Source organism: Telmatherina bonti (genome assembly GCF_933228915.1).
Source record: "Telmatherina bonti genome assembly, chromosome: 9".
Lineage (NCBI taxonomy): Eukaryota > Metazoa > Chordata > Actinopteri > Atheriniformes > Telmatherinidae > Telmatherina > Telmatherina bonti.
The window spans coordinates 20,619,027-20,763,205 of NC_136627.1; the positions used below are offsets into that span (position 1 = coordinate 20,619,027).

The 144,179-nt window shown below is 37.5% G+C and overlaps 1 protein-coding gene across 1 annotated transcript; it reads right to left on the reverse strand.

Moving 5' to 3' along the window:
- Nucleotides 1-21,173: 21,173 nt before the first annotated feature.
- LOC306760037 (leucine-rich repeat and fibronectin type III domain-containing protein 1-like protein) lies at nucleotides 21,174-76,735 on the reverse strand (the record flags this gene model as incomplete). The annotated part of the gene is made up of 8 exons (XM_079245793.1): nucleotides 21,174-21,226; nucleotides 27,638-28,287; nucleotides 72,014-72,394; nucleotides 74,167-74,324; nucleotides 74,439-74,682; nucleotides 74,822-75,075; nucleotides 75,271-75,422; nucleotides 76,543-76,735. The coding sequence occupies 8 exons, from the start codon at nucleotides 76,733-76,735 to the stop codon at nucleotides 21,174-21,176; spliced, it is 2,085 nt and encodes a 694-aa protein (XP_079101919.1).
- Between the last annotated feature and the right edge of the window lie 67,444 nt (nucleotides 76,736-144,179).

A 144,179-nucleotide genomic window follows, 5' to 3' on the forward strand; every position in this document is an offset into this window, starting at 1 on the left:
TCCAAGAAAACCCAGAGGGGGAAGTAAAAAGGGGGACTGAGGAGGGAAACTGAGCTGAAGTCGCCGCAGTCACCACACAGAAAGCATAAAAATGTAGGCTGGCAGGACTCAATATGTCAGTTCTAGCAGTGCAAGTGCTGGAAAGTGAGCATCATCTCATCATTTGTGGCTGCTATTCCACGCATTCAAAATGGAGCGCAGAGATTTAAACAGCATTTTCAAATCTAATTATAAAAGCCACAATTCCACTTGCAATCTTTACAACTGTAGACTAATAATGTGATAACAGACCTTGCTATTGCTCAGTTCTACCTCTTGCTCATAATTTGTTTCAGTGGATTAACAAGTGTTTTTGAATGCTTTTTTGAAACTGGATGCTTCAAGATTCGTCAAGGGTGATCTAGCTGTTTTTTTTTTTTTTATCTTTCAGTGTAAAAGTCCAGAAGAACTGGTAAAAAAAATATTTAAAGAATTTTTTAAATTCATTGCTACAGACACTGTGACAATACTTCATGCTCTTCAGACATATTTTTTTTGCCACACAGTAACAACTATCTCTGTTAAGATATTTCTTATTTTTAATATAAACTGTTTATTGTTCAGTTTTAGTAAATAAGGTAAAAGGTTTCACTCATTAGATGGCAGATTAACTTATGAATACACGCTGAATAGATAAATAATATTAAGGGGCAAAACTGCCTGATCCAACTATCATCTTTATAGTGCTGAAAGAGTTTGTATTCATTCTTTAAACCATGTGTTAACATGACATTATTCTCTTGATAAATGAATTCAATAATGTAACTAATTATCTTTAAAACCCAGAATCCTGGTAATTGCGATGAAATGTCATCAGTTCAAAAATGTCTTGTTTCATTCATTCACCTCCCCAAGTAAACATTTAACATGCACACATGCCAAGGTAGGTGTTAAATCCATGATGATAATGACTTAGCAGGATGTTGTAGACTTTAGTCTTCCATTCTGCTGCATTGATTTCCTGTTTATAGGCTTATTTGCTCCATAATACACAGCTCCAAATGTGAAACATGAATTTCATTTCAATATGAGGATCATTCTCCAACGTAAGACCCCCCGATGCCACATATTTTAGAGCAACTGATAGCTCATGGGATGATGTCTTCCTCCTCCTCAATCCTTCTTGCATTTCGTGTTCTGTCTTTGATGGTGCTGCAGCGACGTTAGAGCAGTCATTCCACCTCTGCTTCTATCAGGAGAGGTGTATTTTACTGTGCCTTTTATTGTAACACACCCATTCAATTTCTCTCTGAGTCATGTGCGCTTATAAAGACAAAAAAAACAAAAAAAAAAACAAGACAAGACAGGAAGGGACAAGAAATAGAGTTAACAGGTGGTGATGAAAGTGAGGAAATAAGAAGATAAAACTAGTGATCTGCTGCTGGCTGCAAGCTAAAGATATTACTGAAGGCCAATGTAGATATGGGGAGCCGAGAGGAGTAGTGTGCAGGAGATAGGGTGTTACAAATGAGGAGAAAAAAAAGCAGAGCCACAGAGAGATGCACAGATTAATGGACTGAAAGCTCGCACAGCAAAGCATGAGGGAAAAAGAAGAGATGAGCAGAAGAGATAAAAAAAGAATGAGGGAAAGAAGTTCATTTTGCTAGTAGTTACTTTCAAGAAAGCATAATTGAAAACATATCAAAGAATCCAGAAGATGAGAGCAAACCTTCAGTTCTCTTTTGCAGCAGATGGACCTCTTATAATGTCAATATTCTGTAATTACATTTTAGATCTCAAGAAACTAAAACAGTTTTCTATGTCTCCATGCTTTTGAGATGCACTGTTCTAATATTGATCAACAAGTTATTTACCCTTACTTTGTTTTGCATTGAAAATAAGGGAGTGGGGGGTGGGGGTTGGTCATAGGACACAGACTTGTTTGTCTTATTTTAAGACAAATAATCCTGATAACACAGAAAAGGTGTTTTGAAAAGCTAATGAAATTAAAATGATTGATCCACGCAATTTCAATTAATCAAATGATTTTTTAAAATAACATCTTTTCAGAAAACAAATATGCTCTTTAAATGAAAGACTTTGAATTTATTATATAAGGATTTTCATTTTAAATGTTAAAAAAGAGGTAAAAAAAAAAAAAAAAAAAAAAAAAGCTACCATAGGAATATAAGAAGTCCCAGGTTTTTAGTGATGTTTTATTCACAGGTCTTCTTCTGTTGTCCAACGTTAGTCACTGCAGTTTGTGTTGCTGCTGAAACCTCTCGGGTGGTTATGGTTGTCACATACGGCTGAACTAGCTGCTGTTAATCTGCACCGGTCCCGCGTAGCATCATGTCCGTGCCGTGGATGCACTAATATGGAGTCACTGATATTATTTCACATGGCTAAGTTTTCTCTTCCCACGCTGGTCAGAGTACCTTTCTCTTTGTGCTTCAGTCAGCTGTGGCAGTGCACACACATGCAAAGAAAATGCCATTTTGTTGTCCTTTTCTATCAACGGGTCACACAGGGTTTAAGAGAGGTCAAACTGTTAAACAAGAGTCAAATATATAATTGTAATCTCTTTCTCTGTGAATAATAATTGGTGCAATTAATTAGATTTCTTTAAAAAAACAAAACAAAAAAAAAAACACATTTCTGTAACTTCTATACTGCCCACAAGAAGTTTTCTTACAAGTGGAAATCCTTATATGTCACATCAGATTCATTATGTCAATAAAAATAAAAAGCTATATATACTGGAAGACCCAAAAATAGTCAAGTATTACAAATAAATAAAACCTTTCATCATTTTACTCTGTTTGCAGTCATCTATAGGACACTGATATGTTCCACTAGCTGGATTCACGTTAAAGACAAAGAACATCTAACTTCATTCAGAAATTTGTGGAACTGGATTGTAAATGTTTACTATAACATATAGTAACATTTCTCATTGAAATGATGGAGTTTCACATCTCATGTCTAACTAACTACTGTAATGTGACAGAATATGGAAATAGAGACAAACGCAGATGAGCCTGAAAAGAACAAGGAAAATCCAGCCTTATAGTGTGACCCATTTTGTTTTATTTTATTAGAAAATATCCACACACCATAAAAATTACATGTACAAAACTATAGATTTGAAATTGCTTTATGTACACATACAAAAGATAAAGCCCAAAGGAAAAAGTGAGAGAAACACAGGAGGTGGGAGAGTGAAGTCTATAGCTTTTTTTTCTTTTTTATATATGTATATTTTAGGAGGTGTGTATTTTGGGATGGGTCAAACGGTTTTAGGTTCTCTGTCCTTTTCCATGATGTATCTCCATACAGCAGGGAGCTGTGTAAGCATCACAATGGTAACGATGATGTTGACACCAGGGAACAGCAGCGAGTGCAATTACGTGCACACTTATGGGTGATAAATAAGGCATGTGTACCACACATCCCATTTATATTAGTCAAATAAGTGATGAGGAAGATTCAAGTATAGAGCACCTGGGGGCAAACAAGTGACACAGCAACATCTGTCAGACACAAAAATGTGACTTTTTAGAGCCTGAACCTTAAATGTGAGGTGACCTGTTATCAACCATGCTGTGTGCACGTAATTCCCCCTCCATGGTGGTTCTGTAATTAGCCTGTATGACAACAGCCAAGGTGATAAAAATGGAGGCTGTTCTGTAGTGTAAGGTCAGAATTTTTCTCCACATTAAACTAAACTGTGACTTATCGTGTGGGACTCCTAATGTGTAAACTTACTCATCAATGCAAACAATGACGATGTTTCAGATCAAATTGTTTTAACAGATGATGTCAAAAATGACTGGTGTGATTTGGTACCCCTGCTACTTTAATTTTTCTCTCTTAATGCTTCATTTGTCTTCCTTGACTTCCAGCATGTGGCTTTCCTCCTGATCTGGGTCTGAAAGAGAGGAAGAGAGAAATTACTTGTAATTTATCACATTGTTTTAGCACAAAACACACTGTTTAACCACTCAAAAAGAACTGATATTAGTTTAACACTTACAAACATGATAATGATAACAGAGATTGACATTTTTGATGACATTATGCAATTATTTGAGATTTTTTATGTTTTTTATTTTACTTTGGAGCCTTGGCAAGTATAACTAAAATGTCACAATTTTAGAAACACACCTTATGCTTTGGACTTACGGCTCTTTTATGTTCTGACATTATCCTACAATCAAGCCTTCATCTTTTATTCTATACATCAGATGAGGCCAAATCAGAAGCTAATTATGATTCTGATCACCAGGAGTCCTTAAAACACTTCAGCTAGCAAAGGAATTGCGGCAGCAGTGATTTCAAATGTATCTCTAATGAAACATCTCCACCCCATGTCATCCGGTAACATTCAGCTTGTTTTGTATTTGAATCTTGAATTCTCTTCAAAACACAGATCTCTCACTTAATCAATGCAGGGATGTCCTTTTTATAGAAACACAGCTTCAGCATTTTGATGTGACGAGGAGAAGAGCAAAATAATAAGGCATAGCATCAAAAACTTGAAACCATATTATGTGTTCTGTTTGTCAGGCAGAGCTGTGGAAACAGTAAAATAAGTACATTGATAAAGAAGAGTCTTTGGTGGCAAAGTCGCGATTCCAGAAATAGCTCAAAAGCCACATGAAGCAACGGTCTTAAATCCCCCGGTTAGTACAAATTAATAATGGCATTCTATTCAGTGACGGCTATGGGAGGAATGTGATGGAAGGCAGTTGGTCGGCCCACCATCCTCCTTGTTAACCTCGTACAAATCTCCCACTGCTGGCCTCATTAGTACTGTAATGTGAACATGCTGAAATGATTAGCTGTCACATTGTAAGTGGTCCTCTTGGGGGAAACCTGGTGTTACTCACAAATTGCACATGGAGTGGCTGGCAGAAACATAGTACACTTACCTTACAGTAAATATATTTATAATAAAAAGAAGAGCATTCAGCTCTCCCTCAATATGGCAAGTAACAATGTATCGATTTATTAAATTACTATCTCTGCTTTACGGAACAAAAAACATGGTAGATGTACAAATGGAAAAAAAAATGGATAAGGGAGAAAAACAGCCTTTGGTTACTTATTGGATCATTACTTCAGCTGCGCCAGTGTTGAGTACCACAGGTGAAGAGACTGTCTTTAGCAATCAATTAAGCTCCTGCAATCCCTTTAAAGAACTGACTCGGCACAAGGACTGTTGTGTTTTTATCTCATCCCACTCTTGTAAATCAGTTTTCAGCCTGTCCTCGGTAAAGTGAGTAGAGGACTGATGCAGGGAGTAACGCAAGTTTGAGGTCAGTGTTTTGGATCTAAGTTGTTTCAGCTAATTCCATCTCAAAATCTGTCTGTTGTCCAACAGAAACAAATGTCACTAAAACACTACAGAACAGCATTACAGACAGGTAGCACGTGTCGGCTGAATCTTGCAACTAATCTGATTGGCGCTGATAAACACCACAACCCTTGCAGAACTAACTGTTTTAACCCTTTAAGGTCCTGGTCCACCATCTGGTCGAGGTAAATTTACAGAGACTTTGATGAATTTTTTTTAAACAATTTTGGAAACAAAACTGTCTGAGCCATGTCTACCAGTTGGTTTGGGTATGTAAAGCCCAAACTAAGTCTTTGTTATTACACTATTCATTCGTTCATTATCCAGACCTCTTAGTCAATGAAGGGTCGCGGGGGAGCTGGAGCCCATCCCAGCAGTCTTTGTGCGAGGGGCGGGGTACACCCTGGACAGCTTGCCAGTCCATCACAGGGCTATAACACTATAACTGTTATAAATTTTAACTGTTACATTATTATTAACTTCTTTTTAACATCTCAAACATTTGCTAAAAAAAAAAAAAAAAATCTGTTTATTCTTTTTAAAAAAAAAACAAACAAAAAACCCAGAAAAGCCCTTTTCTCTGGCCTTTTTGTTAGTGTTTAAAATGATCAGAAAATTCCTTTTTGATTATGTCAGACTGTTGTGTCAGAGTCATTGTCCTACAGGGAGTTCGATGTTATGTAAGGTTGAATGTACAGTCTCAATATCTGGAATTTGGCCTTACACGTCTGATAACATGACAAGTTGTATAACATGTCAGAGTGAAAACAATCAGAAACCTCAGAAAGTCTGTTTAGATTTCCTTGTAGCTTTTTGCTGTCTGACTTCTGCTCACACCTTCCCCTGTTGTGATGATTAATGGTTGTCTGGGTTATCAAAAGTTCAGGGTCCTGCATGTGTGGAAGATAAATCTTCTCTGTAGTGGTAAAGTACTTTCTGGTGTTTGTTAAAAGTCCATTGTAAGACTCTGTTATACTGAAATAGTTTATCATCTCTTCAATGACTCCTATGAAGGATGTAGAGTTTATATAAACAATGACAATGTGGGAACAAGTTTTTCGTCAGTGTTAAAGCTTATTACGTACTCCACGAGAGGGGTTGTGCTTCTATGTGCAATCAATCTGGCTATTTCACTTTTAATGAGAAACTTTTTCCGCAAAGAGGGTTTTGCTTGCAACTGGGTACATGTGTTTAACTGACACATGATGGAGAAATTTTTGTACTTTTTCACCGTCTTGATTTATTAAAACAATCCGTTTAACCTGCATCAGCAAAAAGTGAGGAGGCAGCAACATTCTGCTTCATGTTTCTCCATGTTAACCACGCCCACCCACATAATATAAACTGTATCCAACCACGTCCACAAGGAGAAAATTACATCATTTTCTTCTCAGGGCGTCAAGAACAAAAACAAAAGTCCTAGTTTCTCATGCAGTAGCAGGCCTAACTTTCTCATTAGAAACCATTTATTCAACCGGTGTTTCTTATGCCATAACTGTTCAACATTGCTGGTTGAACTTAACACTTTGACTACATGGCTACAAATGACTCCTTGATTGAGTTAAGGAGTCATATCAATACCTTCCATTCCTATTTATATGTATATTTTTATTATATTTGAAAGCCAGCTGTTGAATATTTGAATAATTTCCAATCCTGTGCGGATCAGCATCAAATAATGCTACATCAACATCCAGAATTAAGATAAACAATTGTCATTTTGTCAGGATGTGTTGCCCATAATGTATGTTGTAAACACTATTTTTTAATTTAAAATGTTTTACATGATGTAACTGATGTAACAGAAAAAATTCTTAGTTTCTTTCATGAAAAAGTCAAATAGTTTGTTGATCATTAGCTGCAATTTTTATTACCAGACATGTTTTCTGCCTGTTGGCTCAAACTGCACCAATATGCTTCTTCATACTATTATGCATAACTCAAAAACAAGAAAATGTCAACACCAAATACCACCTTTCATTGCTAAAATATTTTAGTGTAACACATAAATAAATAGTCTGAACGTCAAGTGAGCAGTTGACATTTTAAATCAAAATATTAGCCGTCAATATCAAATTTAATTCTGTCACCTGAACATCATTATTTGTAGAAAGGGTTGAACCTGCCAATAAACCAATATGGCACGGTTTTTGTTTCTACCACTTAAAAGATTCCAGTCTCCAAAACCAACTGTCTGGAGCTTCACTGCCTCACTTTTCCCAACACATATAAACTTCAGATGAAACCAAAACTAAAACAGCAAAGTTGGGTGCTGAAATTTTAAATCAGCCCAAGACTGCAGCATTGTATTTGCATTGCTGTCTGAGAAAATGGAATAGTAGTATCAAATAAAACCAGCATCACTTTTATATTCATTGACTAACAATTTGATTGTGTACGTCACTTGCAGGGTATTAAATGTTATTAAAAGCAAATGCAATTATGGAATTTTAAAAAGTGACTAATGCACAGCAAGACACTACATACATTGCAAATATTGGAGAACTGTAAGAAAAAGTTAAGCTACAACCCCTGCTGCTACATTTGATGCAGATCCATACATCAAACAGCTCCAGTTCTGTCCTGCTAAAGAAATGCATGCAGAGCTTTTGTGTGGCAGTAGAGAAAGGGACTCATGGATTTATATCACCAATGCTGAGCTGTAAATTTCCCCCTTTCAATTATAGCTTCTATTTCTTCAGTCATTGCTGCAGGACTGCCTCTCCTCACATGTACACACATAAACAACCACACACATGCACGCTTCTCTAACTTACAAATCAACTGATTTTTTGTAAATAAGTCTGTATTTCAGTGAATGTCAACCAGTTTGAGTTTTTATCACAATTAAGGTTTTTACATTGTGGTAAAAAGGATTACAATTTACCTCATTTGAAGGACATTTTCTTTGTACCAGTTAAAATGTTCAGCTGTTCAGAACCAGAATTCTGCAGCATGCCTGGATCTGACAGATGTAGTGCCATAAAATAAAAAAGAACCATGGCCCAAAAGAAAAAGAAAAAAAACAAAACAAAACAAAACACAGAGTGGATTCAGCACATTTCCATGACGTGGGTGATATAGTTATTGTAAATTATTAAATTGTGAATACTAAGAACTCCGGAGCACATCTGGTGACATCAGCAGAAAAAAATTATTGCTAGAACACAACATTTTGTTGCATTGAAATGAGGTATTATTGTAAGGCCACAGGTTATGAAGATGTGGCTCTGGGTAGGCAAAGCCGAAGAAATACATTTTTAAGTCATAACTACAAGTCAGTTTTATAAAAAGATAGCAATAACTAAGCTTGGGTCGTGTCTTAATGATGTGTGCCAGCGAGATTGGGAATCTGTTGGCAGTATTTAAAGTAAACTTCATTTTACAGTTACTATCACACATTTTGTACTGAAAAAAGTTGATGTGATCCAGTTCTATTTAAACTTTTGATGAATATTCAAATATTACTCTGTTCTCTTTCCTCTTTAGTAATAACTGCCTGTTATCATGGAAATGCATAATATGCATGCTCAGCGAGCGTGTACTTGCAGGCCATGCCATGGGATGATTCTATTAGTATGAAGCACATCCAAAATGCAGACATGTGGGAAATCTTTATAACATGCATATTATCCCTGTTTAATTAATGCATCACATTTATTATTTAATTTCATAGGATTAATCATTAGTGGCCACGCAAATAATATTATAGTCAATATCTTGCTGTATTTTTTGCTGTATTTTTTGCCAATACCAACACACTAAACCTGTGAAGATCTTTTCATAGTGAAAAAAAAACAACATTAAAGCAACGTCCATCACTGTTCATTCTGTTTAAAATCTACTTTAAAATTACTATTTGTGATATGATTACAGTGGCAGGCACCTACAGAATATGAAAATCAATAGCATTGATTTTAAACATCTCAATATGCCACTGACTCCAAGCGCTGGGAGTATAAACAAATACCACCGGTGTTTGCATACAAAGCAGTGGCTTTTAACAGTCTACAGCTCTGTCTGGATGGTCATTATAAAGCCCAACATAGTGCAGAAAGCTTGAAAAATTGAGGATACTTTAGTATTCAGTGTTCCAGCTTCTTTTCCCTGGTCAACAACAGCCTGAAATGCCAATGCTTTTGTTTGACTGAAACACACAGCCATCCACTGAATTCTAAACTTGATTCCCTCAATTAATACCATGCTATGATGCTTAGAAGTACAGATGATGCCACGTTTAATACTAAACCTTTTGTTTAACTAACTAACTAACTAACTAACTAACATGGACTTTAACGGGACATTTAAATCAGCCTTTTTGATTCCAATACTAGTTCATTTGCTCGGAAAGTTTGCTTCGTTTGGGGAAATCTGAATGCACCGAACAAAGTCTGATTCGGATCAAAGAAGAAGACACGGTCTGCCTACAAACGCAGGTCAGGGTCTGTTTCAAGCAGATAAAATACAGGAAGTGGACTAAGATGTTGCAAAAGAAAAACCTTTTTTGTTTTTGTGCGATTTTAAGTATACATCACATTACATTACATTAAACTAAAGAACAACCCAAGGTAGAAGCAGAAATCAATCATTTTGCTGAACAACAAGTACCTGTACTGTTGGGACTCATATCCTTGCTAGCTAATGCATAAATGTATGACAGCGTTGTGTTTAGTCTTAAGAAACATCTGTGCAAAAGTAAAACTATGTATGTTATTTTACACATGGGAAGTATTTATTCATTGGATCTTTGATACTCAATACTTCTTTTTTGTCATGGTCAGATTTTTTTTTTTTTTTTTTTCTTTTTTTCCAAATATGGCCTAACACAAACCTCGGACTGGTGAACCATTAAAAAAGAAAAAAGACTCCTAAGTGGCTGCTCTACAAAAACCATTAGCCTAGACACAAGGACTTAAGTGCTCACAAGATCTGAATGTGTTAAGATGTTAATGCTGGCCCTGATTCATCAACTTTACATTTAATAATCCAATAATAATGCTAATGGGAGAGATCATTTTACTCTCAGAAGATAAGTTCTGAAATGAACATTTTTCTGTCTTATTTATTTATTTATCATAACATTTTTAAACAATAGACTACTTTAACAAGCTGACAAATTCATGTTAATACAATTTTTTAAATCTGTTTTTGTGAATTACAAGACTGCTTGAATTAATTAAACACATGATCACGTTTAAGAGTTTGTACATCTTTAGTTCAGCTTTGCTCACTTATTATCAGTGAGTGCTCATAAAGCTTACCTCCATTAATCCTTTAGACTGATGCTTGGACAATAAACTATTCACTACGTGGACATTCCAGTTTGTCCCAACAAGGTTTAACACTCTACAAAGGAACAACTTATCTCTTAGAATCGCCTTCTATATTCAGTCTTGAGCTCCACAGTAGTGATGCGCAGTACTTGTATTTTATAAAACACTTTACAGGGTTTTAAATCAAAGCAATGGATAACATCGCTTTGAATGCACAACTTTACTTCTGATCTTCTGACTTTTTTTAAAATTAGGTATCAAGGACATGCTGAGGTAAAACATGAGAGCACCTACAGACTGCATCTCACAAATTAGCAGAAAACACAGCATACACACTAAATTAGGCTGATCGGTAAAGTTTATATTTCACAGCTTTATTTTTTTGTGTAGATCAAATGTTGTAAGGTATGAAAAACTACTAATAAACTATCTTGCAGACTTACACGTATAAACTTCATGCAGTTCATGGCCTAGAATTTACCTGCATGTGTTCATCTGTGCATTTCAAGATCACTTTTTTATCATTGAAAAGAGCAGAAGAGGTCGTCCAGTAAACACTCCCAAAATAAACATGCATTGTCATCTATTATTCACACTAGCATGTTTTCTTTCCGAGGACGCAAAGACACCTTGCAGCACAATACATCTGGAGCTCAATACACACTAAGCAATCCTCCACGCATCCCACTCACTGTTCCCCTTCTGTTCTCCTCTTTATTTCCTTTTTCTTCAACTTGTCCTCCTCCTCTTTGCTTTTCATCTTCACATGTCTTCTCCTTATATTCTCCGTCCTCCATTTTCAGTCATTATACCTTCCTTTCCCCTCTATAACTCCTGTTTTATAAACTGGTTATTATACAACCTCCCCCTCCCTCTTATCATTTAAGCTCAAGAAGCAATATCAGTTCTGTAGGATCATCATTGAGCCAGTTATGCACATAAAAATCATGTCAGCCAATACTTAACAAGCATGCATGTGCAATCCTGAATAATGATAGTAAGCCAAGCTTTGCCTGCTTTTTCTATTGCCTTAAATATTGTCTTTAACTTTAATTATAACATTTTTAACATTATAACATTTTTCCTCTTCCAATTTCCTTAGTGACAACAATCTACTGTTTATTTCTCCCTTCAGACGTCTGTCTTTTCATCTTGCTTTTCTTTCTTCTTTTTTGGTCTCAAGCAGCAATATTTGATTACAATATAGGAGGACTTTCTCAAATTACAACCTTTTCTCCTGTATACAGGTATACAGATGGTGTCTGTATGTCAGACAGCATCACAGTGCAACCATAGACTCTTCCTGCTCACAGTAGAGGGGTGGACTGCTTCACATTTCTTTTCTGCTACTAAATTGCTCTTACTTGCTCAGCAGGAGAACCGTTGAAGTGACTGAAGCATCCATCAGTGATGATGTTGCAAAACTGCTGTATCTCCGTTTTAGAGTAAATGTGTTTGGCAGAGATCTTAGAGACTTTTAATACAGATGCAGTAATGCATGCCACATCACTGCCGCATCAGCAATCAGATGTGACATGTAGCCTAAACTGAAGTAATAGCGTGGTCTATCGGCCCATGCAGTAAGGACTCACATTGGGATCTTGTCATTGCAATTCGACCTCTTTAAATAAAATAAAGTGGTTGCTGGGAGGGACTTGTGGTCACAGATGGGTGCTGTCACGTTAGTGCATAACAGAAAACAACAACAAATGTGCCTGATTCACTCCATCAGTTAAGTGATTATCAGGTCTTTTCTTGTGGATGTGAGAAGCTTAAAAAAAAACACAATATTAAATAAACATATTGAAACAAGCAGCTTGACCTTCAGGGTATCACATATTTTTTTATTTCTTATAAATTAAACAAAAAATACTAATCTCATGTTAAGCCATAACAGCAGCTGGTTAGCTTAGCATTTCCTAGGAAATAAAACTGGGCCATGGTTATTCAGCTGTGACTTCTTTCATCCAGCCAAAAACACATAATGAATAGTCTATTTTACAGCCACAGGTTGTCATTTTCATATTTGTCTCCTATATGGATGAAATAAAAGAAGATTTGATGTTTTTATACAACTAAATTGAGTTTTTTAAAACCATATTTTAGTGTGGAAGGAAGTAAAACAACAAGTGGGATATCGCAACAATGAAGGATGTCAGGAAGGCGGTTATCACCTGTGACTATCGTTCATAGCCATCATCAACAGATTCTGCAGCGGGATACAAAATGCAATTCATTTCATGGCCTCAGAGTTGTTTGGTGCGGCACTGCTCTAACAAATTCACAACACAGTAGGTGTTTTCAACTCATAACATTGTAGACAGTATTCTTACTTGTTACATCATGTGACATTACTTGAAACTTTTAATGATCAAACTTTTTTTTCTTTTTCCTTTTTTTTGTGTCTTGTCCAGCATTTAGGCAAGCAGAATTATCGTCTTAATGTTCAAACTAAGGAAATTGAAATTCCAGTTTTTATCATTTGCTGGGACAAAAACAATGAGGATAATTGTTTTTTGACAAAAGGTTGGGATAATAGTTGCCAAAAGTAGCAGTACTTTTAGCGTTACATACCCAAACAGAGTGGTAGACAGGGTTATTGGACATGTTGCTGTACCAAATGTTACAGCAGGCAAACTAATAGCGTCTATTCATAAGAGCTGTAAACAAAACCCATGGGTTGGTTACCCAAACCTTAACTCCCTTGTTTTTTCCAAAACTCCTTGGTCACGATTGGAAACCTGATGAGTTCAAGGTGACTTTACAAAGAATAAAGTCACCTCATAAATTCATAAAAGAATTAATAAAATAATAAATAATCAAATATAGCAAAGCAAGAAAATCGCATTAAGGTTCTCTTGGCTGAAATGCAATAGTGAAGCAGAAACCGTTCCAATGATGAGCTACATTAAGCCCAGAGTAGATTTTGCATTGTGTTTTCTTGTGCTTAACTTTTTGAATCAGGTTGTTTTAACTGTATGATTGTCAGGATTAATAGAAATGGCTCAGGCTAGCCCTCTTTTATCCTCACATTGCTTTTTGCTCTCACTGTCACTCACTATATCACTCCATGAACAAATCTGAAACTACTTATTCCTGCAGATCCATCCATCTTCTGCTGCTTATCCGGGGTCGGGTCGCAGGGGCAGCAGCCTAAGCAGGGAAGCCCAGACTTCCCTTTCCAGCCACATTTGCCAACTCTGGGGGGGTCCCATGGCATTCCCAGCCCACCCCACCAGGTCTTACTGTCATTGCCCACTTAAGCATTACAGTCACCCAGCAGAACAATGGAGTCCCCAGAAGGAGCACCCACCAACACTCCCGTCCAAGGACTCCAGAAAGGGTGGGTACTCTGAACTGCTGTTCGGTGCATAAGCACAGACAACAGTCAGGACCCGTCCCCCCACCTGAAGGCGGAGGGAAACTTCCCTTTCATCAACCAGGGTAAACCCCAATGTACAGGAATCAAGCCGGGGGCTAGTGAGAATGCCCACACCTGCTCGGCGCCTCTTACCAAGGGCAACTCCAGAGTGGAAGAAGGTCCAGCCCATCTCGAGGGGTTCCAGAGTCCAAGCCAAGCATCAAGGTGTGTCCAACTATATCTCGTCATAACTGCTTAACCTACCGCACAAGTTCAGGCTTTTCCCCACCAGAGAGGTTACATTCCGTGTCCCTAGATCCAGTTTCTGCAGCGGAGGATTGGACCGCCAAGGTCTCCACCTCTTGCTGCTGCCAAGCTTACATTGCACCCAACCCCTATGGCTCCTCCAACAGATGGTGAGCCCACGGGAGGTAGGGCCCATGTAACCCTTTCCGGCTGAGCCCGACCAGTCCCATTGGTTTAAGGCCCGGCCACCAGACGCTCGCTCTCGTGCCCCACCCCCAGGCCTGGCTCTAGAGGGGGGCCCCGGTGACCCACATCCGGGCAAGGAAACATTTCCGCCCATGGCCGATATCATCACAGGGGTCTTTGAGCAGATATTGTCTTTGAGCAAATTCCCGCAGATATATATAGTAAATACCTGCAGGTCAAGATGTATTTATTCTGCTACCTGTACTCACTTATCAACTAAAAAAGTTTTCACACAATCATTTGAAATGTAATTTCACTGTCAAACTTTACGTGAATAGAAGTAAGAAAAACAACAGCAGCCAGAGAACCTAAATACCCGGACCAGAACTGAGTGCTCTCCTGCCTTTTTTTTTTCTTTCATTGCATGGTACAGTAAAATCCTGTTTGACTCAGCCTGTCCCTTTTCTGTCTTTATATTCTATTGATAACAATGAACCCTTTTTTTATAGGCAGAATCATTGCAGCTCAAATTAAGCAATCAGACATAACATTGCTGTATGTGTTTTTTATTATATTACACTCATTCATAAAATGAGGAGTGTCAGGCTGTTCTCATGAAGAAAAAGTGTTAATGCTCATCAAATCATATGTGTTGATGAATGATATTTTTACAGTTTTGCACAGCATTACTTGCTGAGAGTCCTGTGATTTTACCCTGATCCTAATCATTTGGTATTTCATTTAAATGCATGAAAGCCACAAAAAAGAAAATACATTTCAAAGTTGTGAGCTATTTAAATGTATGTTGGGAGTAAAGTCTATGTTCTTTTTTTGTCAGACAGATTAGAAAATAAAGGTTTTTGTTATCTTGACATATTTGGACTACATCTGTGGTCTTCTGCAGAAGGGTTATGTGATGCTACTGTGATCTGTGACATGTTGGGAGTACAAACGAGTATCATGTGGTTTTTAATTTAATGTCTTTCCAATATTTTTTTTCCACAGAAGGGTTTAAATATCTTTTGAGAGTGATTATAGCGACTGAACAATGCATTTCAGTCAATAAGGGAAAAAAACAAAACAAATGTCTGTACATCCATAATGACAGTCAATAAAAATACTTATGAATAATGAATTCATTAGTCCTGCACACAGTGTGTGATCCATCCACACAAATGATTTAACAATAATTTATGATGTAAATTGTTTGCCTGACTTTCAAATGACTTTATTGAGCAAGGAAGTGTGTCGGTAAGCATGCAAGGCTGCAGACATGTTATTGTTTACACTAATAAGAGATTCTGGCAGACCAATAATTTGCCTGCAGTGATTGTAATACCTTTTAGAATCAAATAGATTCACTTCAAAGTCCGACTGAGATAGCACTAAAATAAACTAGAAGTGCTCAGGGAGCACAGATTGTCAAGTCATTGTAATTTTTCTTGATTTGCCAATAATTGTGGGCTACGATGGCAAAATGATCTTTATGTGCCCATGGGCAGGTGCAAACCGACATTTTACCATGGTAGCTTGTCGGTAAAATCGAACCATGCATCATACCTGCATTCATGTGGAAGTGTGCAACTTGCGCTTTCTCAATCATTTTTTGATAGAAAATGATCCACATTGTCATAGAGTTGTATGGACACCCTCCGCATCAAAGCTAGAAAAAGATATGCGATGAAGCTAGCCACAGTCAGACTGAACCAATGCCCTCTTGTCTATCCGCCATCACATGACAACAGACTTTTGTAATTGTTACTGTCAACACAGTATTCTTGGCATCTATACAAAAATATTCACAAGTTATAAACAGTATTATCATAATCACCAGTAATGAAAAAATAAATAAATAAAATGACCTGAACCAACAGTCAAATATTTCTAAGGACTCCAAGATGTTCCATCAGCACTGACATGCTTGATATCTGAGTGTGGGCTTTTGTGTTTTTGGTCGTTCGAGGAACGATCTCCTGCTGTCTGTGGAACAACTATGTTTATGGAAGCCAACCAAACTTAATTTTTTGGCAAATCAAATAGGATTATGTTTTAGCAAGCCTGTATTAAAATCCTTTAAAAAAAAAATCCTGGATCCAGGCAGTGATCCAGATGACCCCCACAATCTAATCACTTGTTCCTTATCCTATTTTAAATTCCTGAAAAATTTCATCAGTTATGTTGCTGACAGACAGACAGACAGACAGACAGACAGACAGACAGCAACACCGCCAAAAGCAAGTCAGCCTTGAACTGTATGTATTTATGTAGAAAAACATACATTTTAAAAGTGTGAATGAATGTGAAAAAAGCACAAAGTAACTCAATCCCAAGCTAAAAAAAAATCATTACAGAGCAGCTGTTTGCTTTATAAGATATTTTGAGTGCACTCTTAAAGACACAGCCCAGAACTTTTGTCATTTTCCCCGTCACGCGCCCCTACCGTAATCTTACATCCTACTTGACCTGTTAGCTCTCTCCAACCAGCAAATGATGATCTTATGATGACTCTTTTGTCCCTTTCGCTATTTTAATTTCCTTGCGCTTTGCTAAATTAGCAACGTTGCGTGTTCAAAACAGCCAGTTCCTTATTATATATTGAAACGAAACATCATGTTGCATCTCGTATGTTAAAGTTCTATAGTGTGGCTTCTCAGCCTCCGGACGCTGCTGGGTAGAACCAGCTCTAGAAATACACGATAGATGTCACTGTGTCATCGAACAAGTCTTGGACTTAAGGTCAAAAACTTACGTAATGAATCTTTAATGTTTTAATTTCTGCTAATTTTATGTGCAACATTTTTACCCAAGGTAAATGTAACAAACTTGTGACCACCCCACCCTCCCTCCACCTTCCGCTTTGCTCCCTTGACTCGCAGATGTCTTAGGATATTTTCCTCCAACGTGACATTTACCAGTTTTTATGGGGGTGTAATCATGATTGTCTGACTGAATCAATCCAGATCCCAGGTCAAACTAAAAGCTGCTTTGCTATGAAATGTTGTCAACAAAACACCTGCCTGCATCCTGGCTGGCTAAACAGATAATGTTGAAAACTTCCCTGAGGCTGCGTTGTTTGCTCATAGCCATTTTCTTTCCTTGCCTATGAAAGTCTTCACCAGTGTTATATCACTACTTAAAGCAAGAGAAAAGGAGACATCTGATGGACAGACAGTGAAGAGGTGTATTTAGACTTTAAGATACATGAATATTTGTCTTATTTTGTAGTTGCTTTGCTTTGTGATTTAGTCTCTCTCCATGATGTGTAGATTTAAACAATATTATCACCAGTTGATCAGTTTTAAGTCATTGATTCATATTTTTAGATTTATGGATATCTGTTTTCCTCCAAAACATTTCTCTGTTTCTTTAGTCAATTTCCTTTGTAAGATCCGGCCAGGGGCAAGAAACACAAATGAGCCCTTTAGCCAAATCTGGCATTTTTGTTTCATTTAATATGTTCCGTCCCTGTCACATAAACAAAGTAAAGTGTAGAAGTTAAGGAGTCACCCCGGCACTGAAAGAACAAATAACACACAGGAGTGGGAGTGAATTTTCTCTCACCTGTGCAGAGATTGTCACTAGAAGAGGTAATGAAACAGATCGTTAAGCCAGGGAAGTTCTCTAATGGTCTTGTTGACAGCAATTAGAAAGGCATTCGTTACAGTATTCCCCTCATTAGGTTACAGATCACTCACTCCAGGAGAAACTTCAGACTCTAAATGTGCTCTAAACTACAGGGCAGGACCCAATGTTGGTGGAGGGCCAAGGTGACTGCTGGTGGGTGACCATATGTCACACTAATTACTGAGCCAGGGTCCTTGGATGTGAGACCTTCTCATTTGGGTCTTGTTCGGCTAGTTTAATGTGATAATCAGCTGATTACTCACCTTTTTAAGCAGGCCTTGAGGGATGTGAGAGAGGCCAGTAGAGGTCCACAAGATCCTCACTAATCCCCCTCTTGTAGAGCAGGAGATACAGGACCAGAGCAGTAGCAGACTTATAACTGAGTAGTGTAGTACTGTTTGGTTTGGATGAAATTGGTGTAAAACTCCAGTTTTGGTCCACTAGGTCCAGGTTTGTTCAGTTCTGTCCATGGGAATGCATTCAGTTTAGGTTTTCTTAATAATGTGTGTGTTTCCACAGATAAATTCTAATCCAGAGATAACAGGGTCCAGTCACCATTGAGATGCAGTTCCAGTTCAACCCTGCAAGGATCAGCTCAGCTCAGGAACTTTAAAAAGAATTGTGATATTCAACGTTGATTAAAAGAGTGGAGCAAGCTTTCTTCAGACTTCAATATGTTCAGTCTCCTCATGTTAATATCCAATGCCAAATCCACCAAGACCCCCTTCCTGTGGGATACAACTCCTCCTCTGTGCAATCTTTTCCAGTGTATGTCCAGCTTGTGTGTGATTATCTTACGCATCCCACTTTGCTTTGATCCACATCCATTCTGTTTCTAAAATCCACTTAATGACCGTCCGTGCATGCTGATATCATCCCAGATGGTGAGAAGTTATTTTATATTTTCTATCCATCTTCCTCATGCCTCTTAATGTCACTTTTCAGAGTGAGGAATTGGCCTCCCATTAAAATTCCAAACCAGACTTGAGAACCAGGGTACTTGAAAGTAAATCATACGGCATAGTTCTATAACCCCATGATATTCAAGGAAACAAAAGAATGGTTGCAGTAAACATGAGATGCAAGGAGATGAGCATTAGGGCTGTTTTTTTTTCTCCAGGGGTTTCACCAGCTTCTTCTTCCCTCTTGCAATGTTTATTGTCCACATGTGCCAGACCAACAGCGTCAGGGGTCTAGAAAACAGGAGAGCAAGAAGAAGGTTTACAAGTAGAGCAGAAAAAAGGTTTAGCCTACCATGTTTGGGGAGGACAGAAATTATTGAAAAAGAATTGTAATCTTTGTTCTAAAGAGGAACTTTTAGAACAAAGAGGCTGAACTGAAATCAAGGATCTGGAACATCGGGTTTCAACAGAGGGACAGAAGAACAAGGTTAGGGGTAAAAACTGTTAACGCGTTAACAGCAGGTAATTCAAACACAGAGACTTGTATGTTCAGGGATGCACCTTTTGCTTTTGTATGCTATGAACATGCAAAAAAGAAGATAAAATGCTTCAACAGTGTTTTAGTTTGAAGTACATTTCTCTCGTTTTTCTTGCTTTGACTGAACATGTTTTTCAAAAAGCTATAATCAGCAGTCAAAACTTTCATACCATTGTAAGTATGACTATCCCCCTCAAGGAATACGGTGCTAAATTAATATGAAACTGGAAAGACTGAAGGTTTAAATACCCCCTTTGCTTATTTTATCTGCCTCTGTGCTTACCTCCAAACAGAACTTTGATGGGACGCTGTTGACGATCATTCAGCGTTTGGGTTATTCTTTTTAATTTCAAGAACATGTTTGTATCCAGTTCTAAATGTCACAGAAACCCAGTTGTGCACAGGTTAGCGTTTTTATGACTCAGAGGTATCCTTGTTGGAATACAATCAAACTGAATAACTTTAATCACTTGTTTTTTTGCAGAGCTGTTAGAAAATATAAATGCTGCCTTGCGAAGAATGAATGCCAAAATAAGCAAAGTTTGCTGACAACGCAGAGATGTGCGATAGCTGGGAAAGTGATGTAGGTGTAGCTTGTCCTGGCAGGAAAAAAAAAAAGGCCTCAGTTGTTATTTGTAATGTGTGCGATTGGCGGGAGAACATTTCTTAACTGCATTTGTCAGGGGAAATATTTCTTAGCTGAATTTATGTGCAGCCGTTGCTTATTATGTCAGTTAAAGAATGAAGCACAGTCTTTTTAATAGCTAAGTGTGAAGTCATCCATCACAACTATTGCACATCTCCTCTTTTTTTCTCCTCCATCATCCTCCACTCCAATCTTCTTCCCCTACGCAACATGCCAATGGATGAGGGAGATGTTGGCCATGAAGGTGGTATGTAATGCAGTGTGAGTGTGGTGAATTATAAGAAGGAGATGAGACATTAAAAATATAACTAGACAGCCAAAGCTGTTGTTAACTATATGGATATCAGTGGATATGGATAAAAACATCCTATATATGTGACTCATCAGTTCTTCCAACAAAAGATCACAATACACACCACCAGTCAAAGGTTTGGACACACTTTCCCATTAAATTTAATGGGAAAGTGTGTGACTTGTAGTGTAAATGTATAGGCATTGAAGTAAACAGGAAACCTTGACATGATGGTAAGCAATTCGACTACTTTGTTCAAGCAACAGCTCCAGATATGAAACAGATTGAATGCCACATAAAGCCCAGAAGGTAGCAAATAGCCAGACGTTGAGTGATTTCTGGTTAAAATGATTCCCAAAAATCATTCCATAGTATAGAATGTATGTTAAACTTTTTCACTCAACTAACAGACTAAACTGTACAGGTTTAGAAATTATCTGATCTATGTTGTAATCACTGTCAAAGGTAGCATTTTGAATAATCTGCTATTCAGTTTTTAATCTTAATGTCTAAAACTCAAAGGAATTGAAAGCAGATATTGTTACTTCGCCTAGTGAAACCAACCACAAAGCAAGACAGAAAAACAGTCAGACAACCATGTGTCGCACAGGACTGGGGCTGATTTGGGGAACAACTGGTTAACAGCGAACAGGGGGAGAGGAAATGGAGTAGAAGACGGTGGGAGGAAAAAGAAAAACCCAGGCAGTGCAATTCATTACTCTGTGTGTGTAGTAGTGGCACGATGTCTTTGTGAGGCCAAGAGACCTTCAGATCTTAAAGTCTCTCCATTCGACACTACGAGGCCGTCTGTCATCTGCTGCTGGAGGCATCCAAAAGTCAGAGATACAAGAGAAATGGAGAAGGAAGCAGAGCAGAAACAGAGAAGAGACAAGAAGAAAAATAATAAGAAACAGTGAAAAACACTGACTCGGATGCACTTCAACAAGAGAGGATAAGTGGGGGAAACAGATAGAGGAAGTAGAAAAGGGAGGAGGAGAGAAAGCATGTGGGGGAGCATTGAGAAGACAGCGGGAGGGGGAAAAGATGGCAAAGCCGAGAGGAGAATAGAGAGAGACAGGTGGCAGTGAAGAATGAGGTCGGGCATACAGGATGACACTGAAGGGGGTGATGACAGATTAAAATACAGGGCGGACAGACAGGCTTCAGGGTCACGGAGGGGCCAGGAGAGGAACACACTTGTATTTTACACAGACTTGCACATTCTCGTGTCGTATCATTTCTCTATCCTGCCTAACCTTGCATGAACATCTGTCCCAGCTCAAGGCACTTCAACACGCAGATGCTTTGCAGAGACCTGCAAGGGGTTAGTAGCTGACTCTTATTTTACACACTAGCACTTTAAAAAATGTTGGTTTTTTTTTTTTGTTTGTTTTTTTTCATCCAGTGAGGACATTTGATTTGGAAATTTAATGAGGAAGACCTAACATTAACCTAGCTATAAGTCTAAGCTTGTTTACTTTATGGGTATTATTTGTTTTCTTGTGTTGTCTTTGGTCGCTAAAATAACCTTGTACTGAGATTTTGCTCCCAGAATGTGATAATCTGCACGCATACACACATTCAATGTTTGCTTGGATGTTCTAAAACTAAAAACAGTTTGCTTGACATAATCATACCATGTTTGTGTCAAGCATAAATTAATTACTGTTAATCCAGCTAGAAAATTCCACACAGTTTAAAAATTCACATAAGGCATCCCTGTTTCATGAACTCAAGCTCCAAGGTAGCGTCATTAGCGTGAACATATTCTCTGCTGGGCATCTAGTCATTGATTATTTTTAGAGAAGAAAACTACAACCTAGTTTTGCAAAGACTGTTTTTAAATGCAAATCTACATACATCTACAATTCTACATAACTCTATATGCAAATAAACTTCAAATATGTTCATTATGAGATGCATTTTGTGAATTCCTCTTATCTTTGATGCAAATGGTCTGCATAGTTCCATAGTGCATGCCGAAGGCAGGTTTACTCTTCCACAGGAGAAACTGCCCTTGAGCTGCTAGAAATGTTTCATTTTGATGGCTTTTCTACTGTTACTTATCAACATCACAGTGGTGCCCATTTGCATAATGCTTGCCTACTAGCTAGTCTGGCACACCTGAAACAAATACACAGCTGCCACTTCTTGATTTATCAGCAGACCAATCAGAGCTGACTGGGCCTTATGGGAGGGAGTTCTTAAAGAAACAAGTGCCGCAGAAGGAAGATGCCAGAAACATTACTTTACAGACATGCATAGAACATTAATTTTTTAATATCAATAGCCAATAAGCGCATCTCCAAATGAAATATTTAGCCCATAATGGTGCATTATTGACACTCAGTCAGTCATTTTCTGAACCCCTTGTCCAAGTGAAGGTCACAGTGAAGCTGGAGCCTTTCCCAGAAATCATTAAGCAGGAGGCAAGATAGACCCTGGACAGGTCACCAGTTCATTGCAGAGCAAAAAAAAAAAAAAAAAAAAAAAAAAAAAAAAAAGTCATGAAAAATAATAAGCAGAAATGTGGTGCAGTCGAATTTAGAAAGAAAGGCGGATTTTCCAAATACTTTGTTAAGCTAACTTAGACTGCTGAGTTCTCTGCTCAAGTTATTATTATTATTTTTTTTTTACAGAGTACTAAAGTTATAGTTCTTTTAACTCCAATTCTTTACTCCAATACTTACAATGAATTACGAAGAAGATTGTTTGGGCAATTTTTAATTCTGAAAGGCAATTTTTAATGTGTTCCTGCCTTTAAAACTGTATAATTTTAAAAATACAGAAAAAAAAGAAAAGAAAAAGATTTATGAATACGTTGAGAGCTTAATTAAAAGAAAATGATTTTTTTTTTCATGTTTGGCTACATGTTCTCAGTTATGGACAGTTACCAGTCTCTCTGTGTATCTGTCAGATGCTCTTTTCCTCTGGCGGCCTGACTCACTGCAGCACTTTGTTTGATCAGATCAATGTTGCCTTTCTCTGCATTGCAGCAGCCGGTAAAACACATCAGACACAATTACACCCCATGAAACCCAAACAGCCTCTGTACAAACACAGAAGTTTTATCCTTCTCTATAGGTTGCCCTCAAAGTACTAGTGATCCTAGAATCAAAGAAAGGAAGCAACAAACACAAATGGCCATCGGTAACTTTTTCCTCCTGGGCAAACAGTAAAAAAACAAAATAAAAGGCCTGACTTTCTGTTTTGTTGTTGTACGGTTTGCTCTTTGGAAGAGCCTTTGATGGACAGACTGAGGTTAGAACTATTAATTGTGACTGAGGGGGAAATATTTGGGATTTTGACTTGGGGTGGATTGTTAGTGGTAAATAAATCAATCAATAAATAAATACCCCAAAACAAAAACAAAAAACACATTTGTCATCACACTGCAACATTTCGAGCTTGTTACAGCTCTAATGAGCATTCCATAAATTCTCCCCTTGATAATTCAACTTTGGCCCCCAACCTCTCATTTAGAGGAGAACTTCACAGAGACAACTCAGACTGTGAGCTGTGTCAGAAATGAAAAGATCAACCGGAAAAAAGATTATTTACAGACAATTATTGTGAAAACAATTTAAGTATACTTGCAGCCAGTTACCAGTATAGCCCATTTCTTAGTGTGCTGTATGACAAAATAACAAATGCTTGATGTCTCTTTTGCCTTTAATAATTACGGATGAATGTGCATAATATCAAGTATGTTCTTCAAATCATACGGTGTTAAAAATAAGCAGCCAGACTGTAGAACCTGTAAAGTTCTCAGAGGTGAAACAGGTTCCTGAACCTGCTGGCTTAGCTTCTCTTCACTCCAACTATCTCTGCTTCCATGCATCACCACGACTCTCAATAAGCCCTAATTTAAAGTCTCTCACAGAGGCCAATTGAATGACATATCAGTGGCTGATAAAGTATTTAACCATAGCTGCTTAAACGACTCATGTAAAAAAGGTGTCTCCGTTCGTTTCAATGAAACGCTCATTTTCTTCAGTGGATTAATTTTAAGAGAGAAAATGTACTGGTGTAGGATTAGAACATAAAAGACCTACCTGAAAAGAAATTACATATTCTCTTGAGGGATTCATGTTATTGCAACTTTGTGAGCATATAAGGTCATTTAACGAGTTTGAACAGAGGAAGTCAGGGCTGAATACATAAAAATAACTTTTGTCTAACAATCCCTGTGGGAAAAGGCTTTGTTACATTCTTTAGATAAAAGCAGTTTCACTGCAGTGTGGTGCACGTTAAACAAAATGTTGATGTCTTAATTGTTCAAAGCTCTACTCTGAGAATTATTTATTTCTACACTGTATTCCAGTCAAACAATATAACGGATAAAATGTGCTAATATTTATTTAACACAGTAAATCAAAGCAAATGCACTTGACTTAGTGCATCTGAGAGGCAGCAGCTGCCTGCTATTCCAGCTGTCCTTGACAGTCAATGTAAAATGTTAATGTTGATACACAGAGTTTTAATTTTTGTCAGACATCTTCACTTGTGTCTTGTGTATCCAGTATGGTGGTTGAGAAGTGGTGATTAGGAATCGTTTTGAGGTTTGAGGTTACGTTACCTTGAAACCTTCCAATCAATTGGTCAACCATGATCATCTCGGCACACCAATGCATTTCACAGTCAAAGGTTAGTTGCATTTTTTTCATGCAAGTGCATAATAATCCAAAACATATCATCACACCTACAACAGTGTCTGAAAAAGAGAAAGATTAAAGTGTAGTAAAGACCCAGTTAAAGTGCAGATCTAAACCCAAATGAATGTGATGGGACCTAAAAGATCAAATTTCTGCCATAATTTCTCCACAGGCATGTGAGGCCAATATCATGGAGATAAAGCTGGTTAAATTGTGGATCTACATGCAGGTAATGATGTGGTGCCATTTTTGCCATTTTGGCTGCCATACGTTGTTGCTTGTCGATGGTTTTATCAATCTGATTTTCAGCTATGCTAACAGCCAGATTAATTCATTGAGAAATAAAACATTACAGTCAAGACTGTGCTGTCCTCTTCATGTAGTTATATTCCACACCTCTTAATTTTATATTCCTGCAGTCATGATAACAGCTTCATCATAAACATCTTTTTTTTTTGTCTGCATCAGCTTCAATTTTGATTTATTTTCAGCACACCAGTAGCGACTTCAGTGAAAACCATAAATACAAGAAAGATGAAGAGATTAAATTACAGTGAATGAAGGTCTGAAGCTCGAGTAGCACTAAATGTTCTGAAGCTGGAAATTTACCAGTGCAGTAAATTGGGTTGGTGCTGCACTCAGCTTTGGTCTGTCATTTGCACTCACTGGAACATCTTAAGAAATTAGATTTTGATAGCAGCACAGACTGAGATTTCTAATCTGTAGGTGTCACCGAGGCGTGTTTTCATCATTCATCTTGGCTGCACTGTCCAAGGTCACCCACCTCGCTTTTGTTGTCATTTTACTGACGTTTATCCACTTTCATTTCCCATGTTTTTCTCTGACTATTTCAGTCATAAATCATCGTGAAAAACTTTGTTAAAAAAAAGAAGTAAAGTATGAACTGAACTGTGGCTTGGTGTGATCTCTGATATGATTTGTACCAAAAACAAAGTGCTTTTGTAGTTTTGTTGTGATCTCCAGTTAACAGCAACAGTTTTGTGTTTGACAGATCTTTTCACTGCTTTTATACTTATATATAAGTTCAGTAGTTGCCTTAAGCATTAAAAAATAGTCTGTTAGTATTGAATCTGATTATTATCTAATTCTGATTAAATCATGATTACAGGCACATCTATGTGGTTTGGCAGACTTTAAAAAGATCCCTGATTGTCTTCACTTGTTGGCCTTAACATGCGGTTATTACCTTTTTCCATTTATAAGAACTTTTACTGATACATGAAAACTACAAGCTACTTTAAAAATCATTTGCATTTACAATATTATTAACCGACTTCGGTTGCCATTATTTTACTTGTGCAATGCATTCTGGGAGAAGAGCAGGTGGTGAAGGCAAATGAGACTTGTTTGTGCATGGTTTGATTTTCTTTTCATCTTGAACCATGGATCAATAAAAACGATGCTACTCTGAGATGCTTTTGGTTTCATTTTCCAGTCAAAGGTAAAAAAAAGGCAGCAATGTGAATTTTCTCCATTTTCTGAGTGATAAAAATGGGAAGACCTGAAGGGAATAAAAACCTGTGGATAGACACAGCTTCCAGAAGACATGTTCATGTTCTCCACAGCTTTTTACTTCTTTGAGTCAATTCATTGACCCTAGCTATGCTACAGTAATCAAAAATACTTTAAAAGTAGTTCACGGGAAAGTTGCTAAAACGTTAATTAGACCAGCAGTATGGCAAAGATGACACTGGGTTTTTTTTTCTCTTGCCCCAGTCCAACTTGTTCCCTTGAATGTCTTCAGGTTAGTATTCTGGGACAGATATTGAGAACTTTGGAAAATGAAATTATCTCCAAGTACTTGTCTAACTGTCTGAGGCGCGTTAAAGGACAGCTCTTTTAACATGTTAGCATTTAGCATTAGTGAACTCCCCTCTTCTCCACACCCATTACACAGCATCGTTTATTTCTACTGACAGCTGTTAGTCTGAGCTTTTAAATAACAGCAAAGAGCATGGTACTGTTTTGAATTTATTTTTTTAGTTTCCTACACTGCTTACTAATTTTAAGGCTTTATGGTTTGTTTGTTTGTTTGTTTTCTTTACCATTTTCCATTATCTATAAATGGAGCCTGATCATTTGCAGGAGCACAAAACAAATGAGATTGAGTTTGAAGAAGATTTTATCCAAATTATAGTGCTGTTAATTCCTGGTTTCTTGCTTTACAATCTGCTGGGGAGGAAAATTCTTCTTCTGACACAATTGCAGCCCTATGGACTGAAGCCCAACATATTTCATCCTCTGTCTCTTTCATTATCTAGAGGGCACAATCATTTCTCTCATATTAATCCTCTTTTTCACACTCACTCGGTTTTCATAGTTCCTCTCTTCGTTAATATTTTCAGTTTCACAGTGTTTTACAGTGTATATTTGTCACATATATCTCTTTGTGTTTTACTGTATCTCTTTTTGTGTCCCCTCGATATATGTGTCCACCTACTCTCTTCCTGTTGAATCCTTACCGTCTCCCTTACCAGAATTGAAATTATTCCTCCTAGTTCAGCAGCTTGCCCTCTCTATGTCTATTTCTAGCCGCCCTATCTGTCACTCTATACCTGTCAGTTCCTTGGGAGAGGAGAGCTCTTTGGCGACAGATGGTGGTCTGATTTTCATCTCAATGGCAACCCTGGAGGAAAAGCGGGCCTTGGTTGGTGAGAGTAATTCCTCACTGGTCAAAGAGTCTGTCTTTGCTGCAGCGCTGTGTCCACTGTTTTCTTCTTGTACCAATGCCACTGTGTCTCTCATCGCATTGCTAGGTGACATGGCCCTAGATGGTGATAGCACCTGATCGTCTTGACTGTCTGTAATCTTTGAGGCAGAGCGAGGTAGGACTTGGACCTGACTGCCTCCGCCTTGTCCGTTGCTCTGTGGTCTTGGTGCTGTCGTCGTCATGACTGCTTTTCCGTGGCCTGTGCCTTGGTGGCTGTAAACCTTGTATCGGATCATTAAGATGATGATAAAAACCAGTACAGATGCAACAATAATCCCTCCAATGATGATGATCATGGTACCGCCTAAGAAGTGGCTGTGCAGTGCTTGACACTGGCTGAACTCTGTGTTTGTAGTGAATGACAGACAGCCCAAAGGACGCGTTGCAGTCAATGAAGTGATGACATCATCAAACACAGCCAGGACACACAGGTCATAGCTGCGTCCAGGGGCGAGGTCCCGAACCAGGAAGTCGTTGCTGCTGGATGGAATCATCCTGCCATGACAGAAAAACCAAAAAGTTTGTGTTATAGGTAAGTTTTAGTAATTCTATATTCAACAAACATTAATTTAAACTGTACATAAAAGAGACTGATTGATTCACATCCAACCCTTATTGGGATAGTTGTAACTGAATACTGCAAGTCAGCTGGGGCTGGAATTCAACAGACGTATAAAATATTACATAGAAGTTAATGAATTATGAAATTTTATGGGATTCATTTTCCAAAGACAAATATTTTTTGTTCAATTAGCCCTGGAATCCGGCATATATTATCACTTCTTCAGAGTAAAACATTAACTTTCCAAATGGCATTTCATTAAAGGTTCCATTACTGTGTTTTGACTAACTAGATATTTTTAACAATCCTGGAAAAAAAGTCTTGTCTTTCCAGATAGATTTCTGGAAGTGCAATTTTTGTTTTGAGTAAAGGATGCACCACATTTCTGAACTGCAGCTGAGTCACTATGGAGGAGGTTGGTTTGGATGATGAGGATGCAGGCATACATGTGACAAATACTGAAATTAGCATCCAGAGCACACATATAAAGTCTTAAAAAAAGTGATACAGTCGTCCTCAAATATATTCATCATACCCTTTCACTAAAGAAAAGGCTGAATTTACAACAGTCACTTAAATAACTGGAGACTTTAAAAAGAACAATAACTAAAAGTTAGTTAAATAATAATTTAGTGACATAAAAAAAACACTTTTTTTCCATTTAATTGAATTGAAGAGAAAAACAAACAAACAAACAAACAGATAAATCCATCATTGACAAATTACAGCACTTTTTTGATGAACAGTTTGACAAAATACCTGTCAACAGGGGCAGAAGTCTGATTGAGATGTACAGAAAAAACCTGACTGTAGTAGAAAAATCAAAAGACTGTTCAACAAAACATTAGTTTTTGTCTGATGCGACATATATTATTTTATCATATGTGTTTGTTTCTTTTTCCTTCTTTAATGGAGGGTATGGCCCTGCGATGGAATGGCGACCTTCCCAGGATGTGCCCTGCCTTTTGCCCAAATGACTGCTGGGCTCCAGCTTCACCACAACCCTTCATTGGACTAAGCGGTTTCAGAAAATGAATGAATGAATGAATAATGGAGAGTATGAAAAATTTGAGAATGACTATATCAATTCTATAGCATCTATCTGTTTTGAAATAAGTTTTATTGTGCAAATTTAACCAACAGTGCTGGAAATTAAGCAAAAGTTCCCATAGGTGCTTGATGTCCCTCCTTATAGACTGTGTATTAAAATATGAAAGCTGCTGCGGTGACACATACGTTATCATTACATATATCCATGTTGTGCTGCCTGAGGCACCAGAGTCACCTCACCAGCCTTATTTCCCCACAGAGCTGGAACTCATTAGTCTGTGATTTGACAAACACACACACACACACGCACACACACACGCACACACACACACACACACACACACAGATCCATACCACATGACTGCAGAAACCACCAGTTTCTGATCAAACAAATTTGGCTCTTCCATTGGTAACCATTTTCTCTGCCTTTCAGAAGGTAAATACTGTAGATCCAATTTTATTACAGCTTTCCTGGTGGAATTCAGGAGAACCACCACGGCAAATGTGAGCAATGCTTGCTCTGCGCTTAGCTTTTACTTTCCTTATCTGTACTTCCTCAAGGGGCTCTCAACTATAACTAGAGGGTTAGTGAAACACCCATTCATTCCTTACTAATTTATAATAATAACAATAATAATAATGATGACAATACATTTTAATTTCCCTCAGGTATAAATTGACTATTTTTCATATAATCATGGCTACATTTTATATCAGCGATATTTCCCTCAGGTTAATTAATTTGTTCCCACATGTACTGTAAATCTTCCTTTGCCTATCATCATACCCTAAATGTATTCTTCCCTCTCAGTGGAACCAGACTTTACAAGAAAGACAAGACAAAAAAGCATGGGTAGGAAGGCAGTGTGTGTATGTGTGCTCCTGTTTGTGTGTATGTATTGTGAAAGCCAGTGGGCATTGTGGTGTTGGCCAGCTCAGTCTCACTGCCAAGCTCATAGATAGCATTGAACCCACACCAGGAAGTATTACAGTTACATGGGTTATTCTATGTATGTGTGTGTGTGACCTTATGAAGTGAAGCGATGTGACAGATCTGGACCGAGACAGAGATCCAGATTGGAACAGAACCAGAAAACTAACCGTCCTGATGTGTTGCTGGAGGGCAACAACATGGTTTCAGAGTAGAGCTGGGTTGTGGCTCTCGTAAACTATTTTTATGGTCGTGATGAAATAAACTAAGAGGATAAAACAAGGAAAAAACACCCCTGTGTAATATTCTGAATTTAAAAAGAAGGAAGAAACTGACTGAGTTCTCCTAAATGTGTCAGAGGATAATATGAACAACATCATTGCGTTGTGTCTCTGCTCTTATCTTTACAGTCCAAGCTAAATCACTTTACCTGGTGAGATATTTTCGGGGTTTTCGAGAAAGAGACTAGAACGGACAGCATCTTTTAGTGAATCTCAGAGAGTGCATTTGAATCTAAAAATTTTGTTGTGACACACTTCTCTTCATTTTACCAAGTACTTTTTTGAAAATAACGTACACCATAGTTTTGCTTTTGTGTGTTTCTCACGATGCAAAGTGAGGTGTGCAGAGGTGCCCTCAGGAGCTCAAAAGTCTGACTCAAAGCACATTATGTAAAAGTCGTGACTGATTATAATTAAATCGCCATGGAGACAGAAGAAGTGAGCTTCAATATTTGTGACAATATGAAAGAAAGTGCTAACTTTTCTGAACAAGTGCAGAATCTGTTGACATGAAGGAAGTCACAGAACGTTTAATCAAAAGGCTGAAATTAGGGAAAAAGGTAAGATTTTGATGCTATTCTTTTACATTTTAACTGCAAGCAGCAATGTTTGGATACCAGTGCTGCTCCTTGGGGTAGTATGAAGGGTAATGTGTTGTGTAACAAAAGAGAGAAAGTACTGAACAAGCTCCTGTGTGTACTGCTCTATAGTCCCAGCCAGTCCTTGACATTTCTTGCTTTGTTGCGACTTGCTTTCATTTGGCTTTGTTTCAGTCAGCTCGTTGTCATGTTGATTTGAATTCTTTTACCATGACAAGACTGATTGAACAAAATATGACAGCTACAACCTCTATGGGGCCTCAGATTCATGCATAAGAAACAATGTCTGGCGTTAAAACAAATACAAAGTGCAAAATTCATTTACATCTTCAAAATGGGTAAACTGGATTAAAAATATATAAAAACAACAATCATGGAGTTATAGAAACTAAGATTTTATTTTATGCAATATAGTGGTTCTATTTTTTCTCATTTATTTGCTCCTTTTATCCTGACCTATCCTGATAATGGTTTGGACTTACACCTGTAAACTTTTCAGATCACTGGTATATAATGGAAGTGAAGTCTTAGATATTAATTATTTTGCCATAAAACCTGATGAGTCAGGTGGAGCTAAAATCAGTGGACGTCTTTACACTGCATCGGCAGCCTTCGCCAATAGTCAGTATTACTTCGATCTACAGAGACTCTTTTGATTGTGCGGAGGAGAAAATCTGAAAAAATTAAGCTTCAAAATCCTCCTATGTGTCCCATTGCCTTGAAGTGCTTTTTCTTTATGGGAATTGAAATGGGTAATGTCCAGTGCCATGAGGGTTTTTTAAAAGGCAGCTACATTTGGACCAATGCACGAGCAGCAGGGTTGAACAGGAGGAGCTTTTGGAAAAGGATTTTAGTAAACAAAATACCAACATCATCTGACTTGTTTTGCTCGACTACTAAGATTTTTCTAAGAAGAAAAGAAAAGACACATTTTTGTCTCTTACTCTGTTTTTTTTTCCCATTCTTGGACAAATGCTTCTCTCACTTTTGATTATTTCCTGCTTGCTTTTAAACTTACACTTCTTTACCCAAGAAAATGTTAAATTGATGAGTAACGAGTGATAAAGATATTGAAGATTTAAAGCTATTGGAATGTTTACTGACTGTCCCTGAACATTATCAGGAATAAAATATCCTACCCAGTGATTGTATGTTCTTTCATATGCCTTTTCACCAGCATCTTTCTTATTTTTATACATCTAAAATGATGCAGTTGTGTCAGCAATGATGGTTCTTGTAAATGATAACTTTAGATACGACAAAGACTTCTGAGCCAATCAGAGACGCTTCAGCAAAACCATTTGACACCACAATCAGACCAAATGGTTTGTTCAGTTAATGGACTCACACAGACACACACACACACTCACTCACTATCATACATTCTGAGAGAGAGTTAAACAGCTTAATGGATCTCTTTTTCTCCCCTACAATTCAGTCTCACACACACCTACTGAGTGAAGCTAATGGTTTGTGTGAGCGCGAGTCTTTCACATGCTGCACACAAACAGATCAACAGTCAGTTGTGTTTTGTCATGCTGTCATTTATCCTTACACCCACAGGCACATATGCATAGACACACACACACACAGCACACATACGGATGTTCACCCACACACACCTGCACTAACGGCATAGATCCCTTCAATAGCACAAATATACAAGCCGTCGTAATTGAATTGATGTGATGTGGCTGTGTGTAAATGTAGAAAAATGCAACGATGATGACAAAAGTCTTATTAATGTGTTTAAACAATTAAATAAGCTGATGTGTGCATAAGGTGACAACCTCTGAAAATAATCCCCATTTTTCAATTCATGCCTCATACTTCTTTAGCATGCCTGAGATTAAGCATGATGAATGGAAGCTTTGCACTGCTATAAGCTATTGTTGAACACTAAAGACAATATTTTGTCCATATTCTTTCAAAGCAGATCTTAGATGCATGGACCGTGTGGGTGTCACCACACACACAACAGCTGTTATGCTTCAGGTCGCTGCAGGAGAGACGCGGGTTTCAATGCAACATAAGAATAAGACTTGTACTTGCTCCTTGTTGAAGCTTAAATACTGAATCATTTACAACGGTGTTCATTTTCTTTAACATCCTTTTCAAGAGCTTTCTTTCTGTTTGACCGATTTTGCTTTAAAATGCATTTTAACACTGTACTTCAACAAATGGACCCTTCCTTATAAATGCATGTACTGACACTGGTACAAGGAAAGATGAAAACCAACCGAGTCTGACGATCTGATCTCATGACACAACATGTGTGTGTGTGTCAAGTGAGAATAACTACATTGTTCCTTACTTTATTCCCAGTGCAGATGCAACTTAAATTTCAATTCAACATCATGTCAAGAACCTTTGTCCTGCATCTCTATACCTAAACCAGGCTGATGTTGTTTACTTTTTCATGTTATGTTTTCCACAGATGCTTTTAGGGGGTCCTCAACTATGTCCTGTTGTGAAATGTCTTTGCAAGACAGCCGTTTTAAGATTCAGAACTACGTTTTTAACAGTTATTGAGCTTCTTCAAAACTCTCCCACTGGTGAATTAGAATGGTTGGGGTTAGGTGTTAAAAGTACTGGATTGAAAATAAACTTAAAGTGTATTCTTATGAGTAAATGTTACAACATGGTTGTACAGTTAAACCTAAAAGGATATGACTCCCACATCCCATGTCTGCAAAAAGGTGTGAATCAGCCTAGGAATACATTACTTTGCAAATTAAGCAACACATGCAAATATGCACTGCTTTACTTGTATCTGACAAGTGGAGAAAATATATAATATCACCTTCATCGTATAATATTTTCTTAATGATTACCCCCCTTCCCCCTTAATGCACTTCATCCCATCTGGCCCCTGTTTACTTAATGGTACTTAATACATAATTCCACCCCCAACATCAGCTTACTAGGAAGATTTCCCACTGTGAGCACAATGAGATTCCACAGTGGGCAGTTGGAACTGGGGAGCAACACATCTTCTCCATGGGCTGTGACAGAACAATCTGTCACCGCACACAAGCCCTCCTGAGTGCAGAGCAGCTATGGCAATGGTCCTATCTCTGCATATTTCTAGTTCACAGAAAATTGTCCGCATGTACAATTCTCCTTGCATGTTTGAAAGGCATCACATATTATCTAATCTAGCTGTGAATTTTATTAGTTGGTATATATTGTCTTGTTTTCTTGGTTTTTCATCTGCTTTCAACTTAATCCTGTTCAAATACTGGTAACAATTGTAGATTGATGTTGTTTGCCCAGATTATTCCTCGCTGCTTTACAGCAAAGCAAAACTTAAGTGTGCAAGTGCTCCATCTAAACGCTTGAACTTAGCAATAAAAAATAAATAAATAAAATCCCTACAAGGCTACACGGTGGCATAGTAGTTAGCACTGTGGCCTCACAGCAAGAAGGTTGCTGGCTCAATCCTCGGCTGGATGGGAGGCTCAAACAGCGGCCTTTCTGTGTAGAGTTTGCATGTTCTCGCCTGTATGCGTGGGTTCTCTCCGGGTTCGCCAGCTTCCTCCCACCGTCCAAAGACGTACATGTCAGGTAATTGGTCACTCTAAATTGCCCATAGGAGTAAGTGTGAGAGTGAGTGATTGTTTGTCTCTTTGTGTTGGCGCTGTGATGGAATGGCGGACTGTCCAGGGTGTACCCCGCCTCTCGCCAAAAGACTGCTGGGATAGGCTCCAGCTTCCCCATGACCCTTAATCAGACGAATCGGTTTGGATAATGAATGAATAAATGAAAATCCATACAAGAATTGAGTTAAATTTCCATTTGCTTTCTCTTACAAGCTGATATCAAACTAGTCAAAGGTAAGTGAGGACCATAAGTCCAGAGGGTACAGATGGATAGCATCCTAACACTCCTGCTAAGAAAACATGCTTTGTTTTATGGGCACATTCACATCAGCCTTTTGGATTCTAACCCTAGTTTTGTTTGGGGATAATGTGGACAAACAAACAAATTCTGATTCTGATCACAGAAGCAGACTCAGACCGCCTACAAACGCAGGTCTCAGTCTTTTTCTATTTCCTTTGCTTTGATTGTTTTTATAAACACCCATTTTGTTTCGAAAACCACTTGGAATCTCTACGAGAGAAATATACGACCACCAATCGTGACAATCTGTACAGAAGTGTTTTTGATAAAAATCACTTTCTCTTCTGACCTGATGCATCGAACGGACGTTTGAAATGATGCACGTTTCGCTAAACAAACTTCTCGACAGTTTCAGAAGGCATTCACATAGAAAGGGGATTTACAGATATGGCAGTAAGGTTTGATCCACTCAGCCCACAACATTTAAAAAGTCCAAAGTTATGTAAAACCAAACAGTTCTTATCAGAAATAAGCTAATTGTACACACCTCTGTTTCTGTAATGAAAACTGCAGAACATAAGCCCCATTTAGAAAGTATTCACAGCACATGGTTGCTATTCTTTAGCTAAAGCATTTTAGAAAGATGAGCCTTGAAAGCTGGATGGGTGGGCGGCGTGCCAACTTTCCACAACTCACACAACACTTGGAATTAGTTAGAACTGGCTGTCCTGCTTGGTCAGTGAACCTTCTCCACTCCCACTGAATGAGTAAACTGACCCTTCACAATGTGGAGCTTAGACTGCACATAAACACAATGCCACGACCACTTTTTTTTTTTTTTATCAATGATTCCATTTTATTTTTCTAAAAAACATTGCAGATTTTCACTGCTAATAAAATGATAAAAACTAAATATTATTATGGGCAGTTTGAATATCTATTTTAAGTTGATGTAGTACTGGAAAGATTTAATTAACCCTAAAAAGAAAATTACTATCACAGGATAGTTTAAATAAAATAATACATGTGTATTATTAGGTAGAAAAATTCATGCAAAATGTACTCAAACGACATGATTTATGGTGTGGGCGTACACAGTGAAGGTGTACATGTTGCCTGTTATCACAAATGGCATTAAGAGATGCTAATAAACCTGTTCTCTACAGCTCGATTTTGTTAGTATCTCATAATTGTGTTGTCTCATACGGGAACGGTGACGGGTTCATTAGAGGTACTTGTTACAACAGCAGAGTGATGAGGGCCGCAGCGCCTGCCGAGTCCTGTGTGTACATGTTCATGAGTGAGTGTGCCCAGTCTGAGTGGGGCTGACATTTGTATGCCCAGTGAGGATATGCATACCCACATCTGTGTGTGTGTGAATGAGCTTGACATTTTCATGCTGTCTGCATTTAACTAGTTTGATTGACGGGAAGACAGTCTGTTTGTAAATACTGTCCATCAATCAGCCCCTGGGCAACCAAAATGTTCACACACATGCTCAAACACACACACACACACACACACACACACACACACTGTCATGAAGTCACATTCAACGATTTTGAGCTGTGACTGTTGACGCAAAGTGTCGGAAGAGTATTTATGATAATGTGTCCTGGGTGTTTTTAAATAATTTAATGTGCCAATTATTCTTCCAGTGGAGACAGTCCAGAGGAGATGAGGGCAAAGGTTTGACATCAAAGTCCCTCTAGCACACACACACGCTGTCCTTCCTGGTAGATATACTGGAAAAAAAAATGGCACAATGTGTCAGCGAGGCAAACACAGATATATGACCGGATGGATGAGCTTATATTAAACTTTAAATCTTAGACAATATCTTCAACCTATAACAAAGGTGTCTGTTTAAAGTTACATGATTTATTGAATCAAAATGTAGCAGTGTATAAAATCACATTCAGAGCTTGCTATTTTTCCAAAGCAGATTATCCATATCCATATCCATATCTCACAGAGATGAGGAGGCAAAATGTGATGTTACAAGCTTTAATAATGGAAATAGGTGCCATTTGGTTATACATTCTTTATCCTTTGGGACCCAGTGAGCTGAAGGCCCTGTCATGTTGACCTTTTGGAAAAGGTGAGCTGCCCCCTCTCCTGCACCTACCCCCCCCACCCAACGGAACTGACTCAGTATATTTAATGTCCCACTGATTGGTTGGATCTCAAACAAAACCCCTTTTTCTCTCTCTACATTTTTTCCCCATCATATTCCCACCTAAATCATACATATTAATGTTTTTTTCTCTCTGTCAGTCCATGGTATTTTCTTGCTTTTCCTCTTTGTAAGCATCTCCACCCTGATGCAACTTGTATTTTAGACAAAATCAACAGGGAAATAATTTTTGTTGTATTCCAGTATTTTTTATGCACTTTTGTAACTCTACATTTTATATATTTAGATTGTGTCCCAAACTGCATTTTCTAACAATAATTTAAAGATATTTTTAGGACTTCTTAGGGAACTCATTAGGTTGACAAACATCTTCTCACAGCCCAGAGCAGATGCAGCCTTATGTTGGATGTTGCAGCAGTCGACTGCCAAACATCAAAAGCTTCCTTCATACTCCTATTTGCCAGAGTTGCAACACAATTTCCTTAAAAATCTAAACACTTTGACTTTAGGACAATAAAAATAGCAGTCATCACATTTTTCTCATATTTTTTTTGTCTTCTTTTTGTTGTGCTGATTGTATCGGGTTGTGTTTGTAGAATAATTTGTCAGCATATTACTTTCAAGCAGGTGGGGGCGTTAAAACAGTGTATTATGACCATGGTCTTCTTCTCTGGTCATCAGTTAAATACAGATTATTGCTCTTAAGAGGAGGCAGGTAAAAATATAAGAATTATTAAGTAGCCTGAAAAAAGCACAGTACAATGACTACATAGCAAATGCAAAAACTGGCAAATGTGATTCCTAAAAAAAGTGCTCAGCTTGACTTTAATACGAGCAACACATGAGAAAGCAGAGGCTTGTGAGTGTTTACAACTGTGTCGCATCAGCCTTTAACAACACTGCTTAAACACTTGGGGACTAAAGAGACTGCAGTTTGAAAAGGCAAATTTTTTACCAATTCGTGCTAGATTCCAGCTCCATTTGTGTCAGAGACTCAGCCCCTTTTAAAGGAGATTGTTGCCAATCAAATCTGCAGAGATGATCCAGAAAATGTTTTTTCTTGGTATACACTGGTTAGATTAGATTCAACTTTATTGTCATTACACATGTACAAGTACAATGCAATGAAACGCAGTTGGCATCTAACCAGAGTGCAATAAGCAACAAGTGCAAAGTGTGCATTATCTGCAGTATGTACAAGTATTTTACAGCTGTGGCATAAAGCAATTGTCACAGTATACTGATTTAAGTACTATGAACATTAAACACAGATGGGTATGGGCTTTAAATATACATCCAGTGTTGGCAGAAGCTATTAACATAATTACAGATGGTATGTACAGGTCTTATACCTTAACACTAGTGGAATTGGATTTTAAATAGTATAAATAATAATAATGAGCAGCAGGCTAATTAAGTAAACAGTGAAGTAAAATTATATCCATTTATGATGCAGTTCAAGCATTATCAAGTATTTCCTATTGTCCTAATTAATGTTTTCATGGTTTCCTACAAAGGAAATGTGCAGATAGTTGAATGACTAAATCAGGTTCTTTTAAACATAAAGACATGGTTGGCGTGGTTACCTTGCTGGCCAATTGTTTCCAAAATTATGATGATTATTAATTTAAAAAATGACCATAGACAGTCAAGGGCATTTAAAAGTGTGGCTTCTGCCAAATAAAATATATGAGTGACATGAACAGGTTGTAAAGATGTGCTTACTTAATGAGAATTCCATTAAAAAAGGTTCAAAATGAGGACATACTACAATTGTTGTGTTTTCATTGTTATAAAATGCCATGCATGTTTTTGCTGAATGACTGAATGACCTTCTCCTCCTTCATGCAAACCATCCACTTCCATGTTCCCCTTTCTAGTGGTTGTATTTTACCCTTCCCTCATGTCCCATCCTCTGTTCTTCCTCAATGAAAGCGAAACTTCATATTGTGTTTTGTCAAGGTCATAAATCTCTTATTCAAATGTTCTGGATCTGGATTGCTTTTGAGAAAACTAATCTTTAACAAGGACATTTTCTAACATGCAGAGCAACGACCTCAAGAATGAATGTTGTATTGCTTCTGTTGGTTTCTGAGTGAGAATAGCTGAAGTTGGAAAATTCACTACAGTAGAAAAATCTAAAATATTGGCAAATGTAATTCTGTTATGTTATCAAGAACAACATTTAGGCTTCATGTTAACTCAAGCATTCTACAAGTGTAAGAAATGTTCAATGTTTATTTCATGTAAACCTATTTAATCCCACAACATTGTTATATTACTTTATCTTTATGTCTTCAAGGCAAGGCAAACATGTCACTTCCTCGTACCATGAATCCAGTTATCCAAAGCTGCAGACAAAATATCATTATGCCACTATTTCGATGTGAATAGTAGGATTACAGCCTCAGATGAGTGTAAATCAGACAAGAAGGGGTGGGTTGGGGGGAGGGGTATCTTTAAGTTAATACTAAATAAATCCACACATATAGTGTAGAGCAATTCAAAATAGGTTGTTTTAAATTGGAAGCAAAGGAGCTTAGGGGATGCTGTCTGGGGGAACATAGCAAGGTCCAAACAAAAGAATCAAATAAGTATGAGGTTAGAACACTGTCACCTCACATTAATGTTGAAAATAAGATTTTTTTTTTATTCAATCGTGCATATTGAAAATTTCTATTGACTCGGACAAAAATGCAATGGGACTGAGAAAAGTTACACAGACAGATTAAAATTGAAATATTGAGAAACTAACTCTCAATTTTAAATTTAAAATGCTTATGTTGACAGTGTTTTTTTTTTTTTTTAAAGTTGACAGCTGTCTTCTACTGATGTGTTTTATTTATTTATTTCAGATCCCTGTCAATAACAGCAGCATCTACTGACACTATGGTAGCGGCTAGTTCAGGCAGATCACCCATTCCGCCTAGTATGTGTTCTTACTGTATAACTGGATTAGGAATGTACTACAATTAGGAGTTTAATATAGAATGTGTGCTGTAGAAAGATAAACCTGTAACTGATTTAAATCTCTGGTTTTGTGACAGATTTTGCCCCCCCCCCCCCCTACGTGTTTCATGTTATAAAATCTGGATTCTGCTGCAAAAAGATGTGAGGATGAACATACCAGAGCAGCTGGAAGTATACTACGGACATGCATCACATATCGGATGAGCTTAGCTTTTAAACCTGGCACAGATTTGGCAAATCACCACTCTGAATAAATGTGTTCAACATAACTGTAGTTGCTAAGTATAGTTATACAGTAAAGAAAAAAACACATATTTGCTAATGGTTTAGGTGTTCCAATTGAACTAGCAGCTGGTTAATTTGTTTATTCAATAATTGGACCACCATTAGTAACCACTAAGGTGGTAGCTACTATCATCCTGGGGGTCTACATACATTAAGGGTTTATAAAAAAAAACAATACAGTGCAGTAAACATCATATCTGAACCATTAAGTTGATTAAAAACAAATATATGACTAACAAGACATGGCAATCACCCAAAATAGAAAAGACAGCTACTGTCAATGAATGTTGTAACTCCATTGAACATCAGACCCGGAGAGCAGACGAACTCTCCTTTTTGCTACCCTGAAACCCATCCTTCCATGCCATATAACTGACAGAGAGATGAACATGAAAATCATTTTAATGACTAAAAACTTTCAATGTAAAAACTGTTTAAATAAAAATTAAAAAATAAAAAATATATATATGTAAATACATAATTACTAATACATTGTCAACATAAAACTTGTTTAATTTTAAACAATTTCATTCTCAATATCTCTGTTTTCATCATTTTGTGACTTTTTATTTTTTAATTCTCAATCATTTATTTTTCGTATTAACTTAAATTGCCATACTCATGGTTGAATAGCCATGCTTCTGTTCATGTTTAGGTTTGACTGTTTTTGAAAGTCAGATATTACTTTCAACATCAATATTCGTTGTGAATATTTGAGCCTCATAAAGAAGAACAGAGCAGACATAATTGAATTCAATGCATTGATGAGCGTGAACTTCATCTATCCCTTGACCTGAACCCACAGAGTGTGACTTCATACAGAGCTCAATCCATTGTGAAGAGCAGAGACTGACATAAATCCAAATTATAGATCCCTTTAAGTGGAGAATGCATTCTTGTTTACTGTGCTTGTTTTAAGTCTCTTTACTATTTCAATTATGGCTTTACTGGAGGATTATTATTGATTAAGTTGAAGTTAATGTAAACAAAACTACTAACAGTAATATAAATTATCTATATACATATATATATATATATATATATATATATATATATATATATATATATATATATATATATATATACATATATATATATATATATATATATATATATATATATATATATATATATATATATATATATATATATATATATATATATATATATAAAACAAGAAACAGGATCCCTACATTGGGCATGAAAAGTTGTGATAGGCATCTTATGAAGAGACAGATTTTAGTAAATCGAAAATTTTAAGTAAATCGAAAAACATATAATCTAGCAATTCATTTTATCATCAAACAGTTTTATGACAGTGTAGAGTAAAATAAACACTCATGAGCTGGTGACAGAAAGGTTTTTAAACTACACACTCATTTTCTTTTTGTCACCAACTTCCCCTGTTGTCCCTTCTTACTGCCCTTAACACGTGTAACCAATGAGTTTTTATTTCACTGAAAAATAATCATTTGAGTTGTAAAATAGAAACTTAATTGTCATGTAAAAATGTATTTAAAAAAACCTTAAATATACAGACCACTCATTCCTCCCAAACAAACGTACCTTTAGCTGTACCAGGTTTAAAAATGAACATCGAATTTTGCTCTTATAATTTTTTCCGTAAGTGTAAATGAGAAAAGAAAAATTTCTGGATTTGAGAATTATTTGAATATGTCTTCATATTTCTGTTTTTTTTTTTTTTGTTTTTTTTTTGTGATTATTTCTTGACCTTACCATAATAGCAAAAAAAAAAAAGAATAACCACATATCAGATACTACACAGTTTCATTACTTACAATGGATATATCTTGAATTCTATAAATCCCCATATACATTATTTACTTTTTGTGTAACTTCTAAAGCAGCATATACTGTAGCTGTCTAAAGAACAAAAACATGTGACACGACATAGAAGGGCAGGCATATCATGTCTGGGATTTTTGAAGATATACTGCTCCTTTTTAAGAGAGAAATCTTGTTGTTTTTTTGTTTTTTTTTCTTTTCTGAGGAGTAAGTACAAATTAACAGAACACCACTTCTTCTTCTTTGTCGACCATAAAGACAACGTGTTTAATCTAGTTGGCTGCCAAAGTCAAAGCAATTACAGAGTGCCAGGGGCTTCCAAGGTGTGTTAAGAGATACTGTGGCGTGTGTGATGAGACACCTGGGCTTTTTACTTACATAGTATGAGCTATGCATAGATTGAAAATCAAAGCTCAGCTAAAGTCTAAGATTTCCACCTCAGTGTCATTATTTTGGTGTTTGTATTCCCATATGATGTCCTCCGTTTGTGCAACCACCTGTGGTTTTTCAGAGTGCACTGGAGCATATTGCGGCTGCATATCAGACCTTATCAGGGTCAAGCTTCATCTTTATCTCAGAAAGGGGTCATAGGATGATCTACCAGGTAGATGGAACTGGTTACATTTATTCAGGCACAATATTGTACAACAACAGCAGATGAGGTCGGTAAAACGCATACATCTTTGTCAGTTTTATCCTGACCTGTAACTTTGGTCAATAACCTTCTATAGTGACCAAACAAATGAGACAGTGGATCCAACCAACTTAGGAAATAGTTTTATTCCCCTACTTACTGGACTCTGTGACACAGCAAAGATCTTGATGATCCACACAGCCTTAAAGTTAGACCTGCTTGTCTGCTTTTGAAAGAGCCATATAATAAATTTTGGCACCAGACAGGGAGACCAAACCCCTCGTATGCATTCACTTGAATGTACAGCAGCCATGGCTGACTGAGAGAACATCCCACTTCAGCCCCAGGGTGTGCTGCAGAGACATGCTGGAAGAGTTTCCAGCTGGCAGGAGAGCTCAGCAGGATTCCCCATAAGGGGGCAGTGGATCCAGGGAAAGATACGGCTCTTGCTTTTCTTACTGGCACCTCAAACATGAGGTGATAAACACAAAGAAAAGTATGAAATTATTTGCTGTCAGCTCGATTAATAAAGGTCAGAGATAAATATGCACACGCCCGTATTTGCCTATTTTTATTGAATCTCACTGCAAAGCTTTCATGGTATATTTGAACATACTGACAGTCTGCAGAGGGATTTCTTTTGATCTGAACATTAAACCTCCTCCCTAGGCGTAGCTCTCTTGTCATCAAAATTCCATGAAATTCAACAGAGAAAGAGAGAGAGAAAAAAAAAAAATCAACCTGCAAAGTCAGCCAATTAAAAGTCTGGCATGACAGCAACATTCAGCATAAGCAGTCAGCTTCCCTGGGCTAAAGTATAATAGCAACACAAAACCAAAAGATTGCCCTTCATATTTTGGTTCAAATGTTAAAAAACGAATACTGTGTGGTTTCCAGGGTAACATAACTGAAACACCTGATAATAGTTTCATGGTCGCAGCAATAGGCAATGAGCCCTGTTCATTGACCCTGGACATTCAAAGTGTTGATTTGACATTTGAAGTGTGAGCGCTTAGCTAACAAAAACATTTGCAAGTTAATCAGGGTTGAAGGTTGGTGCTTTCATTTTATGATATGTTTTTTTTTTTGCAACATTTATTGATTTTTGACAAGTGTTTATGACGATCAGGACTGCCCTCTGGTGTGCAGCACTTTTGCCTGAAGGTTCTTCATTTATTTCACTGCAGACACAGCAATGAGAAAAACACTAAGATATGTACAGTGCTACAATGATGACAAATCAATAGGAACAGTCAGGAAGCTTTATTCCTGCCTAATTATTACTGGGTCAATATATGTACGGGTGCAATACATCTTGATTAAGGTATGCATGAAGCCAGGAGATAAACTCCCTCTGTGGTAGACAAAGGTTAGACATGGCATATTGCTGTACGATGTGGAAGAGACCTTAGGGGCCATGTTGTCAGTGGGCTGCACAATGCATCCTTCTTGTTGCTGATGTACATTTAATATGTCCAGTGGAAGCATAAGGACACAGATGGTCAGCTGATTTTCGGTTGCTTTTCACTTAAACTTGCATAGAAATCTCCAAACGCCAATGGTAATCGTTTCTGACGTGCAGTAGCGTGTAGGTGCTGACAGAGTCAATTAATAGGTGCTGTCGCTGTTTTCTGATGAAGCAAAAATAATCCTCACTATCAACAATAGGCTCATTAAGGAAAAAATACAATGGCATTACTTCCAAGTAAATTCAATTCAATGGAAAATGATGTTTCACGCTCATCCAGACACAGATCACGGGATAGCCAATGACTGCTAATCCTCAGTGTTTGTTCTGGGAAAAACATGAATCTAGTAGGAATCTTTTTCAATATTATAGACATGTAGCATAAAATTTACATCACTGTTAAAACTATGACTGAAAATATGTCTCTTATGACAAAGTACCAAAGTAATTTACTGGGTTAATGCTCAGGATATTGGAATATTCAAGAGTGTTATGATCTAATATAACAAAGTCATTTTCCCATTTCATTTATCAGTCCATCTTTGTGCCACATATTTAAGCCATTATGCGAAATTAGACTATAATCAGGGCAGATTTTAGGGGTTTCAAACACAGTGTGAAATATGACAGTGAAGTAATTAGGGTTATTGTTTCCAATCGCAAAGTCTGTACTTGAACCTGCTTGTCTGTGGGTTTGTTTCCACACCTGCTCCACATTTTCTCCTACAGTCCACAGCATGCATATTAAATAAATAAGTGAATAAATAAGTGTGATGACTTTAGATTGGAGTGTGGCTGTCTCTTTCTTGGTGTTAGCTGTTTGAGGCGCTAGGAACCTGTCCACAGTAAACCTTCCACTTGCCTTGTGGGAACTGGGATAAGATCCAGCCCCCTACAACTCTCCACAGGATGGAATGGGCAGGGCTGATGGATGGATACACACTCTGCCCGCACTACTCTTTCAAAGTAAGCCATACAGTAGCTCTTCCAGTGCACAGCTGATGTTTTATTGATCTTTGTAGGAAATTGGCTCTCCACATGTCTTCCCACCTTGCAGAGATCAAAATTCATGGTTAGCCATGGGCGTAGCCGGTAGCGTCTAGGACACCTCAGTAACCCATCTCCTGAAGTCCTTTTTTAGCAGCTGCTGCTCCCACAGAAACATCTATTAAAATAAATAATTAAATTGAATTTAAAAGAAAGACATGGAAAAATGGAGTGAAAATGGAGTAAGATTTTATTGTTAGAGCACAAATCTTTGCAGCTGGTTTACAGTACAATCTGGATTTCACATTGGGACATTACCCCAGCAGGAGGATGAATGACATTAATGAAATGAAATCATGACATCATGTCACCTTCCATGCTTGTGCTGTTTTCAAGGAATGGTTTATTTACTGCTATAACTGACTATGATTCATTCAGTGGAGGGAAATCTGGAAGTTTGTCTCCTTCAGGCTGTTCAGCAGGGATTCACTTCTACTAAGATGCACACATGGCAAAACACAGAGAAGAGCAGCTCGGATTACAACATAGAAGGAGAGAGACTAACTGAGGTGTGCCATAACACCTCTGACTTATTACACATTATAAGTGGTATATTATAGTTGAAAACACCACATCTATGACTTATTTTGCCCCATGAGAACTACGGTCTTATTAATTTTTTCCTATCTTGATGCACTTATTCTTCATAAAGGTGAATAAATATGCATGATGGAAAGCCTGGTGAGCGCGAGCACAGTGGATGATGGAAAATGAAACTCATGAACAATTGAAAATACAAAAAACTGCTCTTAATAGAGCTTTGGTAAGACCCCTGTGTGTCTTTGTAAGTCATGTAAGTTTCTTTTCATTTTGTGTCCTAATTTAGTCACTGAACTTCTGCTGAACCTGGATTTATATTTTATTGATACGAGAAGTATTCCACCCCTCCCAAGGGTAAAAACAGTTTTGAGTGTAAACTAAATGGAGTTACATGAGAGGCTGGATGGAAAATCTATCTTTAGATTAGGCACTGGAAGAAAATACAGCTCAACAGATTCAGTATCAATGTGTTTTTTCTGCAGCCTTATGCACATTTTGTTTTAAAAAAAATATTTAATGAATGTTTTTCTTTAAGAACAGTTCCCATCAAGTTGAGTAAAGGTTTGCAAATATCCAGGTAATATTCAAATAAAGCAATTGCTACCAACATATGTGTAGAGCTACACTTGGATACATATATATGAATTTTCTAAATTACAACATGCCTTATTTTGTTTTACATTATGTAAAACTAATACAGAAATCAATCCCATGCTTTGGGTGTGAGTGTATCGAAAGTGACATTAACTTTGGACCAGGGAAACCTATGAGGGTCGCAATCCAGCAGGTTTTCCATGTATCCTTACTCAACCACAGCTGAGTCAAATTAATGAGATATGGTCCAGAACCGGATAGGCTGTTAGATCCATTTAATTTGATTCAGGTGTGTGAACCCCTGCTTTAGACTGGGATTCTGATGAGCCCAGTCTGAGTCCCATCACACCCAAAATGACCCAATGACTTCTTATTTGTCAACTTCACTGTGCTTTTGGTTTAGGGTATAAAATGATAAGAAAAACTTGGCAACTCTTAAATATTATAAAATATTTGATTACTGGTTAACATCCCATCCCCTGGATGCTGCCCTGGGCAACTGTGCTGACTCACAATTTCAGCCCAAGTATTGTGACACAACTTTTTGGACATGTGAACACATGTTTATACCTTGTAAATCAGAAAGATCTCCTTGTACATGTCGTTTACAATAATCTGTTGGATTTCAAAACCAATTAAATGCACATTTAGAACAAATGAAATAAATCCACTGACTGACAGTTGTTTTTCTGCTTTGATTTTCTCTCTAAGTAGGCAATGGGTATAAAATTTACAACTGCTTTCCAGCAGTATTCATCCTTCAAAATAACTGAAGAAGAACTGGCTTCATCCAGACTGCGAGAATATACTCAGTCCGCTGTTAAACACAGTGAGTCACTTTCTCTAATAATGCACTCGGCTGTGCTTTCTAAAATTATCTATCTGACGCAGAACAGTTAACCAATATGAGAATGTCTTATGCATCTCTAAACTACAGACGTTAGTGACCGCAAGACTAATCTCTCTGCCTCTCATTGCCTCCTGCTTCATATCCCATCACCCTAGCAAGCAGAAAGATATAATCTGAGCGGAGATTAATGTGAGATTAGTTGTGTCTCCTCTATGTTGTCTGCATGTTCTGTGGTGGAAGAGCTAAATTCACAGGTAACACGGTCAGATGAGGGATGTAAGCACAGAAGCAGAAATGCGGGGACGGAGTTAAGAGAAAGAAACAGGTGGGCAGAGCTGTGGTTAAAATGACAGAAAAAAAATAATCAAGACAGACACGATGCGGGGTCCTGCCCTACCCGTCAATTTGCATAGTTGTAGTTTCCGCCAGATGTCTTATTTTTCACATGTGCGCTGACTGCACATTGTGCTTTAAGACAGCTATCAATCTTCAGGTGCCCTTGCATGAAGTACAACACGTTTTTCTTACTATTTACTATATCTATTTCAATACATGCATATTTTATAAAGCTCATGCTTTGCTCTGTTATACATCAATAAACCATTGCAAGCCATCGCCGGCCGCGCTGAAATAGCATCATCCATTCTGTGACTAGTAAAGTTCAAACCGAGGTGAGTGAAAGGGTTATCTGTGCCAATGTCACTGATGAGTCAGTCCGCATTGAGTACTATTTCTGGATCACTGTCATCATCAAAGTTCACCAGTTCTGCTATCAATTGCTTTCATTGCATCGCGGAAAGCTGTCGGTGGAGCTCTACAATAATCTCTGCTTTATCTTAATCTCACATGAAAATGATCCAAATGAGTTACAACTTAATGGTTTGATTCATATAATGGAAATCTAGCTTGTATTGAAAAATTCTGTATCAGCAGGTAACACTGATGATATAATCTGTGCATAATGGGTCATGGATGACAAGTGAAACGACTATTCTTCAACTGTTTCTGACAAGACAGTCTGACTGGCATAACAATAGTAATAATTAATAATATAATAATAAATAATTTGCTCCTTTATTGTTGTTAAGTGCAGTTTTTGTTAGCTCACAAATAAAAGTAAACAAAGTTTTTGTGCTCGATCGTGGGGGAGCAAGAAACTTCTATTTGTCAACGAGAGTTTTAGTAAATCTTTTTTTTATTTTAGTTACAGTTGTCAAAATGAAACGTCCAAGTTATGTTTTTATAACAACCTCGTGTTTTCTGGGAGAAAATGTTGTAAAGTGTGTGTTTGTCTCCACGACCAATCCTATATTGTGGAAGAGGTCAACAAGGACAGGCTGGAGTGTCTGAACGGCGCAGAATGTAATACACCAAGTGTTTAGTTTTAATATCACAAAAAATAATTAGGTGTGGGGGGGGGGCACGCTGGTAAAAATGCCCCCCTGAGTGTAAGAAAAGACAACAAGATTAAGTGTCAAAAGTATTAAGTGTCAATAAAGCCATTCTTTTAAAGTAAATGAGGATTTTTAAATATATATATTTTGGAAAGATTTTTTTTCATTGATGACCAGATGAAATGAAGCACCACACTCCTGCAGTGGTTGGCGACATCACTTCACAGCAGGAAGTCTGAACTTGACAATTGGCCGAAGCTGACACATTCTCACTTTGCCTGTGTGTGTTTTCTGTGTTTTCTGCAGGTGTTCAAAAGTTCTCCAAGTCTGACTTGCAACCCAGGCTATTGGCTTATCTCTGTCAGCTGTACAAATGACATGCTACATGAGCCATACCCAGTGTCAGGTAAAAGTAAAGCTTTACAGGCATTAACCCTTTGAAACTCGGCGACACTGTTGCCCTAGTCTTCCTCTCACAGCGTGTGCGAAATAATCATTTTAGTGTAGGGGAATACAGGGATGGTAAAATATCTAAATCATCTATCTTTCAGCTGGAAGAAGCTATTTTTGTCCTCTTCTTACATTTCAAGTCACTGTAGGAATGTTAGTTTCATCCTGTCACTGGCCTTCTCTTTCTCTTAGTGTTTGTTTTCTTTGGTTATGCATTAAAACCAAAACCACTTTATTTATATTTTGTTTAACTTTTATTTTACCAGGCAGATGCTTGAGATCACCTATCTTGTATTAGTGTGGTCTTGCCAACATGGCAGCATTAATACAGAGGTGGCCAGATATGTTAATACACTCTGGCTCTCAACATGTCTGGCGAGACTTTTAAGCTTAGGGAGGCCAACGAGGGCCAGAAGCTTGACTTTTTTCATTCTCTTCCCAAACTCAGTGCAAGTTCTGGGCACTGATGTAGAAAGACAGACCCATGATATCAGATTGTGCATGAAGCAGTGTTTAAACACAAGATAAAAGCAAAACAATAGTTTTATAGATAAAAATGTACCAGTAAAGCAGCGTGCCAGTGGGCAGGGACAACCAACCAATCTTAGTATACAACGTAGAGTGTTTGTAATTTTGAATAAATCTCAAAGCAGCATGGCACACTGTCTTAAGCATACAAAATGAGGTTATACTGGCATTCATGTAAAGCACATCTCCATAGTCCAACAATGGCAAAAACAAGCTGCTACTCAGCCAATTTTGCTAATTCAACTGGTGTGGGATATAATCTTCACTATTTCATGTGGTGGGCTGCTGTAGCTGCGTAGCACGCAACGTATGTAATTCTAGTTTAAAGTGAAGCAAATCGACTACATAGAAGAGAGAGAGTGGAGTATCTGTCTTTTAATGAATGAAACTACCAGTTTTAAAAGAAACAACTCACTTTATTGCTGCTTCCTGACACAGCCGATATGCAAATCAACTCAAAAGTCAGGAGAGAGACAATGAAACACTGATAAACAGAAATACATGTGTTTTGATCTTCCTTCAATTGTGAAAAACTGTTGAGCGTGAAAGAAAAAAAAAAAAAAAAAAAGCTTCTTGTATGAATTCTCAGTTCTTTTCTAACTGACTCACCAGTATAACGTTGTTGTTACAGGTGGTTATTTCAGTTCCTGTTGCCTTTATATCATCAACAGCCAGTCAGCTTTCAAGGTGTTTTGGTCCAGACAAATGTCTCTCAATGGATATTTCCTCTTGACAGACCATTCTCTGCAAACCCTAGAGATGGTTGTATGTAGAGATCCCAGTAAGTCTTCCACATCTGAAATACTCAGATTAGCAGGTCTGGCACCAACAACCGTTGCATGTTCAAAGTCACACATAATCCCCTTTCCTCCTTATTCTGATGCTCAGATGCCTTAATGCTTTGAGTTGATGCCTAATGATTGGCCGATTAGCTAGTTGTATGGAATAAAGAGGTATACTTAATAAAGTGGCCGGTTTTGAGTGTACATCTGAGAATGAACACTTAGCACAGGACCACTGAACAATCGTTGAAACACGGCCAGGCCAAGCAGTCTGTCCTTTTAAATGAAAAAAAAAAATGCTCTTCAAATCCACAAATACACAAATGAATTCCTGGAGCACAAGCAAATAAATTGCAAGGACAATGACACACATCCACACAAACACACACACAATCAGCCAGAGTGCGACAGTCATAGCTATGCAGGGGAAAATGTCAGTCTCTTTGTCAAACAGAAGAGCCTGACAAAATCAATTAGCAGGCAGGGAAAATGGAGAATACTGGATTCAATTAAACTGACAGCTTTCCCCATAGGCACACCACTCACTGGGCCATTATTCAACCAAACTGTGTGCTTGAAAGAGACAGAGATGAGAAAGATGTGTGTATGCGTGCGTGTGTGTGTGTTTATCAAGGGGATGAGCTAAATTCTCTCCATCCAGCTGGGGTCACCTAGCTCTGTTGAGGATTTAGACCCACACAAATACACTCTCAAAATTTAATCCCTCCTTTAGATCTCCTCACCAAACCTCAATGTCCATATTCCAAGAAGCAGCTTTGGTGTCAGTACGGCTGATTCACAAGCTAGATTAGTATTAGAAGGAAAATGGCTTTTTGACATCGACTGTAAAAGAAGATCCTGCAAGGAAATGTTTCCATCAGTCTTGATTATGGACAAATTTACATGACTGGCAGGAAGGTTGTTAGGGGCATTTGTGGCCCAGAGGCAGCTACAGAATCATAGCAGTTAAATCCTGGGGGCATTCAGCCTTGGATAAAACATGTAACATTTCAAACTTACTAAGAAGTACGTAGCTGGGGATAAAATAGGATATGATGGATAATGTACAGTATGTATAAATGAAAGAGCAGAGCAGTTGAGTCAGGGTAGGTGTGTGGGAGTTGCATTTATTTTTGTTTTTGTTGTGAGCTGAACAATTCATTTTGTCCATCTGTGAGCGTAGTAATGTTGTGAGTGGTATTTGCTGTTATTTATCCTTCATATATGATTGTCTTGGTGGAAGCAAGTGTGCCTGTGTCTGGTGATTTCTATACACACATTATATCTAAAATGATCTCTTTTGGGAAAATAAGCAGTCTAATGTAATGTTTATATATAAGAAAATCTTTAAAATAGTTTGAAAATATGTTTTTACTTCTCTGTGAGCAAACAACAAACCGAGGCTACATATGAAGTACAAGAAATTAAAACCGCCTACTTCCCATCACGTGTCTCTAATGCACAGATATTTAAAAATAAAAAGGTTAATCTGATTCTCAAGCCAGAGCTAATGCAGACACATGGCTTCATATGGAAAACATGACCCCAAATTAGGCATGAATTAATAATCAGTATTAGTTTTATCTTACAGTGTGATATGTTTTTACTTTTTCCTCCATTCTTTCGGTACCATCTTTCCCAAACCTGCAGCAGGTGGCTGAACACAGACCTCTCCTCTCTGTTCATCAGGCTGAGAAAGGAGCTGAAAGCAACACTAGTGGGCTATTTAGCAGTGTGCAAGTTGCATGAACTTGGTTAGTTTAAGCTTAGTTTAATTACATCAGTCTGGAAGGAGGGGTTTAGTTATAGTTAACTTCATTAGAGAGAAGGTTGATTGTTTTTCTCTATTAAATTCTGTATTAAATTCTTTGATTTGTTTTCTCATGTAATCCAATACTGTAACTCCTAGGATCTTCCAAAAAGGAGACCTATCTGGCAAATGCAACAATCATATTTACAATGTGCATGAAAAAAATGGACGAACACTATAAAATATTTAAAAAAAAAAAAAAAAAAAAAAAAAAAAATATATATATATATATATATATATATATATATATATATATATATATATATATATATATATATATATATATATATATAGGCCTATTTAATTTCATATACTTGTTTGACTTAAATGACAACCCAACTAGAGCTGCATGGACCTAGCAGTGTTGGGTAACACGTCTACCCTCTGCATTAACTGACATTATGACTGGCTTCCTGAGACATCAGACTTCTCAGGTTTGTACATTTTAATTTGCTCTGTCAAGCTTGTAATGAGTAGATCAGGTATCTGAGTGTCATCTCGGTAATGCATCTGTGGAGATGCAGTACTCAAAACATCAGATCAGACCCATTTTAAAGGACCTTATATAATCACTGCCACAAAGAAATGCTATTTTTATTACCAAGACAAGCAGCCCAAAATGTGAAATATACATTTCTAATGAAGTATTTCTAATCTTTTCTAATTTATGTGAAGATTTAATAACTGACACAACTGCAAACAGATGTGTATCTTTGTTTTCTAAGGATTTGTCTCCTTGGCAATCCTTCATAAAACGCAACTCAACTATTTTAATGTTGATATTAAAAGCCAGAGTTTTTCACATATGAAAAGAAAAAAAAGATTAACTGATCATTTTATTTAAATCCTAAAGCTGCCTTTTGGTTTATCAGATTGACTGAAATTGAGCCAAAGACTTCCTTTAAAAGCTGTCATGCTGAGGGTCCCCTTTGGCCAATGAGTCACCACTTGCGTTTATGTTCAATACAAAAGCTTTGTAACCCAACAGTGGGCTTTCGAGTCCAAGCTTAGAAAACCAGCCGCAATTACTGTTACACATTGATTATGCTAGGTTGTAAAAACCGTCATGTCTATATATTCAGAAAAAAGACACTGCATCAGCGGGATAAGATGCCATTAACATGCAACTTCTCAATGAAAGTATTAACACAATGAAATGAAATAATCTATAGAGGAAGAGCACGGAGGAACGTCATAAACATACATGTTTAAAATCACAAGCTCTCACAAAACTGAGCCCTTACATAATTATAAATGTGTTTTTTTGCCTTCTCCTTCCAAAATACCTTTTTCACAGATGCAACTTTCTGTGCACGTTGCTCTGCACACAAATAACTATGGAAGGTGAAAACCAAACACACTGACGTGTAAATTATGAGCAGTGGCAGGGCGGAAAGGTATTGTGATTATTTGCTTCTGCAGGCTTTAATGCTTCTCTGTCTCCATCAAGTTTGACACATCTCCATCCATATCCCCTCCATCTACTCATTTACGAAGCACTCGCACCTTTCTATGTGACGTTTGGGTCTGCGAGTGTGAGTTAAGGTCATATAACTGAGTATGTTGGCTGATTATCTGAGAGCCCCCCATTACAGTAGCTCCCTGCTGACACACGTTAGAAAGGGAGTAGAGAGAATAATAGATGGGCAGATTTAAGGGGTTTTGACAAAAGAAGAAATACAAAAAGTCAATGGACTTGAATCCTAAGAACAAATGCAAGAAGTAAGATAATCAAAATTGAGAACTAATTTCCACAGAACTTTGAGCTAAACAAAAACATCCTGCTTTTCTTTTTAGCAAAAAGCCTTATCCACAGATCTAACTTTTTCATGTCTATATTCTGGGTCCAAGTAATAAAACTACTGGGCCAAAGGCTCATTAAATCGGTTTAGAATCATCCTCTTTATTTCCATAACAAGAGCCAACTCTAAAACACATTATTACTGTGATACTGGCTTTCTAGTTCACTGCAGGCAAATCTTGCCTTAAACAGCGCATTTAAAAAATGAAACAAAAAAAATAGCAGAGTGTGATAAGCATTGCTTAATATAATTTTTGTAATATTAATATGATTTGCATATTGCAAAAGGAAGAAATGAAAAAAAAAAGAGAATAATTATTACAAAGATTGGTTTTACCTCTGAATTTCTCACAGCTTCTCTCTGCATGTCCAATTCGTTTTGTGGCAAATTGCTGATTTAGTGACCTTAAAACAACAATGATTGAAAAACAGAGCAGGAGTAGCATGCAAATATGTTGGAGTGGTGCAGATATTTACAGAAATTATTTGCACCACTTCTTTCATCTTTTCCAGTTTTGGCATTTCATTTGGCTCATCATAAAAAAAAGAGTATATGCTTCAAATGTGCACCTACAAATCAACAGTGCAGAATAATATGAATGGAAAGAAATAACAGTAATCAGAATAAAGAAAATAAAAAAAGTCTCCCAGCAGCCTGATGTACTATTGTGAGCTTTAAGCATGTAGTAAAACATCTACTGACTCTCTGTGTACCTGTCCCACCTTTCTGCTTGTCTATCTATGCCTCTCGCTTCGTCTATCTCTGCCTTTCTCTGAGTAATTTGCTACTGAGACACAAAGGCAGACTACAAAACTTAACCAGCTAGCTCCTGAGCCAGTCATAATAGGTTAGATTTTCAAAAGCCACAGGGAAATTTTCTCTCATTTATCAGAACTATTGATCCACAAACCGCCCATGGCCCATCAACCACAAAGAGAGCGAAAGAGGGCAACACATTGCCATAGATACAAAGACAGCAAGATGGGAAGAGGAGATTAAATTAATTTAAAGTACAGTGTTTGACTGTGGGGTTCATGTACTAAATTTAGCACATCTATCACTGATGACACCCAGACAGGAAGTGAGGAATGAGAAAAAAAAACATATGTGGGAAATGAAAAACGCAAGAGGGGATGAAAAGGGATAAATGCAGATGGAAGTGAGAGGGATGAAATCTTATGGAATGAGCAGTGTTGACACCGGGGAGTATGTATTTAGTTCAGCTGGTGGATTAAAGCCTAATTTTACATCCATCTAAGTGGGCCATAGGGGGAGAGAGTGGAACCGATGCTGACACTTGTTAATGGCTTAAGAGTCTTGCAGGGCCCAGGATCGACTTTGAGCTCTACGACAAGTTGTGCTTGATACATGAGTGAGGGTTTTATAAGCAAAAAACAGAACAAAAAAAAAAATAGAACAAACAAAAAAGAAAAACAGAAAATAGTTTTCTTAGAATGCTGAATCTGTAATTTAAAAACCAGATTATCTCCATTTTTTTTTTTCCAATGCCTTACCTCTTATGTGCTGTGTTAAGTCCACAACCTGACATGTTAAAAAAAAAACTCACTCAGAATAAGCAATCTATTAAGGTAAGCACATCCCGAACCTACTGTAACACTGAATTTGTTCACTCACTTAAAATGAAAGACTACGAAATCTAAACCCACAATGGTCCTGCAGGCTGAGCGGCAATGGTGCTCAAGGATAAAGAGCTGACAGTGACTTCAATAAGCTTCTCTATGGTTGCATATAAAACTGCTCCCATAAAAGCCCAAAGTGGGAATATATCAAGGCTCTATTTGAGTTTTCATGGATTATTCACCCCTGCTCTGATCTGCAAATGGAGGCATTGAAACAAAATGAATTCACATATATTAAGTTCCTGTAATTATGAATAAGAAAAGACTTTGAAATATAACATAGAGGGGGAAAAATGTCAAAAAGAAGATCTGTTGTAGGAAAAACGCAAATGAATACAAAAACAAAGACTTTATCATTTTAAGTAAGGGAAGAAAGGAAGACTTAGTTTTATGGTGGGCTTAATAATTCAAGCAGGAGGATGCATTAACTCTAATATTCTGCAGTGACGGGTGCTGGCTTAGCTACATGTTTACCCTCTCACACAGTCAGTCTTTGCATATGATCTACTGGGCTTATGCAAATGCAGTGTCAGCAAAAGCATTAACACCGTAACTGTAAATCAAAATGGACACCAGGGACCCTCAGATGAACACGTGCTTAAAACAGCACACGTTATTTATTTTTCTTTCATCTGTACACACATGCTCATTCATGCATACATTTCAAGCTCAAAGAGCCACCCACAGGTACATTACCTCATATAAGCAGCACACACTTATATGCATACACATGCCGACAACCCCAAACGTATTCATGAAAAATGTATTATGAGTCTTGGTAATGCAGACAGGAGTTTCTGAGTTTTGATTATTCCCTTCTGCGGGCTTAATGCCTATTTGCATCCATCACATACACACACATACACCTCTTCTCCTTCTGTACTCATTGCCTCAACTTATTTATGGCCCTATAAAGGACTCACCCTTCTATATCATGCGATGGGTGTGTGTGTGTGTGAAAGAGGGTATGCACTGAGGTCTTCGTCATGTATCTGTGTGAGCTTTCATTGTGATTATTTGAGACTCGGTCATTAATGTAGCTTCCTGCTGACAGAGACGAGATAGAGAGAACATAATGGACATAAAGATGATACAGTGTGATGGGAGAAGAAGGATAAAGCACAAACAAACAATGACAGAGAGACAGAACGAGAGGAGGATGACAAACAGCAAAGGAAGAAGACTCATTACCACAGATACCGCACATGAGCATGCAGGAGGTTTGTATGTACACATGCATACAGCACAAAGTGAGGTAGACTTAAATAAACCTATTAAAAGAAGATGATGTAATGCTGGCCTGTTAGCAGAGCTGTTTCAACAATTAGCAGCCATTTCAAATGACTACTGTGAGAACATTAGCTTTAAACACATCGAATTATCAGCCGAGAAAACAAAACAAGCAGCCAGTTTCTCACTTCACGTAGAGTTCCTCTTGGTAAAACACAACCCACTCTCATTCTCAGGGTGTCAAATACCACTGTTTTGTCAAAGAAGCAGTATTTAGTGTCGATACTGCAACATACCAGCTGTGGCAACCTGTGACACCGGGAGCAACGCTGGATTATTCATGAGCTGCAAGAGAATTGTTTGTCTACTTTTGCCTCGGAGACCGTGCTTCCAGTTCCTCACGTTACACCAGTGTCCTTCATCTACCATTCTGTTTCCTTTGATTTAGTCACCAAAACTACATTTGCACCTCTATCTATCTATCTATCTATCTATCTATCTATCTATCTATTACAATATTAAATCATGAATAATTGCATACGTGTCCTGAGTTAATTCGCCATTCATCACATATCAATTGCAGTTTGTTTAATATATTATCCTCGGTGGTTGCAAGTAGGATGCTTTGAGTTTTCCTGCAGGATTGCAGGAATGCCAACGGGTTAATGTTCCATAACAGGATATTTATTATGTTTTTAATAGTTTTGTAAGCAGATTTGTACCTGCAGTTATAGAATCATCATTTTGTTTACTTGCTAAATCTACTCACTTTAAAATGAATGACTTTATACATGCACAGACACACATGCATCGTCCTGCTTATACCACTTCTGACAGCCTCACCTTCACTTAGAAGCAAACATGCTATAAGCAGCGGTAAACTGCCTGCAGGAAGAATCATCTTTGAGCGCTTTAAAGCTGAGCTGTCCATGTAAAAGACGTATTTTATGCCTGTTTCTGCTTCTGAACCACAATATTATTTCTGCATCACTTCCTGAAAGTCATTTGTGCATTTTTGTGATGCTAATCTTCAAAAAAGATTCATATCCTCGGATGCCTATAACAAGGACTAGTATGTACTTTGTACAAGCATGTTACTTTCTGAGATCTCTAACTCTTGAAGGAGACACTTTCATATCTCTGTATGTATGGGGCTTTGTTTTCTCATCTTTTATACACCCAAGTGAAACAGTAAGTTAGTTTCTATTTTGTTCAGAATGAAAGAGACATGGTGGCATGCCTTGCCTAGCTCGGAGACTCAGTGGAGTCCTAAGGGCCGCTCAGTGGGACCCCTTACAGCATGTCTTCAGTGCATAGCTGTGCCAGGTCCTTTCTCCTAATGAGGCATACCTCCTTCAACCCTCCAACTGTTATCTTATTGTCCTTTTATCTTCTGCTCTCTCTTCACCTTTTGTTTTGCCCCTTCCGCTTTTCATCATCCCTTGTCCTCCCTCGCTGTTTTTCCTTTTATTTCCCTGCAGTCTCTTCCTCCATTCTTTCCTCTTTGTCTTCACCCCTCTTCTCTTTCATCCATCCTCAACTAACCTGTGACTTCACCAACACTTCTCGCACCCCCTGAATCTCGCGCCTCACTGAAGACTCTTCTCATATTTCTCCCTCTCTGCCATCGCATTATGCCAACCTTTAGATGAATAACTAAACAAAAATGCACCTTTTTAACATCGTTAGTCACATTAGATAAGGCTGTAGTCAAATGTTAACAAAAAGAAAAGAAAAACAAAATTTTGACACTGTAAAAAAAAATTACATTTGTATCCTGAATGTCCTTTTTGGACAAAATGAGGGGAGATGTGAAGTTAAACAGCTTCGAAGTTACATCAAGTATGAGGAGGAAGAATTTTCACTTCACAGGAACTTTATAAATGAATATCAATGTTATAAATATTCACATTTACATTATGTCCACATTTAAAAGATTAAAAAAAAAACAAAACCTGCTGAACTATCTAAATGCCTCAATGAATTAAGAATTGTATTTAATGTCTTTGTAACTGCAGAGTGTGAGATGAGTTGTAATAAAGAACATCTTTAATGAGAAAACTAAGGCATCAAACTACATTTTGAACACACTAACTTTGAACATATAAAGAAAAATCAATCTCTGAAGTATAACAGTGGGTTTTTACAAATCAACAAGGTCATGATTCAACTTTAGAACTGTTAGGTATAAAAGATTTTATGACTGGAAAATCTAGATAATTAAACATGAATCAATAGAAAAAAAAGTAGCTGCTTTATTTAAGTTTGAACACACTAACATGTGACAGCGTGTGGCTTAAAAAAAGGAAAATGTTGAAATCTGAACATGTAGAGTCTGTTTATGTGCTGATGTAACAATGAATAGTGAGACCATCCCTTTCATTAATATATTTATTTAGTGAACATATTTCTGTTTGTACAATTTTAGTATTTAAGTCCACTATTCTAAGCCAGGTAAACAGGCATTGTGTTGAAAACTTTTTTTATTATGATACAGAAAATTTAGAAATTCTAATAATGTATTTAGCAAGTGAAGCATCCTTCTTTATGTTGAACACATTCACATGTAAATGGTAATTTTCTATTCAGGCTTGTGTTGCTTCAAGCCCCTTATATCTTGGGGGATAGGCTGAACAGTGAATCTGGGCATTGCAACATCTTTTTGTTTATGGTTTCTATCTTATTCATCTTTGTCTAAATCATAGCTCTTATTTTAGCTTTTAAGATACGATATTTAATCTGCAAAAAATTCAAGAGAAATAGGTGAGTACATTTTCTTAAATAGTTTTTTTTTTTTTTTTTTCCCCAAAAATCTTTTTACAAAATATTTTGGACGACAACACACTTTTATATGGACAAAAACACAACTGTCACATTTGACAAAATTAAAGGTCAATGACAGAAAATTTTTATAATTAAAAACGGTGTCTCAAATAACTATCAAACTAAGTGTAAAGTTTTTATTTTTATAAAATAAGTCCTTTATGTCTAATGTTTTGCATCGGCAAAGCCTTAAACGGCATGAAAAGGTACCTGTGGTGGAGTAAGTGCTACACCTGACGCTACTGGACTCACTAAGAGATTATGTCTGGAAGAATCTTGGCTACTGGCAAATATCATCCATTTACAGCTGTGTTTGACCTTTAAATGATTTTTTATGCATATCTTAACCTCCAGATGTCAATAAGTCTGACAAACTCTACCTTTAAAAAAGAAGATTTTCCACGCTCCTGGATATTCATTGCTAATGTGTTCCAAATTATGCTTACCAAGTACTGTAAAAAAACAAATCTGCTACTCTTTCTGTATATATGTGGAAGCGTCTGTCTGTGTATGAGATTGTTTAAAAGAAACCAAATATGAAGAAATCACAGAAAGATAGAAAAATGGAAAGTTCTCACAAAGACTTATGATCAAGCAGCAGAGTGACACAGGATGAGATAGAAAGGTGTAATGTTTCAAGTCTTCACTAACAGGAAAATAACGATATTCAACTTGTCAGTGCAACAGAACATCAATCAATAACTCTGTTGTAACGTTTCATGTGACCTGCAAATGACACGGGCCTCATAAAAGATTCACAATCCCCTGTTTGATGGAAAACAAAATGCAATAATGCAGACACATTGAAAGAAAAGTGGGGGAAAGAAAAAAAAAAAAAAGCATGTGATTTAAAAGGCTGTTTCTGTAATTATGTCATGGCACTTTAAAACTTGAAATCCTCCCTAACAAGCATTTTTATTCATTCACTTAGGAAGTAAAAGTGTGTTTTCAGACTAAAGTGCAAACTGTTAAGAGGAACTGTTCAAGGTTGGAATCAGAAGCTGTGATGAGCAAGTTTTAAGGAAATTAAATAAAATGGATTTTCAACTGAATTAAAAAAAAAAAAAGTAACTTTAGAGAATTTATTAATAAAAAATATTAGCAAGAACAGATTTGCAAAGAGGGTAAAAATGTTTTTCTTTTTCCAATACGTTTTTTTTTTTTTTTTTTTTTTTTTTTTTGTTTTTGTTTATTACCATAGCAGGGGCTAAATAGCAAAAAAAAAAAAAAAAAGAAAAAAAAAGAAATAAAACTGGGTCAGCTGGGAAATATGGATCTTTAATGAAAGCCATATGTTGATATATCTATGTAGTTTTTCTTTTCTGAATTGCATCGGTACAGTTATGCTATTTTTTCTCCATTACCTTGCTGTGTTGGATCCAGCCGGTTATTTAGAATGCAAGTTAATCATAAACAATCTAAAGGCATGTATTTTGTTTTGTTTTATTTCCACTAACATGCATGCTTAGATGGTTACTTTGTTGACAAGCAGATTTAATAACCGATTTTCTCAGTAGTTTCTATTATGCTGTTGTTGTTGTTGCTCATGTTCTTCTCAGTCTGTCTTCTCATAGGTGCTCATGATGATTCTTTACTTTGTTTTCTTACAGAAGTTGTAAAAGCTTTTATGTTGAGTTTATTTTTTTTACAGGTATGCTGTGGTTTTTGTGCAATTATTCTACTTTTCTAGATATTTGCCCTTTTTAACATCTTTTAACCTCTTCTGGCCTTTTGTCCTGTCATCCCCCGTTCCATTTTAAACCTGCCAGGTCTAGCTTAAACATTTAACTTGTCAATAAATAAAATAAAGAGAAATGCTTATTAACATTCTCCTCATACTTTTATTTCCACTATATCCAAGATGTCACTTTGTATCAATTTTGTTTGCAAAATAGTAGGAGAATTTTATCTTGTGGTTTTGCTCCCCCCTGACTGTCAAACAAATACCAATAGCAAGTAGCGGCATCTCCTTAACCACTCGTTATTACATTTATGTTGCCACTGGATTAATTTGTTACTAAGTCTCTGGATCCTGTCCCCAATCCTCATCGCTCGTTCCACCCCAGTTGATAAATGATAACAGGATAAGACCTAAACCAGGGACTTAATCCGTGCCAGTTTCACAAAACCATAAAGACAAAAAAGGGAAAAAAAAACGAGGAGACGAGTAAGAAAGACGAATAAAAAGACAATTTCAACTGAATAATAATTAATATGACACTTACTGTGTATGTGATATGTTTTATTTGTAAAAATATTACCCCAAGTTTAGTTACATGAGGGACAAGGAAAAAAACAGCCCAATACTTTTAATCTCATCACGGCTTACTGCTGTAGTAAATTGGACTGCGATGTATTCAAGAAACTGGGTTGAGTTTTACTGATTGGAATTGGTTTGACTCATCTTATTTATTACAAATTTCTTAGGCTGTAGCAGGCTACTGAGCTTGACATGCGCTCTAAAGCTGTACTGTATTTTTATGCAGCAAACACATTCCCTGTCCATTCTATTCCTCTCTTCATTTATTTCTCATTTTTTATCCATTCAACCCTGATCAGCATTAAAGGTTGGTTGAGACTCAGCCACTCCTGTATGGTACAGAAAGAGAAGAAATACTGGTCAAACCAAAGGCTTATACTGAGACATTTCCACACCACAGGAAATGACTAGTTTAGCATTTCTAATAACCACCATGTGCACGTTTTAGAATGTGGGATAAATCTTCAGAAAAAAGGTGGAAGCTGTTTTCTTCGTCACAACAAGATGAACTTTGTAGGTAACCACAGGGCATTTTAAATGTCAACATCGCCATTCTCATTTCAGTGTTACGTACCCCTCATTTCACATCCTCATCAGAGCACTGGGGACAGATTTGAGAGTTTTCATGCATGATTTCAGATCTAAACAGGCAGCTGGCAATTCGTCTCTAAATGGGGCTGCTCAGATTCTAGAAATACTAGGAAACTGTTTATGCAGTGAATGTAAGGCATCTGTAAGCAAATGCAGTCCAGTTAACTGTTTTCCAAATCAGATTGCCTTTTGAAACCTTTGCAAATAAAAACTGAAGGCATTTGGGCACTCAGACACACTAAGCACTCCACAGATGAGAGAAAATATACAAGTTAAATGTCTGATAAATGATACTCAGCTCATATTTCATTGTGAGTCATCCCATAACACAGAATCCATCAGTAGTAATGCATACATTTTGACAAGCAGAAAATTGTTCTTGAAATATGCAGTTCAGAATCTTCTGCTACACAGTTATTTGCTACAGAGGAGAAAATTGCTCTTTACACATCTACCTCTGCAGAACACTATCTGAATAATGTGCTTAGGTGCTCTTTTGGACCATATTTCATTTATGTTATAGACTATTAGGGCTGCTCGATTATGGCAAAAATTATAATCACGATTATTTTGACTGAAACTGAGATCTCGATTATTTACCACGATTATCCTTTTATATTTAACAACATGATTTTTTTTTTTTTTCAACATTAAACTTCAACATTAGACTTTTAAATAAATGTCTTTACGATTTCCACGTATTTTAGAAAACAAACAAATAACATGAAACTTTGTCTTGACAAAGTGCAAATACTGATGTAAACTGAATAGAAAAATATAAGTAAGGATTAAACAACGCTGCGCGTCGTGGTGTTCTCAACTCCGTGTCAAGCATTATTACCGTCTAACACACGGTTACGAGTTGTTTAATCCGCTTATACCATGGTCCAACACAGTAAATATTTTATAACAAATTTGTATTTCTTTTCTACAACATTTGCTGAAGTATAGGAACTATTTCATGTCTGCATCAATGTACATTTTATGTCAGGCTACAGCGCGTTTGTCTCATTCAACTGTTAAAACACAGCTGATCCGAACCAGCTGATTACCGCGTTGCTATGGTAACGCCTCGTAACAGAGGGATATTAGTGATTTAACTCGCCATTGTCACTGACAATGGTATAAACTAGGTTGTAGTGAACTTCCACAACCTACTGCAGTTATTCTACATTGACTTGCAGACGGAGCCGACTGAGACTGGCCGCCTGGGAGTGCTTTAGGACGGGAGGAGACTCTCGCTGCTCGTTCGTTACAGTAACTGCAGAACCATATGCGCCGTTAAGTCAGTTGCCAAAACACCAGAAAAGTCTCTAATAACTCCAGTAAAAGTTGGTAGATTTGTCGCTTTTAACAATAAAAGTCGCCAGATTTAGCGAGAAACTCGCCAAGTTGGCAACAGTGGCAGAATGAAACCAAAGCGGCTGTGGGAGGAGTTTACAGCACAGCGCTGCAATGCCAGTGATGCTCCATTAGCAACTAAAGAAAGCAGGAGAGGAAACTGCAAAGAGAAAAATAATCGCACCCTTTTATTTTTGTGATCGTTGAAAACCCAAATCGTAATTGAGATAAAAATCCGATTAATCGCCCAGTCCTATAGACTATGTTTTATAAGATAACAATATCTAAAAGATATATACTTGTTTAATCACATTTTAAACAAAACTGTGCCACCCTGCAGACCAGTAAGTGCAATTTTCTTTTTTTGTCACCCTTAGCGACAGCCTGTTGCAGAACATGAATATGTTTGGTTCTTTTGTTGGTTGATTTCATTAACTGTTAGCAAAACATTGATAGCTTGGATACTGAGGCATCTTAGCCTCTCACAGCTTCTGTCACATAAAGAAGTCAAAGCTCAGCATGAACAGGAAGATCTATAAGAATAACAAGACCGACTGAAATTCAGCATGTGTAAGCATATGATCAGATCATTAATAACATATTTGTTTACTTATTTCATTAAGGGTTGCTGGATGCAATCCATCTGCCAGTTTCCACCTCTTATCCCTATTAATCATCCACATCCCCTCTTCTTCACTTCCCACATTCTCTCAGGTTTCTCTTTTGCTTTGCCCCTCCCTGTGCAGCCCCTTGGTCTCCTCCTCTAACCTGCTGCCTCTTTCCTTTCATCCTCACGATCCCTTTTCTTCTTTTCTCTCACTATGCCCATCCTCCCCTCAGTCTCTCTCGCTAACGGTGTGTCATGCATCTTTTTAATTACTGGTCTTTATGCCCTAGAGGAGCTCAAGGCTGGATGGGATCTGGAGAGTGGAAGAGATTGTTGATGAATCGTGAAGAGTGGAGAGTCTCGGGGTGAGGGCAGTTGTTGTGGGATAATTAAGCATCGATTTGGGACATTGATGAATACGGCAACAAGACACCAAACAAGGGGATTATGGGTCAAGCAGCAAACGGCTTTCTGCTAAGAAACGTAGATATCCAGCAGGCAGTGGAACGAGAGCAGACAAAGGAAGATATGGGCGATATAGGCAGGATAAGACTGCCAGATGAGGGCTAGCAAGAGGAAGAAGATTCAAGACAAAGAGAGACACAATGTTAGAAATTAGAAAATAATCGAGAGGGACAGAAAAAGTTGAGTGGCAGGGGAGAGCAAAAACAGAACAAACAAAAACAAAAAAAAAAAGAAAATTAATAAAGTCACAAAACCTCAAAGACAATAAAAATTGCCAGAAAGGGAAGTGGGTTTGTAAAAATAATATATAAAAGAGGGGGTGAAGTAAATCTAGAAAATGCTTACATAGAAGAAGCAGAAACAGAAAAACACTCAAGATATGAAAGAGAAAAAGAGAGATGACTATATAAACCTCGTCTTCAATGTCTTTGAACTCAACTCCTCTGATCTGACTCATTAGTTCTGCATTTAATTGGCACAAATACAGCAGGTGCCAGCAAACCAAGAGGGGATGTGCACTTGTGCATCTTTGTGCATGTGTGTGTGTACGTGTACGTGTGTGCATGTCTGCAGTCATTTGTCCTTAGGCTCTTAAGCTGATTAGAACGTATCCAGTGAATCATTCAATTAAATGACAATGACCTACAGCAAACTGACTACTCATTGTCGCCAGTGGGTGTGGAGAAGTCCGTACAAGCATGCCTAATTATATGTGTACTGTGATGAGCAGATATGTCATTGTAGTTATAGAGTTTATGAATATTAACCTGATTTGACAACAATTGCACACCAAATGTAGTTACATTTTCTTTTTTCAAAAATATGTTTGTTTTTTTTTAGATTTACTGACTAGCCGTTAATACATTTTTTTAAGAACATGACAATGATTTAAAGCTGATTATGTTTATTCTGAAATATATATTTCCAAAAGACAAAAATGTTTCTGCCTAATGATTGAGTCCTAATAATAAGAGATGAGTCCTTTTGCTTGTTTTTAGTGGGAAGCCCATTCATGTCTGTTCTTATCACACAATGTGTGCACACAAAGTGTCAGAAAGCATTGATAAAACCCAGTGGAGGCCTGCAGAACTCCACATTTTATATGACTGTCATCTTAAACCAAAACAAGCCATACACAAGGCAGAAAAACGAGGGGGAGACAAGGAGAAAGTAAGTCTATGTGAGTGTGTTAGCTTGTGGGATTATGTGTTCTTGTGTGGTAAAATAAAGAAAAAAAAATATAATAAAAGATTTACTTTCACCTTTTTCCTCCTTTGCTTAGCAATGGAAATGTGAGGCAAATGCAACTCTTTAAATCAACCTGGACATTCACACTGAGGCACATATGAAAATATAAGCACATACTCAAAAAAAAAAAAAAAAAAAGAAATAAAAAAAATAACCCACATGGAGTAAACGAGATAGTCAGCCATGCGTGATCCAGACAGAGAAGGTGTTGTGAATTTAGAAAGGAGTTGCAAGTGGTGGTTTAAAAGCAGAATATAAAGTGATAGATATTTTTTCATGTGTGTGAGCATGATGGTGCTTAGCATTCTATATAAAAAATGATGTTCTATGAATGCGATTTTAAGCCAAATGCTCCCTCCTGAACAGTGGTGTGAATGGTCACCTAATGCACAACTGGTGTCTGATGCAATGCATAGAAAGAGACTCTGTTGTAGGAACATTGACAATGCTTTGGCATTGTATTATTTTAAATGTGCTGTGTGCTTTGCAGAGATTTTTTTTGAGAAATGGAGCCTCACCAGAGAGACTTCCTCTCTGTGTGTGTCGTGATCCTAGTTTTTTTTTTTTTTTTTTTCTCCAGTGTGTTGGCAGCCAGATGTCATGTTTGAGCATCTGAGTCCTTGGTATGTAATCTGGAGTAGGAAAAGCTCGAGTTTTTCCACAATGAATATGTCACATGCTTCATGGAAAACACACACACACACAAAGACATACACAAAAAAAAACAACACAGTCAATTTGGTCTCAGATTTGCAGATATTGAGAGGAATTTGAATAGTTTTAGCTTTAGTTTTGGTTTCATTTATTTTGCATTGACAACTTACTGCTCTAACTTTGTTTTACAAAGCCCCCCCCCCATCCTGATTCTATTTAAAGTTCATTTGTCTTATTTCGAGGAATGTATACCTACACTTATGACATATAATAAGTGGACATTTGATAACAATCTAAAGATTAAATGTATGTCCTGATTTTCTGTTTTATTTTATATCCAGTGGATGTTCAATGGTACATTTTGTTACTTCCTGTTCTCTACAAGCTGGCTCTATTTGCCTATTTACTCCATCTGATCCTTGTATAGTTTGTTCTGCTCAGTGTACATTTATTACCCCTTGGTTTCTTTTTTTCACTTTTCCAGTTTGAAGAGCACTTTCTTTTCATGAGCACACTTTTAGTGTTTATTAAGAATGAACAGATGTAGCATGAGTCAGTTTTAATTAAATGCTGCTTGAAGAAAAAAAAAAGAAAAATCAATAAAATGTTCTATCTATCTATCTATCTATCTATCTATCTATCTATCTATCTATCTATCTATCTATCTATCTATCTATCTATCTATCTATCTATCTATCTATCTATCTATCTATCTAAAAAAACTAGCTATCTGTTAATCTATCTATTCATACATATAAGCATCCATACTCAAATGACTTCTTGCTGCATGTCTGTTTTTTTCATATTTCCTGTCAGCTGTGGGGCTCAGCTTCATGTTACATCACCTCAGCTATCCTCCCCCATCTTTTCTCCTCGTGGCATTGCGCCTGACCCCTTTTAATGGATATTGACCAAAGAAAGCTAAAAGAGAAGAATAGTATACATATACATACAGACACTCAGAGCTTTTTTTTTTCTCCAAACAAAACTGCTGCAATGTCAGTTCCATGGTGTGAGTCTCATGAACAAGCGATGGGCAAGTATGCTTTTTCTTTCCAACTCTGAACATTAATTTTTACATACCTACTTATTCCAGCAATAATAGGACAAAATGATAAAATGTAATGCTTTTGATATGAATGAAATTGATTTCAAGACTGGAATCAACTTGCTTTTTTTTTGTAACATTCTGCCATCACTGCATGTTATCTCTAACATAGAGAAATGATCTGGGAGGATGGGACTTGCATAGCGTTGTCTCAAGGCCAAGGAAGATGAAGTTACTGTGTGACTGGTGTGTTGTATTTTTATATCTGGATTATAATCCATTTTTACATTTTCTTACAGTTTTCTTCATTTTCCCCTCTATATGTTGTTTTACCCTTGAAACTGATATTTGTATTGAAACGTAACAATACCTGTCATGCTGAGGTCTAATCTTTCTGTTGCATAACCATTCTCCATAGAGCTCCTTGCCTTCCTCGTGGAAAATGTACAATCTTTGGCCTGTGGCTTCTCTTAAAATAACTTTTTTTTTTGTTACTCCTTGTCAAAAATTTCCAATGTGCTTTGTATGAAAAAAGAAGTAAGAATTGACTCTTCTGGAGATATTTTTTTCCAGTTATTTTTTCCCCCAAAAGCATTTCCTGGCTGTTCCACAGGAAAAGTTACCAGTTTAGAAATGCTAAGAAATATTTTAGAAATATTTCTGTAATACAGCAAACATAATGCCGATGTGTACTCTTTCAGAACCCACAAAAATGGGCTTAAATACAATCTTTTTACAATGCAGCCATCAGCATCAAATCTGCTGGAGTTTTGCTGATGGACAGTTTCCAAGTTACTGGATGATCACTACATAATGAATTGGGATGGGGCAACCTGTAGAGAATACTCTAAGTAGCTTTTTGAATGGAGAAGGTGCATAAAGTGGCCAAGTGACAAACTGGAAATACATAGCACAATGGAAATATGTTGATTTTGAAATTGTAAAGCATACAGACATAGCAAAAGAACACTGAATGTTTTAAGTCAGCTTTCAGTTAGACAAAATCAAAAGAAGATAAAACATCAGAGATGGTTCAGTAACAATAATAGAACATTTTTTGTGGCACATCCGTTCTGCTACTGTCCAATGCATTGACTACAGGGACATTCACAAAAATGTGACCCTTTTTCTTGGCTGTGTAGTAGAATATCTGGTGATTCTGGACATGTAGAGCTCAAAATAAAAATCACAGTAACAGACAAATATAGCTACAGAAAAACAGCTGAATCGTGGCCCTACAAGGCGACTAAAAGCATCCAGCATTGACCAGCCAGTTGCAGATTGACAGATGTTATGCAAGAAAACGTATGCCATGTTTGGAATGGGAAGCAGCTGCTTGTCTCTCACCTCACAACACTATCTGACCATAAGTGTATTATCTAGCTAAGAAATAACAGCTCAATCACACCTGTGTGGAGACCTGTTTTCTTCCTTACAAGAACTGACTTTTCACAATATGAAAGGAGCATTTGTTTCTTTCATCAACATGAATTGCTAATATATTTCTTTTTCTCTTTCTGAGGAAATATTTTCCCCAGACAGTTAAATATGTTGATCAAGAGAAAGGCCAAATTGGTTGTGCAGACTATTTTGCAGGGCAGGGAAACCATATCTGATGATCACAGAAGATGTTAATGCACTAGGATATTGTAATTGCACCTCGGGGGAAAAAAGAATAAACAAATTCAGTTTGGAGTACTTGTGGGTTTTAGCATGAAAATAACTTGTCAAATATGACAAACCCTTTTTTGATTCCCTAACCTCTTCTCATTACACATCTTTAGAATGCGAAAAAGTGAGTTCATATTAAAGAGGATTTTCCCTTCTTTTTAAAAGGAGATATTTAGGCCATGATATTTCTCACAAAAATAGAATTTATAAGATTCCCTGAGAGAACAAATGTTCAGAAGAGATTGTGTCTATAAATCCTGAAAGAAGTAAACTGACTTTTTTTTTTTTTCCTGTAAAACCCCTGCAAGGCTCACTTTGTATGTAACTCCTATGAAAAAGAGCAGTAAGTGGTTTCAAAACACTGCGGAGAGAGGTCCCTCTTACTGACTTCGACCCAACTGTCATGGTGTAGACCAGACCTCCCAGTGAGTAAGTGAACCAGAATGGTTGGTGTCCAAATGCCTTCATAGAACAGGTAGCATGGCATGTACCATGTGTAGATACTTTGAAGGGGTGTTTCTGTGATTAAATGCATTTTTTTTTAAACAAGGTAATGTCTGTGTAGTTAATTAATCATAAATAAAGCATTAACGTCCCACCCCTAACATATATATGAATATATATCCTTCCATTTTCTGTGGCTTATCCGGCAGCCTAAGCAGGGAAGCCCAGACTTCCCTGTCCCAGCCACATTTGCCAATTCTGCGGGGGGGGATCCCAAGGTGTTCCGAGGCCAGCCGAGAGATGCAATTCCTCCAGCGTGTCCCGGGTCTACCCTAGTGTCTCCTCCTGCAGGGACATGCCCAGAACTCCTCACCAGGGAGGCGTCCAGGAAGCATCCTGACCAGATGCCCTAACCACCTCAACTGGCTCCTCTTGATGCAGTGGAGCCCCTCCTGGATGACTGAGCTCCTCACCCTGTCTCTAAGGGAGAGCCCAGCCACCCTGTGGAGGAAATTAATCTCGGCCGCCTGTATGTCAGATCTCGTTCTTTCTGTCACAAACCAAAGCTCCTGACTATAGGTGAGTGTAGGAGCATAGATTGACTGGTATAGCTGGTAGCTTTGCCCTCTGGCTCCTTCTTCACCATGACAGAGTCCACATTACTGCAGACGCTGTGTGTGTGTGTATAGAGCCATGTTGAATGTTTTACAGCCTTCACAAAATTTTATTGGTGGGTCGATGCACACATTAATTTTTTGTGTCTGGGTGTTGCATTAATCTTAAATTGAATGTGAAGTAATGTTGATTTGTCTTGTAGGAGGGGCCTCCAGCAAAAAGCTGGAGGAGAAGCTTCAGGCGCGAGAGAGAACTTGTGTTGTGACTGATCAGCTACTGAATGATGCTTTGTCCAACTAATAGCTAGTGTATGGCTGCCTCACGGCTTTTTATTAGTGACCAAATAAAGACAAGAACCAAGTTGAAGAGCTGAGCTTCTCCATATTTCTTTTACAACCGCTACTAGCCTCACACAAACATTCTGGATAAGCATTAGTTTACCAAGCAAGTGGGAGCTAAAGTATCAAAAACAATAAACACCAACTTTTCCATTAAAATATGAAAGCAACCAAAGGAAGGCATGACTTCAGTTGTTCAAATCAATAAATGTACACATTGCAACAAACCTATCATTTTAAAAAGTAGCAGAAAGAAGCTCTATCTAGGTATAACCAAATGGTTTTTATAACCATTACCAGTGCATTGTTATTTCCAAACAACAGTAAGAAAAACTACAAAAAAAAAAGGCATACCTTGCCAGTGAGAAACTTACCAGTAGATCATTGTAAATGCACAAAGAAATCTTACGCTCATGGTCGATACCTCTCTGAAGTCCAACCTGATAAAATCATTATATAAAATCCCCCAGTGAGGAAACAGTATATCAGCAAAATAACGCCGCAAAGCAGAGAAAAGTTTGAAACTTTCTTAACTTGGATCATTTGGCTCTGGCTTGACTGTAGTCAGCGAAGCCGACAATGGATCTGTTCCACTACAGATGTCTTCATAATTTCAGTTGATTAAACTTTTATGTCTTAAGGGGGGGATCTCCACTTGTATCAACAGTAATCTGCTCTCATCCTTATAAAAGCGCCTGATGTCTACCAGATAAGTTATGCACAGATGCACACACATGTCCTCACACATGCTAGATATTAACTAAACTCCAATGCCGGTTGCTATGATGTTTCCTAAAAGTCCGAAACGTCACCATGGATAAACATAAAATAATAACAGCACACAGACAGATAAGGGATACATAGAAAGTGCAGACAGACAGACCTGTAAACCAGTGTGTCGTCCCCAGAGCTGTTGTACTGGACCTGGAACATCCTGACTCCAGATGTAGGAGCTTGACTGCTCCATCTAATGAGGGCAGAATTCCCTGTCAGGTCCACCAATGAGACCCTCCTGTCTGCCCCTCTCGTCTCGTTGTTAGGCAGTGCAACCTTGGAGGAGGTCAGGATGTCGGAGGGAGCAGGCTCAGAGGACGGGTCTCGGCTGCGGCTTGTGCTGTTTGCCAGATGAGGCACTGCAGTGACAACTAACTCCACCCTCCCAGTGGATTCACCTGCGGCATTAGAGGCAATGCAGGTGAAGTTTCCTGAATCCTTCAGGGATGTCACATTGATCTCCAGGCTTCCATTAGGGAAAACCAATGTTCTGAAACAAATGAAAATCAAGATAATGTGAAGTGATTTGAAGCCTGATAGATCTAGTCCTTTCTTTTAATTAAAGAGGGAAAGAAAAACAAGTCCATCTTTCCAAACTCATTTGTTTTATCCTTTCCGGCCACACAAAGTGACTGAGGGTTATCTGGACAGGACTGTTTCTTAACCTTCATCAAACTTCTAACGCAACATTCACATTAAATATGTAACAGTACCAATGGTATTCCTACTACAACTTTATGCTCCAAATGAAAAAAAAATAGATATCTCATCCTTAAAAAGGGAACTTTTCAAAAGGAAAGGTTGTGATTTTTTTTCTTTCTTAATCATATTTTTTTCTCGCCCTGCGATGGCCTGGCAAGGTGTCCAGGGTGTACCTTGCCTTTCGCCCTAAGACTGCTGGGATAGGCTCCAGCTTCCCAGCGACCCAGAATTGGATTAAGCGGTTAGGAAAATGAATGAATGAATGAATGAATATTTTCTCTCTATCATATTTTTCTGTCAACGTTTTGCCCTTCTGAATCCTAATACACCTAATTATGTACGGACAAAAACATTCTGTTGTAAGACATAAATGATCGTATAATTAAATATAGTTGTCCACCTAGAAATGCAATAAACTTCAATGGAGAGTGGTAAGATCACACTAATCAGAAGGCACTTTTTTTCTAGAGCAGATGGCAATACCAACAGTAGCATATGATCCGTACAGAAGAAATAAACGGAAATGTTGCCAATTTTCTTTACAGAAGCATCAAAGTATAAATATAAATGTATACCTTGGTAAAATAGCAAGAGACATACAAGATTTGAAAGAAAACAAAACAAAACAAAAAAAAAAAAAAGAGTTTACAATTCAAATAATAATAAACAAATACATAAAAATGGTCATGAATAAGCCTGTAAGTCACATGCCTTAAATTGTACTGGATCATTTCATTTCACTTTGTAGATTGCAGCTTATATTGAATGAATCAGAACTTCATTTAAACATGGATTGCGCTGCTGTGTGTTCCACATTCAATTTAGACACATTGACTCTCAAGGAAAGCAACACATTTACTTCCACTTCACATCACATAAGCCTCTACTTTTGTCACTCCAAGTGGAGCCAACTGCATACGCCTCAATAATCCATTTAGTCAAATGTGCAGAGCCATAGCTTAATGCCAATTTCTACCATCTCCTATATTAAGTCTGTCATGGCAAAGCAGTGCAAATTATCCCTGTACTAACAATAATTAAACAATATAATATAATATAATATAGCCTCCACATTCATCAACCTGTTTTCAAGTGGCATCAACTAAAATAAATTGTTATACTTTCAAATTTTATAAGTGCTTTTATAAAAGGCGATGTTGAAGGATCACCATAACTAGAATCATACACAAGCATGCCAACTGGCTGAACGAGGCGTTGTGTGAGAGTCTGACCACAATTTGCTAATCCTATTTAAGAGTTGGCCCACACAAGTCAAGTGTCTACACCCGTCTACTACAGCCAAGAGAAAAGTGGGACCATTCACAGACCCAGCAGCAGACTGATACAAACACTGTACCGGATGTGTGAGGAAGGTAGTTTAAACAATGTGGTTTTTTTCATTGGTTAGCTAACAATGCTAAAATTAAAAGGGTGCTAACAGTAGAAAAGTCATATTCCATGAAGTTTACCTTTGACATTGAAACATTCCACAGTTTATAGACAAAAAGAAAAGTTAAAAAAAAAAAAAAAAAAGACTTGAGTAATGACTCATGATGATACCTGGAGCTATTCGATATAAGTCGCCCTTCAGGGCTGATCCAATGGACTTCAGGCTCTGGATCGCCATTTGCTTTGCACTTTAAGCTGGCAGGCTGGCCTTCCATAGCAACGGTTTGAGGTGACTTCCGGGTCAGAACTGGTGGGTCACAAATAAACTCCTAAAGACCAAAACAGAGCAAAAAACAGGCAAATGTTAAGTGTTATTGTATCACGTTTTTCTTTAAAAGACTTTCATGATGGATTTCTGCATAAAACAACCAAAAATCTCAAACCTCTTCAGGTATTGTCCAGAAGTATTTGGCACTGAGGTCAGGGGGAGAGGCACATGTCTCAAGGTCATCTTCTCTTGTAAGTCTCCTCAACCACAGCAGCTCACAGTTACAGTGAAGTGGGTTACCCCCAAAACTTAACACAAGTGAGGACAGGGGGGAGCCTTTAGACTTGGCATATACTGGGATTCTCAGGAACAAAGGGTCTGGGGGAATTTTCTTCAACTTGTTGGACGTCATGTCTAGTCTGTAAGAGGAAAAGGCACACGAGAGACGGGGAGAGATGAGAAAATCATAAGTAAAAAAAAAGGCATGTAACACGAAATAAGAGGGGCTTTTATTTCTAAGTCAATAAGCAGATCATTTGCTCATGTTGCTGTCCGTACCTGGCCAGTTTGTGCAGATTTGTGAATACCCCTTGAGGAACATTTTCAATGAGGTTATGATCCATATTTAGGGTATTGACATTGGTTAAGCGCCCAATCGTGTCCCATGGCACCTGGGCAAGGTTGTTGTAACTGAGATCTAGATCTTCCAGAGTGGACAAGAAGTCATCAAAGGCGTGAGGGGATATGGAGTGCAGCTGGTTATTGGCCAGAATCAGATGGCGAAGGTTTGTCAGACCTTTGAAATGGTCATCCTGGTTGTAGAAAAGTTGAACAAGATATAAGATGATGTGAATGTCTCATCATGAAAACATTATCTCACATGTATTTATTGTATCTTCTTTTCTTTGGAACGTTTATCACCGTAGCACCATAACTTTAGCTGTGATACACTGTTGTGTAATTTAGCTGCTATTTATTGTCCTCCTTATTCCATACATCAGTCATACCTTGATCACAGTTAATCTGTTGGAATCAAGGTGGAGCGCTCTCAGTCGCCTCAGGTCACTGAAAGCCGAAGGAAGAATCTGACTGATGGTGTTTCTTGATAGCGTTAGATGTAACAAGCTGGTCATGTTGGCAAAGTCTTTTCTTCGGACAGCTGAGAGAAAATGGAGTTAGCAGAAAGGAAGAATCCATTAACAAAGCTCCAGGTACCTGGATCATAATAAACCTTTTTTGTAGTAATTCACATTTTTGCAAAAGTAAGATGCACAGTTTCATCAAACATTCATGCAAGTTCTCCCTTAATTATGTAAAGGAGACCAATTATTAGTGGTGATTTCATGAAACTTGTAAAATTAGAAAACATAGTACAAATAGTATTTTATCTACTGTGGGAGGCAATCAAATATAGCACATCTGTAAAAGTGGAAAAATGTACAGGAAACACTTTTATTAGCAGTTACTTGAAACCAATTTTATGATATTTCTTATAGTTTTCATAAAAAAAAAGATTTGTTGATGGTCATCAGGTTAGAAAAGTCACTCAAGTAATGATCAGATGATAAAACTGCAAGACCACTGCTTCCCTGTCAAGAACAAAAGGAGAAAAAAGTGAAAAAAAAGAAAGTCTAATTAATTGTGAGTGTCTTTGAAAATTTAAAAATGGTTGACATCACATCAGTGCCGAAATGTTAGTATTCTACTAAGTCATTTCTTGACAGCATAAGATTATCTTCTTGAACCCCGGCTGAACAGTCCTTATCTTTACGTTTGCATGGATTTTGTTTGGACGAGCAGTGGGGGAATCCGTGTTGCGATAAAAGGATAAAGCGGTGCCAGTTCTTCAAAATAAATTAGTTTTAATGTAAGCAAAATAACTGAAATATGGATAAGAATGTGTTAATAATGTGATTTTCTAATTCATACCAAATAAATGAATAAATACATGCATGAGTACAACAAATAACACTGAAAAAGTGGCGCCTGAGTTGAAAAGGAGCACAATTTCTAATTTGAAGTTAAAGTTATTACTGCGGAAAAGACAATGAGGAGATTTGTGACTTGAGACAGCATTTGTATTCATTGTCAGCAAACTGTTCCACCAAGTGTTCTGAGATAAGGTAAATATGCTGCCAATTATCAACAAGCCGCTGAGTTTGTTTCCATGAAAAACAATGAAAATGCCCTTTGTTACAAAGGTTATGCAAATGTATCATTTGAATTTCAGCAGTGTATCAGAATAAATGAAATACTGAGCTGACTGGCAGGTATGGTACCTGTGATGAAGTTCTCTTGAAGCCGAAGCTCCACGGTGCGTCGATCAATGGCAGCGGGAACAAAGAGCAAGCCTGTCTTGGAGCAGAGGATAGCGAGCGATGGAGAAAGGCTCTGGCACATGCAGCGTTTTGGACACGGCTGTCCCCTGCATGCCGCTGCCAGCAACAGTAAAGAGAACCACAGCCGTTCCATTATCCTCTACAGGGAACAGGGGAACTGCAAGACAGAAAGAATGGAGCAGTGAATTAAAGTGGATAAAAAGATGGTGACACTGAGGAGAAGGCAGTCAGGAAGTGATAAACCAGGGCGACTCAAAGACATTTCAATGTCCTTGTTCTGGTGAACACATTTACACACATCTGTGGGAGCTTAGTACCTGTAAAGCTCATCCTAGTTGTTTGATACGTTGCATGTACAACATTTACACCTGGAAAATGTCCAATAAATGTGATGACCCAATCAAAAGCTAAGATCCTTACCAGCAACATTTACTTTACTTAATTCATAACATTTTCTTAAAAAATGCGTCTCATGGTCTCATTGTTGTGTACACGTCGATTCATTTTGTTGTCTTGCTGATCCAAACCTGCTGTAATATTCTTCAGTGTTCTTAAAATCCTTTTTCGTTTTAACCCTCCTTATTCAGAAATGTGTTCACAAACTCCAAACTTGTTTGTATCTTTGATCTTTAATGCAACCCGGTTGTAGTAAATTTTCAGTGTTGAATAACATGCAACATGCAGGTGGATCTGGAGGTCGCAGAAGACATGGAGATTTATGGAGAGAGATTCTTGCGGTGGAGGGATTGGATCCGGCATGTGTGCAGTCTGTTTGAACTGACAGATTTAGGAAGACCAGCAACAGTATAAATCCACTTGGGCTTCAACTTTTATTTTAAACCGAGTGAGAAATAGTTTAATTTGGCCCCTTCAGAACATTGTAATGTTAGTCCACCATCTGCAGTATCCTGTCATTTATTTTGTAGTGAAAAAATGCTTTGCAAAGTATAACTGTTATTTGAATAATCTGGCAAAAACATGACTGCATTTCTTTTTATTGAAGCATTTTTTTTTTATTTACAGAAGGAAAACTTCTGAGTTAATACAATTTCTACCTAAAACATGACTATTTGCATGCATGTTAAAAAAATCTGGACTGATTTTACGGCCAAATTATGCAAAGTATTTCTCAATATACATTTATTTGAAGTTCTCATAATTTACTTTTGGAAGCTGGCTGTACTGTCGTGTGTACTAGTAGGAGAACTAGTGTTGTCCAGTCCAGTTAAGTTGGCACAGGGGACGTACTTCATGCCCAAAATCTTCACGAGATGTTTTTAAAGTATGACGAGTGTTTATGAGCTGTAATTTACAATTCTGTGCTGAGATTTCATGATGTGACATGGTGTTTCTTTTTGGATGTGTCATTAATTCCAGAGTCATCACATCCCTATGCAACAGCATTTAAATGTTATATTAAGTTGCATAAACTCTCAAAATGTACATTATTTTTAAACTATCAAGGATAGTATTACTTCAAGAAGAGTTAAAAACAAATATTTGAAGGAGTATATTGAGGCTACATGATCTAAATGATACAAATGAAACATAAAAGTCTTTCTAAAATCACTTGTACAAATTTCCATATGCTCATTAAGGTAAACCATTAATGACACCATTAACCCCAGAATATTAATGTCAGGTGATTTTCACCCACAGCAGCGACCAGCTTGACAGAAGAGTAATATGTCATGATGAGAACAACACAAATTTCACTCCCACCAGACTTTGAATGAATTTAAAACATGAATCCTGTAATAATAAACCTTAAACTTTTCTTAGATAAGAGTATAGCAACACACACTCTAGCTAAAGAGTGTATATCTTGCAATCCCAAATGTAAATAACCCATTTGTCGTACCTGGTTAAATGGAATTAACTCAATTTAACAATTGCCTGTTAGGAACATGTCACTCAGCCGCCAACTACAACTACTACTGTTTAAAAAAAAGAAAAAAGGTGAGAGAATAGTAATAATATTACTGCTCATGTCTGCAATGTTTTTTTTTCTTTTTTTTTTTTTTTTTAAATGAACATTGTATTATTAAAAAAGTAGGCAACATCAAATGTGGGCATCAAAATCATGAAAGACAGCAAGAAACATGTAACTGCTGACTCATTTGTATCTTTAGATTATGAATGTTTACATTTCAAAAAGTAGATTTCTCATTTTAATTTACCAAAATGATACAAGTGAATGAGCATCCACCTTTTAGGGTAGATTAAACGCGGAGCCGGTCTTCGTGTCTCCATCATGTTCTGGTTATCAGTGCGGGATCTTGCCGTACATCTGGGCTACGAGGTAGCCGGTGAAAACTGGTTGATGCTGTGAATATTAGTTCTGATGTGCCGTATAGGCAACAAACAGCCTGATGGTCCACACATGAATGAAAAATAAAAAAATGTAAAGGGACAAATCCTTATAACTCTGCTTACCAGAGGAGCATAAAATGTCCTGTCAGCTGTGTGCATTTCCTTTATACATCCAATTAATTCAGTCTGGCACGCAGTGAAACTTGTCTGTCAACAAGTTTCACTGATTTTAGTTTCTTATGTCGGTTCTTTTTGCCGTCATTTTAATTCGTTGTGTTGCTTCTTCAGTTCTTCTTTGGCTTCATTTTGCCATTCATCTCACTGGTTCCTTGCTACCAATTAGCACATGTTTCTACTTATCTGATCATTGTCAGGAGTACTTAAACCTACACTTTATCTCAGCAGGTGCTTTTCATGTGCGCTCTGTTTTTAAACAGTCTTGATTCCCAGGCCCACCCAGCTCTGTGCTTTCAAAGTTGTTGGAAAAACCTTTAGATTTCTGATGTCCAGTTCTGGTCCTTTGGGGGGACCACTTGCCTGCAGGTTTTCAAAGTCATGGGCTTCAACACACCTGATCCAGCAGCTGGTCCATTTTAATTGAATCAGGTGTGTATGATCAGAAAAACAACTAAACCCTGCAGGAATATCGACCTCAAGAACACCCCTGCTTTTGATGCTTGGTATACATTTTTCCAGAATTTTCCTCAGCAGCTTAGTCAGACCTTTATCAAACTGCCTGATCCTGATTAACACAACATAAGTCAATAACTTAAAGTTAAGCCTGATTTTATAACAATATGTGAAAACTATTGCTATTATTTCTTGCATGTGTGTTCTTAAAGTTTTAACTTCTATTGCTCATCAGAGGGATTTGCCTGGGTTACATGGATTTCACTGAACCGCACAGAGAAAGTTTCTCCTTCTGTATATCGTTTGAGCTCGGTTCATGCAAACTGCTGCAGAGCAGTACGGCTCTTGGTGTGTCACAGTAATTTAAAGTCTACCTTTGATGACTAAGTTGGGTAGCTTTAAATGAAACCAGTTCCACTTTGGATCACTACAGATGACTCAAAACCTGTGGTGCGATGTGTGTTTCAGTGGGCAACAGTATATTAGTCTTGCCAGTATGACTTATGGTGAATCAATAGCATTGAACTCTGATCCAGCAGGGGGGCTTCATATTACTTGTTCAACCTGCTCTTCTCTTGATATCCCTACAAGCCGTAACGGGAAACTGTTAAGGGATGACAATCCACTAAAGCCTCACAAGATAAGAAAAAGCGTTGTTGTTACAAGCCTTCTTTCAAATCTAACAGCAGAAACCTCTCTTTCTACTATTCGAATCCAAGTGTATCATCCAGTGAAGTGTGGATAACACACATTCAAATTAAAGTGAATGCAGCCTCATGAGTCTGGTAAAAATAGATGTTATGCTGTAATTTCATAGCTCATGTTTTCCAGCCTCCCACTACAGCAAAACAGAGAGAAGCAGCGCTGATCAGCAAACTTACATATGCACAGACGTGTGGCTTCTTCCCACAGCCTTCCACTTTACCTGCCTAAAATGTGTGTGTTTTCATTCGGCACATTTCTTTCCGTTTCTTATGATTATTCCCTTCACCTTACACCTTAGCCCATCTCATTTCCCTCGCACAACATGCAGTTCACTATGCTTCGCAGTCCTCCACATACCCTCTACATAAACCCCATTATGTCTATTTTAAACCCATGTGAATAAATCACACTCCACACAGCAATGTGGTGAAAGCATTTCAGCACTATTTGGGTTTTTTGGGGTAATTTATCCATTTCACATTGCAGTGTCGTCACTCCAGGGTTTCTCGTGTTCTGTCAGTCCATGCTTCTCCATTCCTATCAAATATGCTTCTTTTTGTGTCCTTTCTGCCTCCCCACTGACCTCTCAGCTCTTCTTAGATCTTTATATCAAAAGCATTTTGCAATAGAAGAGTTTTTTTTTTTTTTTTTTTTTTTTTTTGTCCTCATGACACTTTGTCTAATGGCGCTTCATCCTTCCTCCATAAACATCTATCTCCCAAAACCCTTTACTCAGCTTTCATCTTATGTGCTCTGCAAGCTGCAGCTCTCTCCATCAAATGTCACCTTGCTTCTGTTTATCATACATTTAATTCAGTGTGACTTTTTTATTTATTTTTAAAGATAGATATAGAAAAAAAACATTGCTGTTATGAACACATCCTTAACTTGGTGGACATACTCCAGAAGCTCCTAAAGAGCATACTCCTAAAGAGTATGCTGTTAAAATAGTTATTTAAAACACTTAGACACACCTCATTTAGTTCTTCCACTTTTCCAGACTGGGAGTGTTTTTTTAAGGCTATTTAATTATGAACTGGTTGGTTTTACAGTGATGCTATTCATGATCTGCCCCCCATCATTGCTTACTGCTGTGTTTTTCAGCTATGGGGAACTAATATCACGAGAAACAGATGCGAGCTGCCTTGTTAGCAGTTAAATTGGGCTATAACAGCTGCTAACAACAGTTTGGATAACATTTTAATGCTCTGTAAATTCTGTAAATGCTCACTATTGAGAGATCTCTGCCAGCTATTTTTTAACAACCTGTAATAGTGACAGTATTATATAGGCTACATCCGGAGTCACAGTAGAAGTTCATATGAACATTGCTGAATAATATGACTGAAGATACTCTCTTATTTTCAGACAGTAGTGTTACTTTATCATTTCCTAAATTGGACATCTTCTGTTACCACTATTTATTTATTTATAATCACAGCATCAGTAAAGTTTAAAACCCTGCATTCCATATTATCAGCATTTCATTTTAAGAAAAAAGGGATGTAAGAAATGTTCATATTCAACTGTTTTCTCATACTAGGCAGCATGACAAGCTTGTATTTATACCAGTTATATTATAGAGCTTTGTGACTACCAGGAAGGGATATGTGTGTGAGCTATTTTTTTTTATTTTATTTTATTAAATTAAGATCTAATCAGGATTTAATCATCAGAAGAGGGTTAGTACAAAATAAGTAAAAAAAAAAAAAAAAAATGAAGATGATTAAATATTTGGCCATTTTCAGCAAACTTGAAGTTGTTTAAGTGATTTATGAAAGAAAGGTCTTGATGGTTATTTAATGGTTATTTTTTGTCTTGTGTTTTTTGTGCATGTACATTTTACCATGAATGTGCTCAAAGGTTAGTAAATCTGTAAAGGTACAAGAGTTATTCATTCATTAAGCAATTTTCTTAACCATCCATCCATCCATCCAATTTCTTAGTCCAACTAAGAGTCGCAGGGAAGCTGAAGCCTGTCCCAGCAACCATTGGGTGTGGGGCAGGGTACACACCGCACAGTCACAGTGCGAACAGACCACAGTGCTAACCACTACGCCACCGTGTAGCACCACAATGGTTACATAAACTGAAGTAATTGTTTTCAAAAGCATTTTAATGTTTCCCTCCTCGTGAACTGTTTCCAGAAAGTTTAGCAAATTGTAATTATGTTACAGAACGAGTTATATTCACCCAACCTGATCCAGATGCTTCCATAAATGCAGTTCAACAACATTTTGTAAAGCTCAAGTGGAGCCCACTAATAGGACCTTCCTAATGGGATTTTTAACCAAAAGTTAAGCAGATTGTATTTTCTCATTTTCTCTCAGACAACTCCCGCTCCCTTGCTGGCAGAAACAAGAGCACAGTCAGCCACTGTGTTGATAGATCAGGCCAAATCATGCATTCACTCTACAAATATCACAACACCATCTTTATGAAATGCAAAGGTGTAATATGCATATCTGTCACCATATTTGGGGACTTTATTCTTTAGATTGTCATTGTGCTTAATGAAATTAGACCACGAGTTGGCAAAATGCTTATATGAGAAAGTGAGACAGAAAACAACCAAGCATCATTTTGAAGTAATTACAATGGAAAGCTCTGAATTATTTTCATTTTCTACAAATGGCTTTAAAAGCTGACAGAACAACACTGCTGATGTCTCCAGGAGTGACAAATGTGCATATATTTGGAAAGTGAGGCACAAACACACACTGACAGCCTCTTTGTATTGTTTGACAGTATGATCTCTGCTTTGCATTTGTGAATCGATCAGCTGCTCCCAGGCAGAGTATTTTTCAACTTGTTTAGACCAGATATTGTGCCAGCCTGCAGTGCCACATTGCAATGTTGAGTGATGAGAGAGCTTAGATTTGAACTGCTGTCATTCATTTCAGGAAAATGTACTCAATATTGATTACAGTAGGTTTTTCTTTTCTTTTTTTTTTTTAAATTATTTTTAGCATCCCATTCATTCAGTGGTTTAGGATAACTTATGCCAAAGAATTCAGAAGGAGGCATCAATTAGTAAAAAAAAAGGCGGAGGGGTGCCTTCGTTGTTCATGTTGACCCTATTTGTGATGACAACTTTGTGTGTTCCAGTGTACTTCTCTTCAGTGTAAATGTGAAGGTGGTTTGTAAGTTGGGAGATAAATTGTTTATTGTAAATACAGCTGGCTGCAAAGCTACAAGGTTTTCCCTTTTTGCAGAAGCAGCAAGCTTCATTTTTATGATTAAAAGTTCTGCTTCTGATTAAGTCATAGCTGTTGGGAAAAAAAAGAACAAAAGCTTCCTGGACACAATAAAGAATGTTAATTTTACAGTAGGATTGATGTCTTCACATTGTGAATATAAAGACGGTCTGTTCAGAAAGTGTTGGATCTTTAGACAATATCCGATATACTGAGATTTTGGCAAATAAGTTATAATACAACTGAATGAAATGACCGAATTAGCTCATCCGCATGTTATTCAGCTCTGCAGAGGCCTGGTAATGAGCCATTCATTTGATTAAGGAGTGTTGGAGAAGGGATGCATCTAAAAATTGAAGCGTAGTAGATCTTAAGGACCAGATTTTGACACTCCTGAGTTTAACTGACACACACATCTAAGTGCAAACATCACTTAGTTTTCTCTGTTGTGTAATTAAAATACGGCATCATTCTGCATACTGATTGTCGTGTTGACCTTTTGGTGAATGCAGATGTAAAGAATAAAGCTAAATGTTGAAAATAAAGAATATTATAAAATAAAAAAAAACACTTGCATTATGTGCAACATATGAAATGGCAAAAAATGCAGGAAGAAACAATAGACAATATGAGAAAGTCTATGAATTTATTCCATAAGCAATGACATATACACAAGAAAAAAGAAACCTGCTGGATCTGATGGCTAATCTACTCTGAAATGTCTGATATAAGTGAACAGTCTTAAAAGTTGTGAACAACACCGAGACTCATAATCAGAGAACAAACTATCACAATCTGGTTGAGGAAAGTGATGTTCTCATCTGCACATGGAGATTTTATTAATCCTCATATTGGTGCATTTAAAATCACATATTTGTTTTTATCTGTAACCACTAAGCTTTTCTACATCAATCCTACCTCACCTGTTATCTCATCATCACATCATCTCATAGCTGACACATTGTCATCTTGACTTCTGCAAACATTAAGCCCAAACTATCCTTTATATCCAAACCACCATCAGTCATAACCACATCATCTGGTTTCTGCAGAATTCCACTAATCTCAGCTATGTGTTTATCCAGTGTAATCACCGCACCGCACCAAGCCGGAAACAGAGGATGACAATCTGTTGGTTAATTTCCTTTTTGTTGCGCTGAACATGAAGCTGCTGCTGCGGTCGAGTACATAACTTGGGGAAAATACATGATAACATGAGACAAATGTCAGAAATTCTGAAGGAGACATAGATTAAAAAGAGGAGAGCCACTGCTGAACTGATGTAAACAGACATCACCCATCAGACGCCCAAAATGGCAACTCCTCCTCCCATTTGCTGCATTCATCACGTCGGTGCACAGTCTGCTGTATTTTCCAAATCAGATCCTCAACCAAGGTTTTTGACTTTAAACCTCTCAGATATGGTCACTTTGGATTTTAGCTAAATCTCAATTGTAAAGTGGTGAGTACATCGTTGTGCTAAATAGATGCATTAACAAACGAAAACTGCCAAGACAGTTCTTTTGACCGTTTTAAAACTAGCATTTTCAACAACTTTTTTTCTAATAAAATCACAAAGATGTGCTGTTCCATGACTTTCCCCTAAAAGTTGAATTTTCACAAAAACAAGTTTTAATATTTAGTAAGTAAAGAACAGAGGAAATATGACCATTTCTACTTACTTCAGCTAGGACAGAATTTTGTGCTGTTCTAGTTTTTTATTTTAGTCTTTCTGCATCATATCATGTGGAAGTATTCTGTGAAGGGTGGCATGCAGATATGGATCCAGGCTGTATTATCCATCATGATGGACCTTATATGAATAAATATCCACATCATCAAAGTAATTCAAGGGAACGAGGAACATCTAGTGGAGTTTATGAAGGGAAACATTATTGCTCTCTCTGCACTGCTGACATCCACGCTGCCCACAAAAGGTGGTTCTTCCAGGAATGCATTAATAGTGCATTTACAAGAGAACGGTAGTTGCTGATGTGTGAAATGGGCCGGACAGTGGGGGGTAGGTAGGGGGATACCTCAGCCTGACAACAAATTTCCAAAGCTTCGCGAACACCAGCGATAAAACAGACTCTGATTATGTTCTGCTATTTCTATTTCTATTTCGAAGCTGATAAATCATGTATTTCTACAAAATTTGGCAGTGGTCAGATGCAGTCCAAATCAGATGTGAGAACTGAGAAAATAAAAAAATAAATGAATACATGTGCAATTTTAGCCTTTTCTTAACTGAATATGTGACACAAATCACCACACACATAAATATGGTTTAATAGAGTGACAGTAAGGTGGAACACAAGTCAGATGGAGACAAAAATAATGACAACAAATATTTAAAGGAGAGAAGAAGCCAGTTGTAAAGAGGAATCATTACTGCACTAAGCAGGTAATGAGCTAAGGTTAAAGAAGATCACAAGAATATGTGATCTGAAACCTGAAAAGATACCCAACTTGTAGTTTTAACTCTGTTCTAAGTGACTGAATAAAGTTTAATTGCTCATGTACAAGGAGAAGACAAATCCAGACAGTCCTGTGGAAGAAGATCTTCCCGCACATGCTGATTGTGAGAATCACCTTTTCTAAATATAGAACATCTGGTTTGCTATCTCTGCTAACTAGCTGTAAATACTAATGCCTTCCTACTCTCCTCTCAACTCCCCGCTGAAGGATACCACTAACAAAGCTTGGACTAAGTCATTTTGTGTTTTAAAAAAATGAAAATAAATCCATTTTTGTGTAAGAGCATCTGGTGTTACATTTTTACTCTGCCTGAAAATCTTTGATCTCCCAAGGAGCAAGACCTGCTGCATTAAAACTTCAGTTACATAAATATGTCATACAGAACAATGGTGTCCTGCTGATTTATAGATTATATAATGGATATAAAGTGAAGTAATTACAGTCTGCATGCAGCAAAATTACCTTGAAATAAAAGCACCTTTAAAGACCTGGAAACCTTGAAACATTATAGAAATACAGATCATCAAATAATAAACCCTGCAGCACAAGAAAAGACACACTGCTTTTGAAAGCCACATTTACCACTAAATATATCCGACACTGCAAACATAAAGGTTTGATTCAGTGGCAGTTCTACTGTCACCACACCACCATCAACCTTTTTTTGAAAAATAAAAAATAAAATAAACCCTGGATTAAAACTGGAATTTAAAAAGAATCACCACACTCAAGCACATTGTACACATTTCTGGTTCTTCCCTCACACTGTCCAGCCTGCAACCCCAGAGTACCTTGCAACTGAGATGGATTATCCTGTCAGCTTTCTTGCTGAAGTGCCAGAGAGCATTGTATGTGTATCATGAACAGTGTGTGCAGTAAAGCATGAACATGTGTATGAGCTCACGTGTTTACTTGGTAATTCATCTCTTTATATATGCATGCCTGCACCTTTACCCACATACAAAAAGCATCTCTTAATGTACGTTTTTATAGTCAGAGTGTGTCAGTAAAATGTGTACGCACAATAAATGTGTCTTTAAGTGCTTATATGCTCCTGTCCAAAAGCACTTGCTTATATGTCTTGGGTGTTTGTAAAAGCATGCATGTAAGTGTGTTTGTGTGTGCGTGTGTGTGTGTGTGTGTGTGTGTGAGAGAGAGAGAGAGAGAGAGAGAGAGAGAGAGAGAGTTCAGGGTATTTCTGCAGAGTCTGCCCTAGTAAGAACACATGGTTATTAATGACCTCTAAAGCAGCAGTACACATCTGCGGCACTGACACACACAAACATAGTGCACACACAAACTGTGCATGTTCATTTAAGAGAATGCATGCCTGGATGTTTGTTTGTGAAAATGCACTATGTGCCAGTCTACTGGCCTGGCAGAGACCTGTGGTGTGATACAGCTTGCATAATGCTTTAAGATAATGATGAACTTAATCTTCATAGTGCTTGCACATTAACAACATCAATATGTCATTGAGCCATAATACATTTCTGTCACCTTAGTTTCATGCATCATTTTGAGAAAACGAATAATCCACGAGCAGACTGAGGGAATATGCAAATATCAAGAAAGACTGGGAAGGGAAAACTGAAATTAAAACCTCAGAAAGGCATTGAAGTAAGGGGGCTTTGGGCAACGTAAAATTGTGACAATGCAACCTGAAGAGATAAAACTAAAGCAAAAACAAAGTGCTTCGACAGAAAAGGGCAATTGTCAAAAGACATGGCGAAGGCAAAGCTTTTATTCACTGTATAAGAAAAAAAGAAAAAAGAAAAAACTTGATGGGGCCTGTAACTTAGCAACAGCCAATGACACATGGATGTTAATAGTGAGGAGGTGGGGAGAGTGTGTGTATTGTAGTTATGGGGGTGTAGTGAGAGTGTGTGTAGGGGGCTGTGAGAAAGTGCAAGATTGGTCTGGAGATCTCACAAGTAATGAATTTGGATTGTTGCATCAAAGCAGATGAAAGTGGGAGAAAAAGTTCTGCACTTGTGTTGCATTAATAGTGCAAGTACGTTTCAATCAGGATAATAATCAGGAGTTTTCTTGTTTTATTTAACCACTTCTTTATTCTAAGGTTTTTTTTTTTTTTTGTTTTTTTTTTAAATAAATGTCATTATTAAAGCATGTTTTATCTATTTTATTTATGTTAATGTTTATAAATACACATATTTGTCTAATTTGAACCTTTTTATCAGTTTGCGAACTCCCCAGAGTCCTTCCTCATATGGCAGGAAACCTTTATCTTGTCATTATGCTAAAAGTATTGTCATAGGAATGGGGCTATGGCCTGTTTATGTTCACTTTGAAACAAAAATAGAGGAAGACGAATAGAAAGACTGGGTGTGTGTGCTCTGTTTCAACTGGAACTCCCCTTCAAAAAAAAAGAAAGAAGAAGAAAAATATAAAAATGATACATATTGCTTAATCCAGGGCTTCAGCGATTATCACAAGATCCCTACTGGATAAAATGGGCCCACATATCATTAAATCTATCACCGTGACAACTGGTCACGCTCTTTGTGTCATTTGGCTGAAATATATAGTAAGGTTCCCAACCAGAAAGCAAATGGAGACCACTGAGAGGCTCAGTGAGTTGCTAAGTTACTGTCTTCTAAAGTGTGTGAAACTCCACCATATTTATTTATTTAGATAAAAACAGATTTAAATTGATCATTAAAATGAGTTGAATCAGTTGCCTAGCAATTAGAACGCTTTTGCCAAAAATAAGCACATCATCTGCAAATCTCGTGAATATGTTTCAACCAGGCTATTCTTTCATAACAGGGTATCTATGCAGGCAGTGAAGAAACACAAAACTTCAGTTTTTATTATTAGTTATTTATTCATTTTATTTTTTTTTAAAAAAAGGAAAAACTTAGCATGTTTGGGTTGTGGTGGTTACTATTTGGTCTCACACACAACCAGCTATTATTGTGAAGGAGTTCCGGTTAAAAGGAGGAAGTTGCTGTTTGCCCGCCTAGATCGCTCTCTTGCTCTCTTGTTCAGCGAAAAAAGGTGGAAGAAATAAAGCGCTAGACTCAACCTGCTTCTGTCTCGCTTTTCACTGTTTTCCACAAGGTGTTGATTTATTTCATTTTTTATTTTCCACCTTGGACTTGTTTGTTTATGTCTTAGGAGATTTTCATTTCACCATCCTGAGACAGGTTGAATTAAATCTCTCCAAATATCTGAGACAGCTGCCATGATAAATCTTTGATAAGCCTGTTTGATCCTTCTGATTGACAGTTTGTTCCACATTGAGTTTCCAAACCTGGGCCGGTTTTCAAATGGAGGCCAGGGCTGCAACCCCTGTGCCACCAAGGATCTGCCCCCACCAAAGTGAGAAAGTGAGTCCTTTGCTGCGGCTGACCCTGACCTCCTCATGGAGAAGAATGAGAGATGAGACAAGTCTTTGGGGATTGAACTTTGCTGTTCACCCTGAAATTATTGGGAAAATGTGTGCTAGCTCTTGTCTTTGCCAGGCCAGCAACTGCCTCAGCTATAACCTCAGAAACAGTTGTGTGTTGTGTCTCTTCGAGATTACAAAGCGCCTCATACTGAATTTCTCTCATTTTCTTAACGTTTTCTTTTTCGTGAACGTGAAATTATCGGTAAGTGAAACTCAATGCAGTTTGTACTTCTAAAATTTAATAGCTGACACTCTGAAAGCAAATAGTGTAATTGCTGAGTCCTCAAATGACTTTTTTTTTTTTTTTAAATGAGTTAAATAGAAAGGGATGATGCGAAAATAATCCCTTCACTTTCCCATTAGCTCTTTCGCTTCAATCTTTTTGCACTCTATGCTTTTATGAGACCAGACTTACTCAGCCACAACCACACTGACATGTTTCATTATATGCAGTTGTGAAAAGATGTGCTATGTTTCCACCGTAGGCCAGCATAGTGACTCATTTATAAATCCAAGCTGAGGTCGATGTAAGCGAGCCATGCAAATTATTCATTCTGCAACTGCAGTCATTAACTGGTATCTTGTGCTTTTCTGACTCTGCTTGGTTTTTAAGGCTTGCCATGTAGCAAAATTCAAAGTATTTATTTTTTTTACACTCACCATTGGCATAATTGGCAAAGCCCACTAAACTGCGCTTTCTGCATCTGTCAACTTTCTGCATTACAACCAGCAAGACTCCCGTACGTGACTGTAATGTGTACCTTTAAGAAAGCACCCCAGTAGAGAAAATAAAGCATAAATTTAAACATTGCCGCTTGAACAATAATATATAAAGAAGAAACACATGAGAAGCTCCAATCAGATAAAAAAGAATTTCTTTTGATTTATAATTTCACATGTGGTTGAACCCACTGATGGTGGCTTCTTTTCATTTACAGTTGAACACAAATAATAGTTAATGCAGGTAATCAGATTAAGATTGGAGAACACAACAATGTTTTTATAGATTTTTTTTTTTTTTTCATAAGAGTCATGCCACATGAACAAGAAACTACAAAACACCGTCTCCTTTCTTCTCAAAAAATATTGTCGGTAAATAGTTTCCTATATAACAAGGCAAGTCTAGCTAGTCATAGCAAAGCTGTGTATTGTGCAAAGTCACATAAACACACTTCCACGCGGGTGCACAGGTGCTGATACGAATGTTAGCAGGCCAGCCCCTCTGAGCTTGGGGGACATTTGCTAATGGCTCAGATGATGCTTTGACCAACTGTCCGCTTTCTCTTTTCTCTTCTTTCTTGCTGCTTCACTCTCTGTTTTCAGTTTTTTTTTTCTTTCAATCTAATTTTTTTTTTTCGCTTTTAAGAAATTTTCTCCTGTTTTTTGTTTTAATATATTTTTTTTCCTCGTTTGCTTTCTGAGTTCTGCTGTGCTCTGCATTGGGCTGCATGTTCTGTCCTTTGCTGTATCTTATTTCTGACACCCTGTCCTCTTCTGTCAGTACAACAGATGATGAGGTGATTCTGGCTGCTGGACGGAGCATCAGTCCTCGTTGAGCTGTCTTCTGTTGTAATAGTCTGATTTAATGTAGCAGTAACCACACACACTGGGACACACACGTCTCTTCGCTCTATTTCTTCTCCATTTAACAGACTTCTACCCTGACATTTTGTTACCCTGTATCAGAAGTGCCAATCTTTTTGTTTCTAACCTAAACGTTTTAATCTTTACCATAAAACAGAATCAGATCATTTTGTTAAATGTGTGTCGGTTCTGCTTTGTTATTGTTATTGACTGAAATCCAACTATAGTTGATTATATTTTAATTGGTTACTGTAAGCTGAGACAAGGGTGAGACTACTGTGGGTGAGCACAAGCTGTCACCTCTTCTCTTTCTTTCTGTTCTTTTTTTATTTTTGTTGATTTCTATTTCTAGTTTCAGTGTTTTGAGGTGAAATCAGAGAATGATGGAACAGCTAAAGACTTATGGGTTACCAGTCTGATAAAGTGTAGAAAGCTAAGTACAAATATCCAATTTTTTTTTTCTTCTCCACACAATCAAAACATTGGGGTTTTGGAATTTATTGTTAGAAAGAGAAAATAAGAAAACCTATCTCTGCAGGGTTCTCTAGTTATCGCCCAGATGTTTGGCTATCTTGAAAGATAAAAAGAACAGCATGGAAAAAGAACTATAAATATATATATATATATATTTTTTTTTTTTTTTTTTTTTTTTTTTCGTCTTCGGGTAACACTAGCAGACATCTTACAAACTATCCAATAACTTCCTTCTCTTCTCCTCATCCTTGTGGTCAGATGGACTTGCCTGATGGGCTTACATTTGTTTTCAGAGATGTGTTTTCACATGTGAAATAACTCTTTAAAAGATTTTTATCTGATTAACAATTGCTGAATATTTAAAACCCCACAATCTGACAGCTGTCTCTCCTGTGTTTATTACCATACAAACGATTTGCAGTCACTTCTTCTTCATCAGATAATTCAAAGAAAAATATGTGAGATATTTAGTTATAGCTTCCAAGAAGGAACAATATAAACACCACTGTACAACTATCCACCATTACAGCAAAGCCATTAAAGGCAAGGTGAACATCTAGAAGCTATTTTACATCCTGGAACAAGCAGAACACAGCAAAGCTGACCTTGGAAAACTTTTAAGACCTGACTGCAAGATGTTTGCATCAATATTTTACCGAAGCAAGTAAACTGGGGAAAGAAAGCAGCTACCATCCATTTATGCTTTCACCACAATATCTGTGACCGTCTTGCGTTGCCAGGTTGCCGATACTGTGGCATTGAGCTGCAAGAGTAAAGACAAAATGTGGTGATACATGGTTTTATCTCTCCACTTTTCCTGCCCGTTGCTTTTACTCGTATATGTACTCACACTTTGCCAATACAGCAAGACCTTTTAAAAGCTCACAAGTTCGACTAATGGGGTTCTGACATCAAACACATCCCAATCCGAAATAGCTAAATATAATTTTTCTTTTCATCAGGTTTCCCTGCACTGATGTTATCGTTTACTTCTCCATAATGGTTTTTCCCTCCCCTACATTTCACTCTTGCTATCTTTTCTTTCCAATCTTTATTTATTTATTTGTTCCCCCTTTTTGCTTCATCATTTCCCCAGCCCTGGCTCCTCGAATGCTAATTTCATCCAATCCCTCTCCTTCCCCTTTTTTAGCTGCTTTCCCTTCCACATTTCTGTCTGCTTTTATTTACACATTTCTACACGTTTAGCTTTAGAGATTTTTCTCATCTTATTAAAAAAAAAGAAAAAGAAATGTAGTAAGCAGCTCTCATGTGATTATGGTAATTGCAATGTGATGACATTATAAAAAAGAAAAAAAATGGGGAGAAATAGAGATAGGGTGAAGGTTGGGTGTGAAAAAAAAAAGAGAAACACAAGAAAACAACAAGTTGGTTGACCTACACGCAGCAATGGGAGGGCGAACAAGAATAAAGATAAGGGAATGGAAGGTAGGAAGGAAGAGAAAAAAGGTGAAGAGAGATGTGTGTGTGTTTGTGTGTGTGTGTGTAAACCAATTGGTAGTCATCACAGAGAAGCCTTCTCCATTCAGGAGCTCGGTGTGCAGCTGTCGCTTCAGGGAACTGATCACACACTCTCTCACACACACCCCGTCAGTCATAGATACAAACACACATGCATTTAAAACACACATGGGCTACTTCTGTCTTGCACACTTGCTTTGGGCTGTGCTTTGAACTGATCCCTGCCACTGGAGACACACACACACACACAGAGCTGACTGATAACAATATTATCCTATGGCCTTCATATGGTAATATGGTTTTATTACTGAGAAGAAATTTAAATATTATGGCTTTCAGAGGCAGCTTAAGGAATTACATAGCTGTCATGCTCCTCAGCTTCAATAGAATACTGAGAATCTCTGTTTATCTAAGGTCTCAGGGTTGGAAATCTATTAAGTTGTTTACCTTTTCCATTGTATGTGCTGGCAAGATGTATAGTTGTATCTATCAATTTACAAGCATGAAAAGCTTCAGCACTGAATGAACCTGGTAGTTTGGAGGCGCAGCACACATCTGGATATGAGGGACTGTGTTGGAAGGCCTGTGTCATGATGCAGCAACAGAAACTCGGCCTCTTGCTTCCATGCAATGACCATCATGTTGGTAAAACTACATTCCTACATCCAATTTATGCTTAATGATCTCTACCATTTGCCATGTCCATTACTTCTTCATAGTGGATTTTCAGTTGTCATAGCCGCTGGCCAGAGTGTAGTTTTTGGTTTTGCCCACTCTGATATTCACATGCTCCTCTAAAAGGGACTCTCATGCTAATACCTTGCCCGAGCTGATGGGCATTAGAATATTCCTCACCCAGCTAGTTTATTCTGATTACTTTGCTGTAACAGCTCGTTTATTCAATCATTCTCCAAACCGCTTCGTCCAATGAAGGGTCGCGAGGAAGCTGGTGCCTATCCCAGCAGTCTTTGGTCGAAAGGCGGGGTACACCCTGGACAGGTCGCCAGTCCATCTTAGGCTGTAACAGCTATTTGTTTCAATTTAGTATTTCAGAGATGATAACACTGAGGTTTTTATATCCCAGTTTTCCCCACAAAAGAATAATTTTTAGTTTACTTACTGCCATTCTCTGCAGCCATGACAGACTGTTTGTTGGCCTGCTCTGAAGGTGGACTGACGTTGGTAAATTTGTTTATATTTGCACATGTTCTGCCTCCCACTGTCCACTGCTCATCAAATGGTGCATCAATACATTGGCCAAAAGTGTCTCAAAGGTTGTTCTTTAGGTATTCTTTAAGTACTTAAGTGTAATTGTCACTTAAACATTTTTCAAGTGACCATAAATTGCACTCAAACTGCCTTGGTTCTTTTTAATTTTCAATTTACAAACAGAAAAAAAGTGACTGATAGCTGATCAGATCAACTTTTTTAGGCTTCAAGGGTAGGAGAGCACCATCCTAACTCATCTCTAAAGGGAATGTGTCTGCATGTGAAATTAATCCTGCAAACTGCTTTTTGGGGAGTCACGGTGACACCTCCCTTTCTTTCTAATTTTTCTTGTCACCACCACTTAATTACAAGTACTTTTTTTTTAACTAAAACATCTGCAGCTGCAAATGAAATGTAATTTGGACACATTTATATCTATTTTCAAAGAGAAGAGCTTTGAATAATGTCAACCACATTAACCATATAAAAAATATGTATAACATAAAAAATAAATAAATAAAAAATAAAAAATAAAAACTAAAAAAAAGGGCATGATGTCGGCGCTTGCATCCAGTCTGCATTAGATTAGTATCTACTTTACTGGGACAGCATGTTAAATATATCATAATCATATTTGCGTGTAGGAGAGCTGTTAAGGTGTGTAATTTCACCTGAGAGACAAGCTGCTCTTCCAGGCTGTCATTTTTTGATAAAGAGTAGTTATACTGCTGGCTTCAAATCATTTGCAACAAGAAGTATAATTAAATCAGTCTATGTGTTTAAGATGTACTCAAAATAACAAATCAATTCTACACGAGTCCAGCAGTATATATGAAATGGGAGCACGGTTAAACCTATAAGACCTCCTGCATTCTCCAAACAGAGTGAATCTGAAATGTTTCCATGAGCAAAATTACAAAGAGATTAAAATCTATAAAAAATACTGCTACTAGCTCCCCATCCCTCCTGGATTTAACTGCCCAGATGAAGGCACCTGTCACCATTGCAGCCAAAGCCACACCACATCCCAAGACGTTCACATGCAAGTAGTTTCTTTAATCCTTATTTTAATATGTAATAATGAAAAGCTGGAAAATAACGGAACCGGGATTCGCCTGAAATACTTCATAACTCTCTCAAATCTTCATTCCTCATCAGATTGGGCCAGTCGATAACAAAAGTCTGGACATAAAATGCTCTTAGCACGCTGATGGTATCTTAATCACAGATCTCTGGTATAAAAAATATTTTTTATTAACCCTTTAAAGCCTGACCCATTAAAAAAAAAAAAAGCCAAGCAAAATAAAAAGTAAACTGTTTTTTGTTAATATGAGATCTTTATTTGGCCCTTTAACAAAATGTTAAATGCGATATGTCAAAACTATGAGTGTAATTGTCTGCTTGCAAGTATCTAATTGGAGGCTTAAAAATTTGTATCATAAAATGATGGAAAATGTCCCAGAAACTGTGTTTATCAGCTATATATTTGGCTTTATAGGGCAATGTGTTTATTACAATTAATTTCTAGTATTTAACAGAAACCTGGTTAGGAAGGGAAAACGATTCAGTTGTTTTTACTAAAGCAAATCCCCTCAAAACTTCAGCCCTCTGATTTGAGTGAGATCACAATAGAAAGGTGGAGGAGTGGCCTTGGCAAGCAGATGTCATACAGAAACTTTGCTTCATCTAATTATAAGGCTCTTCAGGTGACCCCCCCCCCCCCCTTGTTTGTGAACATATACAGGCCATTTAAATATTGTACAACATTTTTGATGACTTTGCTTAACTGCTGTTAATAACCTGTGTTGAGTTTTTTACAATTTGAACATGAGGAGTGTTTTTGTAGTTAGTGGTGTAAGACCACTAAATTATTCAGTGTCAGTAGTCTGGTCAGCAGTATTACCTCCATCCAGCTGAACATTAATAGTAAGCAAGATACTCACTCCAAACCAAAGATCAGGCCTTGAAGTTTACATGACAAAAAATATAAAAAAAATATCTGTAAATTTCAGTGAACATTTGTATGAAAAGAAATACGACAAAACTTAATCATACCATCACAGCAAATGTCTCTATGGACAAAGTCAACAAACATTTGGGAGGTTCAATTTAAAAGGTTTAGCCACTCATTCTGAAGGATACCCTTTTAAATCTGCCTCTGGAGCTCTGAAAATGTCGTTTTAAGAATATCAAATTCCTTGACATCAGCCCCCTCCCTTTCCTGCATAGCTAACTTTAGATAAACTGAAACATCTTCTTAAGCGCATGCTTCAAATGCAGATTCATAATCTCTAAAGGTCTCAGGAGGTGATCAGGGGACGTAGAACGTAATGTCTGTATAGCTGGAGGTATAATGGCACGGTTCAAAGGAACAATCTTGAATAAGCGTAAAGTTATCAGACAGAAGTGAGATATTAGATTCCTTATCTGAAAGAGTTTTTTTCAACCTTTAAAAAAAAAAAAAATTGCATCTGAACTTGAACTTGTTGATCTAGGATTTTTTAACGCATGAAGTAAAATATATCACAAGTTTCACATAAAAGTTTATTTTCAATCTTTACAAAGAGCCTCTGCTAGGATAAAACAAATACATTGAGATATTACATATCTTGTATGATTTAGACATTTAATTCAGTCAAATGAACTGCAGATGAAATGTTCCTCCTGAGTACTGGCAAAAAAACTAAACAGAGTTTGAGGACGACAGAAATGGCTGCAAGGAGGTAGAAAACAGGATGATGGTGCAAACTGTGCTGCAACCGCTGAAATGAAATCATTATTCTACCCACTCCAAAAATGGGGTGTGAGCCAGAGTTAATATGCAGTAATGGGTTGGCATGAGAGAGCCGCTGTGGCAGAATTACACGAGGACCTCTTCTGACTCGCCTGTAATTCAGTATGCACGTTGCTCTTTGTCTGTGCAGCCATAATCAAGCATGTGCACTCACTTTGAAAAGAGGATTTTGTCTGTCTTTGTTACTTGCTTTGCTTTTTGTGAAGCACAAAATGACAAAATAACAAGCTTTATTCAAAATTCTACAATTTGCATTCTTTGATTTAAAATAAAACAGTTATGACTCAGAAGATCCAGAATTACTACATTAACACAAAGTTAGTTAGGAATAAATATTTCAAATTAATAATACAACATTTAATTTTGCCCATCAGTAATGGTAAACTGAAAATGTAAAGCGCTTATAGATGATAGTTTAAACAATAAACAAAAACTTACAATTGCTTCAGCTGAATACTAGAGAAGAACAAATAAAAAATGATGAATGGTTGATAATTTGAAGGTTTTTTGGCAGCTGGTAAGAAAGTCCAGCCTGTCGTTTTAGTATGAATGACTCTGGAAGCCAGTTATAAAACACAGCAAACTAAAGGTTTTAGAGATAATGTACAGGAGACAATTACAGTATACTTTTCAAAATAACCCTTTTTTTTTTAACTTATTTTTCAGGCTAAGCTTTGATAAGCTCACATTGCCCTGTTACAAGCAGCCCTCTCTGAGGTACATAGAGCATTGTTGTTCCTGTGTATGCATTAACTCAACTGATTTCTCTTTGCACCCTAATTCGGATTAATGCTTATCATCCTGCAACACCTTCATCTTTCTGTTTGCACCACGTTCTCGGTTACAGGAGTTCTGAGTCCATCTCACACCCAGTGAATTCATAGGCTTGTTGCTTTGCTAAACACGGTTTAGGTTTTATTTGATGCAGCTGTAACTTAACGTGAGCAGCCATGCCTTTTCTTTGTATAAACCTCTGTTTGTTACACCTGGTACTGCTGATTCTGTTTCATAAAAAAGTTGAAGTCAGCAGTGATGCATGTTGAGCTATACTTAGTAGCTGCAAACATTTTTCAACAAAATTCTCCCAGCACTACTTGCTGTGTAATAATGTATTTGTTTGCCGCCTGAAAACAAGGTCAGTTTCTTTAAATTCACACTCAGTTAATTGCTCTCGGTTCCACTTGGAACACAGTTGTTGCTTTTTGGATATATTTCATATATCTTCACTTTCCTTTTGAAAGCGCATATCCTCATTGTAGAACAGGAATCATTGTATTTAAGATAATTTAACATTTGAAATGCCAAGACTACAGTTATGAATCTATCAATCTAAAGGATGAATTCTTCTAGAGGTGATTCAGCAGTTATTATCCTTCAAATGATGTTTGTTGCTAAAAAAATTTCTTTTTTATTTTTCGTATCAGGCCAATGATGGTTTTAAAACATCTTTGGGTATGTTTTTTTTTTTTTTTTTTTTTTAATGTCCAGTTGATGCACCAGACTAAAGAGTCCCTTCCCTTTTGGATCATGTTTCCTCAAACAAGTTCAGCTCTTAGTGCCATCGCTTTCTCACACATCAGGAAAAAGATCGATGTATGCTTTCTATAGAGAACATACTGTCTGGCTTCTCCTTTATGAAAATAAATTGTGATTCATATGTACAGTAAGAACTGCCTGTTACTAATTATAAGTCTCTCAAAAGATGGAAAAAAAAAAATATATATATATACATATATATATATACATATATATATATATATATATATATATATATATATATATATATTCTTGGTAATGTTTACAATACAAAACAATGGCATGTATGTGGCAGTTAGTCAGTCCTGGTGACTGCAAATCCATGTTAAACCTTTACAACAAGTACTACTTTTTCTTATCTTCATACCACTTTTTGAACTAAAAGTCCAGAGATAGATAAATAAAAGGAAATGGTGGTGGGGCGGGGGGGGAATCAAGTGAAAAAAACTAAAGCCACTTAACATTGCCTTTTTCATATACTTTACATATCTGTCATGTTGCGTGTGAAGAAAGTACACATAATATACGTTCATTAATGAAAGCATAATGTAATAGTCTATTCTTGTCTAATTTCCCAAAGGGGATCATTAAACAGTTAATTGGCAATAAGTGTTTATGTATGTAGAGATGTAATTAAAATGGAACAACAGTGTCAAGGTTTCCAATGGAGTTCTTATTGCAGCACCATTTAACATGCTTCAAGTTCACATGAGGCGAGAAAGTCCAGTTTTACAGGAGCTGAACATTTGCCTACCTCTATCTGGTGTGTTGTGTTGTAGTAAGACTCAACATGAAGGTGAACTCCAGTGACAGCCGGATGGACAGAAACAAGCGATGGCCCAGAAAGATAGCTCCAAAGATCTGTAGGAGAGAACAGAAAGATAAGGGAAGGATTAAACCTTTGTTATTTTTGTTTGTCTTTGTCCCAACATCTTGGCAGGATCTACAATTAAAAGAAAGCACCTCAAGTTGAATTTCTTTTTTCTTGCCCACTGCACTTTACATCTCTCATCATCAGACACTTCTTTACACTTTACAGTATGAATAAATAAACTGTCCAACAATAAAACAAATAACCACATGAAACAGCTTCTGTTCAACTATTTCAAGGACTTATACAAAGGTTTTTATAAAACATCTAATTAGGTTGGATATTTTATTCTAAAATACAAACAACCTTTTGAGCACATGTCCAAAAAGGCTGGCTATGACTCTGTCTCAGTCATTTTTAAATGTCTTTATTTCAGGACAATTTATTTAGCACTATCAAAGATGGCCCAGTTTGACCCAAAACAGGGAGCTCGTACAGACGGCACCATGACATTGCTGTCAAACCATTCAAAAGTATTTTTGTTTCCTTTTCAGGTAAAGTTTTATTCAAGCCCTTAAATACACTGCATGCCAATTCTACAACTGAATCTGGTGTTTTATTGCTGCCACAAGGATGACAAGCACAACCCCACTATCACCACAGATGACACTTGTCTCATTATATTAATTACAAGCAGTATATTGCCTGCCATTCCTGTCAGTTTTACAAAGTCAGATGCTGAACTGTCAAGACACACTCGTTTGTGATGTGTGCATGCGCGACCATCAACTCTCCAAAAGCTCTCCATTTCACTCTGCCCTGACTTATTGCACTGCTAAGCCATCCTTTATCTCTGTCATTAATGATAGCGGCAAATTATCTTCTGCTGGTTAATTCAAAGTTGAGATTCTGCACTTCCTGCTGTGTCATTGCTCTTTTTTCTCGGTGATCTCAAATGGAATCTACACTAAAAGCTTCCTAAAATAAGATATCAAGTCCCAAGTTCTGATCATCAAAAGCAGAAGCCTCGAAGTGAGAATTTTTTTTTTTTTTTTTTGTCTCTGCGTTGAAAATTCATATTATTTTCTGGGAACCTTAAAATGTGGGCAGTGATGCAAAAATTATGTCACATTTTAAAGCCCTCCATCCAATTTTGATCAAAGTGCAGTTAAAAGGAAACTGACAGTCTGTACTTTTGAGTTTTAGTGGAGAGTACACAAAGGCTCACACATCAAACAGGATGTAGGCACTTTGGCATTCAGTTTCCAAACCAGCTGAGCTAACAAGCTGCAGGTTATTAGAAAATCATTACTCACATCAGAGCCTTAAAGGCGTCTGATCACCAAGAAACGAAACAGCAATGTGACACAGCAGCAGGACAGCTGATCTTCATATCCCGCGTGGCAGCCTGTGCATAGGTAAATGTGCACATATTGCAAAGATTTCCACAAGCTAATGGCAATGAAGTAGACACCAAATGTATTCTTTTTCTTTTACAGAACAACCTGAGAGAACATCTAAGAGAGCACAGACAGTGGCACCGGTAAAGCAAATCTGTCTGCTGGTTGGCAGTCTCAGCATGCATGATATTGCCACAGTTTGCCTGATTTCACACAAAGAGTCACAACACAAGCTGTTTTTTTTTTTTTTTAAAGTCAAAAGTGTGATTTATCTTCATGAGTGGCACTTATACACCTTAACTGTCTTCCGTTCTATTTAGGAGGAGCTTTTCGCTCAACACTTTGTTCTATCAAAACAATAATGCACAAGAGGATCCTGTGTGATATCCTGTTCGAGTTAAATCCCAAACGGCAGGTGCTTCTGTCTTCAACGAGGCACATTAAAACTATAGGACACCTTTGAGGAGTGGCTTTTAAAAACCCAAGGGTTCCATCATAAAATATAGTTTCTCAGTTTTATGAGGGAAAATAAAAGGTAATTTTTATGAGAAAAGAAATAAAAAGCTGCAAACTCAATTAGCTCTTTTCTGTTTGTTATTGGTGCTACCAGCATCCACTTTTAAGTTTAAGTGATACAAGAGTAATTTTGTACCAGTTGACTTACCAACTTCTTTTTTTTTTTTTTTTTTTTTTTTTTTTAATTACCCTCTTCCTTTATCTTTGGATCAGAGTACACCTCCCCTCCTCCTTCACACATGTCTAACATTTATTTTGCATCAACTGCTAATGAAGCAATCTACCATCTTGAAGGTGAAAAAACGTCCACAGCAGCTTAAAAAAATGGCTTTCTTTGAAGTAAGAGTGGTTACATGTACTTATTACCAGCCAATGTTTTGCTTGCACAGAGGGAAGCCCATAATCAGCCAGGAGAAGCAGGGAGGAGTAACGACAAAGTAGCCAACAGGTCCTCCACACTGCACTGGTAGCTTTCCTGTTAGCTATCCTCTAGTGACAATGCTCCGACAAAAAGAATTATCCCCTTAAATATATTTTGGTTAAATAATTAGTTTCCTGTTCAGAGATGTTTAAGAAAGATTATTTTATTGCCACATAAACAGAAATATATTGGTACAATGTTTTAAACTGCATATTTAGATGCAGTACATGACCAGAGAAACCGCCCCTTAATTTTGCTATACTTGCTACACAGACTGGAGTGTGTGCTGGGATGTGGCAACACCTGGTAAATATAAAGCCCAAAATAATATAAGATGTGTAACTAGAACAACAATGTGAAGGAGATAAGAGAAGACTACACTGCCACTTTTTTAGTAAGAAGTTTAACTTGTGAGCTCCAATATGACTAAATTCTGTCTGAAGTAATGTCCTAAAAGTTTGGCTCATTGCTGAATTCTTTCAAGATCTCCAATGCATTTAGTAACAGATTTGAAGATTTTCTGAAGGTATTAAGGTTAATTCTTTTATATAAATGTATTTACTTTTTTTTAGCTTGTAAAAAATGCTCAAACTTGATGTAAAACCTCACATTTTTTTTCTTTGCTATTTTGAATAAAAGAATTGTACTAAGACATAGCATCTAGTAAGTATTTATATATATTTTTTTATCATTGATGTAATTATCCAGCGCAGCTGTCAATAAGTTTATGTGTTTATTTTGAGAAGCCCATTCACCACAACTTGGCCTCAAATGTGCCTTTTTTGTCTTTAAAAAAGCTGCCCCTTTTGCCTCATCTAAGCCACCATATTGCTCGTCTGTGATGTATGATCTTGAAAGCCATTGATATTCTGCTCAGATGGCTGCTATATTTAGCTGCCGCTCTCTGCTCTAGCTATGTTACATGGTGGTAAAATGACCTGCCAGTGAGCTTGCTGAACATTTACATGGTGTTGCTGAGTGACAGATGGGAAAAAAGAGTTAAAAGCAGATAGATGAGTATCCATAGGGGTGTAGATGGGTGCGTATTTAATGCCATACAATCTTGTCATGCAACACAGGACTGTGAGGCACCTTGAATACTGAAAAACAAATATTTTGAACAAAAAATGAAGAAACAAGCAGTTTTGTTAAAGGTCATCTGCATCGAAAAAACAATAATGAACATGCATGAAAAAAAGAGAGAACAGGGAAGTCTTCTCAGAGGATATCCTTTCCTCACATTCTAAGCGTAATCAATTTTGTTAATGTATTTTATTATTCCATTTTCAAAGACCTCTAGCAACATGTTAACACTAGATCCTTCTGTCTTTGCATGTTTTTTTTTTCCCTAAAAATACATCCCTATAAGTATACCTTGTCAGTTTTATTTGACTATGAGGAACAAAATAAAAAAGCAGAGGAATAAACCAAAAAAAAACAAAAAAACTTCATTTTAATGTGTAGCTTTGACACTACACTAGTACAACAACTGATATTAAGTGTGTGGTTATGACATTACCGGATGAGATCCTGTAATAATTTTATTCAGAAAATGATCGACCCCTCAACTTTGTGGAGATGCTTCTCAAAAGTACATGTCAAAGTTAATTATTATGCACAGTTAGAGTTAAAACTGAACTCTTTTCAGAGACAATTACATGGGGAACAATTAAATGTATAAACAAATAAATGTTGAAATTTGAGAAACATAATTGTTCCGTAGGATTTTATCTACAAATGGACAGAGCTGTAATAGTCATGACTAAATTTTCCAAGTTTTTATTTAATGTTTTCTTTACATGGTATCTCTTTGTTCCATTTCTGTTGATATGAAGTGCTATAACACTAGAAAACTAACGTAGGTTTACTAGTAATTTAAATCAATGGAGCATGGATGAAAATCACCCAGCCTTAGTGTTCTAGAGTTACTAGTAAATGGTCACTGTAAACGTCACCATGTTTCTTTTATTCTCAGTTTTTCTTTTTTCATTTGTGTTCACAAACCTTCTGGGATGAATTGAGAATTATTAATAGTTGTTGAATTTGACTCAAATGTTGTTTAATGAGTTATAGCACTGTAATTTCAAAATTTATTAGACGCTGAGGCTCAGCTAAGTTTGAGAAAAAAAATTCAAATATTCATCAGCAGAGAAGTATGTCTTTATATTAGAAACTGTTCATTGATTACCCTTCAAGCAAAAGCATTTATAAATGAAATCATGTATGGAGGACATGCAAAACATTAATCAGAGCATTTCCAGTGCAATCGTAATATTAGAAGTCTATTCATAGAGTTCATAGTATGTATCACTTTATCAAAACCTGGATTGTTTATAAGCTGTGAGGCTTTTTTTTTTTTTTTCTGCTGTGAATATCCTGCTCAAACAACATTGTATGTCTTTAGAATTATTCTTCTCACACACACACACACACACACCTTTCTCCCTCTTTCAGATGTAGTTTAATTATCTGGTCACGATAATGAGAATCATTCTGCGCCCTAATTATAAACTCTGCTGCTTGACTCTCTAATCCAAGAAACTTTGCATAAACACACAACCTTACAGACAGTGAGGCAGTAGCACCCCCCCCCCCCCCCTCCCCCCCTCCCCCCCTTTTCTGCCATTCTGTTCTTTTACAGTCTCATCACTTGAGCCGCTTTAGCGACTGAGCACATCAGTGTAACTGGTCTGAGGTAATTATGTTGAGAGTGAAGTAAAGATGTTGGACTAATTTGCTGAGATCCACTGAGGAATGAAAACCTATTGAGCAATCTGTCTTCTGGGATTTTCATTTTTGCAACAATAACCCAAATATGCTTTGGTGAATTGATCTATCAGGGTTCAGTTTTACAAATGGGCCAGGTTATTGAATCAAAACTCTAAAGTGAGAGAAATGATAATGGTATTTATTTGCACTACCACTACAAATGTAATGAACAACCATAGCTTTTTTCTTTTTTTTTTTTTGACTGATCCATCATTAAAGAGTTTCTAGCTGGAGACCTGTGAACAGAATGGAAGAACACCAGACAGTTGGGGAACAAAACGATGGAGCATGCCTTTCAATTATAAAGCCTTATCAGAAATAGTGTCTATGGAAGACTGTCTAACAGGAAGCTTTCTTAAGAAAGAAACATATTGACAAAAGGCTGCTGAATTCCAATTGACACAAGAACGACACCAGAAATCGATGGCAACAGGCTCTTATGGAGTGATGAATCCTCCTTAAAGCCCAGACCTCAACATTGTTGAGGCAGTGTGGGATCATCTTGACAGACAATGGAACAAAATCCAATCCAATCCAATCCAGTTTATTTATAAAGCACCGTTAAAAACAACAAAGTTGACCAAAGTGCTGTACAGAGGAAACAATAAAACATACATATTTACATCATAATGGGGCATCAGCACATTGTTAATAGTAAAACAACCCTTTAAATTAGTCAAACGCCAAAGAGAAAAAATGAGTCTCCAGACAAGACTTAAAAACAAGAAGCGATTCAGCCTGTCTAATGTACAGGGGCAGCTTATTCCACAACTTGGGACCAATAACAGAAAAAGCTCGGTCACCTCTCAGTTTACGCTTCGTCTTAGGAACCACAAGCAGAAGTTGATCTGTGGACCTCAGAGAGCGTGTAGGGGAATACCTCACCAGCAGGTCTGACAGGTAGCGAGGGGCCAGACCGTTCAGGCATTTAAAAACAAATAAAAGAATCTTAAAATCAATTCTGTAACGGACAGGGAGCCAGTGAAGGGAAGACAAAATTGGTAAAACATGGTCAGACTTTCGAGATCCATTTAAAAGACGCGCTGCAGCGTTCTGCACCAGCTGCAGCCGTGCGAGAGAGGACTGACTGATCCCACAGTACAGGGCGTTACAATAGTCAAGCCGTGTAGTTACAAAAGCATGGATCAAAATTTCAAAATCATGTCTTGAGAGTGAGGACCTTATTTTTGCAAGCTGTCTCAGGTGGAAAAAACTTGCTTTCACCACAGCACTAATTTGTTTGTCCAATTTAAGTTCCTGATCCATTTTCACACCAAGATTGCAGACAGTAGGCTTAACAAACTGTGACAAGGATCCAAGGTTAACTGAGACAGCATCACCAACACTGCTAGGTCCAAGAAGAAGAACCTCTGTTTTTTTATCATTAAAATGCAAAAAAATTATTGACATCCAAATTTTACTTTCATCAGTGCACTTTAAGAGTTCAGTGGCACTGAAGCTTTCTTGACGTTTGAGGGGAATGTAAATTTGGCTATCATCAGCATAAAGATGAAAAGACACACCAAGCCTTCGGAGAATAGACCCCAGCGGCAACAGATACAATGAAAAAAGGAGCGGACCAAGGATTGATCCTTGCGGCACGCTACAATTCAAGGGGGCCGAGGATGAAGCAAAGTCACCCAATCTCACACAAAAGGTTGAAAAGTCCTTCAAGATGCCAGGAGAACTATTGCTGAATGCTACTGAAAGAAAATACAACAAAGTTTATCTGATTGTTTTTGCTTTTTTGAAGAAAAGAAAAGTACTCATACCATATAGTGATTTAGTATGAGACTATCTCTCCCTGAAGTGATCTCTTTGTCTGTTTGTTTTGCAATAAATCATATTAAAACAACATATTTACTGTTTTCCTGAAAATATATAATAAAAAAAATTAAGTTTTCATAGTCCTACATTAGTAGGATGAATTTCTTTGAATAAATAAACGATCTGACTGAATACTCCAGAAAACAAACAGAACATGGACATCATCATATAACAATAGCACCCCTTAAAAACCAAGCGATTCTGCTTTTGTAGCTGAAAAATATAAAGATGAGTATCCTAAACGCAAAATGCTTTAGAAGATGAGACCAGTCTTATGATATTATGCTAAATACAACCCCAATTCTAAAGGAAGTGGGACAGCGGATAAAAAATATATAAAAATAAAATACAAATATTGCATTTCTTTTTTTTACATACATAATCTTTTTTATAATATTATGGACGCTGAAGGATGAAATCCCTAAATTCTTTACAAACCTGACTTTACATTGAAAATGTTTGTTCTTAATCTGTTGGCCTATACTTTACCTAATCCTTGCTTGTGAACAACTAAACCATTTTAGAACCTTCCTTTTATGATGAAATATGACACTAAATTAAGCTGTTCGCCTGTAGAATGCTCCAAACAGGTGCTTTTAAAAGATTCTTTTTCTCTCCAAGTCTTCCCATCTTGCCACTGTCCCATCTGCTTTGGTGGATGTTGCAGGCATCAAATTCTGAATATTCGAAAAAATAAAGGAATACATTTTACAATTTCAACAATAAATATCTTGTCTATGAAGTGTATTCAATTGACTATAGGTTAACAAGGATTTGCAATTCACTGTATTCCGTTTAGATGTTTAGAGTTTTGTTTTACCACCGTCCCAATTTCATTGGAATTGGGCTTGTAAAGAGTCAGGACAGACTAATTGTTATTTGTTGATAGATGGAACTGGGTCGATGTCCACACCCCCCACCCCCCATTTATGCCTTTAAGAGAGAAAAAAAAAACAGAAATAGTTAGTTGAGACTATTTTTCATAAATATTCATTTTGCTGCATCACAAACTGACGGCTGCCTCACAATGTCTAAAGTAACCAACAAATATATGATGTTTATTTACACACACAAACCTCATAAAGAAACAGGGGTAGTAAAGCCAAAGCACTCTTGCGGAAACACATGCATGTATACACACACACACGCAGACACAAACAAGCTTAGTAATCATACTTATTAAGGCTTTGCAATGAGTTCTATATATTGTGCATAATCCACCCCAAACACTTCATTAAACCACTATCAGTTTGTCTCCTGCATGTCCATGCCTAATGGCTGGGACCCCAAAAATTTTCCAATATTAAAGCAGGGCTCACAAGGCAGTTTCTTAAATCAGAAAAGGTTTTATGAGATAACAAAAACAAGAACACACACATGCACACATACACATTCAAACGCCATACCCCAGCTGTGCAAGGGATTAGAGATTAAAAAAAAAGAAAAAAGAATGGGGGTGTGGGGGTGGGGGGAGGGGGTGTCTATAATTTACCACCACACATGTTCAAACATTTATCCTGCAAAGTAGGAGACAGGTTCACTATGTAGATTAGTTCACACGACCTCACACTGTATACTACCAAAATAAGCCTCTTATATCTTTAATAAACAATTACAACCTCAATCATTGTACAAGCATTAAAATGTCAACATTGTTTTGTGTACGATGAGTCGATCATCTGATAAAACTTGACTAAAATTAATTACTTATCAGATGTCAACATGAGTAGCTTTGATGGTACAATTTCAATACAACCTGTCCGTAAGTGGGATTAGGTACCATGTCTGATATTTTCATTTATTTTGAAACTGAGGCAACAACATAAATTTAATGGCTTTAAATTGAAAGCTACTGGATAAGAATAAAGTAAAGTAAAATAAGAGAAATAAAATTAAAATAAAATAAAATAAAGCCTTTTTGATGGACAGTTAAGATCCAGATCATATTTTTGCCAATCTTGAGAAAGCCATTAATAACCATGCAGGAGGATCAAATTTTAGGGCTGAACAGGTGCTCTGACATAATGAGTAACATTATTATAACATTAATTGAAAAGAAAAGACTAATTCATATAATGAAACCTGACTGCCAGTCATCATCTTAGATAAACATGTAATAGAATGAGAAATAATTGATCTGAATTTTCCATTTACTCAATTAACAGATTACTGAAAAAGAACAATAAAGAAAAGATAAGAAGAGACAAAAGCAGTGGGTAGAAAATTGAAATTGGTAAACAGACTTAAGTAAACATAAATGCCATCCACATATGTCTGTAGTCTCTTGGGGATTCTGTGTCAAGACGACTGCCTGTGAGTCAGTCAGAAAAGAGAAAATGAAAGGAAAGACAAACTTAAATTTATCCCAAAGGAGGCGTTCTCTAAAATGCATTTTGACTTGTCACACGCAGACAGTTAGTGTAAACATTCAGCAACTGCAGTGTACAAGACATAAATTAAGATTTCTAAATCTCAAACACCTGCAACCATTACCTCTACTAATTGTAATTTCAATTAGCAGGCAAACAAAGGCTTGATGAAAATTCCCAACAGAATTAAGCTTGTAAACACATTTGCACAGCACTGTGTGTATGTGAGTGAGTCAATGTGTTTATGTGTGCAGGTGGGTGATGATCTCAAGAGTATAATCGCTGTCCAGCCTGCAGGCCTGGTTTGCCACATGACTGCTGATGACTGACAGCTGCTTCTGGTGCCCTCACTTTTCTTTTATTTGTCTCACTCTCTTTGTACTCTCTTGTAGGGTTGAATAATTAATCGGATTTTGATCGTGATCACGATTTTGGTGGCCACAATTATACAAACCTGATCGTCAACTAGGGCTGGGCGATATATCGAGTATACTCGAGATATCGTGGCTAGTCCTCTGTGCGATATAGAAAATGCCTATATTCGTCATATTCGAGTATCCTGTTGTCACGCAGGTGTTTATAGCTGTGGGCGGGTTTCCTCCATCCTCCTCGACTCTCCACCGCTTTGCACAGAGAGTTAAAGCAAGCGCACCTAGTTACGTACATAACGTGAGCTACGTGCTATGTCATGAGAGGCAGCGTCTAGCCACTGTTGCCAACTTGGCGACTTTCTCGCTAAATCGGGGGACTTTTTTTGTGAAAAGCGACAAGCGACAAATCTAGTGACTTTTACTGGAGTTATTAGAAACTTTCCTGGTGTTTTGGCGACTGACTTTAAAGCGCATATTGTAAAGTTATTGTTATGAATGAGAGTTTCTCCCTGTCCTAAAGCACTCTGTTGGCTCCGGCTGCAGCTGCAGCCAGTCAGAGGAGCAGAGAGGACACCTGCACGACTCCACCTACAGTCACAATGAATAAGCCACATCCGCCACTGATCCTGCTCCGGATTACAGAGTGGGACGTAAATTACAAAGTTTTTCACGTCACGCAAAAATAACTAATTCTATTTGACTACATTCACAGCCTCTATCACTTACTCGCCTCATCCACTGTGTGTGTGACACAAGCTAAATATCTATCTAGCTTGTCATGTCTCTAGAAAGTACAGAAAGGAGTGGGAATCAAATACTGAATTAAAAGCTGGCTGAAGCCGTTTATTGGAGACGATACGAGGACATTCTGCCTGTATTATAAGACTGATTTCTACGCTAAACTAAAAAATACAGACAACTCAAAAACGTATCCATAAAGCAAAGTCTTATAATAGTTCATCATTTGAAAAGTCACCCCCTAGATTCCCCTTTTTCATATGTTGCATTTATTACATCATGCAAAGTCACTTGTTTTAAGATGACATGTTTCTGTCACCGCTTTAACTGTTCAATAAATACAGTTTTGACCAGTTTGCTTCGTTACAATTTCATCCTTTTGGCATGAATGTTTAAAATCAGCATATCTTAATGCAGTATGAACCATTATGTTTTAATGGAGACACAAAATCATCTTACTGATAAGAACCAGAGCATTCATTCAAGGCTGACGTAAATATCGAGATATATATCGTATGTCGTGACATGCCATAAAAATATTGGGATATTACTAAAAGGTCATATCGCCCAGCCCTATCGTCAACGATATTTACATTCCAAACACGAGTTCTGCTGCATGCGTCTCTGATCACACAATTCTCAACCAGTAGTCTGTCAACTACCAGGGGGCGAACATGTGGTTAAGCTGCCTAAATATCAAGCGCGCACATCTTTTACCAGCACCCAGTTAGGTATCGTTGGATTGGTTCGACATTTTGGGTCCGCATTTTTCCTGTAGCAGGTAAAACGGTTTGTTTTGATTAAATAGCTGATCGAGGTGTGTAAAAAACATGCAAATTTTTTATAACACGTGGCATCAAAATATACGAACCCTGCCACGTGCACAACCTGCCCTGCAGTGGACAAAGTTGTTCGTTAAATATGAAATAAGCAGCTTCATTGCACGAAAAGCAGACACCGCCACCCTCTCGTCGTCAGACGAAGCTTCTCGTGGAGGGCGTAACAAGCTTTAGACTGATTAGAGTAAGTCATGTCGAGAATGGAAAATATAGCTGCATCAAAATACTAGATAAGAAATATGAGATCCTTTCCTTTAATAAATTTTCCGCGTTGCCTGCGCTGTATAAAAAATGTCGAGGGAATAATTAGGGAGCGCTACATATATCATTCATTCATTCATTTTCCGAACCGCTTATTCCAATCCAGGGTTGCGGGGAAGCTGGAGCCTATCCCAGCCGGCTTTGGGCGACAGGCAGGGTACACCCTGGACAGCTCGCCAGTCCATCGCAGGGCCACACACAGAGAGACGAACAACCACACTCACACTCACTCCTAGGGGCAATTTAGAGTGACCAATTAACCTATCATGCATGTCTTTGGATGGTGGGAGGAAGCCGGAGTACCCGGAGAGAACCCACGCATACACGGGGAGAACATGCAAACTCCACACAGAAAGGCCACTGACCAAACCAGCCAAGGATCGAACCAGCGACCTTCTTGCTGTGAGGCCACAGTGCTAACCACTGCACCACCGTGCACCACCGTGTGTATATATATATATATATATATATATATATATATATATATATATATATATATATATATATATATATATATATATATATATATATATATATATATATATATATATATATATATATATACATATATATATATATATATACGTATATATATATATATATATATATATATATATATATATATATATATATATATATATATATATATACTTTTTCATACAGTTCTTCATACTTTTCCTTCTGGTATGAAGCATTCGTTCATGGAAACAACATAGGGGGAAAAAAAATCAGTCCACAAGGGCCACTGTCTTGCAGGTTTTCAATGTATCCCTGTTCAGTCACATCAAATTTTATTAAATGCATCCAACAACCATTGGTTGTTGGATGCATTTAATAAATGCATCCATGTTGTTTCCATGAACGAATGCTTCATACCAGAAGGAAAAGTATGAAGAACTGAATTAACACCCCTTATTGAAAGCAAAATTACAGTAAAATAAACAAGTCAATCATTGATCCAGGTGGTATCACATTAACTCTTCCATTTCCCCTATATGGAAATGCAACATCACAATACTCAACTACATTTTAACTGATCCAGTAAGACTGCTGGTGTTTACTCCATCATGCAGTGGTGCAAAGACATATTCAGCTTTATTTTATACGATGTAGTGTTTTTCTTTCATGCTTTTATGTTGTGTATCTATTTTCAAAATAAGTCTTCAGAGTGGTTCTTGAGAACCTTGACCAAATATCATGCAGGCTGCTGACGATGACAATAAAGATTGACTACCAGGTCCTCTCATTTGAGACAATTTCTCAATTCCATCCCTGTTTCAATCTACTGACCACTTACAACCCCACTATTTCTCTCTATTTACCCTGCCCACAACACCAGGGAGGCATTGTGTTTTTTCTTTGTGTGTGTGTTTGTGTGTGTTTATCTGTGCGTTCTAGCCGAGTGAACTGATGGGTTGTGATAGGTCTTAGAGAGAAAGCCAGACTATTGCAGTTAACATTGACCTCTCCATGCTTTCTCTCCACCTCCCACCCAATAACACTGCCAGTCCCTCTTCTTCTCATATCTATCACTCTTTCCCTGTATGTGTTTCTCAGAGGAGTATTAAGCCTTTTTCTCTTCATCTGCTGGCCACCACTCCGGACATTTATCCATATTTTGCTCACCATAATATAGCAAGTTCATACGTTGTCTTTATTTCTGCATTCAACGGACCACTTTCAGACCACAGATTCTTTTTTTCCTGTTTTTATCTTGATTTTAAAGGATCATAGCATGTCACATATTTTGTGGTATGGGACTAATAGAATTACTGAGCCACATCAAATTAAGTCATGAATAGCAAGTATGTTGTAGCATCACAAGATAGATAGAAATAACAATCTTCACTGTAACATAAAACATAGAATCCAGCGGTGGTTTATGGTTTGTTGAGATTGCACTGTCAAGTCAGGGCAACAGTGAATTAAATGTACTGCTTGGGGACCACAATAGACCTCTGCACCAAATTCTATCACAATTCATTCAATAATTATTGATATATTTCAATAGGCTGCTGGACTAGATGCTGGACTAGACTAACCACTTAACCATGATGCTGAGATAACAGCCAGTACTTCTGGTTGAAAATGGTGTCATATGAGTAAAAAAAAAAAAAAAATGTAGCTACTCGGTTAATTCAGTTTGGCCACAGATCAAGTACAGTTTCACCTGCGTAATTGTATCCTATTAATTTTCAGATATATTCAAGAAGTAATTGGTCCATTTGGATACTTTACTGTCATTCCACAGAAAAAAAATATCACTACTTTCCCTGTTCTCATTGACACTGCTTTTCATAAGAGCTTCATGCATGTGATTAAAGTAAATGAAGCTGTTGATTTGTATTTTTGCACTACATTTGGTCATGATGGTGTGACTCTTCACATGACTCCCACAATGCAGTACACATATGGGAAAAAAAATGATCAAGTAAAACCTGTTAAGGTTTATTGGTTAGGTTATTTGGTTACTCTACTCTGTCCTTAGGAGTGAGTGTGTGTATGGTTGCTTCTCTGTGTTGGCCCTGTGATGGACTGGCGACCTGTCCAGGGTGTACCATGCCTCCTGCCCAATGAATGGTGGGATAGACCCTAGCCTCTTGCAACCCTTAATTGGACTAAGTTGTTAGGAAAATAAATTAATGTATTCATTCTGCAATTACTGTGTTAATTTCAACATTTTCTTAATGTCCTTGCCGTCTTCTACAGCCTCAATTTCTTCATTGCTTTCTCTTGTTCATTTTTTTTTTTAAGGTAATGTTCTTTCCTCTTCTATCCAATGGCCGTAATATGTTTGTCCTCCCATTCCTCTGTCTGCAGCCTCTGTTCTTTCCCTCCTCTTCGTCTGTGCCTTCTTCCACAGTGCAGTGGTCATTTATCTATTTATCCATCCCATACTGGTGTAAAGGTGTGTATCTGTGTTGGTCAGTGTGTGTGTGTGTGTGTGTGTGCGTACACTTCTTTGCAGGGATAATGAGAGGGCAGGGCGATCTAAACATCCAATATAACCTAATCAACCCTCACTAATAAAACAGCTTCCATTTACATGCACACACACACATATATACGCACAATGCAGCAGTGAGCCATGGTCACTGAGACACATCATATATTCTGTGGTTCATTCCTGAACACTTGACTTCCTCTGAACCTCATTACTGTGCAATTTAATTGCCGATTTTGGTGTTTCACTGTTTCATCTGGTGTCTGATTGGTTCTGTAGCCCCCTGTCCTTTCCTCCTCTTTTGTTTTGTTTTCCTCTCGGGAAGCTTACGCTGTTTTTTCCTCTTGTCTGCCTCAACTCTATGTTTTTTTTTTTCCATCTGAGGACACTGACTTGGGAAAAAGATCACTTCAATGACTATCATTACTTTAATGAGAAACTGTTGTTATACAGCACATAAACAGCCACATCCATAAACTGATCGTCCTTCCGATACAGTCAGGATATGTCTGGAAATTGATATCTGCATGTTTTTTTTCTTGGGGCCGTTTTCTTTTAGATAAATGAAATGATTTGTGTGATGCTCGTCTATGTCTCTTCTTCTATCAAGGTCTGTCTCTATCACTACATCTTCCCCTGGCACTCTCTTTTAACTTCCAATTAATTCACTGAATGCACTCCAGCATGACATGTAGATCCCCTATTTTGCCAAGTGAATTCACCAAGGCTTTCATTCAAGGTTGCGATAAGCACACATAATGGGGATTTATCTACAAAATAGTTTGCAATGGCATTCACGCATAAGCATTTGTGAGACACCTCTGAGATTGTGCTGGGTGGAGTTTGTCAAAAGACTTCCATTTACGAAAAAATCTTCAGTATTTGATGCACAATGCTGGCTTTGCAGAGAAATGTGTCCCGAACAGAAAGACCCCTATAATTTTTATTAAACTTCCATCTTACACACATTCAAAGGCAACTATTTAGTTTAATGCATCCTAACCCAAGCAAGGATGATGAAAAGCAGTAGGTAATGTAATTTATTTAAGCAAATTCTGGGGATTCAAATCTTCATGAAGGAAAAACAAACACTAATGATGATATCAAGCTTAACTAAACTTATTGCTCAGCTGTTTTGGCCATGTTAAATCATTTGTTTTTCAACTAGTTTTAGACCCATGTTTATTTTTAAATGGTATGTGACATCTCTAAAGGCAGTAGAAACTCATATACAGTTACACGTACTGAAAATGTGCTTTAATATTTCATCTAAATCTAACAAGCTCACTTCCATCTTAGGCTCAGTAGCAAAGCTCAAAGTACAGTAATACAAGTCAGTTAGAAATACTTTCTCTCATGCAGGCTTCTTATCAGCTCATAACTTAGAAAGATACACCCCAAACTGAATCCAGACACTACATCCATTACTTGGCATATTTTTTAAAAGTAATGGTCTGCCTTATTTGTTTAAATACTGTCAACAAGAGGAACAGGAATGCAGGAGACTTCTGTTGACATAAAAACAGCTGTGTCTAATCAGTAACTGTAGTTCTCAGTTGTAATATTGAATGATTTATGTGGGTTTCAAAAAACTGCACTATTAATCTCAGCTTGCTTAAATCTACAAATGATGCTCCCAGAGCCCTAAATCCATTTTGAAGGAATGGACAAAAAAGCTAGAAACAGATCAAGCATATTGAAGAAAGTTGTGGTTAAGTTACACCGAAGACAATGTTTAAAATGAACTTCATAAAACATTCAGTGTGGCTGTCTTTTCATTAAATTCACCATATCCCAATGTATTATTCGCGTGTGTGTATATATATATATATATATATATATATATATATATATATATACGAATAGATAGGTATATATAGTGTCAGTTGAGCACTTTGTTGTGGTTCAACCACATTGGGGTTGTGTTTCTCAAATCCTCAGACATGGTGTTCTTGACTAGTGTTAACATCGCACACATATGTTAACAAGGTGAAAAAGTTGATCTTTAGCAGAGAGGGACTTTAAGTGCTCAACAATTTAAACTGAAGTTTTTAAGGTAACCACATCACAGCTCTTCAAAGTCGATGTTGGGCTGCCACCTACTGTGCTCACTTCCCTGCCCATGGGGCTCAACTCAGAATCCAAGAAGAGAAGTTTAAATGGCTTTCTGTCTATCTACAGCTGTCGTCACAGACACAGAGAGAGAAGGCAGATAAACTACTAGAGCATAACCGGGAACTGATTTATTAAGATAAGGCTGGAAAATATAGTTTCTTCAGTGTGTGACAACCTAAATGTATAATTATATAACATTCATATGTATTCATATATTCTTCTTAGATTGCACTAAACTGGTTTGCAGAATCAGCCCAAGCTGGATTTTAAGCGACTGCTACTTTGTTCAAATTTTGAAATGAATGTAAAGTGTCGATTGTTTCTTTTCAACTTGGACTGAAAATATCTGTAATATTAATTCAGTTTAGATACTGTTGTAGCTTTGTTCTTTTAAGAGAAGTTTAACCATAATTTAATGGATAATTATTAGATTTATAATTTGCATTTTAGTTCAGACAAGTGGAAAACTTCTTATGTTTCTTTATTTGTTCATTCATTTATTCATCACTGCTTCTTTCCATATAAATCAAAAACATGTTTAAGGACTTTTGGCATAGAAGACCTTATTCAGTTTGGTTATGATATCTTTGCTGTGAATAGAATCCAGAAATATACTTTACAGTAACATGATCTATAATGTATTTATGAATTCCACTGCAGACTTCTACCTCACAGCAGCATGTTAAACTAATTGTGTTTCACTCTGTCTCTCAGAGTGTCTCTGTCAGTTTGTGTGTTGACGGCTCTGTGTCTGCCTCCACTTTTTATCTGCCACAACTTTTTATCCACGTTGTTACCGTATCCCCTGCTTTCATTGTGCTACTTTCTGGACTTACAAAGAAGAATGACAATAGAGACATATTGTAGTGGAATAATCCCTGGTTGTGAAGAGCACAGCATTTCTTTTCCTAAGAGGAAATTCTTAACTTTCTCACTTCTTTTGGGAATCTGCTCACTAATTTTATGTTTTACAAAATGACTGATCTTCTAAGTATTAAGCTACCTCACATGTATTACATTTTCTTTTTTTTTTTTTACAAGGACCTTGCCAAATGCCCACGCCAAATACATTAGTGATAAGATGCTTTGCACCCGTTTTAGCTTATAGCTAGTTTCCAGAACAGAACTACAAAGTCGATATTTCAGCAAACTGAAATGCTGCAGGTCTTTTGTGGCTCTTTTATATTAATGTCTTTGCCTGTTAACAGTTGGAACACAATTGTGCTCTGATTCAAATCCCTGAGCAGACAGCAGCAGACAGCTGAGTGACCACTCACAGCAGTTATAGTTCAAGTATGAGTCATTGAGAGTGGAGTGGTCGCTGGAGCAAAATTTAACTCTGTTTGGCCGGTCCACTGCAGCAGCAGTGGTCACCTTTTAACTTCTGCATGAAGTAGGGCCAGGACCAGTTCAGCAGGATAAAGTGGAATTGTTTGACAGTTTTTTATTATTGATCTATTTAGATTGATTTGTTTATTAATGAGGTAAAGAGTTGAAAAAACAGTATATTTAATCACAGAACAAGAAAGAAAATATTGGGAAAAAAAGAAGTAAAAAAAAAAAGAATTTGACAAAAACAAAAGAAAAAGAAAAACACTTATTGCCCCTCCACACTCAACCCACCCCCACCCTCTCCTTTAGTTTTGATGTTTCCATGGGTATTTACCATCTCCAGTGCTGATTGACAGTCATATAAGCATAACATCCTGTAGATAAGCTCGCTGTTTGCGCTCAAGGCTGTGAGAGTTACTAAATCCTTAAAATAAGTTTTGAAAAAACACGCACTGATCAATCTGTTTTGCACGGTAGCAAAAATGACATCAGCAACAACCTCTGGAACAGACTGATCAGTCTCATCCATGAAATACTGGCTGTTGTCCCAGCTAGTATGGAATAATTGCTGGGACCATGACACAACAGTAAGATGCCAAAGGGAGAAAAAATTATTTTGGTCTAAAATTATATATATATTTATGATCAAGCACTCAAGCGCTCCACTTTTATGGCTTTTCTCAAGGATTTTAAGCTTCTTCCTTGTATTGTTTTCTGTATGATCATGATACAGTTTTTTTGTGATTTTTTTTTATTTTTTTATCTGTCCTCCCCCTCATCTTTCTTCATTGACACATTCTGACAATTCAATCCTGCAACCAGTGGCTCCCCAGTGTTGCCAGTGTCACACACATATAAGAGAGCAACAGGAACACACAGTGTGCTAGAGGTTGTGTGTTTGTGACTGAGTTGAATGAAAACCATTTGGCCTGTGGTGCAGCAAGCTGCCCTAATAAAGTGATCCTATGCATCTCCTCAATGAATCTGAATTTGAAAGATGAACCAATTGCTTGCAGTTGAAGATGTCAGTCTCTCCGGGGTATTTTTGGGAACATTTTATATCTTTAATAAAACTGCAAAAAGACAAGAAAACAGAAATCGTTCCAGTTAAAACTGGTCTACAGGGTCCTTCTCATATAACATATTATGCTGCTACATCTAAGCTGAGAAAATGACAAACATATAAACAATCCCCAGAAGGAAATGACAGTGTAATTTCATTTGATTGTAAATATGATTAATTTGTTTGGCAAAAACGGAATTAACATGCAGAGATCACTGTTAAATTTGCACAATGTTTATCCATTTTCAATTCAAATCTCTTCACCCACTGGTTATAATGATTCAGATCAATGACTTAAATAGTTTTTTTTTAGGAAACACCAATCTCATCTGATGGCCTTATCTGGAGTAATTAAATCAGCAGCAGAAACAAGTTCCCTGAAAAATCAATGCAATGATCAGAAAAGCTGATGAAATCCTTAATTTAAGCAACTTCCCTTAGGCCAACTACTACTATGATCAATAATTATACTCAGAGAGACAGGTTGATTGAAATGCAATATTGGAAAGCTGTCAATTTGCCTCTAATTATACATATTTTTGCTGTCTGATTATAACTACATCAGTGGAAGGCTTTGGTATAACAAAAGCCAGTCTGTTGACCACTTTGATCACAACTGCAATAACTATTAAGCGTATTGCTATGTAATCTTGTATATTTATAGCACCCAAAGGACCTCTAGAGATGTGTTGTAATCTTTGACTTTTCCTCCATTTCCCTCCCGTTAGTCCCTTTGACATAAGCTATGGGAAATCTGCCAAATGCAGAATTTTGGGTGATGGAGGGCTTGAAAATAATGTCTCTCTTGGCTTTTGGTGCAGCTTTTTATCAGGGCCCCATTTGACATTATAACATGTCAGGCATATGTAAAGGATTTGGCTCAGAGTAGCAAGAGCGCCTGTCTGAAACTGCACGATCAGCTTACATTTGAAATTCATTGTAATTACAAGAAACCTGTGATTAGGAAGGCTAATGTCAGAGGCTTAGGAACCTTCTGGGGAGTATTCTAATGAGTGCACTGCACATAACTGAGCAGATGCATAAATGAAAAATATTAGCATTAGCAGGGCTTTTTGCTGCCAATAGGTCTAATAAACATTCAGAATTAAGAGTTTAGGCAAATGCTACAAATAAAACAAAAATGGTTAATCTGTTGCAAAAAGGCAACAAATTGTCATCATTTACAAGTCTTTTAGTACTTATTATACAATTCTGCAATATGTTATGTTTGAAGACTTTCTGCTGCAATTTATTTTAATTCTACTTTAAGTGTATCTTTATTGAAGGTTTGTTCACTCCTGATAAAACATCTCTTTTTTTTTTCTCTGCTGGGTTGTACTCTTATTGATCTAGTCTTCAATACCTAATGGCTGGGTTTTAAAGGTGTGTGTGTAAACGGCTTAGAAAGATAAGCCCTAAACTGAGAATAGCAAACAGCTGATTTACTCCTAAGAACACTGTCGGTGTAAAAACCACACCTGGCTGGGGAGACACGCAGCGAGAAACGGGTCAGGAAACGAGTGAAAAATCATTATTCAGACAGTCAAGCTGTCAGCTTTCCTGCTGAGCATCCATGGCTACTCCTGTATGTGTGTGTGTGTGTTTTAAAGAGTGAACACAGCTGAGACGAGGCAGACTTGCAAGTCATGTTTCATCCTCCACACAACATCACCATGCAGCTTAAATAATAGATGGATTTTACATGATATATTCACGATACAACCACTCCTTAACACACACTGACATGGCAATATACACATCATACAAGGCGGGCAATGTGTGCGACATTTTCGACAGCCTCCCGTATGTGTTCATAGAAATCATTCACTCATCTGTTGTTGTAAGCAAAGCTTGCTTATGTCTAATGGAAAAAAGCATTGGGAAAAAGCTATACCTTTCACAGTTTACAGCATTGCAAAAGAGAGAACATGATCTCTGTATAGTTTTTTCTTTCTTTAATTTTTTTAGGAATGTGTATTATGTGCACTTTTAGCCACGCCATCATGTGCTCCTCCAGCAATATCCAGAACAACTGCAAAAGCATCTTGCTTATGATAAACAGCAAAGAAAACGTGTGAAAATTCTGTTTCTTCCTCCGTTTTTGCAAGTTATTTATTCCTGCCTGTCCTGCCACTGTCCTCCTTCATTTCTGTCACCTCCACACAATGGCCTTCACATCTACTCAGAGAAAATATCAAGTAATATGATTTTAATCTTCAGCAACAGAAGCAAATGACTTATTGACAAACACTTCTTCTCTCTTTACAATAATATCATTGTAATTCATAGCCACCACCATGGCCTGTCAGACGACATGTTATCCATCTTATGACATTGCCACCCTGCCACTGCGCCTACAGACATAGAGAGAGAGAGAGAGAGAAATATGCAAACAAAGCTGTTATATACTATAAAGAAAAAAGAAGTTAGGTTGTGGTATAAGCATATTTGATAATGTTCATAATTAAAGATTATGATGCTCAGTGTTGCCCCCCCCCCCCCCCCTCCCCCCCTCAATCTCCAGCAATATTGCTACTGTCCCTGAGCTAGTAAACTCAAGGCAGGAAAGTACTGCATTGCAGAGACAGGAAAAGCAAAGGTAAGTGTACTGATGTGCATGCTGCTAATCTCATCAAATGGTTATCAAAATAACTTTCCAGGGATGTTTGATCAAGAATGTGGAAAACTGAAACTAGACAATGTTAATGCACATCAACACTTTTACAAACTTATATGGAACCTAAATGTTTTTGGTAACAGCATGCAGTTTGTGTGGTATATCTTGCTCATTAAGCTACTGATACAAAAACCATCCTGGTTGTAAATTTAGATTCTTACTTTTGTATCTATCCAGTCCTTTTTTTACTCATCTCAGAGAGAGATTTTTGAAGAAATGGACTTAGTGGCAGAAAATACTCTGAGATGAAACTAAGTCTTTGATGGTGTCTGTGGTTCAAAGATGGAGGAATTTATCTGACTACATTGTTTTTTTGTTTTTTTATGTAATGGATTACTTTTGAACCCTTGAACTTTGGGGGATGTGTATTAAAAGGGTTACATCTCTGACAAAGTTCTTTCTATAGATAGGCTCCAATTAAAGGAAAAAGCTGAACTCTTGGCCTCCACAGTGAGAGATGTAGCTCTGTGGAGCCGAGGCTGCTGTGATCTGGAGGCTATTTTGCTGACATAGCTTTAGCGTGCTTGTCAAATTAAAAGAAAGGGTTGTTTCAAATAAATATGTAAAGTTTTTCTGAGTGAAGAACATCACACAATAGTTAATCATTGTTATTATGAGTAGAATATACTCCCCTGCAGATGGATTAGAAGGGAGATATTTGTTGGGCATGTGGGTTCACTGCTGGGCTTATGGAGTCTAAAATGGTGTGAATCATATGCTGTGGTAGGTTCATTCAACACATGTCAAACCCAGTTAAACACCAAGGAGGGATTCTGGACTTATTTCAGTCTGCACCATTATTATCAGATTACACACATATTCAGCAACATGAGTTAAGCCAAATCGGTGTGTAATGTCTGAGAAAAATGAATAAATAACATAAAACACTAGAAATGAACAAACCCCAAGAAAATAAATAGTAATTTTGATTTATAAAATTTAGGACCGCTGGGGAAATAATATTGTGACTTATCATTAATAATACAGTGGGGTTTTTTTTGCAAATCACAGATTTGCTTAGTCGTTAATTTGTGTTCTTGCACTGTATTTGAAAATCTACCACAAATAGATTTTCTAAAGGCAAATATGATGCACACAAATAGTTTATCACTCTACTTGCCAATCTTTTCATTTACAGCTGTGGCAATGTTGTTCTTTTTTTTGTCATTTTTGTTTTCTAACAAATCTCCATGGTATGGATCATTGGGAAATTTGGACAGAGAATTCTGAAAAGTTTCTAACTTTGTTTTGTTTGATTTGCTTCCAGAGAGCTGTTTGCTCAAGCAGACCTAACCAACCAGACAATGTCACTCAGGAGTGATACTTCCTCAAACAACCATTGACTATGAAGGGGAAAAAAACAGAACAAAGAGAAAAAGTCCTATTGTTGGATAACCATCCCCTTAAACCGACTTTTACTGCAAGTAAAGATTGGAGTAACATGAGTTTATGCAGGTTTTAGGGTTTCTGTTTTTGATTTTGGTTGTCTTAAGATTCCTTCATGAGCACCAGACAAGGCAGCAGACAGCAAGCTATCCAGCAAATTACCCTACAAGACATTCTATATGTTACTTTTCCTCTTCAGTAGTTAGTGTGTTCCCATTGCAAATGAACTGCACCAGCATTTAAGTGAACTGAGACCTCCACCTTTCATACGGACCAGAGTTTGCTTGTATGGTCCACAACAGCATCCATGCTTCTCCAAACTAACCATGCTATTTGTGGAAGTCAGGCAGGGTTCGTTCAAAGTGGATCAAACAGTGGCAGCATGGCAATTTACAATTCTTTTCTGTTCATTTAATTTGGAAATGTTTTGACCAGTGTGGCAGCAGCTTGTTAAGTGTGATTTTACAAATGTGATTTGTTTTCTAGATCATCTTGATTGAGGTAAGTATTTTAACTGGGATCAACATGTCCTAACAAAACAAAGATTTCTTTATCTGTCAATGTTGCAAAAAGTACAGAGGAAGTTATGAATGTAAATTTTAATCAATAAATTTTAATAGTAGCTGTCAATGTCTCAACGCATGCAGCTCTGGGTAGGGATGGGCAAACATTCCAACATATTGACGTGTCAGGAGAAGTTTACACTGCACTTTACAAAAATTGCTATATCCCAAATACTGCGTACAAATTTCTTTGGCAGTATCATAAGTTGGCAACATGTAGTTCAGCTTCTCTCAGGGACAGCAGACAGACAGCTCACCCCCCCCCCCCGACCAGTCCAAGTAACTATCCCAAACACAACTCTATTGTTGTATCAGGAAAGAGGGAAGAAAGAAGTGCTGAGACAGCAGACCTATGCGTCTCAGGCGAGTTTACGAGTGTTAAGATGCTCATTGCAAAATGTTTATTATAAGCCATAATAAACCTTAGAAATAAGGTTATGAGAAGTTTCTGATTGTTTATAAAAACTGTTAAACAAATATCAAAATATTAGTTTTAGGCCATATTAGCTCATCCTGGTTCTGAGTGAAGTTTGTAATGTAATAATATTGTGCACTAAGGATTATTTTTAATTTTGTCAGGGCAAAAGCTTGTGTTATCTGCCTTTTTATGTTGAGACGTGATGAGGGGGAAATTACATATGTTTTTAAAGCATTACAGCATAAATAAATATTATAAATAAATGTTGACATCAGGGTTCTAACATTTACCCAGACTGTAGGTTTCCAGTCACCAAGGTGCCTTGAGACATATGGTGACATCACTAATACAATTTATGTTCCTTTTTTTTATATACTTCTCAGTCTGAACATTTACTAACCTGAACAGTAAAACAGGTATAGCTGAACTGATCATCTTACAAGGATTAGGAAATGACTAACTCTGAATCCGGGTACAGAGGCTGATGTTCCCAAATGTCTTTGTTTCCACCTTATCAGAGGAGCCGTAACAATGATACAGAATCCCGGTGCTGTCTTGGTTGCAACACACCCTTTATCCCAGTGTTTCTCAGTTCCAGTCCTCAGGCCTCCCTGCCCTGCATGTTTTATAGACAACTCCACCTTAAAACATCTGAATGAAATAAAGTGCTCGTTATCAGGCTGCAAAGAACTTGATAAGGAAGTTAAATAATGGGTCTCAGGTGCTTTGGAGGAGGAACATGTCTAAAACATGCAAGGCAGGGGCATCTGAGGACTGGAATTGAAAAAACACTGAGATAAAGGGTGTGTTGCAACCAAGACAGCTCCTGGATTCTGTATCATTGTGATTCTCTGACTGACCTTCCCTTCAGTATATCCTATGAATTCATTGCACCATCCTTCTGTGTGATTCTCTCTGTCCTCATACTTGGAATACAAAACACAGTCACACCACTTTGTTGGATGTCATTCTTGGACAGCAGTATAACTTCAGGCATTTTAATTTGGACGTGACATTTGGATCAATAACTGTCCCAAACTTTTCTGAAAAACATACATTAGTTCTGAAAATCAATGCTCAAGGTGTAATATCACAATACAAATCATGTTGCTACTACAAAGCCCTAACAATTAGTTACATTTCCATAGAAACTCCAACATTGCACAAATGACGGTTACTCGCAGCACTCAAAACTGTTTCCAGTGAAATTGGTGGAACACAGTAAATAACAGTAACATACACATGTGAAGGTGTAAATGTGAAATAGACACTTTTTATTTTTTAGGATTGTAAAATTCAAACTTGTTTTTTTTTTTGTTTTTTTTTTGTTTGTTTTTTTTCAGGCCCAGAAATAACTTTTGGCTTGGCGCCAGTAGCTGTCTCACACTGCATAACACACATACACATGTGCATAGCACATAACCATTACCCCTCACACATTTCTCACACTTGCACCCACAGATCCTTTCATGACCCCACTCAGTATGCAACATAAGTAACTTCCTTAGTAGAATGAAACACACTGTGTAATCCCGGGACTTTGTGCATGGTTTGGGGGGGGGTTCAGTGTGTGTTATGTGTTTTCATGCCTGCATCACAGTCTGGTTCATTCAGAGGAGAATATATTAATATTGTGCAGTAAGCTATACAGTCTTGTTACATGACTGTGTTTTACAGTTTGGTACTATAACCCTCTGATACTGCAGTCTAACTTGGTTTTTGTATGTAATTGTTTTCGCTGTTATAGGCAAACACTGACATCATCTAAGGTTAAATGCTGGAGTCAGGATTTACTCCAGTCAGAGATTACTTTGAAAGCATGTTTTAGAGCATGGCTATATCTTCCTATGAGAATACTTTGCGTAACATGTCTCTCAAAGGTCAAAATGCAGTATTGTTAAATGCACATAAATATGTCATTTGCACATCCACCCTGTATATTACCAGGAGTTTATAATTCTAATGGGTACAGGTTTGTATCTGATAGTTGGGGTATGAGTTTAAAAGTTCTTATATCCTTCTCAGTTTCAGTGGCAGCGGTTAGAGCTGCCGTCAGAGCAGTGCTTGAGAGCGGCCCTAGGATAAAAACATACTGAGCTTCTGTGTCTACCATTCACAGCCTCTGTGCTGAACAACGAAGTGCTGGAGGGCATTCATTTAATGGAATACAGCATTTCAGAGTAAGCAAAATGAATGCTATGACACTTGTCTGTGAACAGATGGGATATTTCAGGCTGGAAGAAAAAAGAAAATAGACAAAACTGTGTGTTTAAAAATAACTAAAAAGAACAGTGTAACTGTAAGGAATAAAAGTGTAAAATATCTTACTTAAATGGCACAATCTTACAAGAAAAACTGATCTAACATACATTTTTACAAAGAGGCAGCACTGCAGAAAACACTAACTGTGACATGGTAATATGTACACTTGTATCTACCAACATTTCAGCCAAACCACTTTTTTTTTTCTATATCCAGCTCCGATCAGCCTCCACTGACAGTAAAGTCAAAAAGCAAAAAGCACTTGGGCAATATTGGGTCAAACAGTGCATGAACCGCATTGTCTGACAGGCCTGTCTACACTGTTTTGAGTGCAAAGGAGTTGTGAAAGATTACGTTTGTGACAGTTTAATATTTCTGGAGCCAGAGAAGTGCAGTCATTTCGCAGCAATGTGCAAAGCCACTTTGCAAAGACAAATGTCGAAAGATTTTTGAGCCTCTAAAATGTAGAGCTTGTGTTTCAGTTTAAATCACAATTTCACATCATCAAAAACATGGTCAGATAATGAGATGAAGATGAAAATGCTCGTGTGAAATCATTTAAAACTTGCCATTTTACAGTTTCCAAGTAATTGTGAAACAATTGTATTTTGAGCCAAAAACCAAAATAGTTGTTATGCATCATGTAGTGAAAGTCTGTTGTGTTACTTTAAAAAAAAGAGAGAGGGAGAAGAAACCTGCTGTAATTGTATCCACACAACTATTACCTCTTTCCTTTTGCTTTCCATCTTTCCTTTTCCTCATTTATATCCCTTAACTCCTAGCCTTGCTGATCAGTTTCCGCTGGATATTGATTACTGCTATAACTGCACAATGCTCATCACGTGTCCTCTGGGATCATCTTCTCTCCCTCAGCATCTCTCGCTGCCCTTTGTTTTTCTGTCTTTTCTTTGTGACCTGGTTTATGTTTCAGAGCCTTTTTTTTCCCTCATGAAACTAAACATCTAAAACTCTTATGTATGTGTGTCATGAGGTAGGAGCTGGATTTTAATTTGTTGCTGCTTGGTGACGCCTTTAAAACATAAACTCACTAACAGCACAGCGCTTTTTTTTTTTTTACCAATTATTTAATATTATAATTATAGTGTCATTAGGTTGTCTTGAAAAGTCAATATATATACATATATATATATATATATATATATATATATATATATATATATATATATATATATATATATATATATATATATAATTATTAATTAACAAAATTACACAAATTTCTTTGTGGAGTTTGCATGTTCTCCTCATGTATGCGTGGGTTCTCTCCGGGTACTCCAGGTTCTTCCCACCATCCAAAGACATGCATGTTAGGTTAATTGGTTACTCTAAATTGCCCATAAGAGTGAGTGTGAGTGTTGTGTGTCTCTCGTGTCCCTGCGATGGACTGGCGAGCTGTCCAGGGTGTACCCTGCCTGTCGCCCAAAGCCGGCTGGGATAGGCTCCAGCTTCCCCGCGACCCTGAATTGGAATAAGCGGTTCGGAAAATGAATGAATGAATGAATTAACAAAATAGAAGCCATTTATCATTTAAAGTTTGATACTAAAAGAATAAAATTAAAAGATAAATACACGTACAAATGCTATTTGTTAAAAAGACCCTTTCTGGTACTATGATGCATTTGTGGTCTGTTGGTTTTCAGTTAGCAAAAACTCTGTTTGCATTATTAAGAATAAAAGCAATGTGTAAATATGTAAATAAATAATCAGCATATTAAATTCCCTTCATTCATCATCTTTTTATCACCATATAATTGTTATACGAACCAAATATGCATGGTTTACCCTGATTCCCTTCCACTTCTTTTTTCTTCTTCCTTGCCCAGGTTTCCATTTACTGCCTCTCTTTCTGTGTCTTCTATCGCTCAGCTGAATGTGTTGACATTCTCAGGGCACTTCATCCACAGAGTGAAGCCATTATCTCAGTCTGTCCCATCTATGTTCCTTTTCACTAGCTCTGTCTCGCCTTTTTTTTTCTCTCTGTCTGTACCATAGAGGACACATGCACATTGTTAACCCGTACACATCAGGGCTATTATAATATTACAGGAAAACAGGAACTCCTACATGCAGGACTGATTTCTGGTTGCACATGTGACAAAACTGACATTAAATCCGGTTTTCACTCTGGTTGAAATGTATTGTTTGAGTCAAATGGTGCAAAATGGTTATAACTGAAAAAAAAATCTTAACCTACACTTAACTGGAGAACAGATGAAGATTAAAGAAAATATGTTAGAAGATAAAATCAGCTGTGAGAAAACAAGAAAAGAAAGAAAATCTGTAGTGAAGAAGAAGAAAAAAAATAAAGGATGAGAAGGCAGAGAGGAATACATTGTTAGAGCAGGAGGTGGAGAGATAAGACTGAAGGTTGGGGGTGGATGAAACTTGTGTGTTCCCCTTGGTGTGTTTTTGCATGGCTGTGAGAGCGAATACCTGTCAGCATCAGGTGAATAAAGCCTAGTGAGTGTATTTGGAGGTTTATGACAGTTGTACAGTATCTGTCATCTGATCCAGAAAATCTTTCAATTCCTTTAAGACAAGCTGTTACCACCTCTGCACACACACACACACACACACACACATCGTCTCACAGAGGCTCTTTGATCTTCTTCAGCACCGTCCACGCACACCCACAGAGGAAGTACAGTTAAATTTAAACCTGTACTATCATAAACTATTACATTAAAAAACATAAATAATAATAATAATAATAACTTGGCTTTTCTGCAGCATTCCATCTGCCTACATATTCTTCAAACAAGAAAAAAGAATAAGCATTTCAATGTGAATGGAGATGGTAGGAGGCAAGTGTTTTCAAGTAGATCCAACTGAGTGTGTGATGGAGGAGGCGATACCATGAAAGAGCATGCACACAGCAGCAAGAGAGAACAAAGACAGACTGTAGAGAACAGCTTTCAGATAAGTCCCATCTAGGGTCTCTTATATGCAAACACAGGAGTGCAGAGCACAAGAGCACAGGGCAGGTACAGTTTTGCAAAAGCTTTTTACATGGCTTCCTGCAGGAACAAGCTGCAAAGCCCGCAGCAGGCTGATTGGTGCATGACTTTTCCTGCTGATTTGGGGATTTGAAGTGGTCACCGTGTAGCCTATCCCTGCAATCTCTCTATTATACTTGCCTTCCAATTGGTGCATGATTTGCACCCTGCTTTCTCCCCAGCTTGCACTAAAATGAGTTAAATGTCATGAAAATGTAACTGAGCAGTTGAGCTGCTCATGTTTGCATGGGCCATTAGATCACACATGCACATAATCACACAGTTTGGTCATGTATGAAGAAGGTAAGCACTTATGCTGCATCCAAAAGGAAAGTCAGCACATATTAAGTCATCTGACTCAGCCTGCCAATCTACACAATTGCCTTGTGAATCAACAACAAATCAGTTTGATTGAGCTACTTTTTGTGCTTTGCAAGATGTTAATCTACAACTAATTACATCCTGACATGTTCATATATATGACTCAAAGGCTCTTGGTCAAGCATGTGCCATGAAGACCACATGGAACCTCATCCAAATGAGAGCTTAGTCAGCCTCCCTGTGTGAAGTGGGGGGTGATGGGCACGGAATATTCTTGCACCTGGGAACACTCTTATCTGGCTATATCTAAAGCTGGCAAAGAGCCTTGCAAACCGGCGAAAAAGAATCAGTTTGTATTTTGACTGATGAAAGAGATAAGCCAGCCTGCTACATCTTAGTCTTGTGTCTTCCTTTTCCAAATAATTTTACTATATTGTACATAAAATATTGGTTTCACAGAAGAATGTACAGGCATCAAGTATATTATTCTGTCATCCCAATTGTTTTGCTGGCGTTTTCAGGTTACATCCAAGCAAACATTGTCGTACATAACGACAACGTTTGCATTTGCTACTCGTGTGTAGGTCACACATTTGGATGACATTTGGATGCAATTGCACAAACACCAACAGTTGCTTCCTTAATGAAATTTATCTTCAGTTACGAGGCAGGCAAATTCCAGGAAATTTGTACCGCAAATGCCAGTTTGATTGGTTAAAGCATGTTTGTGATAAAATGTAACTTGATGTGAGTTCATCTAATCATCTGAATAGGTTGGATTGGATGATAACAACTGACGGAGAGCATTCCACAATCTTTGCCATTCAGATTTTTTTGGTTTGAGCGTAACAATATTTCAGTATTCATAAGCAACTTAACCCAAATCAGACTGTTAATTTTGACTACTGTTCAACAAAACACCAGAATTATCACATCAGCCCTATTCTTTTCAACCTTACCACTGCAGGATGCCGCATGTCACCCTCATGAGAAAGTAGGTGTGTGTTGCCACATCTCTAAAATGCTGTATTGTCAGCTTTCACCTTGCTTGCTGTTTTGTGCAGTGCAATGTAACCGAGTGAAACCCCAAAGCACGAATGATCAAATGTGTAGCTCCTAACAACGAATGATTTTCCAATACTTACCATTCATATTGTGACATTTAAACATACATATGAATTCTGCATCAATTCTAAGCTTAATTAAAACCGCAAGCGGTGATATAGGCCCTCGCACCATGGCGCCGCTCGGCATAATGCCACCGCCTCCCCTGGCAACATCCTTCCCATGCCTCTCTCAACCTAAAGTGCAGCCAGACTGCACTTCAGGCCATTTAGGCCTTATGAACGGTCACTTCCTGTCACCAAGGGGCGGGGCTAACTAATAATCTAATTATTGACATGCACAAATGTGAAGGATATGACTGGCATCATCTGTAGCAAATTTGGTGCAGGTTGGTTGTTTTTTGTGGGAGTTATGTCAGTTTCCTTTTCATTGCATCACATCTGCTTTGCTGCCCCGCCTCTCCTAAACGATATCCCCTATTAAAAGAAATAGCACAACTTTTAATCACACATGTCTCTTGAGCATCCTGACTCATTTGGGTTAAAGTTGGACAAAATTCTTAGGAGAAGTTCCTCAAAATGCATGGCAAAGATAATGACAGAAATTACCCCAAAAATGGCACCCTTTTCAAAATGGCCGACTTCCTGTTGGATTTAGCCCACAGACTTTTTTGAAGGTACTGGGAGGGTCTACAAGTTTTCCGAATCATATCCATGTCAGTCAATGTAGTGGGCGGGGCTGATTGATTGAAATATTGTAGGGGGCGCTATGGAGCCATTTACTATCTTTTCCACTATATTTTAATTTTACTCTATTAAGGACATAACTTTCATGAGTCATGGCAAGTATGGTGAAGATCAAAGGTTTCATGGCTTTGTTACAGGTACTTCCTGGTTCATGATATCAGACACTTCTTGTTGCCAAGGGGTGGGGCTAGTTCAGAGTCATATTATTGCATTGCAGATTTTGTTCATCATGGGACTGGCATCAAATGTGTCGATTCCTGTGCTGATATGTTGTTTTATGTGGGAGTTTTAGCAATAAGTCTTTATTAATGAGACATAAAACTTTGAGGGCCCGCCCCTCCTAAACTAAATCTTCTATTAGAAGAAAAAGCACAACTTTAAATCACACATGCCTCCTGAGCATCCTGTGCAAGTTGGGTGTCAGTTGGACAATATCCCTAGGAGGAGTTGTTTAAAATGCATGGCAAAGAAATGACCCCAAAAATGGCACCTTTTTCAAAATGGCCGACTTCCTGTTGGGTTCAGCCCATATGTCCAAGAGACTTTTTTGAAGGTACTGGCAGGTTCTCCAACTGTGCTCAATTTTATCCATGTCGGTCCATGTAGTGGGCGGGGCTGATTGATTGAAATTTTGTAGGGGGCGCTATGGAGACATGCTCCATTTATTCCATAATGTTTCAATGGGGTTAAGTTCAGGGCCTTACTGTCATCAGTCATGGCAAGTTTGGTGGCGGTCCAAGGTTCCATGGCTTGGTCACAGGTACTTCCTGTTTCATGGCGTTGGACCGCCATTCGCCATGTCCCGTTTAGCGTAGCGACTTGAGGTTTTTATTGTGGCATCATGAAAGGGTTTGACATGTTTTGGGGGAGTCTCAAGTGTTTTGGACCATTTGCTTAGAAGCATGACCCTCAAACGTGGAAAAAAACACTTCCTGTTGTAAGTGGGCGGAGTTTAGGTCAACACCAGCAATGGTCACATTAATCTGTTCAGGACTGATCCCTTATTAATCCCTATAAGTTTTAGGGTGATCAGATCAGAATTGACAATTTTATAGTGATTTATGATGTCACGCCGCCGCATGGAACTTCGCCATGGCGTCACGGGCACGCCGTGCAGCGTAGAGCAACGTCCTTTATCAGATCTCTTCACCAACATGTTTTGTGATGCCTGAGTGAATTTGGGCCATGTGGTGTCCACCAAGCCAGAGTTATGGGTGTGTGAGCAAAAAACAACACTTTTGACCTCCAGGGGGCGTGGCTATTTCATAATCAAAATATTGACATATAGAACTCTGTAGGAGGGGACTGCCATCATATCTTGCAAATTTGGTGCAGAAATGTTGCTTTATGTGGGAGTTATATCCGTTTAATTTTTCCTGGCGAGACATCAAACTTTGAGGCCCCGCCCCTCGTAAACTAAGTCTCCTATTAGAAGAAATAACACAACATTTAATCACACATGCCTCCTGAACATCCTGAGCACTTTGTGGCTCAGTGGGATAAAAGCTCTAGGACGAGTTCGTTAAAATGCGAGGTGCTAAAACGCCAAAATATTGACTTTGACCTAAAATGGCCGCCTTCCTGTCGACATTTCACCATGACATTAAGAGGATTTTTTGTTTGTCCTGTCATGTAGATCATGTGTATGAATTTTCATAAAGATTAACGACATGCAGTGGCGGGGCACCTAAAATAGGTGGCGCTCTCATTCAGTTTCGCCCAAACATTCTGGAGCACCTCAAAATATCAAATTTTTCGCATTCCCTTGGGGGGGTACGCAAAATTTGGTGAGTTTTCGAGCACGTTCAGGCCTCCAAAAAAGCATGCGAAGTGTCCGAATAAAAATAATAATAAACACTGCAATCACAATAGGCCTTCGCACCGCCAAGGTGCTCGGGCCTAATTATTTGCAAACAACTGCAGTGTCTTATACTGTGGAGTAGTGAAATTGGGTTTGCAGTTCATGTAATGAAGTTACAGAAAGGCAGTCTAAAGAATACCTCCTAACTGGACAATTCAAAGTATAATAGGTGGTAACACATAATATTAATGCTGGTGTTGAAGTATCTAGAGTATCCCACTACTCTCCCTATTCCCATGATTTCAAATGTTTTCTGTCAGAACCAGTAACATATTTGATGTCCAATAACACCAATACCATTACACTCATTGTTGAGGTTTAAACAACTACTATATAAATAAATAAAAAGATCATGTTTTGGCTTAAAGGGCACTGGGAAGCAAATGATTCTTTTTACATTATATGGGTCCATTAAACAAACAAGTAGCCCATCTGATGTGTTCAGTAAATTTCAAATAATCTTTCCATCTTAACTGTAGGTGTCATTTGTGTAGTAGTACTGCTATCACTGCAAGAAAAAAGTCTGCATTCTGTTCCTGTTTTGACAATATATGCTTGCTTAATTTAAATGTACTTAATTGTACAAGACCCCAGACGTAATGCCATTTTTTTTTCATCATTACACATAAATATGGCATTCAGCATTGTGCGTGTGAGTGTGTGTGTGTGTGTGTGTGTGTGTGTGTGTGTGTGTGTGTGTGTGTGTGTGTGTGTGTGTGTTTGTGTGTTTGTGTGTGTGTTTTATTAGGAGCTCATTTCAATCATAAACACTCAGTGGAACAAAGATAAGTGGAAATAAAAGTCTATGCTGAATCCATTTAAAATCACAGACAGCTTTCGGTTATGCAAGCCATTAAAACATTCTGTGTGTAATCTAACACAGGCATGTCAGCGAAAGACAAAGCCTAAGACAGGAAATGGGAATTCTGTGGCTAAAGTAACATTATGGGGTAAAAAAGAAATATATATTTTTGTTTTTTCTATTTTGTATGTGTGCAAAGTTCCCAGCAGAAGTGGAGGACTTAGTTCCTGGACTAATTCCAGTGGTGAATTAGTCCATTAACCCATTTAGATCTGAGGTACCCTCTAATCATGGAAGCGGCAATGACCATATGCTGCTTTGGGTTTTAATGGTTTAAGAATTATCTATGTGCATCTGTCTTCATGAAACTTTTTCCTCACATAGGAATAAATATCAGAAGTTGCTAAAAACACATTTTCTGTTGAAAATATGGATGATAATGGTTTAGAATCACTACAGACTTCTTCCTCATTCTCCCAGCACACTTCCTGCTTTTAACATGGCATTGCTTCTTTTTCATTAAGGAAGCCACATTTCATGGTGTATGTTACTTGAACTGAGGTGCAGATCAAACCAATACAACCAATTTTTTATCACGTGTGCACACAATGACAGTTTGGTCACAGATGTATGCAGAAGTTACGCCCTATTGTTGCAGTCCACAGGAAAAGTCAGCACACATTAAGTAATCGGATTCAGGCTACTTGTCTACACAGTGGCCTGGTAAGGAAACATCAAATCATCAGTTTATTTAAGCTATTTTTTACTCTGAGGAAGAGCGTTCTGGTTAACAGATCACATCTTGCCAAGAGACAAGAAATAATGCTCATGGAGTTTTTTTTTGTGTTAAGTTAAAATCACCCAAAGGTTTATGGTCAAGCATGAGCCATGACCTGTGAGACTTGGATGAACAAAACTGTTAACAGATGTCCTCATAATTGTCCATGTGGTCATTTTCCAAAGTGGAATTGCATTGAAAGCAAGCATCCCATTAGAGGAAGTGGTATTGCTGGCAAGCTGCCTCACATGTTGTTAAATGGATTCATCTTCATTGGCCATCCATATAAAAACAAATCACAGTGGTTTTAAAAACTGTGGGAGTCTGAAAGCGCAGATTTCCACTGCTCAGTTATAGTCTTTGCTTGCATGAATCATCAGAAACCGAGGTGGTGAGAGGTAAATAAGCATCATCAACACCAATGAAAGACACAAATCTTTGTCAGATTCCAATAAACCAGACATTAAAATGAATTTAGTTCTCCAAAGCAAATTCATCGTATTAAATCAGTGCAGCTCAATGATACATTGAATAAATCTGCATCTTGAACAATAATCCCTTTTACTTAAAAAAAACCATCAACATCTACAACATTCTTTGCAATTGAAAAAATTCACAGTGCATTATAAGATCATAAAAGATAAGAACATGTTAAAGCGATGCAGATCTTCATCAGTCACAGGGTGATATGACTATTTTCTTAAGATTTGAAAGCACTAAAAGAAAAAAAAAATGATATTGATGATTCTCCCTTGCATTGTGCTCCATGTCAAACATCAAGGAACACAAGAAAATGCACAAGCTCCCTGAAAGGGGACTCTGAACATCACTCAGCTGCAACCGAAACCCATTCCACAGAGGGACATTCAGATGAAAAATGTTGGTATTTGAAACAGATTTTCTGTCTACAAATAAATCTTACTGGATATCTGATCTTTCTCCACCTTGTGGCATCCTCCTTCTGTTTCACTGTCTCTTTCCCCCTTTCCTGGAGCTCTTTTTCTGAAGCCCTTCTTCTGTGGACAGCTCTGACATTATGTCTCAAAGCTGAACCACCCAAACACAAACACCTGTCAGTGTCCAAAGAAAATTTTTACAATTATTTTTCACTTTTTGGAATGAGGTACAACACACCAACGGTTCCAGAACCTTACAAAAATCCTTTCACATTTTGCTTATATAATTTGCAAAATACTAATAAATCTACACTTACATCTCGTTAGCTCTACAATTATCTTAATTTTTTTAAACTGCACTATGTAATGTAATGTAATATGTACAGTTTTTGTGTTGCTTTGTTTTCTTTTTTAAACTGGACTTGAATTTTTAAGAACTTGATATGATTTTTGCAGCTTGAGCTAAACATGAGATAAGCAAAAGGGGATATAAAATCCAACTGGAGCAGATGCATCTGACACAATGAGACATTTTGTTGTCCCGGATTTTAAGAAAACTGTTGAAGCCTTTGTTCAGGCTTATGAGATTAATCAACTCAGGGTTTCATTTGGTACACGAAAACCCATCAGCTAATATGATAATTTGTAACAATCCCATATTTTCTTTTGCAATATTGAGCTGATCACTCTTCGAGAGAAGAGTCACTGTTATTTCACACCACAGTGTTTGGCAAAGTACAATAATGTGTAAAAGAAGACCACATTAAGCAATGGAAATATATTATTTTGAAGGTATTTATATTATACCTTCAGCTGATAATCTCCTGCCATTGTTAACAAAGATCAGCACCATCAGAACTCTGCTAATGTTGGCTGCATGTTTTCATCATTGACCCTCATTATACAAACGGGGGGGAAATGGTGTTTTTCAGCACTGAAGCATGTAGATCTAACTATTTTGCAGAAACTTGATCATTAATGTAATCAGCTATCAAATCACAATCTGTTCCACAGACATAAGGGACTCAAGGCCCATCGCTTCTGCCAGCCTTGTTGGCTTTGGAGCAAAGTCAGAATCCAACACCACTTACATAAGCCGAGTGCCCCATCAAGTTTGCAGCTAAACTACCCCAGGACAAGATCCCACTAGGACTGATGGGCCACTTAAACAGCCCATTGCTTAACTTAAATCTTTCCAAAATCAATTAAGCACATCCTAGTTTCCTACCGTAAATAGAAAAGGCAATGTTTTGTTGCAAGCAGAAGCTGGCCAAAAATGCCAAAATATTACCTTTGAGCAAAAAATCATATACATGCATGAGTTAGTTACTTGAGCATTGACACATTTTGCCTGTCATATTTGCATGTGCCAATGTGACAGTTAAGATGATTCTCCATCACAGCGAAAGGAGCTCCACAGTTGCTTTCTTGCACTACGTTAGATGATGTGGCCAATACTGCCTTCAAATATGTCCAGCTGAATGTGAAACCATTCAATTTTGTGAAATTCTTTACATTCAACAAAAACTAAAATGTCAAACCAGTCACTTGTTTCCAGCCTTCATCAGCTAGCTAATTATGTCAGACAGTCCAGACAACCATTATCATGTCATGTTCATATCCTTTACTTGAAAATGACACTAACACTAGTCACAGCTTGTTTTTGAGTACTCTACAGAAAAATAAATGTTATATTTTCTACACCAGTATTTTTATCTCAAGGTTTGATTATGTTGTTATAAAACAGCTATGCGCTGATAGAGTAAATGGAGAAAATAGAGGGGAAAAAAGCAGTAAGATGATAGCTTAAAAGCACACTTTAAAGCATCACTTATTGGTACACTTGATTTGTGTATGTCAGCATTTGTCTTGACCATGTTAAAAAACACAGATTTGCAGCGCAGCAAAACACTGGATATTATTGTGTGTGCACATGCACTTGTGTAAAAGCCTCAGCATGAAGGTACTGCTAAGCCTTGGAGAGTTGAGCAGATAAATCATTCTGCAACATATAAAGCAGAAAGAAGGGCTCAGACCAAACGATTACAGAAGCATATGCTGGATCTAATCTCTTGAGATTTAGTTCTCCATGGGATAAACATGATACACTGATAAACAAACAAAATAAATTTATTGTACAGTCATTACATAAAGTTGATGTACAAAAAAGCTTTTCCTTCTTGCTCTGATAGCAGATTTATACAGTCACTATAATGTGTGATAAAACATAGGAAGGTTGCAACTAAAATATGTATTTAAAAAATGAAATTTAGCCCTTTCTATTAGTGATGTTATAATACAGGACTGCAATGCCAGTGTAATGAACTTAGGTTGGACACTTGACACTAATGTAGCAATTACTTTCCGAAAAAAAAAAGTTACTGGTGTCGGGAGACTTTAAGCTAGCATACCTTCTGATCTGCCTTGACAACATTTGCTTCCAGGAAAAGCCAGACGAGTGGTGATTGTCTGAATTACATTTTTACCTTGTGGATTACAGTAGCTCCATGCATCTGTTCATGAGACTACTCAGTGGTTTAATCTTTTATACTTGACATGATTAGACTTGACTGGTGATGACACCAATTCTCACAGATACTCACTGTTCATCACACTTATTCACAGCTACACAGCTATTATTGCTTACTAGCGGTCAACATGAAAGATTCTTTCAGCCATGGAACCATTGAGGAGATCCAGATGTTGCTGTCAAACAAAGCATCTCAATTTATTTTCTGGTTAAGTTTCCGCCTGTTACTGCTGGCAAAAAGCGGCTACCTGATAGCTATTCCCCAGACATGACTGAGGAAAAACAATTTATTCATAACTAAAGGCATGGTTCTTGCCTATGTCTGTGGTTGGTCATGGTTATACATAAGAAACTGACTTATCTCCTGACAACAACGCATTAATAATTCTGTGCCTGTGGCGAGAAGTGTGTAAACATTGACTTGATTTGTGGAGAGCATTTGTGTCAGGGTATTATAGTTTCTGATTATTTGAATTTGCAGCTCATTTCTCTGAGACCATTAAAACATAACCTGATTTCATGAGGACTCTTGATGAGCCAATCTCTTACAGATCGTCATCTTTTCTCATTAACTGTAAAGAGGTGGCCTTTATTTGTTAGATCAACACATTCATGGTGCCATTCTATAAGCACCAACCAGCTAAAAGGCTCACTTCGGTTTGAAAACAAGATGTTTGTTTTAATCCTTCACTGGCCTCTGTAATTCTTTAATAATTCATTATTTGATTTCATACACATTAAAATCTACACAGTATGTAAACTAAAACAAAGCTAAATATTTTCTCTAGTTCTGTACTGACCCTTTCCTTAAGTGATGCACTCTATGTCTGTGTTAACTTTGTCTGCTGGCCTGGGGATGTTGTTGACAGGGCTCTGTCGACTCTGATACACATCACTGACTGCTTCCTTTCACCTGTCAGAAAAAGCTCCACTTGAAACACATAACACATGTCAGGGCTCAAGCTGCCCCTTTGGATCCCATGCTTCATAGCTGTGATCTTCTATTGAGTCCTCAGGCACAATTTGGATTTTCTATGTCATCTACTCTCATATAGACAAACTGACCCCAGTAAAAATATGAAGTTTTGTTTGTTGTTTGTCTGATTTTTAAAAACAAAAACACTTTTGTTTGAATATAAGATATGTGACATGCTACTTTTTTAATACATCACCACTTAATGTTAAATCAGACATATCTGTGCAAAAAGCATATTTTGCCAGTGCCCAGAAGTATCCCTTGTGGTGTTAGAAGTCAACACCTTCAGATGTTTATATACGGATAAGAGCTGATATTGATGCTAACAGTCATTTATAAAGCAACTATTTTTCCTCTCTGAATATCCGTGCTGCTCTTGCGTTGTTTCTTTGTTAATCTGGGATTTTTAGATCAACAGTTGTGCCTGCAACTGAGCCGGATGTATGTCTGCTCAGCAATCCTCTCATTGTAGAAACTTAGTGTACCTTTCCGTAAGCCATTAGTCATCTGTAAGACTTCTCTTTGTAACTGTTGGGTTTGGCCATCAGAGCTGTTGGTCATGGAGAATGTTTGACTCAAATAAAAATATAACCTTTTAATGAGCGCATGCTTCCATCTTCCATCTACATGTGTAGGGGGCTGGGATGGCCTGTGGGATCTTAACAAAGGAACACAGCTGGACACTAGACCATACACATATTTTAGTTCACATAAAGAGAAGATATCTGGGTGAAAGATGAGGTCAGGTCACTCTATAACCCCTTATCAGATGTTTTTTTTTTTCATTGGATTTGCATAGCATTTCCTCTTAACATCATTTCTCTTTAAACACCTTTACAGCTGGTATCACATCTCAGATCCATTAGTGTTGTTGAAAAAGTTCAGTTTTCTGTAGCTGTCACTAACTGGCAGCTGCATGCTAAACACTGTGACTCAACAAAACATGTTGAACTTTACTGTCATTTGCATCAAAGGACGATTAGTTTCACGGGGTGACCATTTATTGCCCTAAACTATATATAACAATGAAAAGTTCAATAGCTGATAACATAAATAAATGCAGCATATAGGTCAAGCTACACTGGAAGCACTGCTACAGGTTTTATAGAAGAGCTAGAAACAAATCCACATACATTAGTAAATGTCAGATTAACCTTTCACCAGCATCCTGTTAAAGCGTTCACCCTCAGATTTCTTCAGGGCCTGCTTCTTTTTCAGGTCTAGCTCTGGTTCCAGAGGGTATTATTCCTGTCTTTTTTGTTCCCTCTGTTCCACTACAATCAGTTGTTTCACCATTAAAGCAATAAGATGTTTCAATAACCTCAGCAAAGGTTCACCGACTGGAAGCTGGAGTTTTGTGCAGAGACAGCAGCTGTTTGGGTCCATCTTCTCCTTCCAACCTCACCTACTTACACAGACTGCTCTCTGGAATGCTGTTTCAGCAGGGTCAAAGAGAAACAATCACACTCATATGAAAAGCTGATTTGACCATAGCATGGGCCCAATATTTCACTGAGCTATCAAAGAACTGTTTCAGATTGGGAATAAGTGTGTATGTCACCTTTAAAGTGGAAAAGCAGAAATTGTCTGATAGTTGTTCCAAAAATAAGACTAGATACACTGTTTGCATTTGTAAGCACACATATACCATCATTTAAATAATCATCTGCTCTTGGGTCAAAATATTGCTGCTCCGAGCACTTCAGCAGCCAAAAAGGCTAATCATTAGCATTTACACAACATACCTGCTGTCATATTAATAAGACACAATCTGCAGAGGAACTTTACACAAATGGATGTTTGTTGCCTTTCATTTAATGAGACAATGGAATTCTTGCTATGGGATACAATGTGTGTGTTTTAACTTATAACATTGCTCTAACACTAGGCAGTGCCAGTGCCTGCCACACGCGTGCAGTCATCTTTTGCTTCTTTAAAAGAGCTACAGACATGCAGCTTCAGGCTCATTCCTAATGACTACAAGTCTGGGCATGCTTGCTGTCTTGCTCTTTCTGTGCCTGCTTAGGTCTGTGATACAAGTAAAACGCCTCTAGAATGAATTCTATAGTATAGCTGGTAGAACAGCTAGGCCTGGACAAGGAAATGACCCGTTAATGCCTTTAGTTATGATCCTCCAGACATACACATATGTTTACCATTCTCATTGCAGCAACAATTCTAGTGTTTTACAGCAATGGTAATACACCTGAAAAGGTTTCCAGTGGTATGAGATTGGCTATGATGGAGGAAATGAAAAAAGTCATTCAATAGTTACTGCAGTAAGTTGTAATCAGGGAGAAGTAAGTGAAAAACACAGAGAAGTATATCGAAAAATTTCGCCAACATCAGCCTTGTAAGTTTAATCCAAATATGTTTGATTACTTTTTAGTGTGAAATCACAGCATGCACATTTAATTTTCATTGAGGGCGCTGCGCTCCGGGCTGCAGCAGTGGGCGCAACTGAATTTTTCTTTACATAATTACATTTACTGGACAGAAAGTTTCACATCATCTCTGTGACACTGGCAGCAACAACTCATGCACAAAGATTGATTGATTTTACCTGTGTGCAAGACAGCTGGCAGCTCAGTCTTAGTCCCACTGGGGCTGATGTCCACCATCCAGTCAAGAATAATAAAGTAGCCTAATTATCTCTGAAAGTTGTGCTTGTCAGAAGCTGATTCAACAGAGCCGACAAGATGCAGTCTAATGCTATGTCATGTTGTGAATGTTTACAGGCTTGTCACCTGCAAAGTACTAGAAATAGGAAATTATTTAACCAGCTTGTTTCTGCTGGTATCCCTGCATTAATTGGAAAAGCAGGGAAAAGAAGGGGAAAAAATTAACATATTGTTTAGGACACAAAGTTAAAACAAGATAGTGGCAAATGTACCCGGGAGTCTGTATCACTGTGTTCATGTGAGCTTGCAAACATGTGCTACTCTCAGTCTTACTAGATACACAAGTCACGCTTCCCTTTCTTTGAGCCTATTTATCTATGTTACTTCTTATCTTCCTATCTTGGACAGGAAAGGAATGTCCTTGCTGCCTGGCAACTACAACAGCCTGTGAGGCTATGTAAAGATCACATTTTTTTCATCTATTTTACTTCGGCAAATTTCACACTTTCTCCCTTATTTAAACACAATTTAACTAATACAATAGGTCAGACAGGCTTGTGAATGTTTTCCCACAGAAATGTGTGTTTGCATGTGTGTAGTTTTATGTGTTCAATGCCAAACTATTTTGATCAGCAAAATGGTGCCAAGACAAATGTGAGTAATACAACCAAGTGTGAAATTGAAAAATTTTATTTTTGGAAAATGAAATACTGATTGCTCTTGATCTGAATGTGAAACTTTTACCTGCTTTTACGTGAGAATTTTAGCAGTTCAAAAGTTTGAAAATTGACTGATTTTATTAGGTGACAGGTTTGAACTGTATCAGGCCAGTTTAAGCGTCCAAACTAAATTCAGAAGAGTCTCTGGTTCTCAAACTTTTTGAGACAAAACCCCCAAAATAACATACACTGTCGTTCTCTAGCCAAGGATGTTATGCTGAAAATCCATTTTGGGAAGGAAGATTTTAAGAAAGCTGATTTAGTAGCTGTGTTTCCAATATTTTTTTTTTTGCAACATAAAAAATGATATTTGTAAGTTTTGCCAAAAAACAATTGCGGTTTGCAGGTGTTTCCATTGAACAGTGTTTAGAGCACTATCAACCGGACAATAATTTTACGAGAATTACTGCTTATGAAAGGTAGCCACCATAGACTGTATATAAAAAGATGGACGGAGCCTCTGTGACGTCACCCGTAGGTTTCTGAAGAGCTGAATTACAGCTCGGTGGGAGGTTCCTACCATCGCCATCTTGGCAGCGTCATGCGTGTCATTTCGCCCGGAAAATACAAATATGGGCAAAGAGATTGAGCTGAGAGGTCATGGTGGATGATTGACATCGAGCGAACTCCGAGCTACCTGTAACTAAAAGCTAACCGAGCTAACCCGAAGATAACAGGAGCTAACCAGCTAACAGAAGTAAGCAGGCTAAAGCTAAGTCACGTTATTAACCGGCCAAAAACCGGGATTGTTCTACGTTCTTCTGAAGCAAGAGATTGGTACCTGTCAATCAAAAGGACACGTCCCTAAATATGCCGAACTTTGAGATTAAATCACTTTTAAATGGGCGAGTTAGAAAAAAATTCACTCCCCCCACAGTTGTCATGAAGGTAAACCTGACCTATAAACCGAAAATGGATTTTTGAACCAGGCTGTAAACATGTTTATTTCTGCCCTGAAGTTGGCCTTTTTAACATGGGAGTCTATGTGGATTTGCTCTGTTTTGCAGCCAGCCCCTAGCGGATAAAGGGGAACTGCAGTTTTATTCATCCCCGCATAGGCTTCACTTTAAACCGCTGGAGGTTGCCGCTTGGTAGCCACATAGTGTTATTTTAGGGTTTTCTATTTGCTGCAGAGAATTTGCTAGGGCTTTTCAAAGCTTTTCTCTCTCACTTTTATTTTTAAAAATCTGACTGTTGTTTGCTGTTGTTGTTGTACCATACCCCACCAGTCTTTACCAGAAATGAACTGTTCACGACTCCCACATAATGTCCGGGGACACGTAAATGAAGAAAAACTGTGTTTCCATTATACTTTTGCGATAAAGTTGTTTCCAATAGAGTTATTTTAAATTGAAATATTTACTTTTTGCACAATTCTATGTGTAATGGAAATGCAGCTACTGGCTTAAATGGAGTCAAAGAAAATGCTACAAGCAGACAAGCACAAGGGGTATTGTTAATACTAGTGAAGTGACATACAACCATCACTGATGATATTTCAACCACTGTTAATGGAAGGACTGCTTACATGGTACAGAGTTATTGGAAATAATTGGTGCTATGACATTCAGAATGAATGATACAGGTCTGTTACATGTACATACAGACATATTGAGTCAAGAAATAACAGCTCACACATTATTCAGTTTTTCTTGTGACAGGATCAAGAACTCTGGACTCCAAGCGGGCACCCAATGCGAATCCAATGCATTATGAATGCACTCTAAGTGCACACCCTGAAGACACCTTGATGCACACACCCGGCCAAATCGGCTCTCCTCTGTTGTCCTGGAGCTTAAAATTCTGTGCATCCTGAAAAATGAACCCTAATGCTCCAAAACGCTGGCAGTATGGGGGGTCTCTGATATAACAATGGCTAGACGCCAATCAGTTAAGAGGCTTGTTTATAACTTGTCAACAAGCTGTTGGAGGCCAAGTTCATTTAAATCAGGTGTGGTGCAGCAGGGAAACTTCTAAAACCTGCAGAAAAATGTCACTCAGTGACCTGAGTTGAAGGTTGCTGCTCTGTAGATAGTTGTTTGGGAGATCATAACTCATGCTCCATCAGTTATGCATACTGTAATAACTGTCATCTTTGTGTTTAAAGTGTATAAATTGGAAGGGGCATAACTTTATTTTTCATGTGAATGTTAACAGAAAACCTCTCTGTATATATAAAAAAAGCAGATTAAAGGTAACTAACATTTTTAAAGTGTAGGCTTACAAGTGTGACAGTTTTGTACTTTTTATTTTACAGATGTTTCCCTTAAAACCTAAATGACCCTATTCTCAGTTCATCTGTGATAAATGGCAAATATTTAAAATGCATTTTGTAGATTTGACTATTTA